At 39.3% G+C, this 126571-nt stretch overlaps 7 protein-coding genes across 7 annotated transcripts; 5 read left to right on the top strand and 2 right to left on the bottom strand.

Moving 5' to 3' along the window:
• Positions 1-16054: 16054 nt before the first annotated feature.
• Positions 16055-50366, top strand: LOC148822829 (nitric oxide synthase 3-like). The gene is made up of 26 exons (XM_088929600.1): positions 16055-16308; positions 20241-20337; positions 20526-20674; positions 21035-21197; positions 22162-22253; positions 23216-23357; positions 24074-24213; positions 24532-24706; positions 26414-26515; positions 27434-27628; positions 29422-29486; positions 30041-30185; positions 31251-31355; positions 32675-32736; positions 33727-33843; positions 37789-37963; positions 38767-38893; positions 39556-39634; positions 40953-41137; positions 41938-42104; positions 44935-45145; positions 45732-45819; positions 46049-46170; positions 46381-46529; positions 47375-47569; positions 49167-50366. Exons 1-26 carry the CDS (start codon positions 16220-16222, stop codon positions 49254-49256), a joined length of 3426 nt encoding a protein of 1141 aa, XP_088785726.1. The 5' UTR covers positions 16055-16219; the 3' UTR covers positions 49257-50366.
• Positions 50367-54773: 4407 nt separating this feature from the next.
• On the top strand, positions 54774-56858 carry LOC148822828 (lysozyme C II-like). Its single transcript, XM_088929599.1, has 4 exons — positions 54774-54964; positions 55604-55765; positions 56105-56183; positions 56709-56858. Exons 1-4 carry the CDS (start codon positions 54838-54840, stop codon positions 56773-56775), a joined length of 435 nt encoding a protein of 144 aa, XP_088785725.1. The 5' UTR covers positions 54774-54837; the 3' UTR covers positions 56776-56858.
• Positions 56859-60269: 3411 nt separating this feature from the next.
• On the top strand, positions 60270-63269 carry LOC148822827 (lysozyme C II-like). The gene is made up of 4 exons (XM_088929598.1): positions 60270-60463; positions 61076-61237; positions 61602-61680; positions 63117-63269. The coding sequence occupies exons 1-4, from the start codon at positions 60337-60339 to the stop codon at positions 63181-63183; spliced, it is 435 nt and encodes a 144-aa protein (XP_088785724.1). The 5' UTR covers positions 60270-60336; the 3' UTR covers positions 63184-63269.
• A 6314-nt stretch (positions 63270-69583) lies between these two features.
• On the top strand, positions 69584-79284 carry LOC148822826 (uncharacterized). Its single transcript, XM_088928530.1, has 7 exons — positions 69584-69680; positions 72917-73330; positions 74397-74783; positions 76128-76517; positions 77179-77565; positions 78009-78375; positions 79213-79284. Exons 1-7 carry the CDS (start codon positions 69620-69622, stop codon positions 79235-79237), a joined length of 2031 nt encoding a protein of 676 aa, XP_088784656.1. The 5' UTR covers positions 69584-69619; the 3' UTR covers positions 79238-79284.
• A 971-nt stretch (positions 79285-80255) lies between these two features.
• Positions 80256-84500, top strand: LOC148822825 (sialic acid-binding Ig-like lectin 15). Its single transcript, XM_088928531.1, has 3 exons — positions 80256-80323; positions 81924-82307; positions 82983-84500. Exons 1-3 carry the CDS (start codon positions 80272-80274, stop codon positions 83405-83407), a joined length of 861 nt encoding a protein of 286 aa, XP_088784657.1. The 5' UTR covers positions 80256-80271; the 3' UTR covers positions 83408-84500.
• A 2704-nt stretch (positions 84501-87204) lies between these two features.
• On the bottom strand, positions 87205-89890 carry rpp25l (ribonuclease P/MRP 25 subunit-like). The gene is made up of 2 exons (XM_088929607.1): positions 89767-89890; positions 87205-88150 (listed from the first exon to the last, which is right to left on the bottom strand). The coding sequence occupies exon 2, from the start codon at positions 88130-88132 to the stop codon at positions 87542-87544; it is 591 nt and encodes a 196-aa protein (XP_088785733.1). The 5' UTR covers positions 88133-88150; positions 89767-89890; the 3' UTR covers positions 87205-87541.
• Positions 89891-91190: 1300 nt separating this feature from the next.
• dctn3 (dynactin subunit 3) lies at positions 91191-98867 on the bottom strand. Its single transcript, XM_088929025.1, has 7 exons — positions 98711-98867; positions 97761-97845; positions 96110-96196; positions 95390-95473; positions 94273-94331; positions 92732-92791; positions 91191-91979 (listed from the first exon to the last, which is right to left on the bottom strand). Exons 1-7 carry the CDS (start codon positions 98810-98812, stop codon positions 91890-91892), a joined length of 567 nt encoding a protein of 188 aa, XP_088785151.1. The 5' UTR covers positions 98813-98867; the 3' UTR covers positions 91191-91889.
• Between the last annotated feature and the right edge of the window lie 27704 nt (positions 98868-126571).

Below are 126571 nucleotides of genomic sequence, written 5' to 3'. Positions count from 1 at the left end.
TTGATACATTTTCAAACCAAGGACACCAGAATTCAATTTTAGGGTATTGTAATAAATACCTGAACTTACAGTTGAAACTGCTTTGAATTTGGATTCTTTAATGCTGCCTCCAACATAATCGATCAGAGATCAGAGGAGAATATTTGAGTCACAACAGAGTGGACAGACTAGGCAGCTAAAAGTGAAGGAGGTGTTTTCAATAGGGTTTGTTTCAGTGGTTTTCAGTGTGAGCGAATGAGGTGTGTGCAGTGCCACACCTCAGTCCCAGGGTAAGTGTAGCTCTGCTCTGCTTACCAATCTCAGAGAAGGCAGGGTGATACTGGGGTGGGATGGGAACATTTGCTCTTCACTAAGTTTAATCTGATTAACCCCTCTCCCCAGTCTGTGCACCCCCTGTATTCCTCTATTCCCAGTTTGTTTTTTGTCTTCATTGACCTTAGTTCTGTATGATGGGCAAACTGGCAAATGCATACATTCACTCAAGATCTCACGAGTTTGGCTCATTGAAAATTAAGGTCCATTGTGTTCTAAATTCTGTGGCAGAGAGAGGGCGGTGTAATTGTAATTTAAATGTATTTGTGTTCTGGAGGTGGGTACTGTCTTTGTAGGTAAGTGATAAATAATAGGCAAATTAAATAGCAGTTGTTTCAGTACAGGTACTACTGGGATGTTTCATACCTAGACCGGTGTAGTTTCATCCTTCACCTGGTAGCAATGTACAGTAAGTGGTAAGTGCTTTGTAAGTGGTGGTCTGTCCACCCCAGAGGACAGTCACACTGGCTTCATACACACGGGTAGAGACTACTTTTCACAGACTGGGCCAAGGCTGTAAGAGAGCCAGGAGCTGGGTGAAAAGAACCAGATAGCAAGTAACTTCAAAACAAACATATCTGCTCTAACAGGACATAACACTTCAGAGCTTTAAGAACCAGTGATCATTCTCAATTCATTAACAGTCAACAGTCTTAACTGTCATTACAGTTAATGTCTTTTCTAAAATTTATACAGAAGGTTATTATCTCCCTTTCTCTTTTTTTGTTGGCACTGACCTGGGACCTTTCCCACTCCCTCTGTATTTATTTCTATATTGGCGTGTCTGTCTTTGCCTGTGTGATAGTCCTGCATTGAGTTCTCACAGTATCACTCCTCTGTTCTCTCTCTTGAGAGAGGTACCTCTGAGGCTCTCGTGTAGAAATTGTATTTCAAAAAACACAACACAGTAAAAGACACGCTAAGGAAGTTCACAATGCTTGAAAGAACAAAGATTAAAAAAAAGTAATATGCTCTTGTCAATTATTTATTGCAGCAATCTGGATTCAAGCTATGAATGAGAGTGAGTTATGGGCTGGGTTTTATACAGTATTATTTCTTTCCTTTGGTTTCTCCCAAACCATGGTACTGTGAAGTACTTCACCTGTAAACACTTTACCCATTACAGAACTGACCTCAATAGCAGCCAACCCCCGTTTCCACAGAACCTTTGTGGTATAAAGTCTGTTTCACTGTATTAGACAAGTATAGAGAACCGTATAACAACCAATCATGTGTTAGGAAAACAATAACAGATGAGAAGTCATTCAGTCCAAAGAGAAAAGTAAAAAGAAATTCCACCTGTTTCTTTTTTAAATGCATTCCCACTATGGCCTCTGGTTCATGTTTTACTGTTAGGTCTGAAGAGGTCCATTGGGCTGAGTTTGTCAATAGCAGGGGTTCACACAGCCACCTAGATGGCTAAATGAATAAACTGATCACATCTCAAATTCCAAGTTTGCAAAGTCACTTTTTCATTTCCTTATTTGCTCTATTACTCGGTCTTGATGTTTCTTGTTGACTATAGTCAACGATCAGCTCAACCCACTAGAGCTACTTCAAACTCTGAAGAAAATGCAGCCATCTGCCAGAAGAAAATGGTTACTTGTGCATCTAATTGATCTTGATATGCTCAGACATACGGGTTGAGGGCAAATTTCTCTATTCAGAATTTATTACTTAAGCCAAGATTCCTGAGCAGCTATTAACAGCATTTTGACAGTAAGGTCGTATATAAAATAGTTAATTATATTTATAAGGTTGGTCCACATTATGTAAGGCCATTTCATAATTTATAAATCATAAATAAAGCAAATGTCAGGCATCAGTTATACTGTATGCCAGCGCTTACCTGCCTTGAACCTGGAGTCTCCTATTTATTGTTCTAGCTGAATGCTTAATAACAGGTTAATTTATTTCAGTTTTCTATCTTGGGCATATTGGTACATTTGTACAAGGGGGTTTGTAATTGGTATCAACCCAGTACTAGTTTCTGAGTTTCACGTGTGCTGCCTGAAATGTTACCACCTGCACCAGCAGAAGGACGAAAATAGTCATTGTGGGCATGTCTGACAGAGTCATTCCCATCTGTGTCTGTGCATCATCAATGGATCATCTTGTAAGAGCTGTTCACTCAAAAATAATGGCAAATAAGTTGAGGAGAGACAGTGTGAAGGTCTGTGTGCTGAATGTGTTGGAAACAGTACTCTTGAAGTCGAGTAATTCTAACACTCACGACAGGCAAAAGAAACAAGTTAAAACCTAAACAAGCAAGAAGATCAGTTAAGTTCTCAATTGGCACTGGTGGTTTAGAGCTCAGGTAGAATGAAAATCTGCACAATGTGTCTCCAGGAGCAGGGTTGGGAAACTGCTCTGTGTCGTCCTGGGTGAATTTGTTGCTTGCTGTATGAGCTACAATTAAACCACCGACTGGACCTTGTGATGACCAGTAGATCTTCAACCTCAGAGATCATCTGTGTGAGGTGAATATAAATTTGTTTCTAAAATACTAGAAAACCATTTGTGAGACATTGGAATGCACCTGTTGAAAAATGCTGACAATTCAGACAAGCATTGTGTCTCAATAAAAAGAAATTCCTGGTACTGTATCTTGTCTTATTATGAATAATAATAATTAATAATTGCTTACACTTATATAGCGCTTTTCTGGACACTCCACTCAAAGCGCTTTACAGGTAATGGGGACTCCCCTCCACCACCACCAATGTGCAGCATCCACCTGGATGATGCGACGGCAGCCATAGTGCGCCAGAACGCTCACCACACATCAGCTATCAGTGGGGAGGAGAGCAGAGTAATGAAGCCAATTCATAGAGGGGGATTATTAGGAGGCCATGATTGGTAAGGACCAATGGGAAATTTGGCCAGGACGCCAGGGTAACACCCCTACTCTTTTCGAGAAACGCCCTGAGATTTTTAATGACCACAGAGAGTCAGGACCTTGGTTTTACGTCTCATCCGAAGGACGGCGCCTGTTTACAGTATAGTGTCCCTGTCACTATACTGGGGCATTAGGACCCACATGGACCGCAGGGAATAGATCTTTGTCTTTGAAATGCAGCAGTGGTTTTAAGGAGCCCAGGAATTTACTAGTTACATTTGGCTTTAGTTAAGAGTCTTATTTGACAAGTCTTCTGCAATGCCATATGTCCCTTTTTCTAGCTCTTTGCTTAGTGGTAGTGGATGTGGTCTGAGTGCAGAGAGCTCTTACTGACCAGCAGGTGGCACTGTTGAAAGCTGCAAGTGTTGTTTTCCCATATTAATAGACGTTTACAGATCTGTGTGGGTTACAGCCCGGCAAAACTTTCAAAAATGCCTTTGCATTGCCGAGGGCCACAAGGGTTTGCATATAGGAAAGCACCGTGTGAACATAGGAAAAATCTGATGGTATGCTGTGATGACAGAATAATGAGAGCTTTGCATTGAAGCAAAACGGGCTATTTTCACAATTTTTCAGTGCTTTTAGGAGAAGTGGGCTGTTTCATTTTTAATTTTATTTTGTGTTGAAACACTGGGATTTTAAATACAGATTTCTTAATAGTAGCCAGAGAGGAAGCTACGAACTGGTGTCAAGTTCTGTTGGGGAAGATGAAGAAGGCATCGAGGCAAGGTGATTGCGATTGTTTTCCTGAAAACGCATTTATGAAATCTGCCGCATTTAAGCTCGCCCTCCGATTTTGCAAATGTGTTTATGCTGTGGTGCAAAAAGCTATGAGACCTAAGGAATATAAATAATGACGACTGATTGTATGTGCACTGGCAAAAAATATAATCTAAAGTCAGACTTTTATGGGCAGATCAAGATTCCCCACTTGGATCCAGAGGGTCCACAGTGTCTTCTGCTTTCTATTTTAATTAACCAAATTCATAACTACAGGATTATTATTAACTTGCTTTGTCAGTTTGCTCATCTGCCCAGACCTTCAAGTATCCAAGTGTGGTATACTCCAGATCTCTCCCACTCAATTTGTGAATCAAGTGTACAGTACTTTTTCACAAATGATGTGGTGCGGTAATTGAAATAATGAAATATTTCCAAGTGACCAAATATATTTCTATACTTTATGGGGTTTTAAACAAAGTTTAGGAGGAGGTCGAACCATAATCTCACCCACCTCTGTCAACCTAGGAATAGATATAATGATTCTAGCTTGCCCGGTTATGCAGTTCATTTTTCTCATACCCTTGTTTCTAAGGTATGAGGAAAATACCTTATGAGAATAATAACCTCCAGAAAGAAGATTCTCCTGTTCTCAGTTTTAAATGCACTAACACGTAGTTCCCACTTGAGTCTTCAGGTTCAGATCTCACTGTTGAAGATGTCCAGGAGATTGACTTTGTCAGTGTCTTTGATGATTTTGAGTACTTGGACCAGGTGCCCCTAGTTTTCACTATTCAAGACTAAAAAGGTTCAGTACCTTCGGCCTGTCAGCATAGTAGATTATCTTCAGCCCTTAAATGTATATTTGCTCTCCTTTGGACAGATTTCAGAGCACAAACATCTTTTCTAAAAAGCGGTCACTGACATCGTGCACAATATTGTAAATGAGACCTTACTAATTATACAATTTAAAATCTCTTAATTTAAATTCTCCACTTTATACATTGACTATGTATATTTACATTTTATCTATTTATTGCTTTGTCACATTATCTAGAAGTTTTAAATGATGTGTCAAAATAAACACCCAAGTATTTTTCATACTTGGTCTCTTCTGGTTTGGTTTTCCATTTTGTGTTTACTTGTTGTTTACTGTTTTTTACTTTATGCATGCAAAAGCCTGCTCTTTTCTGCTCTTGAGTTTTATTACACCATTTTTGCTGGAATCTAGATTGTTGATGTAGTTTAGGAAAACCTATGGCCTTAATACAGGTCTGCTAATTACATCACCCTCAATTTGAGCATTCACCCCGATCTTGACTCTCAGTTTCTCTGTTCAAAAACACACATTTCCCTGAATGCTTACCACTTGGGATTCCAGAATTAGGCAATACGACACATTCTCCACTTTTATGAATATGTGCACTGTGGTGGTGGGAGCATCGCATCTGGAAGCTCACTATGCAGTAGCTGTATCTACTTTTGGTTCTGCATGCGGAGCTGTTGTAGTTGTGTTTGAGGACTGGGCAGTGAATTCTGGCCTTGATCAAGAGGCCCTCCCCTTTTCTGAATATGTGGTGTGGTGGTGGGAGCATTATCTGCACACTCACTCACACTCACTTGCATCTACTATTCAATTGTAATGCCATCCTTGTAATTTGTCTCAGTTTGACACACATCGCATTCCTACTGGTTTTTTTCAGTCTTGTTTTTCAACCCTCTGCCCTGCCATCCTCCACATAATTAATGAGTCCTTTAAAATTCAGAGCTCTGGCCCTTAAAAAGGCTGCAGTTACCCCTATGCCTAAAAAACATGTTCCCATTTGGTTAGTTATTAAAATCACATGGTCTGAAATATAAATCCTATACCGACAATACTCAAATCTAAACCTTTAATAAACCTAACACTGTTACAGAAACAAAGTTTTTTCTTCAAATGATGTTTTTCACTTTAATACTTAAATATATTATCCTGTTCTCTACCAGCTAAATGGTCTTTGTTTCCAGAGAAAGTATGATTTTACATTTTTGCCTCTTTTGAAAGCTAGTACATAATCTATTTCCTTTAGTCCTGACTTAACCAGCCACAGGCATTACTGATAAGATCTAAAATGTTTGTTTCAGTATTGTCTAATAATGCACACTTAGTAGGGATGTGGTGCTTATGGCATGATTTAGGGCAGAGTCAGATATTTGAACTTAACATATTTTACCCTCAAACTCTCCTTGCCTTATCTATGGGAATCAGAGGTTATCACTGATGCAACAGTAACTTTAGAAGAGAAAATGTTTCCTGATGTCTGCATTCCTCACCAGTAAGCAACATTTTTCCACATTTTTGCATTCCACTTGTTTCTTTTTACAACTTATCTTTTATGTCCTGTGCCAATTTAATGATTAAGCTAACACAGTCTCAGCCCTGAACACTTGAGCTGTTTTTTCTTAACTTTTGCCTCTATCAAGTGATCTGATAAAGTTTTGCTTTCAAAGAAACTTTTGAATTCCTTGCCATTCCTTGGTCATTCTGCTCGTCAAAGGGGCATCAGTCTGCTCTAGCCTAGAAGGTGTCTATTTCACAAACCATTATTGTATCAATTCCAAAAGCACAAAAAAAGTATCTTCCTACTTTCAAAGTGTGTTTTGGTCAAAATGTACACTACCTTCTATTTCTAAGGCAAAGAAATTATTTTACTCAATTATAATATTTTCTTCCTGTCACAGTGAATAATACTCTTTTTTAATTGCTACTAGAGGAAAAATCGTATTCACTATCCCACACCTGAAGGAGGCTCAAGAGTTGAAATATTGTATGTTGTAACCTTTATTTGTACATTTGGTTGTACAGTGACTTTCAAAACTATTCACACACTGCCCTGGACTTTTTTTATTTATTTTTATTATGTTTCAGAATGGAATCATAATATATTTAACTGGTATGGTATGGAAGCCTCCGTGATATGGTGCTTTTTTTTCTAAAAAGACACCTCAGAGCACTTTACAAATAGGATCATCATCTCCCACCAAAGTACTGCACCCACCTAGGGATTGCATAGCAACCATCTCCGCTACACAGCAGATCAAGTGGCAAAGTGAGAACTGGGAATTTTTGCCATTGATTGAGTCAATGAAAATGTTAATATAAAGTCAGTGTCCTCTTTATTTAAATAAATAAAAAAAACATTGAGAGGGCTGTGAGGATGCCCAGCTTGGATGGAGCCTATTTCGGTTTGTGCCATTTTTAAAAAATGTTTTGTCTGTATTTGTAAATTAGCTCGAGTTTTCAGACTGGCTTTCTGCTAATCTAGGCTGTTGGATTTAACTGTATTTTACCCAGGAATTTCATTGATTCAAACTTTCCATGAGTGTAAAAATCTATCTTCCTACATCATCCTGAACACATACTGGACACCTACAGTACCAGCATGGTCTCCTGCAGAGATCTTATACCTGTGTTGCAGCTGTGGTGAATGCCTGGAAAATCATACACATATTTTAGTCTTACAAAATTATGAAAATATATTGAGATTATTGAAGAAATATCAGAAAGCGTCCTTGTTTGATTAAAACTGACCCCTAGAATTTTGGTTCTGGGACAAACGCCAGATAAAATGCCATCAGAGGTAGAAAAATAGTTGTTTAGAACTATCAGAATTGCAGTCATGGCAAAAAATCATTAGAAGCTGATTAAATCCAAACAGATCTACTTTTCAAAGGTGGAAGTCTCTATGAATGAAATGTATCTCATTGAGAAAATTGCTTACAGAATTACTATAGAAATCAACAACATACAAGAAAAAGGTGTTAAAATGGGAAAGACATGTTAGAGACTCTCATTAATGTGGAAGTAACAAATATGCAGTAGGCTATTTAAATGTGTATAAATACTAATTGAGCTGTTGTTTCTGATTTTCTGTTTGCTCCCTTCTTCTTTTGTATTTTGTTTCAGTTTCTTTTTGAAGCATTTGAAAAAGGGAATATTGTATGTCTCAACATAACTGCAATAAAGTGTAAAATACAGCTTGAGAACAACCAAGTGCACTTCATTGAACATGCATTCCTTAAACAATGACATCCTGCTGCAGAGTGAATATAACCCTGATTGTAATCTTGACTTTTTTTCCTGAGCAACAATTTCCTGCTAAACCAGATTAGGCACCCCTTCTGTTCTTACGGGCCATGGGTAGTCTGGCAGTTGTGTATCATTTAAATTTTAAACTTGAAAGTCTTTTTATTTGTACTTGTCAGTCATTTGAAGTACTAGTTCTAAAAGTATTGTGCATTAATGCCATTACTAAAGGCTGAATTTACATATGCCTCAAACAACTCTTCTGTCTTTGAGTCAAATGTTACCCATTTTACATATTCAATTTCACAGGATTTTAAATGAAAAAAATTAGATTTTTAACATCTATTTTAATTAATAATAGAGCTAGTTTTAATATTTATATTTATTCCCTGCACTTTACTTTGGTTACTGATATTTTTTCTATTTTGGGATTGCTCCTGGTTCCTCCAGCAATCCAAAGATGTCACCTTTTCCAGGGTGTATCCTGCCTTGCGCCTGTTGCTCACCAGGATAGGCAGTCTCCCCCATGATCCTGGATGAAGCAGGTAGAAAATGGATGGATGGGTATTGAGAATGCGGATGATAATTCTAGAGCCTCTGTTTTTCACTGTCAGCCAGTTTCTGGAGCCAAGTGCCTATCTGCCCTAATTAACTCATAAAGCCCTTGCAATAATTTTCAGGATACTGTCATTAGTAAGAATATCTGATTAATTCCCTGATACATCGGTATTTTATCATGTACTTTCTGTATAGGAATTTGATAGGTAGTCAACTATTTTTAATAGGTAAGGCACTTTATGCAATATTTTATATCGGCATTCAGCTTGCACAATCAGTAAATAATACATTATACTTTTGTCATTTTGTCTGTCTCAGTTGATTTGTCTTTTCCTCTGCCAGGTGTACAATGCATAAAATGCAATACAAGGTGACAGAGCCTGGGTAAGTGCATCTTTTTCAAAGTTCTTGAAATTTGTTGTTTCTCAAAGATTCTTTATTCTTTATTCTTATGGTTGGGGAAATTTATATAGGACCTATCCATCCTTGTTTACGTAAGTTAGGGAAATCTGGGGCTGGAAGAAGAGGAAGGGTAAAAACAAAGTAAAAGGACCCATTCTGTTGTAGTTCCCTTGTGTGCCTCTGTGGCTGACCACAGCTGAGTTAATTTACAAGACTTAATTATGACAGCTTTCCCCTTCAAACTGTGGCATGGTGAAAGTGAAGCACTGAAGCATTTTTTGTGAGTAATTGAGAAAATTAATAACCTTGAAAAATTTTGCAAAAGAGAGGAGGTATTTCAGCCTGTGCAGCAGTTCAAAGCAACAATAGTGTTGGCTTTGACAACATACTGTAAGTCGGTTGTTCCAAAATCCTACAGTCCTTTGTGTGAAGAAGTGCCTCCGGTTCTCAGTCTAACTAATTAAAATAAATATTTCAGTAATTCCAGAAACTGGTATGGTATGGAAGCCACCCACCTGGGTATTACATAGCAACCATCTCTGCTACACAGCAGGTCAGGTGGAGAAGTGCAAGAAGTTACTGCGATAATTTATTAATTGTAGCAGTAAACCACAAGGTGATTCTTTTATGGCTATTAGAAAATCAATCGTCAGGAAAAATCAGTGATGCACACACACGGATTCAATACATGAGATACGTTTATTAATACATAAATTGTGCATATACAACATATACTGCCTGGATACAGATGGCAGACCTTATTGTGAGGGTTACCAACCAGTTTTGTCCAAAGGTGGTTTCTCCTACAACACAGTGCCAATGAGCTTTATACTGGGCAATGGTTTGAAAATTCTGATGGATAGGAAAAAGTGCTATGTACTGGTTCATCAACACCACTGTCCAGAACCCACCTGGTTTTCTTTAGAGGTCTCCCATCCTACTACTACTGTATCTAGGCCAGACCTAAATAAATTCTGAAACCCATTGAGATCAGGTTGTATGGTGGTAATGAAGAGGTCAGCCAGAGAATTATTTTTAATGGTGAAATGGTGGCTCTTAGCATTACATATAAGAATTTCATTCCAGTTTGTGCTGATTAAATCCACATTAGTCAAAAGCCAGAGCAGTAAGGAAAGAATTGGTCACTGGGAAGCTGTTTTATACTGCTGCACAATACCAAGCTACTGTATGTTGAGTGCTTTGGGTTTAGGGTGGGGATAACAAAATGCTTGTTATTAGTTAAATCTGCTGAGATACACAGCATTGGTCCCTGTTCTGACAATGAAACTACAATCATCTGTTGAGGTGTTATGTGGAGTCAGTCTCCTCTGTTCCCATTGTAAGTTACATACGGATGGGATAACACCCAAACTTTTTTACTCTAGTGCAAAAATGGATTGTTTCTTGTTTCTTTCTTTGTCTAACGCTTAGGTAAATATCCAGAGCCAGGTTTGTTCTGCAGCTAAAAGCTATGGAAATTAATGTTCTAGGGTAAACATTACTCCTCTGTTACAAGGAACAAGGAAACAGTCTGCAAATCTGCAAGTGACTGTGCTACCTGTGGATTCTTTAAATAAGTCATCTCCACTGTGTTTCTCAACAAGGCACCAGTTCTCCAATCAGGGACAAAGGGGTTTAAGACTAACAATATATTTAAAGCCCTAAAATGGAAGGTGAAAGATTTGTTGCCAGTATTGTTTTGTTTTTTTGCAATTTAACAATGAGTGATTAACACATACTTCCTGATTGCACAACAATAAATATTGCACCATGTCAACAGACAAGTGGGTTTACAAAATGTTGTAAGACTGGTAGCAGTAACATTTTAAAAATAATTCTACATTAGTTTCAATTCTAGTATGGTACGAGTTGGGCTGATATTGCCTTACAAGGTTTACCACATACTTTTGACATAGACTCTAACATTTAAGTTGCTCCAAAAACAATCAGAGCATTGGAATTAGCAATGATCTTATTTACCTTAATATTTAAGGATAGATACAGTGCCTTCAGAAAGCATTCAGACCCCTTCACACTTTGTTGTGTTGTAGACATATTTCAAAATGGACTGAATTGACTATTTGTTGCCATCAACTGACACACAATACCCCATAATTACAAAGTGAAAACATGTTTTTAGCAATGTTTGCAAATTTATTAAAAATAAAAAACTGAAATCTCTCATTTACATAAGTATTCAGACTCTTTACTATAACACTCCAAACTGAGCTCAGATACATCCTATTTCTTTTGATCATCTTTGAGATGTAGTCTAGAACTTGATTGTAGTCCACCTGTGACAAATTCACTTGATTGGACATGATTTAAAAAGACACACACCTGTCTTTATAAGGTCCCACAGTTCACAGTGCATGGCAGAGTAAAAACCAAGGCAAAAAGTCTAAGGAACTCTCCATAGACCTCCGAGATAGGATTGTGTCAATGCATAGATATGGAAAAGGGTGTACTGTAAAAAAAAATTGGCAATGCATTGCAGGTTCCCAAGAGCACAGTGGCCTCCATCATTGTCAAATGGAAGACGTTTTGAACCACCAAGGCTCTTCCTACAGCTGTCTGTCTGGCCAAATTGGGTATTTGGGCAATAAGGGCCTTGGTCAGGGAGGTGACCAAGAACCCAATGGCCACTCTAACAGAGCTTCAGAGTTCCTGTGTAAAGATGGGAGAACCTGCCGGAAGGACAACCATCTCTGCAGCACTCCATTCAGGTCTGTATGGAAGAGTGGCTAGACGGAAGCCACTCTTGAGTAAAAGGCATATGACAGCTCACCTGGAGTTTGCCAAATGGCACCTAAAGGACTCTGAGAGCATGAGGAAAAAGATTCTCTGGCCTGATGAGACTTGAACGCCATGTCTGGCGAAAACCAGGTACTGCTCATCACCTGGCTAATACCATTCCTACGGTGAAGCATGATGGTGGCAGCATCACACTGTGGGGATGCTTCTCAGTTTCAGGGACTGGGAAACTGGTCAGGATTGAGGGAAAGATGAACGGAGCCAAATACAGAGAGGTCCTTAAAGAAAATCTGCTCCACAGTGCACACAATCTTGGACCAGGGCGAAGATTCACCTTTCAGCATGACAACGATCTGAAGCACACAGCCAAGACAACACTGGAGTGGCTTCAGAACAAGTCTCTGAATGTCCTTGAGTGGCCCAGCCAAAGCCCGGACATAAACCCCACAGAAAATCTGTGGAGAAACCTGAAGATTGCAGTTCAACAACGCTCCCCATCCTATCTGACAGAGTTTGAGAGAATCTGCAAGGAAGAATGGGAGAAACTGCCCAAATCCAGGTGTGCAAAGCTGGTAGAAGCATACCCAAGAAGACTTGCAGCTGTAATCGCTGCTAAAGGTGGTCCTACAAAGTACTGAATAAAGGGTCTGAATACTTATGTAAATAGGAGATTTTAGTTTTTTATTTTTAATACATTTGCAAAAAATCCTAAAAACACGTTTTCACTTTGTCATTATGGGGTATTGTGTGTCGATTGATGGCAAAAAAAGAATCAATTCAGTCCATTTTGAAATAAGTCTTCAACACAACAAAGCTTGGAAAAAGTGTTGGGGTCTGAATACTTTCTGAAGGCACTGTATGTTTATATTTTGGGCTGTACGGTGATGCTGTGGTTTGCTTTTCTACCTTGTAATGCTGAGGCCCTGGGTTCAATGCCTGGGGTGCTATCTGCGTGGAGTTTATATGTTTTTCCTGTGTTCACATAGCTTTCTTCCGGTTTCCTCCTGCGGTCCAAAGACATATTGGTAGGTTAATTGGCTTCTGGGAAAATTGGCCCTGGTGAGAGTGTGTGTGTTTGTGTCTCTGTGTGTTCTGTCCAGGGTAGTGGTAGCTGTGGATAGTGCCCCCAGTGGTTAGCAAAGAAAGCAAAAGAAGGAGACAAATGCAAATGAGTGAATATAGATGTGCAGAGAAAGGGCATATATTCATAGTAGTTCAAAGGAGTGTCCGACAACGAAAGGCTCAAACAACTGAATCTTTTTTAGTATTGATCAGAGAAAACAAGCAGGAGATGTGAGGTTCTTTAACATTTAGAATTCCAAACTAATGTCTACAATCTTCAGAATCAACAGCAAAAAACAGCCCAGAAGACACAAGTGATAATTAAAGGCAAGTGCATTTAAAACTGAGAACAGACTACATAAGTAGCAAGCAATCATCTTAAAAATAAATTAAAACTTCAGATTAAATTCAACCAGGTATGAATTCTTTCTTTTAGAAGTATTTCTGTGCTAACTGGAGGTACTCTGGTATAGTGTACTGTTGTGTACTAGTGTACTATTACATGCTTTAAAATGATCGCTGAGTTTAAAAGTATTTATAACATAATACCCATTTTACAAGGCTATAATCGCGAACACCCAATTGTGGAATTGCCGCTGTCAGGCTGAATCGGGCTATGGTCTTTGAGATCTGCCATTGTATCATTAAACAACCCATAAAGCACACATTTTTCATTCTCTGGTACGTGACACTAAACATACACAGTAGCCAGGAGAATGGAAGTAAAAGTTGCCACTGTAGCCCCTAACCAAAATGTTCATACACACACTCCTTTGGAGTGTATAGATAATGATGAGAGATATTTTCCATGGGGTGGCTTTGTCTGGGGCTGCCAGCTGGGAAGGGTCATAAATATTTGTACAGGGAATTTCTGTGCAGTGAGAGTATCACTAACAGACCTTGACAGCAGAGGCTGAGAGATTTTCCAAGTTCTCACATGGTCTACACACTGCCTCAACATAGCACACAAGGTTCTGCCTTCATCGTAGATCAGGAAAACATCACTATTAATCCTACAGTATGTTGACTAATTTTAAACAAGATTTAGATACAATTACAAACCTCAAATTTAATAATTGAGTACTCTATGATTCATTTAGAACAGTATGCACACTTTGGCTCAAACCGTTTTATAAAAAAGGCTTTGGTGCCCATTATTAAGAGGAATAATCATGCACGTGCGTGATTGATATGTTAAAAGAACCAAATATGCAAAATCCTCAAGAGTACTGACAAAGACCCAAAGATCACACATGGAAATATGAGGGAGTGCAATTTGATCTGAAAATAGGAGGCATATCTTCATTCCAAGAATTTTGAAAGTCCGAAAAAGCTTTCTAGCCAAGCGTTCATACATAATATTCTTCCTTTCTTCATGAAATGGTATGATCTGTATGGCAAATCAATTACTACTTCTAACTAGAATTACTGAAAGATAATTGTATCTGGTCTCTTCTGAGTTGAATCTCTCAGGTCATTCTACTATGAATGTAACCCTTTGCCCTTCAACTGCTTTCACAATCCTGCTGTTTCAAGACATTCCCATGACAGGGTATACATGGAGAAATGCTTACATATTATAGTTACTTGTGTTTTAAGAAAAGGTTGAGTCTATTTTTTCCTTAATCCTGAAAATTTATTTAGCACATAACATGGTATAAAGGGAAGGAGAGGGGGTAGTAAGGGGTTTATGAGGGTTATTTACATGTTTTATCTGTTGTTGTGGGATGAATAAAAATATATTTGTCCTACTCTAGCGTCACTGTCTTGACCTATTTCCTCAACAAGTGGTTAATTAATAAACAGGATAGAAATAAACAGACTAGAACTTAGTGCCTCTACAGGCTTAACCTTACAGGTCTATAGCTATAGAGCCATTTGTTAAGAAACAGGTGAAACACCTGTAAAGTAAGTAAAGCCTTTGGAAACTTGGTGTGAGGGTACAGTGACCCATACAGCCAAACTGGGGTGACTATCTGGAATCATTCTCTCCTGGACCGGGTAGAAAAAAAAACTGCTGCCCCTTAAAACGAAAAGACGTTAACATTCAAATTAGACAATACATACTTACTAATCTGCAGTTTTGCCTAATTATCTGTTAAAAATGCAAAGCAGATAAAATGATAATGTTTTAATAGCATTAACACTGGCAAATTAAAAATGTTTAATTTTATGTTTAAAATGTATTTAATATTTAAAATTTAATTTGATATTTGTCTATTATATATTGACTACAAATATTAATAAAAATAATAAATGTGTATTTATTTTTCCTAGATAAAATCTGTATGTAATTCTTATTTTTCTCATCTTCATTTTGCTTCTCAGTATTTGTGGCTACAAATTTTGAAAACAAATATTATAATTATTATATTGTTAATTGCTGTATTCTCCTACTGACAAGGCTGAAGTTTAATTAGAGAAGTGTTCTCTCTAGTTCCTGCTGATGGATAATGATTTGTCGGTTTTCAAAGCTTTACTTGAATTGGATCAAGGTGAAACACATCTGGTTATTGTCGGGCAATTGAAAAAGAATGCCTCTCATTTTGGCACAGCGATGGTGTGATCATTATCTTTGTTTGGCTGAATTTTACTACTTTGTTGTAGTAAAATGTGGTACAGCCACAGACACCTTACTGTTTTTGTAAAACAATAGAAAGTGATGGAAGCAAACCAGTACAAGAACATATAGCACTTTCAACAGCCTGGGTTCCAACCCACATGATGAACATCCATACATGCGCCTAATAGGACTGTTTTAATATCTGTATATCAGGCACATATTGACATTCATTATTTTTGATTTTTTTTAAATAGTGATGAGTACCCAAACATGATGTACAAGATACCATTGTCACACCATTAGTATACAAGTATTTTTCTGTGTAACCAAACTAGCTGATTCTATGGTTGAAGGCGAGGCTTACTCGTTATGGGTTAATTGTCTGATTGACCAAGCACTGTGCTCAAAAAGGCATCTGCTTTGTCATGCTGGTCAAACAGTCCATTGCCCTCCCTGGGAGCTAGACTCTACAGCCCTGCCACAGTATCCATTTTTAAAACGATTTCTTCTTAGAATCTCCCTCAAAATGAGTATGACACCTTATTCTGAGATTATGTTGAAAAGCACAGGGAGGAAGGAGATCATAAGATACGTGATAAACGCTAACCCAAGCTGCCAGTAACTAGCTCTGGAAGAGGTATTGTTTCGATTCATAAAAAGTTGCTTAATAGCCAAAACAGTGTGTCGAGACTGTATATATAGAGTGTCCTAGAGAGAGGTATTGAGAGAGAGGGAGAGTGGGAGGGAAAGACAAACAGAGGCAGTGAAGGAGGAACTGAAAGAAGTGTCTCCAGTTCTGTGAGTTTGGCAGAGGAGTCTTAGTTACTCAGGTACTGAGTGAGGAAGAGATCGCTAAAGAATCTTGGAGAGAAGAGGACATAAGATGAACTCTTCAGAAGATACTGTCCTAGCACAGAAGCTGGCTCCTGACCACAGCGGCAACAGTACTCTAGATTCCTCAGCATCTAACGGGTGAGTGAGCGGTAGTGATGGAGGGATCAGCAGGCACTCTGCGCGGAGGGAGTGTGTGCATGGTGGCTGACTGCTGGCTGTTTATCTTCGGACTGAGTTCTGGCACCAAACTGGGCACTGCCAGTGATCTGCGCTTCTGCGCCCTACAGCCTGACACCCAAAGTTAACATCACTACAGTATAAACCTGAGGCTGAGTCATGAATGCAGTCTTGGCAATTGTATTCTTCCTCAGGAGAAACCTGGAAGAAACCACTTGGAGAGAGGAAATTGATTTCTGTGTTTTTCAAACCACTGAGAAAGACATGAACCTAGGAGTCTGTCAGCTTAGTTTTTAACTGCTTTTCAATCAATGACCTGAATAACATTTTTTAATGCCAGTAGGAGGCTTTAATATAACTTTCCTAGCCAGTCCTGCCTGTTTTAGGAAGTTGGAGTCTTATGTGTGCGTGTCTTGAAAGATGTTTATTGATATTGAGACAGGAAGAATTGTGCAAAACATGATGCTGCATGAAAAACCCTGTATGAAAAAAATAAAACATGTAGTTATTAAAACTTAAACTTCTTACAGCTATGTTTCTCTACAAGGGTGTCAATATTTCACACAGCAATGACAACAATGTGTATATAGGTCACTTAAGAGAATATTTTATAAGTAGACTAAAATAATAAATGTGTATTTATTTTCCCTAGATAAAATCTGTATGATCAAATTAAATCTATATTGAGAAATATATCGTATTTCATTAAATGTGGATGTTATACAGTGTATATTTTTAGTTTTAAATGAAATGGCATGTTTGTCTTGCACTTCAATTATTGAAACATCATCAATTTCAGCTTAAGCCTTGCTTTGCTCTTAACTTTTGTCAGCAGTGTGTAAGTATAATTTTGAAAACTGGTAAGTTTTTTTCTAAGTTTTGAAAAGTTAAGAACAACATGTGGTGAAATTACTTTGATGTTGGATTATTCATTGTATTACTTTCATTGAATATGCTTCATTGAAAGCTTATCGAAAGCTGTAGTGAATAATCTTTCAAGATATGATCTTTAAAACACATTATTGTAGATTCAGGACTGCTTTCCCTTTTTGTTTTGCTAGTAGAACTGGCCAGGAACCCTGAACTGGCCAGTCCTGTTGACAGGGCTAAACCTGAACAGACAATCCCAATTTTACAACACCAAGCCTCTCCAGTATTTGCTTTCCTATAGCTCCAGAGAAGGGTTCCAAAATTAAGTCTTGTAAACCATGACAAGAATCTACAGTACCTGATCTTTTTACTGTCCCTGAGCTTTACTTATTAGTGAACTCTTTACCAGCTCTGGAAAATCAGGCCAGAGTGGAGATGACTAAATGGTCCTTTTAAGAAAGAGGATGGAGTTGTGAGTGGTTTGTTTAGAAACACTGCCTGTGCCAATTGAGTCTGTAAATAATCCAAACGTTATTTACTAAACAAGAACAACTTAGTCTGACCCTTGAGAGTTGTAGACTGAGCTGGTGTGGATTAATGATCACACTTCCCCGGTAATGTGTACAAAGATACAAAGTACTGCACTGGACACTACAGTGACCTGAAGTGAAGGAAAAGGAGTATTAAATTAAATTAACATATAGTGATCTTTGACTGTACAGTGCTGAGCAGTAATAGTTTTAACATTTTAAAAACATGGATGAGATGTAAACCGAGGTCCTGACTCTCTGTGGTCATTAAAAATCCCAGGGCATTTCTTGAAAAGAGTAGGGGTGTAACCCCGGTGTCCTGGCTAAATTTCCCATTGGCCCGTACCAATCATGGCCTCCTAATAATCCCCATCTATAAATTGGCTTCATTACTCTGCTCTCCTCCCCACTGATAGCTGATGTGTGGTGAGCATTCTGGCGCACTATGGCTGCCGTTGCACCATCCAGGTGGATGCTGCACATTGGTGGTGGTGGAGGGGAGTCCCCATTACCTGTAAAACGCTTTGAGTGGAGTGTTCAGAAAAGTGCTATATAAGTGTAAGCAATTATTATTAATTATTATTGTTATTGGGCCATATATAAGGTTTTCAAAGGCCTAACACAACTACAAACTGCTTTTACTAGAATGTAAAATCACATAGCACATGTGTGGAAATAGTATTTTGCACTTCAATTAGATATAGCAAACCCTTTTTTAGCAAACAGTTTTCTTAAAGTATTTTTAATGTAACTGCAGTCTGAGAAAGGACAGGGATTTGATAATTTCCTGAATTCTCATGACTTGTAGCAAATGTTAACAGCCAGCAGCCATGTCACCCTGCAACTGTAGGGAGGCAGGGAGAGGGCTATGGATCAGAGTGCATTGGTGTCTCATACTGTAGTTACTGCAAGGTACACCAGAGTTTTGGTTATGACCCAGCATATTCTACACTTCTGTTTATTTCAAAACTTGAATTTACACCATCTTTGAAAATAGTCAACTTCTGTTTCCTCATTTCCTCATTTTCCCCAATTTCTTTGACAAATTTTCTGTTAATTTCCACATCAGAAATTGAAAGACCATTGACCTGATGACACTCCTATTAACCACTTGTGTTTTTTTTCCATTTGATTGCATTGGTTCAGCTTGCATGAACAACAAGAGCACAGTGCCTGATTATCATTAGGACCACAGGAAGAATCAGGAAGCAGCTGTGTTCCTAAAACAGGGGGTTCACATTGACACCTACAGTACATCTTTCAGCACTGCACGAAGCTGACACTTCCTTATAATCATAACAGGCCATTGTAGCTCATGGTACACTCATCAAGGAAGTTCTTGAAAGCCTTGAGACACATTGTCTGGAATAAACACTGTGGCTTTCTTTTTAGCAAAATAAACATGTTGTGAAGAATGCACTGGGCAATTTTTGTGCACAGGAAGTTCTATAGCTTGCTGCAAGTTATCTTGTAATTTTGTGTCTTGAAGGATATCAGTGAATTATCTTCATCATTATGTTTTAGTAATTTTTAAACACCTATAGCTCTTTAAGCATAAAGTGCTTCTTTTTCCTGCTCTACATTCACTTGAACCCAATGCTGACATGCTCCATTGCTAGTTTCCTTGTTGTACAGCGAGGCATGCAGGTGTAAAATGACAGGTATGTGTCACTGACAGCAGTGATCTTTCACAACCTGTGCAAACAGCTTTTCTACAGAAAAGCAAATCACCGCCTTCAAGAAATCTGCAAGATTCCTTTGTTTTATAGTGAAATGAATCCTACAAAATATTCTTTAGGGGATACCAGGATTATGTTTAATAATGGCGTGTTTGTAGTATTAGTTTAAATCTAGATGATACAAACCAAGGGTGTAGCAAACTCTTACTGGAGAGTCAGGCCCTCTTTGTTTCAATCATTCTTCAAACACGCAAACTACTCAGTCTCCTTGGGTCAGTACCTGTAACAAGTGAGGAATGAATTTCCACATAAGTCCTCCATGGACAGAGAAACCAGATGAAGGAGTGTACCAATATTCTGAACACAACAGGCATGCCATACTCTCTGCAGATAGTCTCTTTTCCCTGGCCATTATAGGCACCAGAGACAGGACTCCTGCAATGTTAGAACTGGGTTACTCTATAACTGTGAGGTCTTCCCGAGATATCCTTAGTAGATGAAGCAAATTTTTGTGGTCAAAATAGATTTTGAATTTCCTTATACAGCTCTGATTTATTCAATGTGTTTTTTCATCAAAAAGGTGCTGAATATGTACAGAAATTATAAAGAGGGGCACTGAAGTGAAGTTATTGATCCGGTCTTTGAGATCCTGTATAGAGTCACAGTCTTTTTGTCCAATCAACTTGTTTGTTCTAACTATAGATCTACCAAGTCTGTCTTCTTCTGTGTGTGCTTTTCTGTCTTGTTCTCTCTAATCTCTCTTTCCTCTCCATCCAAATTGCTAGCATTCACCTGCTTCATTCTCTCTCTACAGCTCAGCAGCCCACCTGAAGGTGAAAAAATATGTTCGTATTAAGAACTGGGAGACAGGAGAGTCTCTGTATGACACTCTACACATGCAAACTGACAAGGTGCGCAAAATTCTTTTTTCAATTAGAAAGGAGTAACAAAGTGAGAAAGAATGGTGAAGAAAATACAAACAAATTAAGTTGAACATAAAAACAACTTGTGGTTTGGCCCCGTCATTGCTGCTGCTTCTGCTGAAATTTTGTCAATATGCCTGGGGTTTCACATTTCAATCTTTCTCTGCGTGCCACAGGACTCACCCTGCGGGGGGCGCCGGTGCCTTGGATCAGTCATGTATCCCCCGGAACTGGTAAACAGACCCCCTGAACTGCCCAAGGACCCAAGAATCTTGCTACAACAGGCCACCAAGTTCATCAATCAGTACTACAGCTCCATCAAACGGTGAGGGGGAAAGGACTGGCTTAGGAGAGCAGGAAGGGGGAAAGAAAACGTGTTTTTTTCCTCTAAAACAAATGTATTGGAATAAACTTATTCTTCTTTTTACCAATTCCATTTTGTAAGTTGCGTTGATTACCATCCAGAATTCCAAGTAGTTTTTTTTTTACATTTTTAACCCCTATATTCCTTGACAAAAAAGCACTTTGAATCTGAAAATCAGAAAAATCCGTAGATGATGAAAGAAGGAGGTACTGTAGAGCAGGACTGGTATCTGTGCATGCAGTGACTCTTTGGTAATGCTATAGTTCTGATGCCTGTTATAGCACCATGTGCAGTGACTTCTGTGGGCTGTGTTTTGGGCAGGTTCCAGACTGATGCCCACCAGCAGAGGCTGCGTGCAGTAGAGAAGGAGATTGCCTCCATGGAGACTTATCACCTGGAAGAGACAGAGCTGATCTTTGGCGCCAAACAGGCCTGGAGAAATGCAGCTCGCTGTGTGGGACGCATTCAGTGGTCTAAACTGCAGGTGAGGGGGACCAGAGAAAGCATACAGGGAAAGACAGCGAAGGAGGAGGTGGAGAGCAGAATGGGTCAGGGGGAATGATGAAGAGGGAATACAATATAAAGAAAATGAAGGAATGAATGTCAGTGTCAATAATCTATATATTTTTAAAAATAAATGTTCAGATTTTTTAAAATTAGTAACAGGATAACAGCACTGAATCCCTCAACTGTGACTTACTGAATGGCCTAAGAAGCTGGTTTAATTCACATTAAAACACTTCTTCAAATTTGTCCTCTTTACCTGTTGATCGTGCCTCCAACAGAACTGCTCCTGTGCTAGAACTTTCCTTGCTGCTCAAACCCATGGCCGCACACACCAGTAATCACTTGGTTTTTCACAACCCACACATTTCCTGTCCAGGCCAGCTGAAGTAAACTGTTAAGAACACAAATGTTTAAAGGCAGGAGGGAGCATGCCGGTTGTTGGATGACAGCTGATGGGTGTCTTGGCTCGTTGTGTGTGGCCCTTCTTAACCTTTCAGGGCCTGCTTTACATCTCCTGCTGCTCATGCTGTCACTCATAAACACAGAAACATACACACGCTCCCAGCATGTCTGCCACAGTACTGTTTCTGCACCCACCTTGTCTGGGGAGGGTCTAGCATTCAGTGATATAACTTTACAATTTTTCTGTCTTGTCCTTGATGTAGAAAAAAGAAAGGTTTTAAGATTACCAATGTTACCAATGTAACCATTTGTGACCTTTTGGACCATGAACATAAACATTGTATTACAATATATTTTTTGTGCATTTTTTAGGTAGTTTGCAGCATACTTGCTAAAAAAGCCTTGTCATTTTTGAGGTTCAGTTTTACTGGATATTAACATTTACAGAGAAAGGGATTTCTACCGATTTGGGTTTGTGAGTGCATGTTTCAGTGGCCTATCTAATTCTGGTCTGGTGATGCCATGTGGTGTCTATTTAGGTGTTTGATGCTCGGGATTGCACAAGTGCTGCTGAGATGTTCAATTACATCTGCAACCACATCAAATATGCTACCAACAAGGGCAACCTCAGGTTAGTCCATCTTCCTCCCTCATTGTCCTCCACTGTCCTCTCCAGATTCCAATGTCCTATCTCAAGCTCTATGTTTACTGTCCTACCCCTTGTTAAGAATAGATGTTCTGATCAGGCCCTTTTTGGACTTTTTTACTAGCAAAGTCTCTTAGTTAATAGTTCACCTAACGTATTAGTTAGGTTCTCAGAGAATCGTTAGTACTAGTCTAACATAACATTGATATTGCTTGGTAATCCTTACAATTCCTAATCTCCTAGGATAGGACAGAAGTTTCCTGTACTGATCATCCTCAATTATTCTGGTTCAGGACCATACATTTTGTCCGTCTTAAGTAATTTTTGTTCTTCATCAAGAAATAGTTACTTGTGTTAATCATCAAGGGGCAGAATAATTAAAGACCTGACTGTATCCACACCCTGCACTGGAATAGATGTAAAAGTCTGGTATGTTTGCAGCACTCTTGCAGGTACCTATCAGAAGTCACATGATCTGTCAGGTTGTCAACTGCAATGCATGTGTAGAATGTGTGTTTAATTTGAAAACGTGTACGCCGACTGGAAATTCCAGATGTTGACAAGCAGAAGTTCCACGTCCCAGTCAAAAATGTTTAAAGATTCTTGGTTTAAGAAACACGGTATTCTTTGCTATTCATTTCACGTGGAATGAAAAACAAAGTTACTTCCCGGTTGATTGACACAGAGTAATTGGGAGGCAGAGAAATTGACACTGTCAGTGGCTCATCATCTTTTTCTTACTGCTCTCTATCTCCTTTCCCCTTAGCATTAGGAAGGGTCTCTCAGCCTGGTTTTCTTCACGGCCTTTCTTACTGTCTGCATTACTAAAACAAAATTCAGAGTACCTCCCAAGTGGCTCAACCCATTAAAACTCAGGCATGAGCCTAATGAGTTGTCAGAGACGCCAGTGATTTCATGCTTACCATGGGCACCTGACCCCTCCGCAGGTCGGCCATCACAGTGTTCCCTCAGAGAATACAGAGTCAGGGCGACTTCCGTCTCTGGAACCCGCAGCTGATCCGGTATGCTGGCTACAGCCAACCAGATGGGTCCGTCATCGGAGATCCTGCCAATGTGGAGCTCACCGAGGTCAGCTGTTTGCTTCTACTGTTGATGATAAACATACACAAACGTACAACCTCTACTACTGCTACTGTATATACATACAATATGTGATTGCCACTGTTCATGTTGCTACTATGTACACACCACTACAATGAGAAGACAAGTAGAATGTATTCTATTATATGTAATGGTGAACAAGGCAACTATTGCAAGTTTTAAAGACCTAGAAACTATGACATTATTCTCTTTTTGAGTGGCAAAGCTGACACCATCAAAGGACCAACCTTGAGCTATAGCCAAGTAGAGCTGTAGTTGTTTTTCACATTGCAAAGAATTACATCGGTCTATTTTGGCCTTTTTGCAGATAATGTCACAAGAGCAAATGGCAACCCAAAGTCAAAAGGCACCAGAACTCTGTGTCGTCCATAAGGTTTCCACTTCCCCCATTACAGGAACACTCTTTATGGCAAGGGCAAAAATCCCCTTGCTAGAAACACTGCATTTGAATGAAAAGACATTCAGCCTGCTTGGGGACAGAAGCAGCTCAGCTAAAAGGAGAAGGAATATTTGTTGAGGAAATGCAACACAAAATGAGAAAACTAGAAGATGAATCAAACTTTTGAAGGGAAAATTGCTTCTTTCATAATCTAGTCTTTAAACACTTGCCAGAGGAAACAGTATAGTGTAATATGTCACAATTGTTACGTGGAATCATTTCCCCCTCCTGTCTTCCTCTTCAGCTGTGTGTGCAGATGGGGTGGCAGCCACAGGGGGGGCGTTTTGATGTGCTGCCGCTGATCCTGCAGGCCCGGGGGGAGCCTCCCAAGCTCTTCCCAATACCCCCTGAGCTCGTCTTAGAGGTGCCCATCACTCACCCGACGTGAGTTGCCTCCAATAAATCTTCATAGACCTGCAAAGTGTTATACAATCTCCTGTATCTCTGTGTATTTTCCTGCTTCACCCGTATTAGTGCCATCTAATCTACAGTATCTGTGCTGACCTTTCAAAACATTCCTTTTTTGTTAATAACAAGAGAGAGAAAGCAACAGAAGAACTGTGAGGTTACACAACAGTTGAGAAGTTTGTTTCTCATACTGGTGCTAATGTACTGGTGAGATACTGGGCAAATCAATGGTGTCTGGGATAATTTGTTTAGCTTTGTTCCACCTCTGACCTGATTGTTCCCTGTGTGTGCCAGGTTCTCCTGGTTTGCAGAACTGGACTTGCGCTGGTATGCTCTGCCTGCTGTGGCCAATATGATGCTGGAGATTGGGGGGCTGGAGTTCACTGCTGTACCCTTCAACGGCTGGTATATGGGCTCTGAGATTGGAGTCAGGAATTTCTGTGACACCTACAGATACAACATCCTGGAGGTATGGCACCAGCGAGCATCCTGCCCTGACATTGTCACATACACATTCCTTATTAAATCAGTTTACCCTTCAGAGCAGTTCTGTTGCCTGCAGTTCCAAGCAGGACTGCAAGTACAAAGTGAAGGCGATTTTGGTGGGGACTGGTATGGAACCTTTGTTGCATAATTACATAATTACATTATGAGGAACTCTGTGAAACAATGCAGATTTCTTACTTTTTAATGAAATATGCTGAAAATCAACCTGTCAAAACTAGATGTACATGAAAGGTGACCCGTGCATTTACAGGACCTGAACAGTTGTTTGATTTAATAGATTTAATTAATTTAGCATCATATTTGATTTTGTTAATTGTCTAAGTACCAATTTCCCCTTGCCTCAATTAATTAATTCATTATTGATTTCTTTTGTTAATCTTTATTATATATAGCAATAGTGATTTTAAAATCAATTATCTCAAAGTGAGTGGATAAAAAGCATGGGTTTCATGGCCCTGATAAAATAACCTGCATGGTAAACTGTCCTAAAAGAAATGCAAACAAATTATTTAATCATGTCCTCAGTGATCTAGGTTGTGAGTGTTGGAAGTTGTTTCAGTGGCCGCTGTCCATCTCCTGAGTGTATGAGATCTGTAGCTCAATGCAATATCCCCAAGTTGCAAGAGTTGTAAATGTCCTACAGTACCTGCTTGCTTTCACTCCCCTTGACTTAGCTCCTCCCCACTGCCACACCCCCCAAAATCTTGGTGTAAGGTGGGCTCTTGGCTTTGCAGCACAAGCTTTTTCAGCATGCAATGCCTGCTAAAGTGTTAGAGAATACTCTTTCTTTACAAACTCACAGTGTTTCTGTAAAAGATGTATTAGGTTTAGTAGACTTTGAACATATTGTTTTAACTGATGTTTATACAGCTGAGTTATTCAAATTGCCCAAAGGATATCACACAAACAGGATGAGGAGAATTCACGGAAATACAATGGAAATCGCATGTTTTTTTTTAAAAAATGCCTTCAAGTTCCATTAATCTCACAAAGAAGTCTTTAATGTTCTTTGTTTAGATGTTTACTTTTTACTGCCAAGCTAAATAACAAACAAGTTCAACAAGGTGGTTGGAGTCACCTCATTCTGTAGGCAGAGACAGCCCATTTTACGTTTATAATTGAAATCTATTGCAATGAAGGCCGAAATTAGTGCACTCCTTGCCATCACAAGCATTATCCTTTAGGTTTTACCCTTCGTGCTGTTACTACAGTAAATCTAAACAAAATATCAATTGGCTTTCTTCCCATCATTATGAAGATGTTTTTCTCATTCCAGGTTCTGCTTGTTTGGTCTCCATTACATAACCAGGTCCATGCGCACTATTTTGCATTTCAGGAATGCTACAGTCTCTTAAAGTATTAGTGTCTGAAAACCCTTTCGTTTAAAATAACAAAAGGAGCTTGCTTTTAAAATGCTATGCCTCTCTGATATGCTGGAGGTACTTTATAATCTACAGTCTGAATTATTAATCAATGAATTAGGCTGAGCACTGTCCTATTTTAATCCATGTACAGTAATATCCATGTGATGAATATGTGAACATCTATTTCTGACACAACTAATATGCAAGTGACATTTATTTAATTATTTAAACCATTAAGGAAAGCAGCAAATCAACTTGTATTCTTAGCAGTTTTGTGTGTGTGTGTGTTTTGTTTATTTCTGTAGGAGGTGGGACAAAGGATGGGTCTAGATACCAGAAAGACTTCATCACTGTGGAAGGACAAAGCAGTGGTAGAGATAAACATTGCTGTGCTGCACAGCTACCAGGTAATCCAAACTGACCATACCTAGCCACATTAGTGAAACCAGATTATCGGGTTCTTTCAGAAAATGTTTGGAGGAATATCGGATCAATCAGCTAGTAACAACCAAGTTAGATAAGAGAAAGAGTTAGATAAGACACATGACTTCTTCTCTTTTGTAATCTTGTGTTTTTACATTGATAACCAGCATAAATAATTAATGTAGGTAGTAAACCAGGTGATCTATAGTGACAGCCATTAAAGCTATCAGTTATCAACACTAACACCCACTATTGCTATTATGAGTCTAGACAGACACCCAGCACTGCAACCAGGTAATCCACATTAACATCAAACACAGCTGCCAGGATATCTCTACAGATACTCAACTCACTTGGGGGTAAATGTTGAAAGTCACATGGCCAGGTGAGACATTCCAGAAGGATGCTCTAGATTTTTTTTAAAAATAATAAATCAAGACTTCTTTACAGCATTTCTTAGGAACCTGTTTAACCAGAAGTATTCCTTGCCTCACCCCAATGTCTTTCTGAGTATTTATAAACACTTATACTCTGTAATGAAACTACTGTATGTCCCCAAAGGTCATTCTCACTTAATCATTTCTCAAATTTGTCTTAACAAATGGAAGAATATACAATAGAAATCAAAGTACATTAAGTTGATAATCATTGTGACAAAGAGCTGTATCATGTTTTTGTTATTTAGACCTGTCAAGAGAAGGCATTTAATAGTTTCTACATTTTATCTTATCCAAGCTTCTATTAGCCTTTTTATTACTAGGACAACACCTGAATCTTTTACCCCTAAACTTCATAACTGGTGGTGTGCAATTCTGCTTTGTGTGTTTCTTAAAACAGCTGTGTCATTGAGATCTGTTTGTGTTTGCTTCTGCCTGCCTGTGTGTGTGTGTGTGTGAGTATAGCAGGCGAAGGTGACGATCGTTGATCACCATGCAGCCACGGAGTCTTTCATGAAACACTTGGACAATGAATACCGAGCACGAGGGGGCTGCCCATCCGACTGGGTGTGGATTGTTCCACCGATATCTGGCAGTCTTACGCCTGCCTTCCACCAGGAGTTGCTCAACTATGTCCTGTCACCTTGTTTTCTGTACCAGGTACTGCACTCCAGATGGAGCAAAACATCCTTCTTAAACTCTACACCATGTAGTGTTCTTAAACACATCATTAATCATTGATGATGCCTTTTCTGTCATACGAAAAGGTAACTAGTAGCATTTAAAATAAAAGAGGAACCTGTGACTCAACTTCAAGACGTTTAAAACAGTCTTGCAACTCACATACTTAAAATGTGACTATTCTGTGATTTGTACTCATTATAGAATGCTGCGTTTTTAGAATTCATGCATCATTTCATGTTCATTTGTAGAATAACAGAAGTTAGAAAAGTAGTGTCTACGTGACAGAGAGCTGATTAAAAATTACACTGGTCTGTATGACGCCAGGATTGTTACCTATCCAGAAACAGTTCCTACTGTGGAAAACATAATGTAACGCAACGGGGGCTCCGGCGGGCGCCCTTGCCGCATCTGGTCGGCCCCATCCCGACTGAGGCTCGAACCCGGGACTTCCGCGTCTCTCTGCAGCGACCTAGCCCCGTGAGCTAAAGAGAGATCTCTCTACAGCCCAGTAGCTGTAGTCCTGCTATCACAGGGAAGGGCGGTGACGTCACCTGCTCTGGTACGCCGGCTCTTACACAGTGTCTGTCGGCCGTAAGCGTTACACTCTCCCCCGCTTAAATCGCCGTCCCCGGCGAAGGGCTATCCCATCCCACTTCTGACACCAATGTAACGCAACGGGGGCTCAGGCGGGCGCCCTTGCCGCATCAGGTCGGCCCCACACCGTCCGGGGCTCGAACCCGGGACTTCCGCGTCTCTCTGCAGCGACCTAGCCCCGTGAGCTAAAGAGAGATCTCTCTTTAGCTCACGGGGTTGGGTCGCTGCAGAGAGACGCGGAAGTCCCGGGTTCGAGCCTCCAGTCGGGATGGGGCCGACCAGATGCGGCAAGGGCGCCCGCCTGAGCCCCCGTTGCGTTACAATAAGATCTGATCACAGAATTCAATTTGCAGAATCCTTGAGATGCCCCAATAAGACCAATTATGTCTTCACACAAAAAAGGGGGTCTAGTTAAGACTTGATGGATCTCATTGCAGCCACTGGCCAGTTTTATTCTGACTTGCTGGTCTGGCTCCATAAAGGCATAGTGATGACAGAGGATGTTGGCATGCAGCATTCCATTTGTATTTCCATTACATTGTTTTATATATTTCCTTATATACAGCACCAGTGCTACAAAACACATACATTTAAACACAAAATGTACATTCTTCTCATGTGAACAGCTCATAAGAGTAAAGAAAGTCTGCAACACCATTCAACAGATAGTCCATATCACAACAGAGGAAGAAAGGGAACTCAAAGGTTTAAGTTACTTTTTAGTTTTTGATTAAAATGAAAATTCTAATTGAGAAATTTGGATTTTTGATTTGGATTTTTCACATAGACAGGGCTTGGATTAAATCCAGTAAAGTTAAAAATAGCCATATCCTGATTCCGTGCCTAATGTTAATATCCATATTGCAAACGCTAGACAGTGTTAACGGTTATCGGCTAGGTGGATAATAACTATTAATTGATTGAACACTTGATATTTTATGGTCTCCCAGTCTTCAGTGCTATTAATCTTGAAGTTACTCCCATAAAAATTACCTACATCACATTTTCCTTTTTTGTTTGATCTCCTGGTCTTAAGTGATTTGGTGACTGTGACCAAGAACGACACATTGTGCATCTCCTGCTGCAGGATGACGACTTAAATTCAGGAACTACTGTACAAGCTGAATGTTGTCCTTTCCTTCACCTCATCTCTTTTTTCTTTGTCCTTTTTTCAGGTAGATCCCTGGAAACTGCCTGGCTTCAGCTCTAAGAAGAAAATCAGCTTCAAAGAGGTGGCAGAGTAAGGCAGCGTCTCATTTATTGATGCTACTGCTGAGTTTCTTTCAGTACTAGATGTACACCAAAACTAAATTAAAGTGATTTTTTCAATGCAGTTTCCTTGAAGCAACTCTATAGGCATGCACTTGGAAACATAAAATCCACTGTAACCGAAATGGGCATTCCCTATGATGTTTAGTGTCTTTAATCTATCATTTGGTGTTGCAGGGAATGATGACCCTTTCTTTGTCAGCATTTTGCAAATCAGTTGTTTTCTAAGCTACTCAAAAAAGGCCTGAATGAATGATTTTTCTGTTGTGTTAATAAAAGACACTACAAATAAGTTATTAAGAATATTTGTACAGGTCCCCGAATAATGGTAAAATTACTGTGTGAAGTTAGTTCAGATGAATGAATTTACAATGCTGGCTATAAAAGACTAGACAGGACAGTGATCTTTTTATACTGTTTTCTCGTGTGACTACTTTTAGAGCACCAGGTTTTTAGAGCAGTGTTGCTCTGATCTGCAGCCCCCGAATGCTGATATGAGTATGCCTGCGTGTCTTTGTGTTGCAGAGCAGTAAAGTTCTCTGCCTCTCTGATGGGTCAAGCCATGGCCAGAAGAGTGAAAGCACGGATCCTGTATGCCACAGAGACCGGCCGCTCACAGACCTATGCCAACAAGCTGTGTGACATTTTCAAAAGAGCCTTTGACCCCAAGGTACAGACTGGGAATCGCTTTAGACCCGTATCTAGGGAAGTGGGTATAACAAAAAAGAATGCACCATTGGAACACAGACTGTACTTATAGGGGTTTCCTTAAAGCTACTGTAGCTGTAGACTACTACAGTAGCTGTAGCTACTGTTTCTTAGAAAAGATTGTAAGAAATAAGTACAAGTCTGATAATCACATGTGTTAGTAACCTACTAAGAGCATTTAAAAAAACAAGGATCTGCTCTATGTTAAAGTAGGACTGGTAATTTGCTTTGTCTCCTGCTCCTGCTTACCCTAGGTCACTAAAAACATCAGTGGCCAATTATTACACAACCGGTCATTCTGTATTAATAGCTCATACGTGGGATTAGTGTATTTGTATAGTTTTCAGCCTTAAAAAAGCTATTTTCTGTTCGTTTTATGTTATTTTCCAGTAAAAATACAGGCAACTTCATTTAAATTTACCAGCTCTGACTTCACCACTACTGCATTGCCTAATCCTTTTCATTTTTCTGATTTGACCCATGAACTTCACTCTGAGTCAGTCAAAATGGAAAGAGATGAAAAGACGAAGGATTTACAGTAACGGCCTATGTTTCATCTGGTAAAATGCAATAACTGCCAATATGTTATGCAATGAGGAGCCCATTTCCTAATGAAATAGTTGGCTCTGTAGAGCTATTGTGCGAAGATGTTGCCTCTCTGCTTAAGTCAATAAGCATTTCAAAATAAGTTGATTGCAGAAAAGTAAAAGGAACTAGATGGGACAAAATATTTCCTCTTCCATTTTCTTACAAAAGCAAAGTCCCTGAAATTTATGAAAACCCCTTGTTCTTGAGTTCTGTTTGTGTTCCATCAGAAGTAAATTTTCAGTGAATTGAACAAAGGAAGCATTCTTCCTATGTACAGACTAGGGAAGAGTTTAAAGGCTTGTTGACTGAGGCTGCCAAACACTGGTCCAGAAGTAGAGTCTGGATTGACTTCAGATTTTCAGAAGTTGTTTCCTTACAGCAGTCAGAATGCTTCTCTTCACCAGTGGTCAGTGTGTGGTCAGTGTGTGATTCATTGCAGGTTGTGTGTATGGATGATTACGACATTGTCAACCTGGAGCATGAGAACTTAGTCCTGGTGGTGACGAGCACCTTTGGGAATGGAGACCCTCCTGAGAATGGCGAGGTAATCTCACCAGAGCAAAAGAATGGCAGACTACTCTCTATGCAGCTGCTCTTGTCTAATAACAATACGAGTCCATACTCTTAAAAACTGGCAAGGATAGGCTGCCTTGGCACTTCCATCTCATAGCAGAACTTCAGTCCATCTAATACTTTATCTTCACTGATGCTAAATTATTTAAATGGACACTAATGCTTAAAGTCATTTGTTTCAAAGAATTGAAACAAACCTGTCATAATCCATTAAAAGATCTTTTCAAGGTAAATTCAAAGTTTTGAGCTTTTATTAATTGCTATTTTGCTCCTTTCTTTAAGCAGCAGGAGATATTCTGTGAATATTGCTTATTTAGACCACAATAACAAGCATACATTTCATTCTGTCTCTAGGTTTCACAGTGTCAGATTATCTTTAAAATAACTCACTAAAAACTGGATTTAACCACAGAAACCCGACTCTGTGAGAGCAAATTTGTTTGATCTGATCTGTATTTTGTCTCTGTATTTGTGTATCTGGGACAGATACGGGCTTGTGTGCCTTCACTGTGGTGACTCTCTTAGCAGTGTACTGATTCTGGCTCCTTTCTCATTGTTTAAAATTCTTTGAGCCATACACATGAAGAATGTCCCAACATAATGTTTACTGCACTTTAGGAAAAGGAAAACAAGCTTCTAATGATATAAACTCAAAGAGAAACAGTCCACAGGGACTCTTGAATGTTACAGTACCTTGAGCATTTATGGTAAGGGGCATTTTGCTACTACAAGTATATTTAAAATCATATAAACTTAGTATAATGGTGGTAAATGTTGCTGTTGGGTGGCCAGTTTCACAAGTTTACTCTAAATGTTTTACAACATCTTTTATTGTTTAAGCTCCCCTATTATGATTTACAAATTATTTTAATCTTGTATCTCTTGTAGTGTTGGTTGTGCCAGTAAGAGGGAGATAAAGACCATTTCCTCTAAAATGAGTGCTTCTCAGAGCCATTTGCTATTTTTTCACAGTGTGAGTCCTGTGAAGCAAACAGAAGTTTAGTACATTGTGTGCATACATAGTAACACATAATGAGTTTACAGAGAAGGAAATGACATCTGGGTAGATAATGAAGCTCATATTGACAATGCTGGAATTTCAGCAAGTCGAAGGTGTCCTGTCCAGGCGGATATGACTCTCTACGACTCTTGGTATGTCCTTTGAAGGAGCATCTGTATTGAGCAAATTGGAATCCCCAGAGTACATTTTTGTGAACAAAAGCAGTCTGTATTGCTTGATATATTGTTAAATAGTCATTAATGTGTAACAGATGCTTTTCTTAACTCCAGAAATTTATCAAAGCACTGATGGAGATGACACATCCCACCTCTCCAGAGCCTCAGCAGAAGAGGTGTGTATTTGAGTGGACATTCATTCAGTTTTTTCACTTAATGAATTAAGGTTCCCAGAGAAAAATAACAAACCCTTCAGCACAAGTCTAGCAATAAGTAAACCCAAAGCTCTCACAAAGTGTCATTATGGTAGATGCTTTTAAAATTTTATAGATAATATGAGCATTATTCACAGTCAGGCTTGTAGGACTTGAAGTGGACTTATCCAGATTTTCTGTTGACTCAGACACATCACAGATAAAGACGACTCTGCAGTACCATGCATCATTTGAATATTAGTTTTTCAACCTTCAGTGACTCAGCCTACAGGAAGACGTTTTCTATAAATATTGGTCTACTGCCAGTCTATTGGACGGATGTGCCATCAAGGGTTTCTCTTTCCTCGTGCCCGTCGTCTGCTGGGTTAGACTCCAAACCACAGGGACACTGAATTGGACTGTTGAAAATGGACGGATTGACATATTCCATATTTGTGACTCTGAAGGAATATTGAGGAAAACAAATATTCTATACACAATCATATACATAAAGTCTCTAGCCTACTGTAGGTTAAACATTGTATGATTTTCTACTTCATTAAATGAATTAAATTAAGTTTCCAATTAATTAATAAATCAAAACATACCTAATTTCAAACATGCAAATAGACTGTACCACATTAATATGAAATAAATACAGATTGCTAGAAAGACAGAACATCACGGGAAGTGTAGCTAATAATAATAATAATAATAATAATAGTAATAAGAATGTTATTTATGTTAAATAAAATGTTATATTTTATTCATACAGAGAAACATTAGACTACAAAAGAATCCAAAGATAAACTGCAGCCCCTTGATGTCTGTAAATGAGATCCTTATCAAATGATATTTCTTGAAAATGTATCTGTCAGCCTGAACAAGTTGAACACCCCTGTTTCCTACTATGATGAGGTACTGTGTCTTAAATGTATCCTGTTTCACTTTCCTGTGCTGTTGTATTGGCAGGAGCTACAAGGTTCGCTTCAACAGCCTGTCCAATATAGATGACTCAGTGGAGTCCAGCAAGAGAACGTTCCGCTTGTCCAGTGCCACAGACAGTGCTGGGCCACTGGGGACACTGAGGTACTACACTGACACACTGCATGCTGAGTTTTTGGATGTCGGCCCAACACATTGCAGTTAAAGCAAAATCAGTTAGAAAGGGTTCATTTCCTCATGCTGCTGTTGAGTTCATAATGTTTTGTGTTATATTTTGGGGAAGGTCCTTGTCTGTACATTTTTGCTGCCCTACACTGGAAAATGACACGTTTGAACAAAACATGAATTTAATGCTATTAAAAATGCACCTTTAAATGTGTGCATCACTATTGTTAGCTACACAATGCTACAAGATGACAAGATGACAGAATTTCAGCAAGTCAAAGGTGTCCTGTCCAGGTGGATATGAGTCTCTAAGACTCTTGGCATGTACTTTGAAGGAGCATTTGTAATGAGCTAATCGGAATCCCCAGAGTACATTTTTGTGAACAAAAACAGTCTATTGCTTGAAACTGGATTTTGTTAAATAGCTGTTCATGTGTAACAGATGTTTTTCTTACCTCCAGGAATGTATCAAAGCACTGATGGAGATGATTCTCCATTGGTTCTGGTCCTGTTTTGCCCGTGTATCTCGTATATTAAAATCATAAAAAATTATAATAGTAAAAAATGATTACAAATTGAAATGAAAAGACAAGCTAGACATTCTCACAATCACATGCATACAGTATGTAAACTAACTTTATATGTAGCAAACAGAATTCAAAAAGAGATGCTCATGGAAGGCTCAATAACGAAACCTCAAAGTTCAAAGGGGAGTTCAAAGGGTAAGGAGTTAAAGTTGACACTGTGGTCATCAAAAGGACTGATTTAAAGCATTTAGCTAAGGAGAGGAACTGAAAAAGATTATGAGCTGGATGAGAGAAGTCTGAAATAATCTTGCAAGCTGTGGCTTGTGTGAAATGATAAAATGTAAGTGAGTTCACAACCTATTATTTTTGAGTCTTTGGACACAAATCTTTCCAGTTTTCTTTTTGTATGGGTGTCCTAATTCCCATATCAAACGATGATGGAAGCTGTCAAAATATTTTGAATTATCAATGTATAAAATTGACAAAGAAGTTGCTGGTTCATTCCGTTTCTTAAATTGCCTGAGAAAGTACATCCTCTTCTGTGCCTTCTTAACTGAACTATATGATCTATATGAACTATGTGATAGTGCTTTATCAATCATTCTACAGTTTTTGATGCATTGAGTGTGTAGCATTTATCTAGATGCACATGGATTTTCAGAACACCAGGTTGTTCTCCTGCTGTTATGGAAGCTCATCATTTTCAGAGATAAAGCCAACAATAGCAGTATCATCTGCTTATTTTAATAATCTTAACCCAATCAACACAAGATGTGAAGTTGTTTGTAAAAAGGGAGAAAAGACACAGAGATAGGACACAGCCCTGGGAAGCAAAAGATTGCCTGTTATTTGCCTTGAGAGTTTGTTGTCAACATTTCAGAAAGTCCAGAATATTATAATGGCTAATGGTTTTGAAGGTGGAACCACAATCCAAAAAAGGATATGAGCATAGGAATTTGACTTCTTTAGATACTGGAGTGTACAGTGGAGAGCCTGGCACATGCTTTTGCCAGAGATGCTATTTATTAGTCTAAAATCTCACCTGCTTAGTCACACATGTCTGATATAACAAAACGTTGAACTTTATTACCAACTTGGGTAAACATGTTTTTGTCTCTGTGGCAGAGAAGGCAGAGGAACCCACAGCCACAGATAAATACATTAGAGCTAGCTTTATAAGTGTGGGACACCTATGGAACTTGACAAGTAGAGTTGGTTTCTAAAAGTTACAGTTGAATTCCGACACCAGCAAATCAAAAGAATGACTCTCAGAACGACCCAGATATTGATGTGAGAAAACAAAAACATCTAAAAAATGTGACCAGGTAACAAGACACCTAGTGCGTCCGGTAAGGAAAACGGCAGTACTGTGTTAAATTCCCAAATTGCTGCCGACTATCTGCCATCCCCAAACAATTGCAGACAATCGCATACCTTTCTCACAGAGTCTGACAGATCACTCTGTGGCCCACACACCTGCAAAAAAACACCAGAAAACATACTTTTTACTTTTCACAAACACATAGACAGCAATCAACTATCCTCCCCTCCTTGCGGAGACACTGACAGCTCTTTAGTCAAATCTGTTCATAATATTTAGGTTACCAAAGTTATTGCTGGCTATTTTTTAAGAGTGGACCTCCATTAGGAGGTTGTTCAGTTTCATTTCCTCCTGGTTGTCTGTTGCCAACAAGGCCTTAAGGAAAATAAGATTCACTATTCACTAGATTGAAGAAGGCAGCTTCTACAAACAAAAACAGGCCTGTCAGTGTTTTATTTTAGCATTCATAGTCACTAGGCAACTACGAACTCATTCCAAGGATGCTATGCTTGAAAGGAGCCTGTATAATATCCATCACTGCATTCTGAAGATTCATAGAGGTCTACGTTAACACTCTGGACTTAAAATAGATGCATATCAGCCTAAAAATGTCTCATTCAAAACGTAACCTTTCAGTATGATAGTTTTATATGGGAAATGATTAAACTGTGTGACATTCATCATCAACTATCATTCATCTTGCCAGACACTTAGGTGCTGCAATAAATCTGCTATGAACTCATAAGAATATATATTTGTAGCTAATGTCTACTTTAAACTAATGGTCAGTTTTTTATAAGAGTGTGTATTTTAAAATTCAGACCACCAGAGCTCAGCTGTAACAACAACATTTACTGTTTTATTTACATGAAAACATGTTAATAAAAGTTAAAGATAATAATAATGATGATGATCATTCTTGGCATTTATACAGAGGGTCTCAGTCCACAGGTTGCCAGACTGCTATACTTATACCGTAGTAGATCTACAGCATCCATCTGGCTGACATGTATCAGCCATAATGCTCTAGGAGCCTCACTGCACACAGGTCCTGTGGAGAAGTAAAAGTTTCATTTGTTAAATTAAGAGAGTTAGGAAGAATAGATTGTGCAAGCCCAGAGTGGAATTCAGCCAAGACACTAGGATGAGACCTTTACTCTTAAAACTGCAAGATTTCAAACAAGATCTTTAATGTTTAAGCAGTCAGGACCTCAATCTGTTATTTCATACTGTGTTATAAGAGGTACCATCCACTGTGTCTTGGATACCATGTCTTGGTTTGGAAATTCTGGTTCAGAGGAAACAGTGCCACATTGTGGTTCACCAACCTCACTTCCAGTAGCAATCTGGATTTCCTTAGAAGTATCCCATTGCTGTGCTGACCTAGCAAAGCCTTGTTTAGCTGTCAACTGAAAGAACTACAGTCCATCTACTCACCTAAAGCTGAGTTTAGCTCAGAATCAGCAACGGTAATGAATCTAAAGGATGCACAGAAAATACAGTATCTTTGCTGTGACACTAGCAGATTTCCGCATATTAGTTCTGCTGTGCTCCTTGTATACCAAGATGTTTAGAAAACAAGATTTTAGATGTATTTATATATTTTGCACAATTCAGTTTTTAAAACTTTCTGTCCAGAGACTGCACCCAGAATAGAGGAAAACCACAGTGAAGGTGTAAAATAATGTAAATTTAGTAAAGTAATTGCTCCAGAGGGTTTTCCTGGACTGACTGCCAGCCAGTTCTTCAGCAGTGCTTCTGTGTATAAGATAAGATCACTTTATTGGTCATAGAATTTCTTGTACTAGGAATTTGTCTTTTCACAGACCCCAACTTGCTCTCCATGAGAGACACAGACAGGGAGAGGAGCTTGGGGTCAGAGCGCAGGGTCAGCCATTTATACAGCACCCCTGGAGCAGTTGGAGTTAAGGGCCTTGCTCAGGGACCCAACTGAGTAGGATTCCTCTGCCGGCTGCGGGACACAAGCCGGCAACCTTCCAGCCACAGGCACAGATCCTTAGCCACAGTGCCACCACCCTGCCTGGTTGTGTTAGCTGACACTACATACGCCCGCAGGTTCTCCGTCTTTGGGCTGGGCTCCCGGGCGTACTCGCACTTCTGCGCCTTCGCCCATGCAGTGGACACGCGCTTTGAGGAGCTGGGTGGAGAGCGCATCCTGGAGATGGGGGAGGGAGACGAGCTGTGTGGCCAGGAGGAGTCCTTCAGGACCTGGGCCAGGAAGGTTTTCAAGGTGAGCTAACATCCGACTCGGATTATGATTTGAGCTGTAATCTCATCCTTTGACCAAAGAGCTACGACACGTGTGATTGTAGCATTCAGATCCACCTCCTGGGTTTTCTTTCATCCAGATAAAAAAAAATATATAAGTATTAAAAATAGCTTGGCTTTCTGACAATTTCAAGGTTCTAAAATGTATTTGGAAAATAGCTTTTCAAAATAAAACTTTAATTGGTTGACATCAACCCAAAAAAACTGAGCTTTGGTATTTACTCATTATCACTCTTAAAGGAATTTTAGTCAGGGCTGTGATGTTTCTAAAATCTTTCTAAATTAAAGTTATGGGGCAGTAGACAGCAAACCAGTATTAAAGCAATAGCAGAGATTATGGCTTCTGCTATGTCACTCTCCAATCATTGAAGATTTTCAAGAATTGCATATTGATCACAATGAAGCATCAAAAAAGAAATGTACAGGCATCAAACATGCTTTTTTCTGTAAGATTTCTACTACATTATGCTTCATTAGCTGGGCCATTGACAATCGACCTAGTATTTGTGAAAGATTAAGTTAAGGGCTGAGCATTTCTTTATCTGCTCTATGTACATTGGTATCACTCAGATATAGAAAAATTGAACTATGTTGTCTTTTTAATTTTTTTTTATTAAAAAAATTGTGAACAAAAAATGACAGTGTGCCTGTCAGTCTATGTCACTCTGAGTCTGCCCATGTGTCTTTGCATGTGGAGGACTGTGAGCTCAATAAGAAGCAGGATATTATAGGGACAGCTCCACCTATGTGTCTGTGTGTATACAGGCTGCCTGTGAGACATTCTGTGTAGGGGAGGACACCTTGGATGAGGATGAGGATGTCTTCTCCAGTGAGTGGCAGCCCAACAATTATAGGACTGTCTTTAAGGCCATACCCACTGATATCCCAACAGGTGAGCCATTTTCCTCACAAGCATCAGCCAATCAGCATTCAAAGCATAGATATACCTTATTAACCTTAGTAACTACAATGGTTTCCAGTAAATAAAGCAGTGTTTAACTTGCCATATTTATGTAATATGTTGAAGGTATTTTGTGGTGATTATAGATCACTGACTAAAGCAAGATGTGCAAATCCTTTCTGGATGGAACTCATTATCATCTTGCTAAATATTATTAATCTCTATCTCAGTATGCAAAATCATCATGGCAAAAAAATACATTTGGACAATTAAATATAGCAGGTGTGAAAACCTAAGGAGGTTGTACACCTAAGCAAGGTTTTTCATGTGAATTGTTCTAGAAAAATAACTAGCTGTATGAATAGGTTAAAATGTAGGTTGCTTTGGATAAAAGTGTCAGTCAAAAAATACATACAGTATACAGAATGCTACTGCTACACCATTTCTGTCTTCTTGGTAATTTGTCTGGTTCAATATATGTATATTGTAGAACTTTCTGTGTATCCACTGTATTGTACACCTTGATTCATTCATGTTCAAACTAATTGTCAGAATGGTGTGTGCAGTTTATATTGAATGCACTGTAGGTCAGTTGTGACTCTTTAATCCTTTAGTTTATTTTTGTATTGACACTGTTGCTCTCTTTTCCTAAGCCCTCTCAAATCTACACAAGAAGAAGCTGTTTCAGGCAAAGGTCATCTCCACACAGAATCTACAGAGTGAGAAGTCCAGGTAACACATTTCATATCTGAAAGGCATCATTCTTAATGAGATTGTGTGAACTTTGGGGAGTGCAATGACCATAGGACTGCCATTAGAGTTCACTAATGATTCACTGATTACTTCCATTATTAGTGGTTCAGCTTTAGTATGCTATGGCACATGATAGAGTCTAAACTGGGATGTTAAATTTCCACATGGGATTAGTTAGTTGAATTTATTATTATAGTTGCCCATCTTACAGTCAGGAGTTGGGGAAGTTTATGTTACCTCCATGGACATAGACACCTTCAATTATTTTATAAGGGGTTTTTATTAAGCAGGCATCTGGAGAGCCTAATGTCATGCAAGGTTTTTTTAAGATCCATAAAACATGCAAAAATAATTCTCTGTTTTTTAATGGCTTTGTTTGTCTCGAACTTCTCCACTGCAGGCACACAGAAGCCAGGCAACACTTACAACACACAATTTCACTGTAGTTCTGTTTGGGGGTTGTGTTTTTCAGATGAAAAAGACTTTTGATAAATAAAAACAATAAAACCAGGAACTCTACTGTTTACCATTCAAGTGTTGGAAGTATTTTCATGTATGAAAGCCTAAGAAAGAACATTCTAAGACAGGGGATCTTCCAAATGTTGAACTGATAAAATGTAAATGTAAAATATGACCTTCAGCTTAAAGTTAAGAGGTGGGAGACTAGTTTCTTTCATTTACTACCCACATCTGAGTAGAGTCTGTAACCGAGTCAAGATTAGGGGATCTCCACCCCAGGTCCAGCAAGTTGTATAGGTCGCCATTAAATCATCAGTTTCTAAAGACTTGGAGAAATAAAAAAAAAGTAAAGAGGTGATTTGTTAAATTATGAAGTATAGAGATCATTTGGAATATAAATCTGAAAAACAAGGTAAAAAATTCCCCTAACTGAGCAAATTGATTGCTGAACTAATCGATTACTTACAAGTATTCCCAATCTTTAAAAAATGGATGATTTAGGATAACCTATAAGACAAACTGAATTGGTTCTGTTTAGGACTGGATGATTATCTGGCCAGAGCTTATTTCAGTTGTTTGTTGTTTCTAGTGCTCAGCATACCAAGAATACATTATTCTCCATTAAAGCTCCAGGATGCTTTGATCTTGGCAGCATTGGTGCTCATTTGGAAAGCTGTGGTGACTGGAGCAACTGGGGTAAAGCACCTTGCTCAAAGATATCCCAAACAGCCCAGTAATGAGTCCAGATCCCTCACCTACTTTAAACTGACCCCCAAAAAGGGTGTTATTGTGAAAGGTGTTAGTCATTGTGTTTTAATTGTATTATGTGTTTATGCAGCCGGGCAACAGTGCTGGTGAAGCTGGACACTGGGGGTCAGGGCGAGATGAATTACCAGCCTGGTGACCACCTGGGCATCTATCCTACCAATCCTGAGCCCCTGGTCCAAGCTGTACTGGCCCGTGTATCTGATCCACCACCTATCAACGAAACAGTTGCCACGGAGATCCTAAAGGAGAGGAACGGTAAAAATGGCTGGTGTTTTGGGAAGGGGCTATACTGTATATGTTTTACAAAGGGTTACACTATAACCTGTTTACTGTAAGAAACTCATTGATTTACATGCTTCAGCATTCTATACAGAAAATAAATATAAAGAAATGTATCCTAAAACTATATTTTATGTGTAAAGCAATACTAAAAATTCCAGGAACAATATATTGAGAAACATTTAAACATTCAATGCAATGCATTTAAATATGCATTCACAATTAATACGTATCGAACTATTCCATATTTACAATACAATTATATATGTCAGAAATGAAAAATGTAATTATGAATGTTGGTAAAAAATTATTTTACTGTTTCCATTTCATTTTCATATACAGTATATTTATTTTCCACATTTATAATACTGCAACATACAGTCTGTATTGGGTGTGCAGTGGCACAGTAGTTAGCATTGCTGCCTTGCAGCGCTGGGGCCCTGGGTTCAATTCCTGAGGTGCTTTCTGTGTGGAGTTTATGTTCTCCACATGTTCAGGTGGGTTTACCCCAGATACAGTATTTGGAATTCTTCCCACAGTCCAAAGACATATGGGTAGGTTAATTGACTTCTGGGAAAATTGGTCCTTGTGACAATGTGTATGTTTGTGCCTGTGTGTGGCCTGCGATAGACTAGCATCCCATCAAGGGGCGTATCCTGCCTTGTGCCTGTTGCTTGCCAGGACAGGATCCGGCAACCCCACGTCACTGTATTAGATTAGAAAATGGATGGATGGACAGTATTGTGTGTGCTGATATAGTGCCCATTCCCTTGCAGGTCAGACGTCCTGGGTGCCTGGAGACAGGCTCCCTCCCTGCACCCTCGTGCAGGCCCTGTCCCACCTGCTGGACCTCAGCAGTCCACCCACACCCCCTCTGCTGCGCCTTCTCTCCCTGCAAGCCACAGCCGAGCAAGACCGGCAGAGACTGGAAACCCTCAGCCAGGTGATCAGCCTTATTCTGTTCAATATGACATGATTATAATTAGATTTCTATATAACATTATAATACTATTTTAATATAGATGCATTATATTTATTCACTAGCTGTACAAATATTTATATTTCAATACATATTAATTTGTTAATAACATTGAATATATAAAATAAATATTACTGTTTATTACTTAATCAATGATAGTTTTATTATTAGAATCTAGGATTACCTATTTATATTAAATTAACCATAAATATTTTTGTCCTTATTATTATGATGAGAGTTTGAATGTGTTGTTATAAGTAGGGACTAAGATAATAGAGAATTACAGATAATAGACCAATCCATTAATAAGTAAAAGTATCATAACCCCAAATTGTATACCCAAGAAGCACCTGAGTTCTTTGTTCTGTGGTGCAGCTTTGATATAAAGAGTAATAATTCAGGTACAGTGGGTCAAACAAATATTTATTAACAATGTGAATACACACACTAGACAACACATTACATAAACATACAACATACAAGTTACACTATGCTATTTTCACATTTACAAACAATGTGTCCCAGAGTTCTATGCTCTGACAACCCAACAAAAAAACAAACAGATTGCTACCAAGTATTCAAATCTTCTAATATAATACCTTCAAAAGCCAAGATAAGATAAAGCTTCCTTCTAAATCAATAAAATATAACCTAGAGTTTAAGCTCTCTCACCATAAATCCGGTTGCTACAAAGTGAATGGGAAACATACTGTATCTCCCTATTCTAAAAATGCACCCATTAACCAGGAGAGGCCATTTTTAGCTTGGGGATTCTCTATACAGGAAATCAGAGTTTCCTAAAAAAAAAAACAAATAGCAGCTCTATTAACAAAACTCAAATACTTAACTTAAACTTAAAACTTAATATCTCCTGTCTTCTGTCTTCCTCTCATGTCCTCCTCTGTGTTTTTCCATCTTTTCCTGTGTCCTCTCTATCTTCTCTCTCTACCTGCCTGTGTGCTGTATTCCTGGACGGTTGATTGACACTTTATAATTTATCCAGAACTTAGTTCACCAAGGTAAACCAGACTATTTCTTTGATCAATGTATATCACACCCAACATAACTAAGTAAACAACATAGTTCTTTCCTTGCTTTAAAGTTCTGAGAACTTCAAATGTTTACTCTGGCCAGGTGTTAACTATTGTATCTAGATTCTTAAGGATACCTCAGTAGTTACAATAGCTGTAACAATAGATTGCTAACAGGTACCCACACAATTTATAAAACCAACACTGGCCAACGAAAGAAATAAACCTGCCTTATAAATAAAACAGAAGGTGACCTAGAGTTAAATCTCTCTCTCTATACCGTAAATCTGGATGCTACAAAACTCATGGGACTCAATCCCTATTCTAAAATATGTATCCACAAATCCGGAAGACTGTTTCTATCCTAGGGATTCCTTATACAGGAATTCACAGTTTCCTAAAAACAACAGAATGGCAAACTCTCATAACAAGATTCAAATACTTAGCTAAAAATCTGGTCCTTAAGGTTGATCTGAACAAGAACCTTTCTTCTGGTTCTTTTCCGAAGAGAGAAACGTGGTCTCCCTTTTCTCTCCTCTGCTTTCTTCTTTGCATTTCTTCTTCTCTTCCACGTCTCTCCCTGTCTTTTTGTCGTATTTTCCTGGACTGTTGATGACTCTTAATCATTTAACGAGAACTTAATTAACTAAGGTAAACCTTACGATGTCTTTCATCAATGTGTGTCAGACCCCCTAAAACTCGACAGACACCTCAGCTCTATTTTCGCCGTGAAGCTCCTGAGGGATCAAACATTTCTTTCTCTTATTACACTAGTTTGCTTTTACTTTGTAAATTTACTAACTATCCTGCTAGAATAATGGAAAATTACTAACTGCAACTTAAGTGTGAGCTGGCTGTGCGCCCGGAACGTGAGGGCAGAGCTAGCCTCGGGCAGCCTGACCAGAACTGAGAGTGCCCGATATCTGCCAAAGCAATGATTAAAGGAACCCAAGATTTTCTTACAATTCTTACAGTTTATCACGGTCTGGGTGGGTTTTCTGTTTGTGATTTTGTATAAAACGCGTCCTTTTGTATCAGTGAGTCGTGTCAATGCTTCATCGGCTTTGGCTCCCGTATGCATACGTAATAAAGGAAATTCCTGCTTCATGCACACACAACACTCCCAAGAACACAAAAAGTTGACACTTGCTTGGTGTTTGACCTTTGTCTCTAAATCCTAAAACACTTCAGATAGCCACTTCCATTGTTGCAATGACATACTTCTTGAAAAGATTTAATAAAGGAATCCAATTACTATACTTGCTATAATTCTTAATTATTAGAAGTCCACTTCACACAAGAGAGCAATAGAAACTGTGTAAAGACTGATTTGTCCAATATTGTTGATCAATACAAAAATTTAAAAAACAGTACAAAAAACCAATACAAAAATGAAAAAAACACTGAAAAATGATAACCCCTGCCAATCTCCAAAAAAATAAAAATTCACAACCCAAAACATCCTGTAGCTTGAATGAGAGTGAAAGTGACAGCATGTTCTGAAGAACAGAAAGGTAAAAACAAAAATGACCAAACATCTGTCAATAGATTTCACATTGTACAGAATGGAATCAAATATGAAAGAGTAACTTTTGAAACTTATTTGGACCATTATGAGCAGTCCAGTTAAGCATTGATGACAGAATCTAGCACACTAAAATGGCAAACGTTTTGAAAAACGCACTATAAACATCACAGCGATATGGAAAACTGTGGAGTGTATAAACACTTTAGGACTTAACAATTTCCCACATATTTTGCAGGCAGGAGAGGAGTATGAGGTGTGGCGCTGGGAGCACGTACCCACCCTAGCGGAAGTTCTGGACGAGTTCCCATCTGTCACCTTGCCCACCTCCCTCTTGCTCAGCCAGCTGCCTCTACTGCAGCCGCGGTACTACTCCATCAGCTCTTCTCCTCAGGTCTGCCCCCAGGAGATCCACATCACTGTGGCTGTGGTCCAGTACAACACACAGGGTCAGTCTGTCTCTCTCTCATGCTCACTCTGAAGATGTGTTGTCAGTTTGTCTGTGTTTCGTTCGATATCCCCATTTACAATCTCCCACCAATGTAAACTCTCCTGATATTTCTCAATCCGGTTCACTGTAATGATCCTCATATCATTCAAGGAAATGGAGAGGACAGTTCAGCTTTCCTCTGAAATATATTTGTCAGAGCGCTTTGCCAATGTACATACTATAAGCTTCACATTATTTCGGTTCTCGCTCCACTGCAAACTTACAGAGACAGTGGAGGCTGTTGAATGGCAAACTGAGGTTATCCCATCTGTCTCAATCTCACTGTGGCCACAGATGGTTAATAATTTCACTGACAAATGAACCGGTGATGTTTGGACAGAAGGATTCAACCAGTTCTCTGAATGGGCTCCCCTGCTGGTTGAGTTGCTCAGGAGTCTCTAGGTTTTGTTCGGCCTTTCTTTCTCAGAGTCTGTATGTCTTTCTGTCAGACTTTTCTATGGTGTGATACCTCAAGAGAGTGCATAACTGTCTGTCTCTGTGTCAGTGGTGCAATAATGAGCACAGGGTTCGGTCTCTTCTGCCAGGTGGAAAAGGGCCCCTGCACTATGGTGTCTGCTCTAATTGGCTCCACCAGATCCAGCCTGGGGAAGCCGTTCCCTGCTTTGTCAGAGGGTAACATTTTTCTATTGCGTATATAACTGACTGTCTTTAAGTAAATTCAATACATTCTATATTTTGAAATATAGGTACATTTTATCTAAGCCTTTTGCTGTAACTAACCTATACAATATTATCCATTACAGTTTTAACGTTAACTGTAAGGTGAAAGTGATTTTTTGAGCACAGATAAATGTTTACCATTTCCGATGTGAGTTTTTGTCAACACTTTGTTCTCCAATAGGGCTCCATCCTTCCACCTGCCCTTGGACAGCTCTGCCCCCTGCATCCTGGTGGGTCCTGGCACTGGCATTGCACCCTTCAGGAGCTTCTGGCAACAGCGGCTGTATGAGATCGAGCAGCTGGGTTAGTGTGACCATCCAAGAGAATATCTGATTGGACTGTGGGACTGGTTAAGGCAGAGAGAACATACTTTTGACATTGCTTACTGTAGGACAAACACATATTCAAAACATTACTTTTTAGTGTGGAGTTAACCTTTATTAAAGGTTTAAATAAACGACTCATTTTATGGGTATCTAATGCCCTAGGCTGTGCTGTGTGATCTATTTGCAGGGAAAAAGCCCGAAGGAATGGTCTTGCTCTTCGGCTGTCGCCAGGCTGAATTTGACCACATTTACAAAGAGGAAATGGAAGATGCCCAGAGGAGGGGAGCCTTGAGTGCTGTCTACACTGCCTACTCCCGGGAAAAGGACATTCCCAAGGTACCGACTGTTATCTCTTATTAAAAACACAGCAATGACTATTCTGCCTATTCCAACAGAGGGCAAACTGTTGTGTGTGTTCTACCACAGTGATGACTCACCACCTCCACCAGCAGAGGGCACACTGCTCTGTCTGCCTGAACAGAGTGATGACACTTTGATTCACCCAGTTTATGTTGAATTTTTCAGTTACTTCACTGCAGCTTTTATGCACACACCAATATACATAAATACATGTGTAAAGGAATAAGTGCTACTGTACTTATTAAAATTTAAGTATGGGGTTTTGATTCTATGCCCTTCAAAAATGGTTAAACCACAATACAAGCTACCCATTGTCTACACTGTGGTACAGGTGTACTGGTGGCCTCGGCATACAGAGCAGATACAGATGATGTTGACATTCTTCCTTAGCTCACAGCCCTGTGTGAAGTGAGATCATCTGTTGCCATTGCTACATAGCCCAGTGTGTTTCATGCACAGCAGAAAATTCACTTACAAATATGCTAACACTCATGCACTTTACCTTGGTGAATAACAAAAGTTGAAAAGAGTTTACATTGCTGAAGCTGTGCATCTCTGTATTTGGCCATGCTTGATTTTACTGCACAGAAACCTTTCTTTAAAGGGGGCTGTGGTCATTAAGCATTTGCTGCTTTTACAGCAGCGTCCAGAGAAATGGATGATTCAAGATCTTCATGTTACAAGTATGGTAATGCCAACAGGAGGTATTATATTGGCATTTTGAAAGATACACGTTTCATTATACAGTATGTTGATTTCTTATGTGGAAAAGGCTGGCTCATGTTTTATAAATGCCAACTCATGTCCTGTTGTTGTATCAGACCTACGTCCAGGACATTCTGAAGCAGCGTCTGTCAGCAAAGGTGTGTGAGATACTATGTCAGGACTCGGGTCACATGTACGTGTGCGGCGATGTCACCATGGCGAAGGACGTGCTGAACACAGTGCAGCAGATCCTGGTGTCCGATGGAGGGATGACTGATAATGCAGCAAGGGAGTACCTAACTAGGCTAAGGGTAAGGATAACATTTTAGCATAAATCTAAATGTTACACTTTTCAATATACTATAACATTGTCTGTATTTTTATTACTTCTCTATATTTAATAAAACAATCTAAGCAATAATATGTCAACATAGTCATCTCAGTCTACATTATGATGAACGGTTCCTAAAATGTGTTAGTAGGTCGTCTTTCCTACCTGCATTCAAGCACTCTACAGCTGTCTACATCACATGTCATCTGTCGTGTGTCTTCCCATTTTTCAGTTTTATATCTGCTTTAACTTTCTTTCTAGCTTCTGAAGCATTTGATAATCCTATTTTGGAATCACCTTGGAATGTTAATAGTTTATTACATATACCAGAGAATCTAGAGTAGATCATTGCAATGGTAGTGTTGTTGCAGTTACAGCATGTTGCCACCAGAGGACGCCTCAGACACTGGTTGCTGGTCCAGCTATTCAGGAGAGGTGCAGACCACGCAGACGGCTGTGGCCAGTCATGAATTGCCTCCCCTCCACAGCCCTATATAAACTGTGCCCTCAGTCCTTTCAATTCTTAGCCCTTGTTCTTTTTTTTGTTCTTCTTTTCATGTTTATACCTTGTGGTTTCTCCTTGTTTTCTCCTGCATCAGGTGTTTTATTTCTCCTGGGGTTGCCTACCTGGTTCTTGATTTTAACATATTTCTAGACTTCAGTTGCGGGCTGTGAATTATACTTATTCAATTCGACATTCCTACCATTCCTATCACTCCTTTGTTTATTTGGGCTGGCTAGGCAGCCTTAACAGGTGTGGTCCTAACACTCCTAAGACCAAACACAGACGCCCTATACTACTGTTATTTCACCAATATGACATTATGTTATTCACTAGCTTTCTAAAAATCTAAGCATCACATTATGTACTTTGTATTCTTTACTGCTGTTGCTTGAGCAAAGGACTCTAACTTAAGCAAGACCTACAGTGAAAAGCATTAGTGTTGGGACAATGAGTTAAAATTACTAAATAAATTTGTATGGAAAATAGTACACAGTAATACAACAAAAGCTAAAGTTTAGTATTTCTTCCTCAAATTAATTTTTCAATGTAAAATATAAACTTCATTAATACATAGCAAAAATGAGAAATTTCACTTCAGTCCCTATACTTATAATTTTCAATGTATTAGTGCATTTTCTAAATCCATTGAGTACCTCCTAGAATTCTACTATTCTATCCTACCATAGTTATACAAATCCTAGTTTATTTCTAATTATTGTCCCATTAATTGTTATTACGTAATGGAAGACATATTGGTCTATAAGTACTTTGTTTAGTTTTGTCACACTTGTTGGAGATGGGCCTTGTATTGACAATTTTCCAGTCCATCAGTAATTACCCCTGATTTGAGTAATTTATTTGATTAATATTCCAAAATAACACACGGAATTTCCAACAGTAAAGTTGATATAATAGCAGGCCGTAGTAGTAGGCTGTTGTTGTACACCCTGGCATTTTGTTACATTATCCTTGTCTAAATGTGCATCACACAGACCGATCCCTCTCATTCATTTCTCACTGTCCAGATCCTACTTGCCCTACTTGATCCTACACTCTTTCTCTCTCCCCACAGGATCAGAATCGGTACCATGAGGATATCTTCGGGGTGACTCTGCGCACTCATGAAGTCACCTCCCAGATACGCTACCGCTATCACTCCTAGGATGAAAGAGTCTTTGGGAGCTCAGAAGGGCCAGAGCTCTGATCCTGCACTTGGTGACACATTGATTGAAGCAGACACACATAACTACACAATCAACCACACACATATCCTCCATCTACTGGTTCTCTTACACTAATACATCCAACCATTCGTCCAGGGAGAGACACCTAACTACACTAAATAGTGCACATGTGTAATGTGCAAACAGGTAGACCTGAGTACACATACTGGTTTGATAACCACCTGCACAAAGACTAGACAGACAGACAACCCCTCCTTCCCCACTTGGATCAGTCCTACTCACTGCTATAGAAAGATTTTACTGGAACTTAAATCAATCATATTCACAAGAAGAGACAGTAGCATATCTCAACATGCATTGAAACGCACTCAGAGAGACCTTGTAGCGAAATGTTTTAACAAACTTCTGAATACGTACACACTCAACCTTTCGTAAAGCCATCATTCATACAAGATCTTCATAAATACAAATTCACCCACATAAATCAACATTCCTTGAGATTTTACAAAATGCTCACTTCAAATAAAATCTGTTGCCATGGTTTAGCGATAATCACAGTCTCAAATAAGTATAAGAACAGGGCTTGGCTGATTACAGAGTGAAGGTGAATGGGGATTTGAAAGATGTAGGACAAGAGCCAGTGGGGAAGGACAGGATGCATATGATGACTAGGAGTCATCAGAACTAGGAAACTTCAGATATTTCAGATAATGTGACTACGATGATTCAACATTTTTCTAAATAACAGATATGACCTATTCTTTGTATTTTATTGAGAATAATTATTATAATTATAATTTCACTGAATAAAGTAATTACATGATGTCATCCAACATGCAGTACAGAATTTTCAAGTTGCCTTCTCTGCACAGAATCTGTTATTACATTTTTTGCCATTTCAAGACAATGTACTGTAATTTTCTGCATCTGGATTTTGCCCAATGTCTTATTTTCAATTAAATTGGAATGTGTTTTAATACATATAAAACTTAAAATGTGTTGGTCAGAGGCGATAGTTCTTAGAAATTATGATTGATAAATAACACATTTGTTGTTTTAAATATTAAAATGGGGGTTTAAAAAACAAAGGTCTGATAATTTTGTGAAATTATCCTATGCCTTTCATTTTGTAAGAAAAAGAGAAGCTACTTAATGCAAATTCTCCTTAGGAGCCCCTGAATTCTTACTCAAAATCTTGCAACAAAGTTCTGTGTTTGTACTATAATTTTAAGGGATAAACATTTGAATTACTGATTGAAGTAATTCAAATAATCATAGGAGTGTTAAGATGCTGCCCATGGGATCTATACTTTATAGCCACTCATTTCTAATCAAGCATTCTGTGACTTTAGCTTATCAATGTATAAGCAGTTCTTGGAAAAAAAAAATCTATCAATTCCTGATAGAAATGAAATTCCAAACTCACTAGGAAAACCTTTGCCGTTAACATTAGTTTTAGAGTGGGGGGAATATACAGTATAGCTAGATTTACAACGGATAGTGCAACAGTGCATTGTAAGACCTCTCAAATGTATTGTACACTGATGTTAGATCTATTATAACAGAATAATAATTAACTGTTTTTACAGAAAGATTTTTTTTTATAATGCTTTTTCTTCTTCTCACCTACAGTACATGTATTTTTTATCAGGGCATCTGGGTTTCCTTTAAACAGATAATACTCCAAGGTAGAGATTCAGAGTTGCACATTGTAACTCGCCAATAGGATTAGCTTTCTTGAAAAATATGAGATATAGAATGGGTCCTTATGTTATAGAAGACAAAATTATCCATTACTCTCAAAGTATTTGTGGTCATGTGTTACAATGCGATCCAACTTTTTAATGAAAGAAAATACTACCTACCAAGACAAAGCTGCTGTATTCTTAGTGTCTATCAAGAATTACATTTGTAAGGAATGTGACCTCTATAAGCACAAACGCAATATTGTTTTCAATAATTCATTCAGTTTTGATGAAACTACAAGAGTTCCATCAAGAATCCATGTGAAGTGCAGCTGCAATATACAGTACCTACAATCCTGCTTAAACTAAAGATTAATGCACTGCATGTTGAACAGTGCTGTAATATCTTATTCAAACACAGTGGCATACTAAAACCTCACTATGCAAACTTTTTTAAAGAGGCTACGTCCTCAAAGCTTCTCTCTCCATTACATTGGAATGAGATAGCAGGCCCAGAGCAGTTGTACTTTCTCTCCCAAAAAATGGTAAGTGAATCTTCAGTTACGGTACATGTCGTATGACATCCATCCATCCATTTTCTCACCACTTTATCCAATACAGGGTTGTGGGAGAGCCAGAGCCTATTCTGACAAACACGGGCACAAGGCAGGAAACACCCTGGACGACACACCAGTCTATTGCAGGGCACATACAGACACACACTCACATCAGGGCAATTTCCCAGAAGCCATTAACTTCCCAGTATGTCTTTGGAATGTGGGAGGAAACTGGAGTCCCTGGTGAAAACTCACATAAATACAGAACATACAGTACAAGCTACACAAAAATGGGAATCCATGAACTGAACCCAAAGCCCTAGTACTGTGAGGCAGCAATGTTAACCACTGCGCCATTGTGCTGCCCCTGTCTTTGGATATCTGGATATTTGCAGAAATTGGTGTAAGAAGGCAAAAAAGGGCCTATAAAGACAATGAAAATAAAACAGTGCAATGAACAATACATTAAAGTCTATTGTAATGTAAATTTACTAAATGTAAATAAATGAATCTGCGTTCAGAAGGCAAATGCACTGCATCTACCAAACTGAGGAACAGTGCAAGTTCTGGAGATCTGAAACATATGGCGATGATGTTGGAAATCTTTATTTATTGAGAGCAAAATTTTCACCAAATATTGCAGATCAAAATGATACTGGTGATACTGGACTTCCTTGCATCTTCCCTAAGAACCTGGACTGTTTTGAGGAATTAACTTATCAAACAAGCTCATCCAAGCACTTGGATGTGCCACAAGCTAAGCTATTTGTAGCTCCAGGTCAGATGGATGGAAAGAAATGTGTATCTAGAACTTGCATTGAATAAGGATAAGAGAGTCTCTCAGTCTGTGACATACCCAGTCATGCCACACTTAGTTTACTCCCGGACCCCTGGCTGAAATTTAGGACCCTATTAATGAGAGTATTCTGGGCTAAAAAATCCAAGGCAGTTTTGAAGGACAAAGAGAATGTGGGACTGTGCTCCTGAATTAACCTTAAAGACTCAAAAGACAAAAAAGTATGGGAAGTAAACAAAGGGGAACAACATTCCTTCTGGTTATGTTGGGATCAGTCAGGTAAAAAAAGGAAGAGAATGGTCACCCACACTGAGGAACCTGACTTGTAGCCAAGAGATACCCCACAATGGGTTAGGGAACCCCTCCCCCTCGCTTTCACAAGGAATTGCTAGGGAGATGCTGCAAGGATGTGAGAGTGATGTGTAAAAGAGAAGCTCAGGCAATACAATATATGTTTTATAAACAGTACTTAGCAGGTTGGAAACAGGCAATATTAGGATCTGACTTTCCTCCTGAACGTCTGTTGTAAATACGATTAGAGTTCTAGGAGATAGCATGGATGTCGTCAAAGTAGGTCTTCTACTAATTTCTATTAGAAGTCTATTAACTTCTAAGGGAGTACCACAAGGATTTGTATAAGAAGCACTGCACTGTCAAATCTTTATACATATCAAATAGTTACACTTTCAGATAATGCTGAATAGGAGAATTACCAAACTATAAAATCAGCAAAAGAAATTCAAGACAAAATAGAAATGAAAGTAGGAAACATATAAATTGTAAAAATACGATGTGAAACACTGGCCTGAAGATATCAATAAAAATGCTGATGAAATGTCATTTTAGTCCATTTAGATGCTAAATTTTACTCTTTCCACTTAATGTTGTGCAAATTAAAAAGGGAAGTTGGAGATAATTCACAAATTGGCCATGCATGGAGTGTTTTGATTGAAGATTTTGAAAAAATGGGTTTCTATGAATTTGTACCTTGAGAGAATTGCACCTCGAAAGTGCACGTTATGTCATATGGTGTCATTTTTAAGTGGAAAGTTTTAAAGTGTAGTATTCAACTGATGTTCTAAAGCTGTGAATTGTACATTTCTTATGCCTGTTTGTTCAATAAATGTATTTTACTTCATCAATCTTTTAAATGTCATGGTTGAGCTGGCACATATCTGTAGTAGTCAGTTTACAATGGAAAAGCAAATATGTACTTTTCCCAGAGGAATAAAATAAAACTTCCCAACGAGGTTATTTACAGTTCAACTTAGGTCCTACAATGGCATAGGACCATTGTGATATAAATCAAATTCCTCCCACGTGTTCCCAAGTTTGACATATATTTTCAAAAGAAATAAAGGTTTCCTTGTGAAGAAGATGTTGGTGATTAGTGAAAACGGTTTTCTGTGATTTATCTTGTTGTTACAAGTAAGCGGAGTTGAACCCATCACTCTCTGCATCATATTTTTCATTCACAAACCTGTTTCTCTTGAGTTGTTGATCCTCTCATGCATTAATATAATTGATTTATATTTAGTTCTCATACTGAGTCTTCATACTGATTTTATTGAATACTCTTTCACTTGACCATGAAGAATTAAAAACTACAAATGGTTTGCTTGTAAAGAAAAACTAACACTTTTGATTTTGCTGTCACAATGCATTTGGAGGGCACTGTACATTTTAAAACACAAATACATAAAATATAAAATAATAAAATATATATATATAGTAAAATATGCCCCTGTACCACAAAGCTACAAACCCAAGCTCCTGCAAGTTTAACATGTGAGCTGTATTCCATGTGTGGTTGTCTGATGTTTATGGTGTTTATATATTGCTGTCTATTGGATATTGACTTCATATTGTGTTCATCACTATATATTAGGATCCAGGTCCTGAGGGTTCTGTTGTTTTCAAGGTATAAAATAAAATCATTTCTCCAGTTCACTGTTCCACTCCAGCTGTGGTTTAAAAGTTTAAATGCCCTACTGTCTACATCTGAGAAAATGATCTCAGGTCCTTTAAGTCCACATCACTAGACATTAAACCAATGACCATTACAGCATAAAAAAGCAGAAGGCTTTGATCACCCATTTTACAAATCAAAAGCATTCTCTGCAACTGCAGATTGCAAATTCAGTTTCAACTTAAAAATGACAAAAAATATGATCAACTACTGTAGAACATGGACCAGATTAACATGACCTAATTAACATTAAAGATTGAACAACAGGGACACATTGCTTTTGTACACATTTGCATGGGGATGAATCTGATCTATATTTTAAAATACTGTGTTCATTTTGCAATATGGCAAAAAAAATATTTGTATGTGGTAAAGTATTTCTTATTTTTCAATACTTCATCCAGCCCTTAAAGGGGAAGTTGAACTTCTGCCAGACCAGTTTACAAGAAAAGGTAAAAGTTTCATCATTTCCTTTAACGCCTCCTTCTGAAGTCTATATATACCCAAGTGACAAGAACATTGATTCAGAGAGTCGTATGTACCATATTCAAAATGAAGGGTGTTGTGTTCTGTCTGCTCTTTGCCTTAGCAAACTGCAAGGTATATGATCGGTGTGAGCTGGCAAGAAAACTGAAGGCTTCTGGACTGGATGGGTACCGGGGATACAGCCTGCCAAACTGTGAGTACTGAGCACCAGCCCTTATGTACTAAGGTCTTTCAGGTTGGGCTCCCATTTGGAGATTTTTAAATGAAGAAATATTTTTAATCTCAAAGTGACGCTAATACCCTATCAACCATTTTTTAAACAAAAACATTGAAACTCTCTTTAATGTACAGGTCACTGGATGTGAACATTGCCTTGCTTAGGGTATAGGTGATTATTGAAATGGCACAGACAGATATCTGTAAGCCCTGGAAAGGCTTCTCTTTCTGGCAGATTTCTGATTTCATCCTCCTCACCTGTGAGGGAGTGAAGAGTTTCTCTGCAGCCAGAGGAGAGGAGCATGAATCCACCTCTCTCCTGCTCCACCACTCTATGAGCCTCCTTTTAAAAATACATTTAAGTGATAACAATATCACTGATACCACTTTTAATATTTTAATGGTAAAATACAAGGGTAAGATTGAACCTATAGAATATAACTCCCATCAATCTGTAACTCACTCTTGTCAGTGTGCAGCGTGTGTTTAACTTTCTGAAGCTGTAGCTTCTGGAAAATTGTAGCTTCATCTGAAACTTGGCTGAGTGGATTCTCCAGTGTGTCTAACTGCAGCATATCAAGACTGTAATATGTGCCCTGGGTTAATATCTTCTCAGGGGTGTGCTTGTCAAAGTGGGAGTCCAGTTACAACACTGCAGCCATCAATCACAACTCGGATGGATCCACGGATTACGGGATTTTCCAGATAAACAGTCGCTGGTGGTGTGAGGATGGAAAGACCCCACGATCCAAGAATGCATGTGGCATCTCCTGCAGCCGTGAGTAGGACTCCACCCAGATAACCCAGATTGTGCATTATAGGCTCAAATTGTTTTTAGAAAGTGCATGGTTACCATCAAGTTTTACATATATTGATGATGAAAATACCATACTTTCTCCTTTACTGCATTACAGTAATACTGTGGGTTGCCATATTAAATCCTCACGGTAATACCATTTGTTTTACTCTTTCAGACTATAAATCTAAGGCTGGCAGTATACTGTTTAAAGTAATGTACTTTAAGGGTCAGGACTTTTATGTTGTTCTGTCTGAATGGCAATGTGCTTCTGCTGCTGTTTGGCTGCTTTTCACCTTGATATCTTTCTTTTCCTTCCAGAGCTGCTGACTAATGACATTACAGTTGCCATCCAGTGTGCCAAGCGCGTGGTCAGAGACCCCAATGGCATGAGAGCCTGGTGAGAACGCAGAAATGAATGGGAGGACAGACACTGCACCCCAACTTATCTTTCACGCTCACACTACTTTCCACCTACTAGCTATAAGCAAAGCAAATACATCTAAAAGTGAAAGTGCCTAGATGAAATGTTTAATATACAGTAGGCATATTTTAATTTGACAATGTTTTTCTATTATAAAACCTAATTCCACCTGTATTATATTTTTAGCCATCTCTGATATGTCACAACATTTAGGAGAAATATTCTTTTAAATAGCACTCTTATAAAGGCAAGGTGAGTCTTGAAGGTAGTGGCTGTGCTACATAGATATTGTCACTTTTGCTATTGGTTTGAATAAAACATCTTTGTAATTGTTCTAGTGTAAAGAGCACTGAAGTTAGTTATATGAAATTAATGTTATGAAGCAAATGTTATCTACCTTGCCGTTAACTGCAGCTTGATTGCTGTGTATGATATATGCTGATTTGTTTAATTATTCAGATCGATGCACTCATGTCATCTGACCTCTAATTTTCTTTCCAGGGTGGCCTGGCGTAACCATTGTCAAGGAAGAGATCTTAGCCAGTACACTGCTGGCTGTGGAGTGTGAACCAGCCATGCAGTCTATTCCATTGATGGTAGAACTGCTTCCTGTAGCGTTCTAAACCTAAATAAAAGGATACTTTCATTGCAGTTATGCCTACTGTGTAATTTGTAAAGTTATATAAAAAGCTATCAAGGTATTTAAACCTGAATTGTCCCTTAAATCATACAAGCAGACATAAATGAACACGGGTTCCTGTTTTGACAAGAATCCCATTTCTCTTTAAATATTGCAGTGAAGAAAGTATAATGGAATATATTACTTAGTGGTATTGATCAAAGGGATACTTGTATCTGTCAATTAGTTATACTGATGAACGTAATCTGAAAAAGACTGTAGGGATGTTTGGTATCTTATGAGCAGGATACAGCTCAAAAGTAAGAATATTTTCCAGTCTTTGCTTCCCCTCAGAATAGCTGATTTTTAGTTCCAAAGGCAACCACTGTGTGCGTAACACCTAAAACAATGATAAACTATACAGATTAGCAAAACATGTATTGGACCAGCTTCCTAAACACACAGGCAGATATCCAATTTCTATTTATCACTCTTTCTGACAATTATATCACAGTATCTTGATAACAACAAATTCTATGAAACTTTGTAGAGATAAAATGAAGGCCAACAGTATACAAAAATGTGTTTAAAGAAAGTAAGGTCATTCAGTCTCAAGGTCGCCGCTCAAAGATTCATTTTTAGATGACATGCACACAAGAAACATCCTTCCATGCTCAGAATCATTTTCCCACAGAAAGGACACACCAGGCTCACATTTCTTTTAAGAGCAAAGTGGGACAAAGCAGACTGCCAAATGAATAACATATTAATATCATTAATAATTACAGCTGCTTCCTTCTGGATGTACTTGATACTTTATAAAAAGAAGATGAAATCAGGAAATCAGGGACAATACATTATTAGCAACAAGGGACATGAATATTTTCTTTCTTTCTCTGTGTTTTGTTAATGTTTCACCTGCAGTGTATATTAACAGTGTTTTAAGAACAATGGAAGGTGAGATAAGATCACTTTATTGGCCATATACAATTTCTTGAATTAGGATTTTGTCCTTTCGCATACCCCAACTTGCTCTCCATGAGACACACAGACAGGGAGAGAAGCTTGGGGTCAGAGCGCAGGGTCAGCCTTTTATACAGCACCCCTGTTACAGGTACTGTAAAAAACATTTATACAATCACACTCATTATAAAAAGAGCTTAAAGAGCTTGACCATCTTTAGTGATAAAAAGTGTAAGAGGAAATGTGGATGTACTTTTCATTCCAAATACAGAAAACAATAAGGGGCAGTTTTTATTACCTGCTTTCTGTGGATATTCCATATTGAAAAACTCCTGTTCACCAGTTCCTTACCCTTGAAAAACAACTGCCGTTGTGCCAACGGGAAATACATTGCCGAACGCAGTCTGTATTGTATTGTGCAATTCTACTTTCCACTCGTTACTTGTATTGTCTCTTTCCTGATGATGTTTTGATGAAAAAGTCTGTCCGTTATCACTAAGCCACATGGCTGGAACTTATCCTGGAAGTACACAGTGTAAGGGAACACTGATAACAAATGTCTGCTCTGCCTGGACAGGAGGGCCGAAGAGACAGTGAAAATATAGAACAGCCAATAAGAATCTCACCATTTTACTCTAGTAAAACATAATTTAAGCATTTTTTGTGTACACAGCTTGTGTCAGTTTTTTCTACAAAGCCGTCTTCTTAAGATAGTGGTGGGCAGGCCCAACTCTTGGTTGCTTTTTTGTTTACCGTCTACTCCAGGTACACAGAACAGAATGGAACGGTTCAGGCTGTAAGTGTGGAAGAGGGCGTTAGGAATAATGTTGTGTGTTAGGGTACTGATTAAAAAAATCACGTCTGCACTGTCAGTCACATGTCAACACTAAAGTTTGGAGAACTGATTCACTATCCCTTCTCCTAATTAGTCTTATTTAGAACATTATCCTTCACTGATCCATGGTTGCATGAAGTTTGCCCACCAGAATCTTCTCTCTTTGATTTCCATTTTCTAAGAGTTTCATCCAATTCGGGTCACTGGGAAGCCAGAGCCTATCCCAGCAAACAAAGGGCACAAGCAAGGTGGAGCACACTAGAGGAGACCTCAGTTAATCAAAGGGCAAATACAGGCACAGACATACATAAATTCTCACACTAGGGCTGAGTTTCCCAGAAAACCAATTAACCTATATGTCTTTGGATTGTAGGATGAAACCAGAGCATCCAGAGGAATTCCACACAGAGATGGGGAGAACATACAAACTCAGATAACACCCCAGGCTAAATTGGTTGAAGATCTGAGTCACTCCCGGGAATATATACACCAAACCAATCGTTTGTAGTCCCTCCCAGAGTACAAATAAACTCAAGTTCCTGAAAGTTTAGCATATAAGCTGTTCTCAATGTGTGGTTTTCTGATATTGTGCTAATGTTTATTTATTGCTGTCTGTTAGTTATTGACTTCATGTTGTTTTGATCACCATACATCAGGATCCAGGTCCTGAGGGTTCTGTTGTTTTCAAGGTGCCAGATAAGGATGTTTCTCCAGACTACCGCACCACTCCAGATGTCAACATGTTGTGCAATCTAGTCTCCAGTTCATACTTCATCATATACTATATCAACAGGTGTGGATTAGGTGAATTAATAACTAGTATGAATTACAAGGTCAGCATTACCTGATAAAGGACTTTATGTATTGTGTACAAATACTTGTTTTTCCACTTATCTTTGCTGTAGAGTACAAAACAAGGTCTAGCAAAACTGACACAGCTGGAAACTATAGTGTTTGGAAACACTAATAGATATTTTTAAGGTTTTTGGATTGTCAAAACATCTGTATTACAGATTTGATCATTATTATGTAGCTATCAGTACAAATAGTTTGTTGTTAAGGGTGAAAGGTAGAGCTATTGAAATAAAGGGTACTGCTTAATGTTGAGAGCCTATTCCGTGGTTTAAATGTTTAAAGGACCTACAATCTACATCTGACAAAAATGACCTCACATTGCTTTATTCCACATCACCAGATATTGTAAAACTGACTACTGCAACTCATTAATGCAGGCTCTGATCACCCGGTTTACATACAAATGTGTTATTTAAAGTACAAAACTAGTGTCAACTTAAAAATGACAAAACTATGACCAACCGAAACATGCAGCTGCACCAGATTAACATTAATCTAATTAACATTAAAAAGTGAACAATAGGACCACATTGTTTAAATCAGTATTGCAGTATTGATACTGATACTGATATGATATTCTTTCATTATTGATGGGGATAAATCTGACCTGTGCTTTATTAACTTCTGTTTTGCAATATGGCAAAAAAAAGATATTAACTTGTTTTTTATGTGGTATATCATTTCTTCTTTTTCATTTCTTCTTCATACATCCTTAAAGGGGAAGTTGAAATTCCACCAGACCAGTTTACGAGAAAAGTAAAAAGTATCAGCATTTCCTTTAACGCCTTCTTCTGAAGTCTATTTATACCCAAGTAACAAGAACAGCGATTCAGAGAGTCGTGTGTGCTGTATTCAAAATGAAGAGTTTTGTGTTCTGTCTGCTCTTCGCCTTGGCGAACTGCAAGAAATATGAACGGTGTGAGCTGGCAAGAGAACTGAAGGCTTCTGGACTGGATGGGTACTGGGGATACAGCCTGCCAAACTGTGAGTACTGTCTCCACCCCTTATGTACTAAGGTCTTTCAGGTTGGGCTCCAATTTGGAGATTTTTAAATGAAGAAAGATTCTTCAAAACTTTTTTTAAACAAAAACACTGAAACTCTCTTTAATGTACAGGTCACTGGATGTGAACATTGCCTTGCTTAGTGTATAGGTGATAACTGAAATGGCACAGACAGATATCTTTAGGCCCTGGAAAGGCTTCTCTTTCTGGCAGATTTCTGATTTCATCCCCCTCACCTGTGACGGAGTGAAGAGTTTCTCTGCAGCCAGAGGAGAGGAGCATGAATCCACCTCTCTCCTGCTCCACCACTCTATGAGCTTACTTTTAAAAATACATTTAAGTGATAACAATATCACTGATACCACCTTTAATATTTTAATGGTAAAATACGAGGGTAAGATTGAACCTATAGAATATAACTCCCATCAATCTGTAACTCACTCTTGTCAGTGTGCAGCGTGTGTTTAACTTTCTGAAGCTGTAGCTTCTGGAAAATTGTAGCTTCATCTGAATCTTGGCTGAGTGGATTCTCCAGTGTGTCTAACTGCAGCATATCAAGACTGTAATATGTGCCCTGGGTTAATATCTTCTCAGGGGTGTGCTTGTCAGAGTGGGAGTCCGGTTACAACACTGCAGCCATCAATCACAACTCGGATGGATCCACGGATTACGGGATTTTCCAGATAAACAGTCGCTGGTGGTGCGAGGATGGAAAAACCCCACGATCCAAGGATGCATGTGGCATCTTCTGCAGCCGTGAGTAGGACTCCACCCAGATAACCCAGATCGTGCATTATAGGCTCAAATTGTTTTTAGAAAGTGCATGGTTACCATCAAGTTTTACATGTATTGGCGATGAGTATACCATACTTTCTCCTTTACTGCATTACAGTAATACTGTGGGTTGCCATATTAAATCCTCACAGTAATACCATTTGTTTTACTCTTTCAGACTATAAATCTGAGGCTGGCAGTATACTGTTTAAACTTTAAAGGAATGTACTTTCAGGGTCAGGACTTTTATTCTGCATGACTTAGGTGTGTTGTTCTGTCTGAATGGTAATGTGCTTCTGCTGCTGTTTGACTGTTTTTCACCTTGATATCTTTCTTTTCCTTCCAGAGCTGCTGACTAATGACATTACAGTTGCCATCCAGTGTGCCAAGCGTGTGGTCAGAGACCCCAATGGCATGAGTGCCTGGTGAGAACGCAGAAATAAATGGGAGGGCAGAAACTGCACCCCAACTTATCTTTCACACTCACACTACTTTCCACCTACTAGCTATAAGCAAAACAAATACATCTAACTGAAAGTTTCTAGATGAACAGTGTTATATAGATGCTTTTTAAATTGACAATCCACCATTCACTACTATAAAACCTAATGCCATCTGTGCTACCTGTATTAGTTCATAATAATAATAAACCTTATTTTCTATAGCGCCTTTAAAGGTGGCTTCTCAAAGCGCTTTACAGGATGACAACAAACAATAAAAGAAGAATACACAAGATAAAACACAATTACAATATATAGAGGAGACTGTGGATGGTGGTACTAAGAAGAGCAGAGGGGTGAAGAATGGAACCAGTTAAGTAAAGGCTTTTCTGAAGAAGAGGGTTTTGAGTCTGGATTTGAAGGACTTTAGAGAAGATGGCTCTCTGATATCCTTGGGGAGAGAGTTCCAGAGCTTGGGGGCATAACAGGAGAAGGCCCTGTCACCCATACAATGTAGACGGGCTTGGGGGACAGTAAGGAGAGCAGAATTAGAAGAGCGAAGGTTGCAAGGTGGGGAGTAGGGCGATAATAGTTCAGACAGGTACTTAGGTGCCAAGCCATGCAGAGCCTTGTAGGTGAACATGAGGATTTTAAAGTCCACACGGAATCTGACCGGAAGCCAGTGCAAGGACTAGGATAGGAGTAATGTGAACACTTGCACTAGACCTGGTCAGGATTCTGGCTGCTGAATTTTGGACATACTGCAGTTTGTTCAAAGTAGATTTAGATACCCCAGCGAGTAGAGCATTACAGTAGTCAATTCGAGAGAATACAAATGTGTTGATCAGCTTTTCAGCCACAGTTAGTGATAGCATAGGGCGTAGTCTAGCGATATTTCTGAGGTGAAAAAAGATGTTTTGACAGTATGCTGCACATGTGGGTCGAATGTTAAGCCAAAATCGAATATAACCCCAAGGTTTTTCAATTTTGATTGAAGCTCAAGTACAGAACCATCAACAGATAGGGTTACAGGACTGGCTTTACGAAGTTGATGGGGGGTGCCAATAAGCATGACTTCAGTCTTGTCGCAGTTAAAATGAAGGAAGTTTTCAGTCATCCAAATTTCACATTTCTGCTGTGTCACAACATTGAGGAGTACTTTTCTTTTAAATTGTATCTTTATTGAAGTAAGATTCTTGAAGGTAGGAGCTGTGCTGGATATTGTTACTTTTGTTTTTGGCTTTGTATACAGCATCGTGTTGTTTTGGTGTGAAAAGCTTTGAGGTGTATTTGCTTGCAGGAAAGCAAATATTATCTACAGCTACGGGTTAATTACTGCGGATAAGATATGAAGAAGTTTTTTAATTATTCAGATCGATGCACTCATGTCATCTGACCTGACTGTCTAATTTTCTTTCCAGGGTGGCCTGGCGTAACCATTGTCAAGGAAGAGATCTTAGCCAGTACACTGCTGACTGTGGAGTGTGAACCAGCCATACAGTCTAATCCATTGATATAGAACTGCTTTCTGTAGCATTCTAAACCTAAATAAAGGAATACTTTTGTTGCAATTATATCTACTGTGTAATTTGTGAAGTTACTTAAAAGAGTATCAAGGTATTTAAACCTGAAATGCCTTCTTAATCATGCATGCAGACATAAATGAACATGGGTTTTGGAAAGAACCCCATTTCTCTACAAATATTGCAGTGAATGTGTTGAATGTTTAAAAATGGTGGAATATATTACTTAGTGGTATTGATCATAGGGATACAGGTATCTGTCAATTAGTCAGTTGTAATGGTGCAGGTAATCTGAAAAAGACTGTAGAGATGTTTAGTGACTTACAAAAAAATGCAGCTCACAAGTCAGCATATTTTCCAGGCCTTGCTTCAAAAACAGGAAGCTGTTTTTAGCTCCAAAAGCAACCACTTTGTAGGTAACACCTGAAACTATGATCAGCAAAGCATGTATTGGACCAGCTTCCTAAACACACAATCAAAAGCATCTTCACAAAGCGCTTTACAGGAAAAAGAAAACAAAAACAGTTAATACAATGAAAACAGCAACAAAGATAGAGTTAAGGATGTTGTAGAAGATGCAATGGGGCAGACACAGACATCAGTTAAATAAATGCGTTTCTGAAAAGAAGGTTTTGAGTCTGGTCCTGACATCACTGAGAAAGAGTGACTCTTTGATTTCCTTGGGGATAGAATTCCAGAGCTTTGGGACATAACAAGAGAAGGCCTTGTCACTCACAGAATGTAGACAAGCCTAGGAGACCAACAGGAGATCAGAAGCAGATGAATAAAGGCTGCAAGGTGGAGAGTAGAAGACAACTGGTACTATGGTGTCAAGCAATGTATAGCCTTATATTTTGTAATCAGCATACAACCTGAAAGGAAGCCAGTGCGAGGACTCCAGGACAGGAGTAATGTGATCATGTGCATGTGACCTGGTCATATTCTGGTAGGGCAAAAATGAATTCTAGAAAACATAAGTGTGTTGACCAGCTTTTCAGCTACAGTCAGAAACAATACAGGAAGTAGTCTAGCTATATTCCTGAGATGGAAGAATAATGTTTTTACAATATTTTGGACATGTAGGTTAAATTTTAAACCTGCATCAAATATAACCCTCAGGTTCTTCAATTTAGATTGAAATTCAAGTACAGGGCCTTCCACGGACAGATAGGGTTACTGCATTGGTTTTACGGAGTTTGTAGGCATTATCAAAGAAGCATGACTTCAGTCTTGTCACAGTTAAAGTGAATACAATTTTGAGTCATCTAGGTTTTAATGTCAGAGATGCAGTTAGAGAGTGCAAAGATGGACACCTCTGTGTTAGGTTTAGTAGGGATGTTGATTTGAAATCGTTAGCATAGAAGTGATAATTCAGATCATGTGATCTTAATAGCTTTCTAAGGGAGAATATGTAAATGCTGAATAATAGGGGATCCAGTATCAAGCCCTGCGGAACACCAGACTTAACGAGTCCAACTTCAGAACTGAAACCCCCAGGAGTGAGAAAGTGTTGTTATACTGTAAGTAAGGTAATACTTGAACCACTTAAGAGCAATGCCAGAAACACTAAATAACTCTGTTGTTTACAACAAGGCTGTTGAAGAGGTTATTAGCAATGATATGGTTATATAACTGAATTGCAACATTACATTCTAGAATTTCAGTGAAAAGGTAGGTTGGATCTTTGGATCTTGATAACAATTGATTCTGTTAATATGATACAGTGTTTACAGCAAAACCTTGCAGAGATAAAATGAATGCCCACAGATCACAAAAATTAGTTTAAAGAAAGACATTTCAATTGCAAAGTCTCCACTAGACGATTAATTTTCAGACTACATGCACACAAAACATTCTTCCATGTTTTGATTCAGATTGCGCAGAGACAGAACATGCCAGGCTCACATTTCTTTTAAGAGAAAAGCAACCAAATGAATGCCATATTAATAATACGTATATTCTATCATTAATAACAATAACTGCTTCCTTTCGGGTATACTTGATACATAAAAAAAATATTTTAAATCAGGGACGATACATTGTTAGCAAATATTTTCTACATTTTTGTTTGTTGTCTTTTGCAAACATTTGACCTGTAGTGTATGAATGCAGTGTTTAACCACACTGGAAGGTAAAAAACATTTATACAAATATATTCACACTGATACTTTTAAAGAGCTTAATCTTCTTTAGTGATACAAAGTGTAAGAGGAAATGTGGATGTACATTAAATTCCAAATACAAAAAATAATTAGGGGCAGTTTTTATTACGTACTTTCTGTGTTCATTGCATCTTGTGGTCTTGAAAAACAACTGCTGTTGTGCCAAGGGGAAATACAATGTTGAACAATTCTAAGTTACTTCCCTTTGTATCGTATGTTTCCTGCCAATTTTTTGAAGAAAAAATCCGTCCGTTATTACTAACTAACATAGCCAGAACTTATCCCGAATGAACAGAGTGTAAGGTAACACTGATAGCACATCTTTGCTCTCTCCCTGGACAGGAGGGCCACAGAGAAAGGGAAAATGCAGAACAGATAATAAAAGTCTCACCACTTTACTGCAGTAAAAAATAATTTATGCATTTGTTGTGTGCACAGCTTGTGTCAGTTTTTTCTATGAAGCCTACCTGCTGTCTGAGGATGGCAGGGGGCAGGCCCAGCTCTTGCTTGGTTTTGTGTTTACTGTTTACTCCAGGTACACAGAACAGAATGGAATGGTTCATGGAGTGAGTGTGGAAGAGAGCAGGGCTGGATATTGCTGTTCGTAGACCCTAGGCACTTTCACTCCAAAATGTGCAAAAAGAGGGGTAAACGCCAATTGAATTACATCGACAACATGATGCACTTTAAACTATTCTAATGCTACACGACGTGATTGATGGAGCAAGTTGAGCGACTATCACTTCGGTATTTCTATTTACTAGAATAGCCGCTAGATAGCGTATGATTATTGATTTGGAGCACCTAGAGCCAAACGCAAGCTTGTTATTTCAGCTAGTTTTTTGTTAGTTACTAGTGTTTCCCTCCTTTGTAGGCCCTAAAAATTTTGTAGGCCCTAGGCACTGTACCTACACTATCTAATGGAAATTCCAGCACTGGAAGAATGTAGGATTACTGGTTGTGTGTGTGTGGAGGGGGGGTACTGATTCAAAAAATCTTGTCTGCACTGTCAGCCACATGTTAACACGATCCATTAACTAAAGTTTGGAGAACTGGTTCGCTTTCCCTTTTCCTTTTTTACAACATCATCTTTTATTGATCTTGGTTGCATGAAGTCTGCCCCACAGAATCTTCTCTCTTTCACTTTTCTCATGTATTGTATGTGTCATGGTAAGGTGACCCCTCAGACAAGAACTATTCCTGTTTTGTTCATGACTACCCTACCTAGCAATTACACAAGGGTTCTTGGCCCCTCATTAAATTCCAATGATTCTTTTCATGTCCCAGAATCACCAGTGCATACAATGCATAGACTTGACAATTATTATATTTCAGATCCTATCTATTTAAGTCTTTCATTCTACACATAATAGTACAGTCACTTACTCTGTATACTCAGTATAAAGAAACCCCACAGTTACCATTATACGTCCCCAGTGAAAAGTCCAGCAGCAGTTTTCTCTGAAACCAGATTTGATCAGTGACCTGATGTGGCCTCTTCCATTACATGAGAAAAGGGATGAATCTCAGTGTAGTCCTTCAGTGCCTTTTAGGCAACCTCTCTTGTCCTGGAAATCCCAAACAACATGGTTCTCTCTAGCTTCACCTCCACCTTGATTTATCTAAGTCCAGGGTGGGGGGGATCTGGGGATGGAGATGATGCTGGAGCCTTCCTCAGCTGCTCCCTGTAGAATTCATGGTGTCCACATACTCTCCTGGGTCCAACTGACATGATCTGATCACAGTCCCACAAAACTCTTCTTCAAAAAAGGTCTTTTTTTTCTGTCATGACTGGGGCTTTTTATCCCTTTGAAACCATGGGCTTCTTACTCTTTCCCCAGTGAGAAGGATGCTAACTTGTTCAATCAGTTCCTGTTCAATCAGGCCTTGCTCTCAATCACAGGCCCAATCAAACCAGTTTGCCAACCTAGTGTCTGTGTCAAGGGTGTTACAGAATATTAATGAGGACCCTATGCAGACAAATCAGGACGAACTCCAGAGGCGTAGTAGATTTAACAGTCAGAGGTATGAAAGCCGAAGGAAAACAAACAAAAAGTTGCAAAAGTACTAAATCAGAAGCGGAGCAGTAAGCTGTGAGGAAGCCGAGAGTCTAAGCTAGACCAATAATCAAAGTACCAAAACAAAACCAGGAGACGTACTTGGAGAACAAACCAGGGTCAGGAAGCCAAAAACCAAGACGTAACTAATCGCAGGAAGATGAAGTAGCTCTAAAAAGGAAAACCTAATACTGAGCACAGGGGAGAATGTGAAGCAGCATTAAATAGGCTGGGGTAAAAGGGCTAATTGGGAACCGTGCTGGAATGCCAGGTGGAATGATGAGCCCTCCGGGGCCTTGGTGTAACAAAGGGGGCCTTTGATCAGGGCAGGAACTCAAACTATAGGGCTTTAAACTGAATCAACCCCAAGGTGTCAGGCCCATCAAGGCAACTCACATATCCTTTGACACCTGGTGTTCAAAACCCAAACTTTCCAATCTGTGGCATATTTTTCTTCACTAACTTCCATCTATCCATGTTTCCATTTCCAACTGTTTCATTAAATTCATGGTTAGGGGGCAGCCAAAACCTTTCCCAGCAAGAAACTGGAGCAAGATGGGATACACCCTAGGCAGGACGCCTGTCCATCGCAGGGCACACACAGGCATATGCTCACACTAGGGTCAATTTTTCTAGAAGCCAATTAACTTACCAGTATATCTTAGAGAGAGTTTTAGCCACTGGATACAGATACTGTGCTCTGAAGTAGGCAGCAGAGTCAACGTGAACGGACATCTGGGGGACAAATGTGTCCATTTCACCTCTTCTCCATGTTTTCTTTACAGAGCCATTGCCAAAGGCGGTGAGACAGGGCCGAGTCATGATGGCCTGGCAATACTGGGAGGCGCGGGGGAAGTCCTCAAGATCTCCCAGTGCACAGTACGCGACACTGTTCCTGAGCTTGGACATGTGTTTGAATAGAGCCCTGCAGGTTAATATTCCAGAGCCTCAGGATCGAATCTCAACCGCTGAAAGAGCAGTTTTTTGGACCCTGAAAGCACAAGACGACATGCTGGAAGGTCTCAAGCTCTGCACGGAGTCCCTTCAGATACTGAGAGGATCTCTAGGGTGAGCACTAAGCTAGATCTATGGAAGATGTGGTTACTTTTCATTCACAGGGAAAGTGATGGAGTAGAAAGCAGACATCCTGCCGGCCCGGCTTTGGTTAACCAGGCCTTGGTGTACTTAGACTCAGACGACGCTCAGCAGTGGACGGTTTTCAAGTTTGTCTGGGGAGGCAGGTAAGAGTACAGCAGGTAAGAGTACAGGTAGTCGAGAAAGGGGGAAGAGAAATGCTGCATTTTCCCCTGAAATGTGACTGCATCCTTTTCTGCAACATCGGTCGGGCATTGCGGGAGCCGATCAGCCCCAAGTACCAGTACTTTGTCAGGCTGTGGTTCTCCATCCCAGTAGTCAAACACTGGGCCAAAAGTGGAAAACCGACCGGAGACCTACACCAATGCTGTCAAGTGTAGTCACATGTATGAGACCACGAGACAACCAGAGCTCTGCACCAACCACAGAGCCCTGTACAAGGTGGTGAGACGGCAACTGGTCGCCAAAAGACACTACTGCCAGAGAAGTCTGGAAAGGACACAACCAGAAGAACTAGACAGCAAGCTAAAGGACCTCAACTGGATGGTCATGCACCAGAGACTAGTGACCAGAAAGGTCCTCTACAGACACTCAATCACCAGGTACCCTGGGACACATGTTTCGTTGAGGAGACACAGGAGCACGCGTTTAACTAGATCTCAATCTGAGAAATGTAAAGTCTTTTACAGTTTTTAAATCTAGATTAAAAACTTCAGTGCTTAGTCAAGTTTTCAATGAGTGTTTGCAATTTATTTCCACATTTTTATTTTTATCTTTATTACATTATTGGTGTTTCTTTTTCTGTTCAATGTTCCATTTTTGTTTTGTTTTACCCTTTAAAAAAAACCCAAACACTGCTGGTGTACATGGGCACTGAAATAAATCCTTCTTTAGGTAGTGGATCTTCATGATGTTTAATCTCTGACCAGTTTCTCTTTCTCCCTGTATCTGTCAACACTTCCCATTTTTCATTTCCACATTTGCAGTTCCTACCAGCTCATGAGCTTATTATATTTTTCACTTCACATTTTATGTGCTTACTCACTTTGTTCTGAATGGTGAACTTTTTGTTTTCCTTTGAAACAGAATGAAAATGATCCGTTGGCTTCCCCTGATGATTGCAGTTACTCTGTCAAACCATGTGAGAGGTAGGTGTGTGTTTGATCTGGTTAAATGGTACTTCATCGAAAATTCTGGGCTTGTTAATACATTATTTGACATTAAATGAAATCTATTCTATTCAGATATAATGCAACAAATTATTTTTCTCTTTTTTATCATTACCTCTGGGCAGATGTTGACTTTTACAAACCAGCTTTTCTAATATTTTGAATTTGGAAAAAAAAGTTTGTGATGAACCACAAGGCAAAGGTTACTGCAATTCTACTATACATTCAGTATCTACCATATTTATACTAGTTATTTTAATCGTGTTTTCGATCATGGATAAATAATAAATTATCCTACAGTATGTTTCATAAAGTGGAACATTCTTTTGAAGACATGGGATAAATGTGCTCGGATATTAAATTAACATTATGTACACTTTGCTATTCGAGCTCTGACAGCAAATTCATCCCAAGCATCCAACATGTACAGTATAGCGTAGTAATATTCCCATCATCAGGATGACTACAACTCACTGCTCTGAGACTGACAGTGTTGCTGCATTGATCAGATGCATTCTTCTTCTAGAAATACATTGACCCTGTAATATTGAACCAGAACTGTCAAATCCATTTAATTAAATGCTTGATAGACACAGTACATTCTAACCAATGTGATAAACCACAATACAGCCCTTTTCTAAAACTAAACTAAAGGTGACAACATGACCTGATGCTACTGTGCAAACCAATGTCTGATTTACTAGGCCAAGTAATTTTTATGTAGCACTTTTGAGATGATGGTGCATCATCTCAAGACATTAAAATGCATCAATATAGTCAGATCTCTAGTTTTGAATAGTCCCTTGCTAATACAAACACTTTAAAGAGAAACAGAAAGTTATTCAAACTAAATACAAAGTGCTATGTAATAAAGCAGGAGTGAAATACAGTATGTAATTATGCAGGGAACCCTAAAATTCTGGGCCATGGCGAATGGCAAGCCAAGCTCCAAACGCAGGGTCTCGGGGCAACCTCTGTGATCTCCAGATGGAGTGGGGCTTAAACGAGGGATATGGGAGAAATGGATGCAGTCGGGAAGGAAAAAAACAGGTAGGCAGCTTGCAAGTAGCAGAGAGGGGAGAGGAAAGAGACTCTCTTGCAAGCAGCAGTGGAGCTGAACAAACTCAGCTGTCCACCTATGAGGCTGAGACTCCCAGCGAAAGAGACTGTTACCTTGATGGCAGTAAAAACAGCTGATGAGTTGATGCCTATTTGGCGAATGCTATTAGGATGACCAAAAAAAGGGAGGAAAAGAATTCCCACAGAAAAATTGCAGTAGGAAAAATATATCTGCTTATTCAGGGATCCGGTAAAAAGGCTTAAGCTCGATTCACTGAAGTGGTGCAGCTGCCACTGTGGCTCACTACGAGTCAGAACAATGAGATGAGTAGGGAGGAGGCCTAAAACAGTCTGCCAGGAGAGTTATGCTTTGCAATGTAAGATTCTAACAAAGGCTATAAATGTGTGAGAGCATTCACATAGAACTTTCATCCATGTGTAAGTAGTTGGAGCTCAGGACATCATTGTAAATATGCTAATTGCAGGAAAATCTGTTATCATTTCTTGGTTTCTGTTAAGGTTCATGCAGTATCATTTTGTACAAACTGTAAGCAGGGGAGAGTTGTATGGAAAGATAAGCCAGAGCAATGCAGATTATGACACCCTACCTTCAATGTAATAAAGGCATGCATTAGTCTCTCAGCATCGACAGAGAAACATAAGTTGGGCTAGCAACATAAATGGTCTTACAATGCCTACAGAGATCAGTGCCCAATATGTTAAAAGAGAATTTCCCCAGCCCAGGCACCTGGAGATCTGAATTTTCCAGATAAAGTATTGACATGCCTACATATCCTTTGATTTATCTGTTTATATAATCTGCAATAAAATTAAGTGAAAATAAGATGCTGTAGTATCAACTATGCTTTTGCAGGTACAGTATGGTTCCTGTTTCAGGGTGTCTTTAGACTTATGGACCTGCACCAAATAGTCCAGTAGTTCCCAAAATGAAAACAGAGAATGTGGTCTATGACAACTGGCCTTGTGTTAAAAAAGCTACTAAAGAAAAGACAGAAAAATATAGTCTGTGTAACAATCCAGGTATGTTTTTCAAATAATTATCTACATATCACATGCAGTTCAAAGAAAGGCATAAAAATAAATCGGATATGATCATGAGAATATTAATATGCTATCTTGCCAGATTAAGGGTTTTAATAAACATTTATGGAGCATAATATTGGGTGTGCAAATTAACTTTAAATTCCACATTACACCACATTTATTAACTTGAAAACAAAACATAAAAGACTAACAGAACCTTACAAATTCTAAACAACTCTTTATTGACAAAAATAATCGGAAAAATTAAATTGTCAAATAATATGTGAAAACTGCATGCATGTCAGTACTGTGCATCTCTGTAATTATGCTCTTCTTTCGGAGTGTAAGTTTTTGTATGTTTTTGTGTTCTTGCTACTAAATACATCTACAACAGAACAGTGGTTTCGATGAAAATTTTAGTCAAAAGTTGCTGTAGGGTATAAAATATATGATTGTTATGACAACCACAACTATTTTATTACTTTAAATAACTACTTTAAGTGTAAATATAACACTTAAACTATGCAAACATGTCTGGAATCATTCCTGCATTTACTTAACAAACTTTTATTTTGAAAAAAAGTGAAACGTATCACTTTGCAACATATTGTTACATAAATATAGCATGACTTCTTACATCACAATGAAGTGAAATTCACTGTGATTTCCCAAAACATTTGCAGTAATAAAAATTAAAATATTACATAACCTTGTTATTTCCATGTTCTCTGTATTGCACAATCCTCTTTGCAATCAGATTACAGTAACAATGAAGCTGTTCCACAATGTATAGCACAAAGGAGATTAACACAATCTTCTCTTTATAAAAAAATGTGCGTAAGGTTAAATATGCAAACAGAACTCTTTTGGGGTTACTTTAACAATATCCAGAAGTTTTTGTTTCCTTTTTTTGTTTTCACCTGATTCTTTAAAAATTGGTTTTCATGATCCTACATCAAGTTGATAGGTCTGCTTTAGTCTCATCTGAAGTCTGGCCCCACTATCAGTGTGATCATGTGGGTCCAGTGTGCTGTGCAGAGCACACTCAGTGACAAGAACACATTGCCACAGACTGGCACCTAACACTGACAGGACTGTCCACTGGGCTCCAGGCTCTGTTGCAGTGCAGTGGTCTATGTCCATCCCAGCTCAAGTGACCGGTACCAAAGGCCAGGCTGTGGTCTTGCCGTGCTCCTTCACTCACCCCCAGCAGGACACCTACACTGGAGGCATCAGGATCATCTGGAGGATTGAGTCTAGAGGGTTGAAAAGACTCCTTCATTCAGAAGGTGGACAAATCATATTCCAGTGCCATGTCAGTAACAGCACTGAGGGCTCTGCTGGCTGCGTAGACCCCAAAGCCCCCAAGCGCTTTCGTCTTCAAGGGGACCCCAGACTGAGAGACCTCTCACTGCACATTGAGGACCTTCAGCCCAGTGACAGCAGCACGTACTACTGCCGCGTGGAGCTGGACACAGACAAAGACAAGTACGGAGATGTCAATGGGATAAAACTCCAAGTGTTAGGTAAGCTGACATAAGGAGCTGAATCCAATTTGTGAAGTTTCGCTGGTGCCTTTACTAATATTCTTCATGTGATTATACAAATGATAACGAAACGATTTTGTTACAGTATCGGCATCCTGCCACAAGAGGGCACCCAAACCGATAGTACGTACCTCATCCACTCTGGAGAGGCGTAGATTAATCAGACCTCGTTATCCCATCACCACGCCTCCCCTCCACCCTACTTAAACCCTGCTCCCTGTTTCAACTTTGCTCTGTGTTGGTTTTGACTTTGAGAGCCATATGTCTCCTCCGTTGTGATATCTTCCTGGGACTACTTCTAGGTTTTTTTGGCTTACATTTTTGACCATGATTTCTGGATTTTGTCTTGGATGTCTGTTGCCTAGTTTTTCTTTCAGCTTTTGACCTTTTGCTAGACTTTAGACCTCGTCCTTGGATTTAGTTGTTTATTCAGTAGTTTGTGACATCTTACCTGCATAGGGTCCATCCCTTTGCAAACAGCTGCTCTGCAGGGCAACCCATTTCAAATGGTGCAGACATGTTCTTGAAGCTGATTGCTTGGGAACCTTCAATGAAGTTATAAATGAGCTGATGGGGGCTCTTGTAGAATCGCCTGTGAAACTATTTAATATAAATATTTAGCTTTGGTTACCAAATTATTTTTGAAAAAAGGTACATACTGCATTATAACATATATTGGGCTCCCTGCAACTGATATTGAAATTCTATGTCCTCACTTTATGGTTCAGAACAGATAACAGCCTTCTCCTTATAAAAATCAGTGTTTGGAAAGCACAATGCTATATAAAGACAAAAAACATGTAAAAGACACTTTAGAAAAACATCTGCATAGTTTTGTTGGTTTTGTTCACATCTGATACTTTGAAAATCGTTTTGCATGATCCAACATCAAGATGTTAGGTCTGCTTTAGTCTCATCTGAAGTCTGGCTCCACTGTCACTGTTATCATGTGGGTCCAGTTTGCTGTGCAGAGTACACTCAGTGACAAGAACACATTGCCACAGACTGGCACCTAACACTGACAGGACTGTCCACTGCGCTCCAGGCTCTGTTGCAGTGCAGTGGTCCATGTCCATCCCAGCTCAGGTAACCGGTACCAAAGGCCAGGCTGTGGTGTTGCCGTGCTCCTTCACTCACCCCCAGCAGGACACCTACACTGGAGGCATCAGGATCATCTGGAGTGTGGAGACTCTGAATGGACAAATCATATTCCAGTGCCATGTCAGTAACAGCACTGAGGGCTCTGCTGGCTGCGTAGACCCCAAAGCCCCCAAGCGCTTTCGTCTTCAAGGGGACCCCAGACTGAGAGACCTCTCACTGCACATTGAGGACCTTCAGCCCAGTGACAGCAGCACGTACTACTGCCGCGTGGAGCTGGACGCAGACAAAGACAAGTACGGAGATATCAATGGGATAAAACTCCAAGTGTTAGGTAAGCTGACACAAGGAGCTGAATCCGATTTGTGAAAATTCGCTGGTGCCTTTACTATTATTCTTCATGTGATTATACAAATGATAACGAAACGATTTTGTTACAGTATCGGCATCCTGCCACAAGAGGGCACCCAAACCGATAGTACGTACCTCATCCACTCTGGAGAGGCGTAGGTTAATCAGACCTCGTTATCCCATCACCACGCCTCCCCTCCACCCTACTTAAACCCTGCTCCCTGTTTCACCTTTGCTTTGTAGTGGTTTTGACCTTGAGAGCCACATGTCTCCTCCTTTGTGATATCTTCCTGGGACTACTTCTAGGTTTTTTTGGCTTACGTTTTTGACCATGATTTCTGGATTTTGTCTTGGATGTCTGTTGCCTAATTTTTCTTTCAGCTTTTGACCTTTTGCTAGACTTTAGACCTCGTCCTTGGATTTAGTTGTTTATTCAGTAGTTTGTGACATCTTACCTCCATAGGGTCCATCCCTTTGCAAACAGCTGGTTTGCAGGGTAACACACTTCAAATGATGCAGACATGTTCTTGAAGCTGATTGCTTGGGAACCTTCAATGAAGTTATAAATGAGCTGATGGGGGCTCTTGTAGAATCTCCTGTGAAACTATTTAATATAAATATTTAGCTTTGGTTACCAAATTATTTTTGAAAAAAAAGGTGCATACTGCATTATAACACATACTGTATTGGGCTCCCTGCAACTGATATTGAAATTCTATGTTCTAGCAGTTTATTGATCTAATTATGCTATTTTTATAGTACCTTGATATACCTTAACATTATGAATGAATAGTTTGTTTTCAGCAGCTTACTCTGTGAACAGATCCAAGACAGTAAGACCCCAATAATCTCAATATGTAAGATGACTCAACATTAATTTAATGGTTATAGTTTTACAGTTGAAATGATAAGGTTCTGAACACTGAGACACCATGGTTTTAGTTCTAATCTTAAAGGCTGGAGAAGAGTAGCAATAATATTTCATTCACTTTATGGCTCAGAACAGATAACAACAGCCTCCTCCTTATAAAAATCAGTGTTTGGAAAGCACAAAACTGTATAATGACAAAAAAACATGTAAAATACTGTACACTTTAGAGAAACATCTGCATAGCTTTGTTGGTTTTGTTCACATCTGATACTTTAAAAATTGTTTTGCATGATCCAACATCAAGGTGTTAGGTCTGCTTTAGTCTCATCTGAAGTCTGGCTCCACTGTCAGTGTTATCATGTGGGTCCAGTTTGCTGTACAGAGTACACTCAGTGACAAGAACACATTGCCACAGACTGGCACCTAACACTGACAGGACTGTCCACTGTGCTCCAGGCTCTGTTGCAGTGCAGTGGTCCATGTCAATCCCAGCTCAGGTGACCGGTACCAAAGGCCAGGCTGTGGTCTTGCCGTGCTCCTTCACTCACCCCCAGCAGGACACCTACACTGGAGGCATCAGGGTCATCTGGAGGGTGGTGTCTCTGAGTGGACAAGTCATATTCCAGTGCCATGTCAGTAACAGCACTGAGGGCAGCTCTGCTGGCTGCGTAGATCCCAATGCCCCCAAGCGCTTTCGTCTTCAAGGGGACCCCAGACTGAGAGACCTCTCACTGCACATTGAGGACCTTCAGCCCAGTGACAGCAGCACGTACTACTGCCGCGTGGAGCTGGACGCAGACAAAGACAAGTACGGAGATATCAATGGGACAAAACTCCAAGTGTTAGGTAAGCTGACACAAGGAGCTGAATCCAATTTGTGAAGTTTATCTGGTGCCTTTACTAATATTCTTCATGTGATTATACAGATGACAACAAAAGGGACTGATGTGAATTATTTCAAATGATGCAGACATGTTCTTAAAGCTGGTTGCTTGGGAACATTCAATGTAGTTATAAATGAGCTGAAGGGGGCTCTTGTAGAATCTCCTGTGAAACTATTCTGTGTAAATTGTCAGCTTCTGTTGCAAAATGCTTTATGTATAAAATGCTGTATACAGTATCATAAAGCTTGTCAGTCTCCATGGAGCTCATATTAACATTCTACTGTATGTCCTACAGTAGCAAATCATCAATATTATTAAGGTATTTTTACAGGGCCTTGGTATACCTGAACATCATCGCTAAGTAGTTGGTTTTCAGCAGTTTAGTCTAAAAACAGATCAAAGACAGTGAGAGCACAATACTCCCAATATATAAAGGCAACTCAGAAATTAACAGGTTATAGTTTTTCAGTTCAAATAATGAAGCTCCAAACTCTGAGAAACCAAGGTTTTAGTTCTGATCCTTAAGGCTCGGGAAGAGTAACAATGATGTTTTCTGTTTTCACATTTTTGGGGGCAGAACAGGTTACAAAAGTCTTCTTCTTTTCCTGTCTGCTGTGCTCCAGGCTCTGTTGCAGTGCAGTGGTCCATATCCATCCCAGCTCAGGTAACAGGTACCAAAGGCCAGGCTGTGGTCTTGCCGTGCTCCTTCACTCACCCCCAGCAGGACACCTACACTGGAGGCATCAGGATCATCTGGAGGGTGAGGTCTCCGAGTGGACAAGTCATATTCCAGTGCCATGTCAGTAACAGCACTGAGGGCTCTTCTGGCTGCGTAGACCCCAATGCCCCCAAGCGCTTTCGTCTTCAAGGGGACCCCAGACTGAGAGACCTCTCACTGCACATTGAGGACCTTCAGCCCAGTGACAGCAGCACGTACTACTGCCGCGTGGAGCTGGATGCAGACAAAGACAAGTACGGAGATGTCAATGGGACAAAACTCCAAGTGTTAGGTAAGCTGACACAAGGAGCTTGTGAAGCTTTGCTGGTGCCTTTACAAATATTTCTCCATGTGATTATGTTGATGACAACAAAAGAGATTGATGTGAAGCATTTCAAATGATGCAGACATGTTCTTGAAGCTTGGGAACCTTCAATAAAGCTATAAATGAACTGAAGCGGGCTCTTGAAGAATCTCCGGTGAAACTACAGTATTCTGTGTAAATACATAGCTTTGGTTACCAAATTCTTTTTAAAAAGAAAATGCCTCTTATAGTATCATAAAGCTTGCCAGGCTCCTTGGAGGTGACATTGATATTGATCTTGGCTCTCGCAGAATCTCATTAGTGCTGGTGTAATAGAAGATAAAATGCCATACAGGACCAATACCTTAACATTACCTTTTTGTGTGTGTTTGGTTTGTTCTTAACCTGTTTGATCTTTTTGCATTTGTCAGAGACTGCTTCAGTGTTAAATGTATCCTGGGAGACTGAGTCTGGCAGAAACAAGCTGGTTTGTACTGCACAGGGTCTGCCCTTACCGCGTGTCAGCTGGCTGGAGGCTGGAGGGGATCCCATCATTCTCAACACCTCTCTGGCTAGCTATCCTGATCAGTGTGTGTCGACAGCAACTCTTTTGGTGCCCAGGCCCGACAAACGCTATGTATGCTTAGTGGAAAATGAGCTGGGGAGGTCAGTGTGGATCTCTGCACCACTTGTTGGCCAGCCTGATTTCTCCCTGGCCTTTCTTCTGCTGCTCCTTCTAGGGATCAAACTGCTACTCCTCCTGGGAATAATCAGTGCCTGCTTAGTCATGATGAAGAGGTACGTTTCTCCAATATTCAAGTGTGTTAAATAGTTAAATATTCTGTCTTTTTCTGATTCACTGGGGGTTTTGTTTAATTTGCAGTAATATTGTCTATGTAAATCTCTGGATTGCCCATTAAGAGCATCCAGTATATAATGAAATCCAATAATTGCAGGATTCTAGAGGCAAGGCAAAACTTAATTTTTTAAAATTTGTCTATGATGTGTCATATTTTTTATGTTCTTAGAACTTAAGGTATTGTCCAGGACGAGGTATTTCTCTTAGTCATTTTTTTTTTCTGGGACAAAAGTGTATAAGATTTTCTGGTCAGCTACAGTATGTCCGTGCCTAAAATACATTACTAACATATCTCAGGGGTAGCTTTTTCCTTATATTGATGCTGTCTGAGTTTGCAGTCTCCTAGCTTTTCTGTTCAGTTTTTTTCTGATACAGTGTCCTAATTGAATGTTGTACTGTATGCTACTGTGGAACAGCACAGCATATGATTCTAACTTTTAAGGTATAGGATTGTGATCAGACGTTTTCTGAAAAACAAATGTCCTGGAAGAAAATAAACAGCAGATTACATGTGAAAATTAGAACACATGGAATATAAAGTGCAAAGGAATTTAAGATATACTGCTTCTTGGCATGACATCTTATCCTTTTTTCTCTAAACCATATTTAAGAATAATTATATTAATTCCCCTTTACAAATAAATAAAATGCAAAACAAGGCTTAAACTTGTTAGAATAGTGCTGCCGTTGTCAATTTTGTCATGTGAATGGAGAAGTAAAAGAAGTTCTGATTACAATTGTCACATTTCCTTTTATTTTGTACTTTTCCCCTACAGGGTTCAACAAGAGAAGACTGCTTGAGGGAGAAAACCCAAACAAAACACACTTTGACCACTCCACCACAATTCTGACTAACGGATTGATTTAAAAGCGGGACACCTGAGTTTATATTGCATATTACATTCAATTAACTTGCGTACAAAAGCACATGGAAGTAGTCTGTGTGTTTCCATTTAATACATACTGTATTAGAGCACTTTAAAACTTGTTTTTATTTTTTATTTAGTTTATACTGCTTTAGTGCTACATCTGTGTATTTTACCAGTTACTGCAAAACTGAGTGCAGTATGACTCCTTTTTTGATATAAAATGAAATGTTTGGTGGAGATGCTAACACTCCGACCTGTCTCTGACTTTTGCTTCACTGCTATCCAAAAAGTTCCCAAGATTCTAAAAATGTATTATGAAGTCCTTATAGATATAATTGTAAAAAGTATTTTCATAATTACTTTTAATTTTGTAGATGCCTAATTATATATATTAATAAAGCCCTATTATTTTATTCTGATAAATACTGTGACATTGGAAAATCTAGAACTGCATACAGTATATATTGTATATGAATATTATAATGTATTTTTCAGTTTTCATCTTACTGGGGAATGAATGCATCAATTATGCATCTGAGCTTAAAGAACATCACCACAGTGCATTTATGTGACAAGTTCCCAACTTATATTGTATATTCAAACATACATATAGTGTACAGACACATATATAGATTGATGAAAGTTCTGCTGACCTTTAACTTGGACATACAGTATAATGTTGATGGGACATTCAAGGAAGATGATGGAAGATTCAAGGATGAAAGAAATACTGCCAGTGGAATACATCAACAATGGACATTTCCATTGATTAGGGACCTGAAAGAATGTGTTACAAGCGACAGATAAAAAGATGATCTGTTCTAAGCAAAGCCATTTCTGATTTTGAGCTATGTGAATGAGCCGGTGCTGGAAACTTTGAGAAAGCATGTGTGAGTCAGGAGCAGCTGTCAGCAGTGGCAATGAGATTCTCAGAGCAGTGTGTGCCTGACAAACAGCAAGATCACCATGGAATATGAGCCTCTGGCTGTTCTCATTCTTTTGCATCTCCACTGCATTGGTGAGTGACCCTGATACAGGCTGCACAACCTTCAAGTATGATATCGGTCCAGGATATCTCATGCAGCACTTATTATGGAACATAAAAATATAATCAATTAATATTTTCTATAAATGTGCTCCATTAAATGGTTGAGGTACTTCCGATAAAAGCTGATGTGTGTGTCAAGGAATCGTTCTTTTTCCGTACATGCCTCTATTTGCTTAGTTATTTATCAAAAGAAACCAAACAGCTGACTGGATGCTCTTCAAATAGATATCCTGGTTGGTTCCATGAGCAGTTTCTGAACTGAACTGGAATAACTTTCTGAAGTAGAGTAGTTCAGTTCACGCTCAAATTAAAGGTGAAATATGAAGTTTGATGATGAAGATATACACTATACAAGCCAAGAGTAGAATATTCTTGTGAAGTACATTGATAGACTTATGGAAAATAACAATGTCAAGTTGGACTTGTCAATGTATCACTTTGGCAACTGTGAAATTATCTGTAATATGGCATGGTTATGTTGATAATAAAAAAAGAAATTTCAGTATTGTAAGTTTACATTTCCAGAATTTTGTCCTTTGTCCTTTCATAAATATATTTGATCATGATGTCAAGAGACATCCAAACTACCTGCAAAGCAGGGTTGAAAGTGGTGAATATTTGATTTCTAGACAGTTTTGTGATTGTTCAACATTTTTGCATGAGATATCGCTATTTAAAATTTGAAATCAATTGTGGATATCTTTTCGCATTGTGGAAAACGTGGAGAAAGACCATCTTGAAATATTGACCAACAATAGCATTATAAATAAAATGCCTGAATGTGAAATTCAATTAGTTCTCTGCAGGGAGGTACATTTTTATACTGAAGTGCATGCTGCTTTTTATTGTTACACTACTATGGTTATGAACATATGCATAAAAGATCTTCATATGCCTCGCAAAATGAAACCGGGAAGAGACAATGTATAGGAGAAGAAAAAGGTTTGAAGATTTGCTCCTGTACACTTTCTTTTTTTATATAGAGTAAGCACTTTGTCTTTGAAATCTCTTCCTGTGAAGACAAATGACATGGACATGGAAAAACGTCATCAATAATTATGAGAGATTCAGTTCCAGAGGTGGCCACACAAGCCCAGGTCATTACTTCCAGCATGCTTCAGAATTTGTGTGAGAGAAATAAGTTGTTAGGAGGGTTTTAAGATATCTGAGACCAAAACAAATCCAAACGAAAGGGTAATGTAAACTGATGTAAGGGATAAATTGTGGAGAAATCTGTGGCCTGTTCATGTGTAGCCACCTCTGGACGTGCCTCAGATGTCTTTAATGATGATGAAACTAATGTTGGAGAAGCAGGATTAATTCTTACTTTTTATTGTTCATTGGTTTCTAACATAAAGGTGAACTCCAACACTCTCTGTGTCTAGAATCTTTGTAATTGCCATTTTGCTTATAAAAAAGCAACTAATGATTACCACAAATCAATTTTCTTGTATTGTAATGGTCCTGGGTGAGAGACCAAGGAGGATATACATTAACAGTTAAAGACTGAATTCATCCATTACCTTTGATAACAATTTACCTGAGTTTGCCACCTTTCCCCTGCTTGTAGGTGCCCATGACAGTGGCTGGTCCATGAAGGTGCCCTCAGAGGTGAGGGCAATAGAAGGGCATCCTGTGATACTGCCCTGCACTTTTACCCACCCTCACCACACTCCGCATGCTACCATCTTGGCCATCTGGAAGATGGGCCACAGCTTCAGTGGCCCAGTGGTCTTCCAGTGCGTCAGCCACAATGGCAGCAACACCTGCAAACCTGAGCCAGGTCAGGACCCTCACTACCGTCTGGAGGGGAACCCAAGAGAGCACGACCTCTCTCTGCGGATCAACGGTGCTACCTTGAAGGACAGCGCTCGCTATTTTTGCCGTGTTGAGCTGACTGGTCACCTAGGAGCCAGTTTTGAGAACAGGATGGGCACACAGCTTTATGTGGAAGGTACTGAGAGAGTGCTAACTTCTTTTCTTGTGGTGGTGCAGTGTTAGCATTGCTACCTTGCAGTGTTGGGCCCTGGGTTCAGTTCCAGAACAAGGGTGCTTTCTGCATAGAACTGTATGTTCTCCCCGTGCTTGCATGGGTTTTCACTGGGTGTTCTGGTTTTCCTTCCACAATCCAGAAACCTACAAGTAGGTTAATGGGCTTCTGGGAAAATCGGCCCTGGTGGGAGCGTACAGTATGTTTGTCTGTGTGTCTGCCCTGCAATAGACTGGTGTCCTGTCCAGTGTGTCCCCTACCTTGAGCCCTGTGCATTCTGGGATGGGCTCTGACTATCCCCGATGAATTGGAAGACATGGTTCCAATGGAAAATGGATGAATGGATAATATTAATAATTAATAAAGAATTTTCATCCAAAATGATGCATGTATGTGAGCTAAGTTCCATGAAAGGCTAAATTTATTTAGGTAGTTTGTGAGCTGAAAAAATTTAAGTTGGATTAAAGGTTGTGTAAAAAGACAATATAAGCACATATAATATATATGATATGTAAAAAATATTTGTGAAATTATTCTAGTGTCGTAATACACAGATGAGATAGCAATATATTATGACTAAAGATGTTTGAGCAGGGAGCTGTGTAGTATGTGTCTGAACTTCCCGTTGGCTACACACAGCGCCACCGCGGATCCTGGAGCTGTCAGCAGATGGCAGCGCTGAGACAGGATACAATGCCATGTGCCGTGCCCAGGGGTCCCCCCTGCCCGTGATCTCCTGGAGTCGGCCAACAGACAGGCATGAGCAGCTGGAAGAGCAGCCCGCCCCGGCACGCGCCCATGGGCAGCACCAGACGATTCAGGAGCTGAGGAACATCACCCAGGGGGGGCCCTTCACCTGCTCTGCCTCCAATCCCCTGGGGAAGGACCAAGGCACCCTCTACCTGCTGCCCTTCCGCCCCTCTCAGAGCCTGTCTCATACCCCCCCTGTCCTGCTGTTGCTCCTGTCCCTCTCACTAGGGGCAAAAGTGCTCCTGCTGCTGGGAGGGGGTGTCTGGCTACTCAGACAAGATGGGGTCTACTGTACTACCAGTCAGTCCTGTTAACCCATCCTCTATCACAAATAGACAGTTAGGCCTCAGATCACCGATTTTTCTGTAGTCATTTTGGCTGACCACAGACAGGAGAAATCATCTTTCTTTAATACTGATATAATTTGGGCTATCTTTCCATAATCAATTAAGTTGATCATTCTTCAGCGGTTTTTCTGCAAGCATATAGTACCAATGCTATTAGTGACACCCTATGCTATTTCTTCTTCAGTCAACAAGTCTTCAGATTTATTTCCTTTAGGGTTCATATACTGCAGATAAAATCATTTTCTCTATAGGAAGAGATTGCCTAAGAAATGGTAGACGTGGCATTTGCATTATTTAGGAATGTATACATACAGTATAACAGTTACAGTTTCATGCAAGAAGTATGAAAGCAAGAGTTGAGGGACTAAGAGAAAAAAGAAAGGTACTGTGACTTTGAGAATGCAGCTGTGTGACAGGGAGGGATGCAGGGATGATCAGAATGAAGAGAATAAGTGGAAAGTTATTTATTAGATGTTAAGGAAAAGGGGAACAGAGCAAAAGAACGTATGATTTTCAAACTTTTCTTCAGAATGAAAATGGGCTTGATTTTCCGAAAGAAGTTGTAGAATTTCAAAGAGGACAAATTGACTGGTATATCAAAAATAAATCTGTAAATTTAGAAAATAAAGTAAAGAGTTTGCTATTTGAAAATTGTCTTGTTTTTCACCAAAGAAACACCAGAAGTCAGCTGGAATCCATATTTTATAGAGACGTGAGGCTCACACCCATTCTACTGTACAACTCACTAAGATCAAGGGGAAAGTCAGTTTCATCATCGTTCTTAAAAAAACATAATGAAATATGAAATTATGTCCCTATTTTGCAGCCAGGCCTCAGAAGCTAAGAATGGTAAGGTTGTGTCAGCACTAGGATGAGAGACAGTGCACCCCTGTAAGGGTCTTCAGAAGAGACAATAAATTGAGGTTCTGTCTGCTTGTTCATAAAAATGTAAAATAGGTGGAAATTACTTTCTACTTTCACAACAATTTCCATGATTTTTTAAACTGCACCAATGGACAATTTCAACTGTGAATGTAAAAGTGTAGTAATTTGAAGTGTAAATTTGAAGTGTCCTCACCTCACAATCTCTTTACCTGAAAAGATTAAACCATCTTTTTATCGACAGTAAGTAGTCCATAGTGTTGTGGAAGAATGTTTTTTTATTTGTTTTTACCACCACATATACAGTTCTTGTATTTGTGTGTGGGCATACAAAACCATCAACAGAACAGTATATATTAAAGGTGTCTCGTGTTGCTTTGGAGCTGCTTTTAAAATAACAAATGAGTTGTCTTCACATGACAGTGACCAATTCCTTTCTTTCGTCTTTTGGAGAAGCAACTGTGTTTGTTCTGCGTCATTCCTTCCCTATTTACTGAATCGCTCACATCTCCAAAATCCAGCTACCTTTTACTCTCTACAGTCTTCAGGCGTCTGGAGTCTCTCACAATAAATTCTTATAAAGCAGAGAATTTATTTAACTTACCAGTTGAAAACACATTCTTAGCTACAATGACAATCAGACCAAGAATCGACATTATTCGTGAAAGACCAGCAAGTTGAGCTCTCTTAGTCATTAAAGCTCAAGCCAAACATGCCAAAATAATCCTATTTCGTCCAAAATCACTAGCGTCTCCTCTTGCAGGCAAGCCAACTATATTTATAGCTAACCAGGACAAACCAGAATTTTGACCCAAAGCATGCCGTGATGTTATCTGAATAATCAATACATGCGCCACACCTCTGTGGAAGCCCTTGCTTTCTATGTACTTGGTAACTTTTATTAACCAGGTGCTTCTATTTTTTTGTCTTGGTCATTTATTGTGTCTAAGTGTGTATTCATCAGCTTTGAGGAAAAGATATTCAAAAGTCCAAAGAATGAAATTTGTATTACCCATCGCCTTCACAGCTTACACAGAGGCTCATTTTTCTCTCATGCAAAACATTTCAGATTTTAAATAAAAATATGATTTACACCAATAATATACGCATACAGTGATATTCGAAACTTGGTGAAGTTCTGGGACCTCATTTCCTTTCCTGGTCAAGGCGACCACAAGCAGGAGACCACCTGTCCTCATAGGGCATCTGCAACAGGTTTCTTAAGTGTGAATGTGACACTTATGCCCTACAAACCACATCTGAGCCCGCTGAACATTGGTGGAATATACTGGCATAACATAGTGAGGCTTAGGACCAAGAAGGCAGTGAATGGGCACTAGCGTTCCAGGTTCTACAAGAAGAATGGGACAGAATCCCACCAGAAAGCATATGTTACAGATACACAGCTTCTACTGCTTCCAGTGGTGACCACACACTCATGCGAATAATCCATGACTTTCACAGCAGACTCCTTGCAATATACACATTGTCAAATCTGGTCTATCAACATCTGGACCAACCACGGACCTTTGTAAGGATTTTATTTGCTGACTTCTCCTCTGCTTTCAACACAATACAACCACTGTCACTTGCGCAGAAACTCTCAAAGCACTTCAATCTGAATGAGAACTTGATAAGGTGGGTGCTAGACTTCCTACCTAACAGGTCAAATTGGGGAAGTGCTTATCTGACATTCACTATACTGTACGTCAACTGGATCACCACAGGGCTGTGTCTTGTCCCCTCTGCTGTACATTTTGTACACCAATGATTGCATAAGCAAACACACAGATAAACACCTCATTAAGTTTGCTGATGACACAGCTCTGGTCAGTTTATCAAAGAACACAGAATACCATCATGGGCCCATCCTTCATGATTTTACTAACTGGTGCAATGAGTCCTCCCTAAAATTAAATGTTTCAAAAACAAAGGAACTGGTTATTGATTTTAGGAAAAATACCACACCCCCTCAACTCACTATAATTGATGGTCAGCCTGTTGAAATTGTCGATGACTACAAGTACTTGGGACTGGTCATTGACAATAACCTAAAATGGGACAAATGTTGTGACATGATCTATAAAAAAGGCCAGAAGAGAGTCTTCTTTCTTAGAAAACTCAGGTACTTTAAGGTGGATAAAACTATTCTTACACTTTTCTACAAATCATTTATTGAACGTGTCTTAACATATGGCTTCACTTACTGGTTTGGCAACATAAGTACCGGTAACTGTAATAGGCTGGGTAAATGAGTAAACATAAGTGGCAAAATAATCGGGAATAAAACTTAAGCATCCTTTACAAACAGAGGGTGACTAAAAAAGCCAAAAGCATCATGGAATGTGTCTCACCCCCTCCATTGCAAATTCACACTTCTCCCATCTGGGAGACGCCTCTGTGCCCCCAGGTGTAAAACCAACAGACTCAGGAAATCTATCATCCCCACTGCAATCACACTCTTAAACAATGCAAAGTAACTACTTTGTCTCTTGTCTCTTTCTCCTGTAACACTGCTGTATTCTCTTTCCTTTTGATGATGTCATTGTGTTGCGTTTGACTGTGCCGTAAAACAAATTTCCCCTAGGGGACAATAAAGCTTGAATTGAATTGTACGTTAGATTAACCCTGTTGATGACAAATGTCAATCAGCCTAATGAATTTACCTATGTAAATGTACCTCTGCTACAAAAACATTGTAATTTCCCTAAATACATTATTAATTGCGTTGATGCATACATGTGACAAGTTACAAAATGAATACGTTCTATTGGAAATATCTCCGATAATAAAATGCTCAGAAGCTTTTCATAATTCGTCTTTTTATCCAGTGAAAAAATAAGTGTTCACGTGAGTTTGTATTTATATAATTTATTGCATCACTTAAAACATTCTTTTAAATTCCTTCTTCTCTGTTCAACATATAAAAATAAGGCAGAAGACAAATTTCATCCGTCTACACTTTTAACTTGTCCATTTAAACTTGTAAATGGGAAAGGAGTCTGTCAAGATACAAGGTACATGGAGACAGATCTTCCGCTTCTCAAACAAAACATGTAATATTTCCTTCTAAGTTCAGACGCCCACTGCTTCAAGTTCCTGCTGATATTTGTCCTCGCTATCGAGGTATATTTCCTCTGGAGGAACCTGTGAAGATTCCCTCCCATGGACCTCTTTGGTTAGGGGCTTGGCGTCTTCAGGATTGTTGTCCGGATGCCCTTACTCGTGGTGAGTGCCCCTCCAACTTGGCGCTTTCCCCGACACCTCGCTGCGCCGCCCCCGAGCTCCCGAGGAGGGTCGACCCCCTTTCCCTCTGCCACTGCCCCCGCCTCTCTTCCTGCGCGGCTCCTGCCCAGCCCCCTCCTCTCTTGCGGCCTGGGCCCACAGGGTGTCAAAGCAGCCGGGTGGCTGGTACCCTGCCTGGGTCGCGTCCAGGGGGTCTTTGGAGAGCAGGACCCAGACGGCGGGAACGTTCTTGTGCACGGTGAGGCCGTCCAGGCCCGCCGCCGGTTCCAGCGGTTCCCACAGCTCCTGCGTGCGGCTGTAGAGCAGCCGCGTGACCTGGTGCAGCCCGCGCACGCGCCGCTTCAGGATTTCCACACAGGTGATGGTCTTGGCCACGCTCTTGCCCGAGCCGGTGAACACAATGTGCCGCGTGGCCTCGCTCTCCATGCGCCCAACCGCGAAGCCCATCAGGTTGCGGATCTTGCTGCCATCCTTGACCTTCATCTCAGGTGTGCCGGTGGGCAGCCCAGGGAAGGGACAGGGGCAGGGCTGCTCCATCGTCTTCGCTTTGTGGTAATTCTCCATGCCTGGGCGGCCTCACAACTGCACAGACAATAAAGGAGCAGGGCTATCAGTGCCTTTCCTTTTCAGCACAACTATATTCACAATGATCTATTATTGGAGACCATCACTGTTTCTTGCTTTCAGGAAGGTCTTGCATGCTTATGTTCCCAATTAGAACATCTGATCCTCCTTTTCCGAAATTCATCCTTGTTGTAACAAATTAATTTTCTCTATTAATATGGAATAAAGCTACTGAAGACACTAAATTGTACGCAGGACAGATGTGAAAAGTTTAGTGAAGGATAAAAAACGGCAGCAAAAACTCTGTGAAAGTTGGGAGTGTTGTTTCTGACCCATTTGCTTTTCTCCCTTTCTTGATCTTTAAACTTCCACTGTCGTCTGTGCTAGAGCAAAGCTGAAACACGTTTGCTTTATATTTAACTGTTACGCTGTACCTTCTCATGTTTAAAACCTAACTTAATAGCAAAACAGAATTTAGATTATAGCTTAGATATTTAAAGGCTAGTGAAGAATTAGAAACGTCTGCGTTTTTAATCATCCAGAAGAACCCAAACAGCAGTAAATATAGGTATGGACCAACTTCAACCGCAACTGAAATGCAGCCCAACCTGGGTGAAGTGTGGCAGCCATTACTTCACTATCTGAAATAAGGAGGACATTTAAACAGACCAGATAGTGCAACTCCTGAGTGAAATTTAACCAGGACACTAGGGTAACACTCCTACTTTTACCAGTAGTGCCATTACGTAAAAACCAAATAGTACAGACAACGTTTTTTGCACTCATTGCAAAATGTGTTAAAGAAGTTATTTTCATCATGACAGTCACATCAACAACTCTTATTTCACAGATCTACACTCTTGACTAAAAGCACTGTTAAGTTGCAATTCAATAACTGAACACCTTTTTCGTGTTTCACTCTTAGTTATTACTTTTAACTCAAATTTGTATCTATTTTGGTCAAGGTATTTAAAAGATACAGCAGTGTGAAACTATGTGTATCACCTCGTTTGATTAAAGCAATACAACATTCAAGTGATGCTATGTACACGATAGGTGTGTATATTTATTAAGAGTAACACATTTATTATTGAGTTGACGTGCATATCGGACTATAACAATAATATTCATAGTCAATGAATTAAGTGTTTGGATAAAGCGTTTAACATGACAAACTTAAAGGAGTGGAGCGTTTATTCGGTAAGTGCATTTCTTTTTTTCCATCTCCGCAACAGCCACGCGGTAAGTGTGAAACTAGAACTGCAAAAAATACAGATCCCCTTTGTGGACACCTGGCATCCGTACAATATATGTTTTAATAAAACAAAATTAAATGACTGCAGTGGGCGTCACCTAGAGGGCAACAGAGATTTGCGGAGCACCATTTCATATCTTATTTAGTCGTGTGTTGTGCTGATATAAAATAACGCAGCACGACCCTGAGGTTGCAAAACTTTTCTGTAACTAATTGTTCAGCTATAAATTACAAATCTGTCCCTCACTATTGATACCATAGCCTGCAGCCCAGTCTGAGGTTCGGAACAAGATTATTGAAGCACTTAAAGCGCGTAAAAAGTACAGCAATCAAATCACGCTTTGGACTTATTGTACTGCGGATGTAGATTTATACTCACACTCACACAGGCAGGAATCCTCGCTGTAGTTAAAACACAGAAATAGTACTTTTTTTACTGTCATTTAATTCAAACAGCACACTACAGTAAGGCTAATCACCATTGCCGAAAAATACTTTGTTAAGCGTCAAGCAGTAACAGCTGCTGTAAAGCGTTGGTAAATACCAACGTTGCTGCTGGGAATTGTAGTTCGCACCCCTTTCCGTCGCGGCGCAGGTGTTGGTGTTCGGGCGTTTACTACCAAGTGGTTATTCAGTTCCTTGTGAATACTGTGCCTGCTGCTCTTCCCGTCTGCTAAGCTCTAAATCTTCAGCGCTAATTTAAATGGTCTGTTTGCTTCTTTCCACTACTCAATCTCGAGTTTCCAAACACCACACTTCAAGGGTAGTGTGTCCCTCATCTGCATTATAGGAGTTATGGCTTTCAACTCCCTTACCCTTATTTCTGTTTAAACTGCTCTTAATATTTCATCAACTACTAAGGAACTGATTCGTGTGAGGATGGCATTGCATCATACACCTCCACAATGAACTTTTTTTCCTTTCTGCTAAGGTCATATTGGTTGCATTTCAATACAAAAGCATTAAAAAAATCCTTACACTTGTATAGCACTCTTCTGGACACTCCACTCAAAGCGCTTTACAGGTAGGGACTCCCCTCCACCACTACCAATCCACCTGCATAATGTGATGGCAGCCACAGTGCACCAGTCCACTCATCACACATCAGCTATCAGTGGGGAGGTGAACAGAGTGATGAAGCAAATTCATAGATGGGGATTATTAGGAGGACATGATTGGTAAAGGTCAATGGGAAATTTGGCCAGGATGCCGGGGTAAGCAGGGTAACACCCTTACTCTTTTTGAGAAGCACACTGGGATTTTTAATGACCACAGAGGTCAGGACATTGGTATACGTCTCATCCAAAAGACGGCACCTTTTTAAATTAAATTAGGCTCTTTTATGAGCCTTACTCAACAACATGACAAACAAGAAACATTTGACAACCAATTTTCTTAATACATTTACACCTCCATCAAAATACAATTTCAATATTACTATATAATAATTTTGGAGGTACACCAGTTATGGAAGACTGACTGGAGTACACAAGTGGAAACTGAAACATTTTCTACTGAAAACAGAAAGTGCCTTTTTACACACAAATATTCTAGTGCTTTAGAACAAGCTTCCCAACCATGTGAAAACTGATAATGTGGGATGCTTCACAAATGTGAAGCCAATAACCTTGCACCAATTACTCTTTACCAAATGAGTAAGATTAACCAATTTGTCTTTAACTTTTTTATATTTTGACACATTAGGAAACTCTTATTAAATTAGGGTAATTAGCTATCTGTGGCATAAATGAGAATACCAATTAATCATCTCTTTAGATAATGAAAGAAAACAAAAACGGCATGTGTAGTTTAATAATTTAAGTTTACTGTGTTCCTTTTATAAACACAGGTATCTCTCATTTCTTGTAGAGACCCTTTTTTCATTTTAATATTTCAAAACTGTAACATTACAGAACATGGAAGAAAGTAAACTCCTATGTGACTGTAAAGTGTTGATAAGGACTAACAAGCACGGAAGGTCCAGAGCAGAAGTTGGAGGTTTTGGTGGCAGACAATGCGATTCCTTCATGAGCCCCCCTGTCTCTTGGTCTTTGTCTTTCCACTACAAAGGAAAATCACCTGGTCCACAAACCCTCCCTATGCCCCGTGGAGACCATGGGAAACATAACATTTGGATAGGCTCCGCAAAAACAACCTACATCTTATATAATAAGTAGAGTGACATTTACTTTGTGCCAGTAGGGTAAATGGGGATGGAAGTTATAACCTTAAAGTATTTGGTACTAGTGGCGTGTTCCAAGTTGGATATTGTATGTTTGTTTAAACACCGCAGCTGCAATGTCTATAATGTCAAACGGTTCTTTAAGTCAATCCATCTTGGATACACTGTGTAGGGAAGAGGGGTTTCTGGGACTTCTGAGTTACAGGAAGAGAGGGAGAAGGGTGATCTGAGGCATGTGGTGAAACAGGTAAGAGATTCCACTGGCGATCCATCTCTCCTCTGACATCAGGGTGTGTCTGGCATCTTCCAGGCCAAGGACTTCACTCCACTACTGGCTTGACCTGGCTGGCATTTTCAAGCTGTCTCAACATCTCATCCCATTGAGAAAATTGTTTAGACAGCAGGAACATCTGGCATGAAGTCAAGGAGCATAACTGTGGACCAGTATGGCTTAGTTATATTATATGTAGGGCTATGGAAATGACAACTGGAACACCTAAATGGAAATGGGACTCTAGTTGGCAGTCAGCATGGATTTAGAAAAGCTTGCTTAATTAATTTGTTAGTTCTCTGACCAAGCAACAACAGTAAAAAATCCAGAGCACGCAATCTGGTATATTAAGATTTTCAGTAGGCTACTGATACAGTTCGTCATAAAAGACTAATCCTCAAATTCCGGGTATTTAAGATTATATATGTCTAGATTTAAAACTGGAAAATGGATTAAAAAAAGAGCATCAGATAAAAGGGTAAATACAGTGGGAGGATGAAACTAGTTGAGTGCCACAATGGTCTGTAACAAGAACACTGTTCTTCCTTTATATCAATGATCTACGATAAATTGTTTAAAATGCCTTACACTTACTACTCTTATCATTAAGGCAAACCACATAATGGATGTGTTATGAATTATTACAACACAACTGGAATGTACTGGCAATTTGTATTATCCAAAGAAATTCACTGTTTTCCTATTCTTGTTTTTCTTGTTTCCCATCCGTCAATTAGCAGAAACCGAAAGTCGGCTTAGTCTACTTCACATCTGGCTGACTTGCAGATGTTAATACAAAATGTGCACCACACTGTTGATCCACATTTTCCATGCGATGACAATTTGAGACATAAAGTAGCAGGACTAGCAGCAGTAGTGTCAGAAGGATACCATCTTGTTGTAATCTTCAAACTGCTTCTTCACTTCCTCGGATAGAGTTTCACACTGGTCCTGTGGAGAAGAACAGAACGACTGAAGTTTTGGGGTAAAACAAATGATATTCCAGGATTACCAAAGAGAAGGGATTTAATTTTGTAGTAAGAATGTTGAAAACAGTAATTTTAATATTACTTTAATTCCAAAAGACAGTAAAATTCACTCAGATTATTATTGCCCACTGTACACCACTAGAGGGCCCTCTAGCCAGCCCGTCTCTCATTAGTTCAGCACCACCTGGGTCTTCATTAGAAACCCTAAACCATGGCACCAGTCGTCAGACTGCGGACGTCCGTTTCCACTCTCTTATGGAGATCTCAACCATCATGTCGAAATTCGTACAATTTTATCTTTGCTTGAAGGCTACAAGAACGCCACTTAGTGTACACGTCGGCTCTCTTGGCTAGAGGTATCGACCTTAAGCCAGAGAAAAGGCAGCCACAAAACTCACACTGTTAAACACCTAAACCATTTACAATCTACAGTAGCAAGTGTTTCCTTTTCCTGGCAGGACTGCTGCCATTAAGGCTATGAGTACACTTAAAATTTCTTAATAATTGACACTACAGTGGAAAGTGATGAACTCAGCTTTTTATGGATTCTTTTAAAGTACTGACTTTATACTGACAAAATGGGCGATAACCGTTTCTATGCAGCATTCAAAGGGATTTTATGACCTTAACCATGATGCCGCTGCAGCTACTACTAAATTCTGGAGGCTTTCTCTGCAAAGAGCATAATGTTACTATGGATTTGTCTTTGTTGAATTTTATTTCAATTAACACTTATTGATGAAAAGCAATGTGACCCTTGTGTTTTCTGGGATCAATTATTTATGGCCAGTATGGTATGACTTTGCTCTATTCAATTCTATTATAATTATACCATATCATTTTCAGAAGTATTTTAAGCAAGACAATCTATAATTTATGCTCTTACTGCATATGGTGTTGTTGTTCCGTTATCATTGTGTGTTAACACATCTGGAGGATACTGTATAGAATAAATGCGTGTGCATGAATACATAGAGAAAAATACATTTATTTGAATACGTTTAACCTTAAAGCCTTTATCGATTGGCCACCCCAATATGTTTACACAAACTTACTGTATGTCATTGGCTTTATTTCACCTTACCCTTGAAAATGAATAAATTCATCTTGCTGTCTTACAAGAAGTATTAGATATGTAAGCAATTTCATCTGGTTAATTGCCCTGTGAAGCTTAGACTATCACTGAAGAGGAACTGAGTGAGAAATAGTTCATTTTGCCTTTGAAAAGCAATCAGGATAGTTCGTGAATGAAGACACACTGTATCTAAGTTAAATACAAAAAACATTAAATACTTTCTTCATAGGGGTAATGTGAGCCTATTCTTTTCACTTTCCTGAGAAAGAGGATTACCTGCTGTTGAACCACTTTATTACAGAGACAGAAATCAGAGCCCAGATTGATAGACAGCAAGAGAGAGAGAGTTAGCGGCAAGGAGCTCATACCTGCTGTTTGATGTGTATCTGTGCCAGGCGCTGCAGCTTGGTGGCGTGGTCAGGGACAGCTGTGTAGAACACAGGCATGTTACAGAACACTCCCAGAGGGGACAATACAGGCAACAGCGACAGAGCAACCTCTCAGAAACCAGCCAGGGTAAGATCCACAAAGACTTCTTACAAAACACATGGGGTACAGTAGTTCCACATTTCTTTTTAGAGAGATAATAATAATAATAATTAATAATTGCTTACATTTATATAGCGCTTTTCTGGACACTCCACTCAAAGCGCTTTACAGGTAATAGAGACTCCCCTCCACCACCACCAATATGCAGCATAGACCTGGATAATGCTACAGCAGCCATAATGTGCCAGAATGCTCACCACACATCAGCTGTCAGTGGGGAGGAGAGCAGAGTGATGAAGCCAACTCATAGATGGGGATTATTAGGAGGCCATGATTGGTAAGGGACAATGGGAAATTAGGCCGGGACACTGGGGTTACACCCCTTCTCTTTTCGAGAAACACCCTGGGATTTTTAATGACCACAGAGAGTCAGAGCCTCGGTTTTACATTGCATCAGAAGGACGGCACCTGTTTACAGTATAGTGTCCTCTTCACTATACTGGAGTATTAGGACTCAGCATTAGACCACAGGGTGAGCACCCTCTGCTGGCCCCACTAACACCTCTTCCAGCAGCAACTTTAGATTTTCCCAGGAGGTCTCTCACCTAGGTACTGACCAGGCTCACATCTGCTTAGCTTCACTGGGTTGCCAGTTGTGAGTGGCAGAATGATATGGCTGCTGAGATGAGAAAAAGTCTCATATCTATTATTATTGCTCAATTTCATGTTATACATTAGGCACAATATTGTTACATTTAAAACATTTAATTTAAGTCAAGTAACCGCTACTGTCAAAGTTACAAAGAGAGAGATCCCACCAGGGACAGCTATACAAACGGAGTGTAAAATCAGAAGTTCAGAGTGTGAGCAGGCAGTGGCATAAAATAAGAGGTGCAGAATGTGCAGTAAAGCATTTCCTTCATCTTGCATTTGCAATCTACTCTGTGGAGCAGAAGTAGGTAGGTTTTACAGCTGGTTTTATTTTGCTATACTGACCTTTGATGTGAGCGCTGTCCAACAGAGGCTGGAGACTGCTCACCTGCTCCAGGAGTGCCGCCTGAGACCGCAGGAACTCCTCCTCTTAGGAGAGAGAGAGAGAAATAAGAGAGGGACAAAGGGACATGGAGAAAGATTAAATACATGGGAAGACAGGGGCAAGGGAAAGAGAGACAGAAAGTGAAGAGTGAAGATGTGTTGACAAAGGACAAGGAAAGACAAATGAGAAGTGTAAGAAAAGGGTAGAGGTTAAGGGAGGCAAAACAATAAAATTACATAACAAAATGCACCAATGCATCATTACAAGCTTTATAGGTATGTGAAGGATACTGTCTTGGACACATCTCTGTTTCATAATATACTATTTTATAACTACATTATTACTGTTGTAAAATACTTATTTTTTCTGTACAACATTGACTCCTTCCAACCTGTTTCCAGTAATTCCCATTCTCCAAGAGGAAGTTGAATTTCAAAGAGTGGGAAGATACAAATAAAAAAAAAAGCTCAATTACAACTGAGAAACTCACACCACAAAGAGGGTTTATGATCTTTTGCTATTGTATGGCTTCAGTACAATTAACAGATTCCTGCTGTTTACTGGATTTTGCAGCTGCGGGGCCATTTGCTGGCTTCCACAGTAAAAGGTTAGCTCCCACTGTCCAGTAGCTTCTCACTCGCTCTTGACAGGCCTACACACACAGCACATGAAACTCTCACCTGCCAGTATAAGTTCCAGTTTCATGGTGTCAGGTATGGCAATTTTATCAGTGAACTGGGGATCCAGGTATTTCATCAAGTCCTCAACTGCAGGAAGATGGAGGCAATGTTTAATAACATAACATCACATCACAACATAACATAATATCACTTTATTAGCCCTATACAATTTCTTCCATTAGGAATTCATCTTTTTGCATACCCCAGCTTGCTCTCCATGAGACACAGACACACAGAGAGGGAGAGAAGCTTGGGGTCAGAGCGCAGGGTCAACCATTGTACAGCACCCCTGGAGCAGTTGAGGTTAAGGGCCTTGCTCAGGGGCCCAATGGAGTAGGATTCCTCTGCCGGCTGCAGGATTTGAACCGGCAACCTTCCTGCCACAGGTGCAGATCTTTAGCCACAGAGCCACCGCTCCGCCCTCATACTATGTATGACAACTCCTGCTATTTCCTTGTGATGAATACGATGAAAATGGCAGAGGGGTACAGTCTTGGCAGGTTTAAGAGTAATTTAAAATGCACAAAGTCTAGAAGGTAATCACTTATTAGCTGATAAATAATGATGCCATTAAGGGGAAATATTAAAATGCCTTTTATCACCATATTTACACTCATTTATGTGATAAACAATGAAGATACAGTGGATATAAAAAGTCTACACACCCTTACTGAAATTGCAGGTTTTTGTGATGTAAAGCCAGAAATCAAGATAAATAATGTCAGACGTTTTTCCATCTTTAATGTGACATTGCAACCAACAAAATTCAAGAGAAAAACAAACAGATAATTATTAGGAAAAATAACTGAAATGAAAAAACCTACAACACCCAGAAATGGCTATTGGACTATTTGCATATCTAGGACTATAATTTTATTCTTAAAGCTATACCACCCAGAAACATTTGTCCTAATATTAAAACAGTAATATTATTCAAAAATAGTAACATGCAAAAAGAGCTAAAACGATAAATCAATTTAATCATTTTGTAGGTAGCCTCACTGACAGTCAAAACATTTAGCAGCTAAGATTGACGACAGCGACCTGGAAAACGTCAGAACTATCTGTGATATCTACTGTAAAACAAAGAAGAAACAGAAGGAATCTGATCTTCATGAATTGGCTAAGACAGGTGATCAGGAAACACGGCTTGTTGCATCCCAGATTGCTGCAATAGCTAACTTAAACACTCAGATGGACACTCTTCAGCAATTTTTTTTTAACTGAGCTTTGTTTGGAGCGAAAGACACTGAATACTCACACAACAAAGTCTAGAGTGCAAGGTAAACAACCTGGGAAATTGTTCAATATCAAATAAAATGAGAATACTAGGCTTCCCAAAGAGATCTGAATGCAAATGTTGCATTCAAAAATTGTTTGGATGGACACAACAAGTCCAGGGGACTTAGCTGGTTTCTGCAGTATATAGACAGACAGTTCCTTTCGAAGGAAAGCAGGCATTCCAGTCCCACGCCCATCATCTGTCTTTGCAGCGAAAGTCCATCATTTCCACTAGTGTGTATTTTACTCTTTATATTTACTATTCAGCAAACAAATAACCTCTGCTTGTTCCGTTTCAAATGCGTACTCTTAGGCAGGTATTTAACAAGCGGCTCTCCAGAGTCATCTGCCCTGTACTCAGCACACTCACTCTTTTTGTGTAGGATCTTCACTCGCTCCCTCTTGTTGGACGTGTTCACCAAGGAGGCCTGGATCTTTCCCAGCACATCAGCACACTGCCAGAGAGGGAGATAGTGGAAAGAGGGGTGAAGCCTGCGATACTGCCAACTAATATCATGGTCAAGAAAACAACAGCTAACACTCCTCACTGGTCTAGTGATTGAACAGTATTAGAACTAGGTGAGTATAAGAACTTTATGAGTAATCTCATACAACATTTTCAAATAATTTTTATTCACTTAATCTGTTACATAGTATGTATCAGGTCAGACATGGCCATATCCATGTATGCCACAGTTAATCATGTTTCATATGTAATATTTACATGATGATAAACTTTATTACAAAATAGAATCTTAAATCCTAAATAAAAAAAAACAATTTTAGTCTATTAGCTTCTATTTCCTCGTCTCTTTTCCCTATATGATCCACTTTTACTTACTATTCATCGCTTTTCATCTGCGACAGATGAATTAGGCTACTCTTTACTGCTCACTATAGAAATGCATTGGCTCAGCATACATTGTATTTTGAAACTTGTGATACACGATTCAGCCTCACGTCTACTAGTTCGGTTGTTTATAGAGAATCCTCCCAATATGAATGACTTGATACTATAAAATAGTATTAATTTTCGAGACATAAACACTTTGAGCCCGTCGTAACCACACCCGTTATTCCTGCGCAAATGTATGCTGTTCTGTCAGGCTACCCGACATATTTTGTCGGTTTTATAAAAACATACTATGTAATCAGATACATATAAATTAACTGAAATAGCAGTTCTCTATGTTATTGATGCTGTCGTTGTTTCTATACATAAACGATGAAGGCACGGACATTTACTAATATGTTAGATCATGAAACTATGTCATCAACGGGTGAAACCAGAAAACAGTAGATTGATCGCGACTAGCGAACCTTCACGGGTTTGTTACCACGGTTTCCCCTGTCCCCATACACCCGCTTCTCCAGCTCCTGCAGCCGCTTTTCGAGGTCTCTAACATCATTCCCACCCTCCATCTTCACTTATAAACAGCAATCGCAGACAATCAGAAAGAGTCGGAAGCGTGGCACCGGAAATGAAAAAAAACAGGGAACTCTCTATGGTGATGAAGTCAGAATAAAAAATACCCTGGCAGAGCAGAAGAGTGCCATCTTGTGGCGAGTTTGTAGCTGTACCTGTGGAGTCAGAAAAAAAACGCTAGCACGGGCTGATGGGCAGGCAGGAGGGCCATAAACAGAAAGCCGGAGAGGAATAAGCGGCACAGTCGTTCTGCTCAGTCAGTGTGTGTCGCCTTAGCTTGGCCAGCTGGGCAGCGGTGATCAACCTGATGAGAACGCAGTTTCATTTCCAAGTGTCTGTGTGGGTAGGAAGGACAAGGAAACCAGGAATGGTTGTTCTGCCCTCACTTTTATTGCCAAAAGCCAGTGGCTATTATGGCCAGAGAAACCCCGATACATTTTAATTTCATCAAAGCTACTGATTTCAAGGTGTAAAAATAAGCAACTAAACACGATTTTGCAATGAAAATGATAAAAGAAGCAATGAGATGTTGGGAAAACTAAAAGTTTATTTTTATACCAAATTAATTTAGATCATCTTAATTAAAAGTCTATAATGGATATATTCCTACTATTCTCATCTCATTTCCATGTGAACTTCTTTCAGTTTTCAGTTTTGTTAGCCAAACCATACACAGCATACAGTAAGTCACTATTCTCACCTGGCTCTGTGGAGATGGACTGGCCAGTTTACACCTCGGTTCAACCAGTTTAATGTCACTGCTTGCTGATTATCTCATGTTAAAAGAAAAACAGGGAATAAAAATAAATTGCTTTTACAATAAAAGCAATCTCTGGCAAATACAAAAGTACGAGAGGTGTTCATGGTCTCTCTGTACTGGACTACTTGTGGGGTATTGTAAATTTGGAAATGGGTTCATCTGTCCAGAGTGCGGGAAAATGGCTTAAAGCATTGGACCTCAGCCTGCACTGTCACAATGATTTGTGTTTCTGATACAAATACACTATTCTCTTTAAGTCAACTGCAAAGGATGTAAAGTATACTCAAGAACAAGCCCTGCTTCTTGTCATTCTACAACACCTTTGAGACACATCCATCAATTCAATCTGTTTCCTAACCATTTTATCCAGTACAGGGTCGCTGGGGAGCCTGAGTCTACCTGCTCACCAGGATGAGACATGTATTCATACATGTACATACTGTAGAATGACGTCCATGGGGGAGGGGGTGGGGGGCAGTTACGGCAGTGATGGTTTCACTAGGGTAACAAAAGTTTCAGCTATGCTACAAGAAAATAAACAGATTTTAAGAAAAAAAAAACTTTTCCCAGGTCACTTTTACAGGCACCAAAGTGATCATACCTCAAAATAGCAGCAGGCAGCACCGCAATCCAAACTAGGTCAGCCAGGTGAGACAAGGCAACAATTTGCAATTTCAGCTCCCTTTCAAGGTGTCCTTAATGAGTCCATAATGATTTCAGGTGTTAGTGACAGTGAGCTGCAGGTTTTAACTGTTTCCTTGTTCCACCTCTAGACTGCCACTGGTAGTATGTCTGTCAGCTGGATCACAAAATGAAAGTTTCTTGAAACCGTACAGCAACATTTTTACCATTGAACTATTACAGGTAAACTGGGTATGTGTGTCAGAGAGGTTGCTGATGTTGTGATGCTCAGAGTAGAATGGGGGTGATATGAAATAAGAGATAAGATCACTTTATTAGCCATATACAATTTCTTGTATTAGGAATTTGTCTTTTCGCATACCCCAGCTTACTCTCCATGAGACACACAGACAAGAAGAGAAGCTTGGGGTCAGAGCGCAGGGTCAGCTATTTATATGGTGCCCCTGGAGCAGTTGGGGTTAAGGGCCTTGCTCAGGGGCCCAACTGAGTAGATTTCTTCTGCTGGCCACGGGATTCAAACCAGCAACCTTCCAGCCACAGAGCCACCACACCGCCCATCAGCAGTCCTCCATTAAAGAGTGTGCACAGTAACCAGGCAGAGAAACATCCTAATTCACAAAACCAGAAGGTTATGGTCGAAGCATGCAAAGCACATGCAGTTTCCATTGAAGAAAGGAAGCTTGGTAGAATCATTGGGGAAGAAACCCTTTAATTTGAGTAGAAGCAGAAAAGGGGGTTTCAATCACCATCTCTGTCTTCACTGTCTCTGTGTACAAACAGCCTCCTGATCACCAAGTGGTTACTATTTTATTTACCACTGACCTTTTTTTTTACCACTGTAGCACAAATTGATAGTAACATATCAAATATTTCCAACTAAATGCCAGAGGGGGGCAGCAACCCTCCATTACTGACTCTTGTGTGTTCTCCCTCTTTCTTCACAGAGATGGCGGGATACTTTTAAAGATCCTGTCATGAATGGGGAATCAATTGATAGAATATGTGACCCTATTCTGAGCATTCCTGCCATGTCAAAAGCTGAATATAAAACTATGGTCAGAGGCAGTTTTTATCTGAAGATGGTGGCAATGACACAGACCTCTTATGGTAAAAACAGATTTTTGAATGTCTTGTGTTTAAAAAAAAAACGGTTTTCCAATCCTGCTCGGTGGGATGCATAATCCTGCTGATTTTCATTCCATTCCAGCTTTCGGCTACATAATTAAGCTCCTAATCGAACTAATAATGCAATTAATGGAAATGTTTCATTTTTAGTTCCACAGCATGTTGGAGCATTCATTCTAACTACTGCATTTCATAAGTGATTTATGATTTAAAGGCAGTGGTGCCTTAACTTATTAAATTAAGTTCTAAAGGGCAGCACTGTGAAGCAGTGGTTAGGGTGTTGGATTCATAAGTGGAATGGTGTGGGTTCCAATTCCAGTTGTGTCACTGCAGAAGCACCCTTGAGTAAACCGCTTCACCCAAAATGATCCAGTAAAATACACAGCAAATGTAAGCTGCTTTGGATAACAGTGTCAACCAAATAAATCAGTGCGAAAAAAAAATCCAATAAAGCGCTGTTAGTATAACTCAAAAGTACACTAAGTAACAAACTTGACAGGAAGTAAAATCCAGCAGGTGTGTGAGTTCCACAAGACCAGGACTGGGGTGTCCCTGTTTTAAACTATCCAGCCATCTCATCTATATTCTAACTTTTTCAACCAATTCTGGCTCATAAGGGACTAGGAAACTATCCCAGCAAGGGACAGGTGCAAGGTGGGATACATTCTGGATGTGATGTAGATACAAACATGGACAACCTCACATCAGGGCCAATTTTTCCTGAAACCAATTAACCTACCAATATGTTTTTGGACTGTGGAAAGCCAGAGCACCTGTGGGAAACCCACTCAAACGTGGGGAGAATATACAAACACTACACAGATAGAATTCTAGGCGTGGAATCGAACCCAGGGCCCCAGCACAGCAAGACAGTGCCACCATTCTGCTCTTTTTTTTTTTCAAACATACGAGCAGAATTCCAGTTTTCTAGTATCAAACACTGGGAAATTTTATGGGTGTTCTATATCTGCTTATAATTGAAGAAAACACTGAAAATGTTTAAATGTCCCAGTTTTGCTGAATTAGGTCACCAAGAATGGAGGTGGAGCAAAGACCCTTGAACACTGTGTGCACCACAATTTTAGACTTACAGATAAAACTGGGAAGAACCTTTTATAAACGCTACAAATGAAGGGGGAATTCGGTGCATTTGCCTTCATTTAAATCTCTCTATCATTTTCATTTTCACAAAATGTGTCTGAAAGCAGTAGGGAAGATTTAGATTAAACTGATCCATACATTATTGACTGAGTAACCTTGCTCATCACGTACAGTATATGCTAGGTATCAAAAGAAATGCATCACCTATAACTGCTACAAATTCATACAGTTGCTATCAGGAAAATGGCAAGCTTTTTTAGCCTGTGCACAGACAATTTGTTGAACACACATCACTGAGGTAAATTTATTATCGTTGCTTAACAGATGTTATCAACAGAGCGACCAAAATTACATTTGTGGTTTGTAGATAGTAGCAGGTGCACCGACATTTTATTGGACAGACATTGTACGGGTAAATTCATTATGCTTGTTCAACATATGTCATTCACAGGGTTAATCAACAGTGTGTCTACTGTGAAAGTCACAGGCTAGTAGTGAGTGTGGCTGCTGTTGGAAGCAATATGAACTAACATCTGTGACATGTGCTTTGCACTGAGCTGCAATTCTGTCCCTTACTCTTGTAAAGGATGGACACAATATATTTTTGTCGGAGCTCTATAATTAATTTCTTAAATAAATTATATTTAATTTGGAATTTTCTGCACAATTTTGATCGCCATATTATATAAAACATATTGTCATTCCGGAATCAGTCCAGAGAAGAGCAACTGGATACGTTCTGTGGCTTAACAGAATGTCCCACACTCACAGGGCAAAGGAACTGAACCTTTTAAGTTTTGAACAAAGACTCCAAGGGGACCTGATACAAATATTCAAAATTTCATAAAGGTAGTGACAAAATCAAATCAGCAGGCTTCTTCAGAGTGAGCAGTGAAACATGAAACCGAGGGTATAAAGTAAGTAGGAATTGCACAGAATGCACAGAAGTGTAATAATAAGAGGAATGTCTTTACCTAAAGGGCTGTGGGAGTATGGAACAAGCTACCCAGTAATGTTCTAGGAGCTGACACTCTCATGTCTTTCAAGAAATGGCAGGATGCGATCCTTGGATCAATTGACTAATGTCATAATGGGCTAGGTAGGCCTAATGCCCTCTTCTTGTTTGTAACCTTTCTTATTGTTCAAACATGTGCTTGTTCACTACTCTGTGAGCCCTCGATGCCCTATGTGCTCCCAGCTCATCTCACAGATGTCGTGCCAAAATGTTGTCAGGATGAACCCAAAGAAAGGGCAGTGAATGAGGTCCCAGGACCTGATCAGTATAGTGCCATGCAGTTAGATTGCCATCAGTCACTACACGTGGAACACATGTGGCGATTAGACACTCACGCCCAGACCAATCTCCCATTAACTGGGACCATCCCAGACTTGGACCCTGACATTGATTGGACTGCTCAAAACAACATTTGCTTTCTAAAAACATAACTGCATGAAAACAGCACTAAGTTTCTTATACAATCAGTAAGTTTTGTTTGGTAGTGTGAAAATTCATATCAGAAGAAATAAATCCAAATTCATATTATATCATATGGTTATTAAGGTCAAGTAGAGACGTAAAAATATCCACAATACATGTGTTCAGAGAATAATCAGTTTTACTGTGTAGCGGCGAGGCTTATTAATAAGAAAGAATTAAGTGTTCTGAGCTTTCCCAAATGAGGCCCTATCTCTGTTCATCTCTGTGGTGCAGCCACAGAGAAACTATTCATGCAGGCGGATTTAAGGTTTCCTTTGATAAGGGACAGCTCCCAAAGGGGGATGCACTTAGCTAAGCCTGGCTATCATGATCAATGGTCATCCATTGGCGCCTATCTGTCTAGGGAGTGCCAGATGGACATCTGGACTGCATTCCTAAGTGTCAGGAGTAAGTGACTCATATCTCACCTTGATCAACCAATCAGGGACTGGTAGGGCCGAGTAACCCACGTGGGACTCTGATGCCCATGGAACTTTCAGCCAATGAACGAGCTGAAGTTCCTCCAGGTAAAAACAGGCAACACAGAGGGCCTGAGAGAGAATTCTGTGAACTTTTTCGAAGGGAATTCAAAGGAGAATTCCAGGGCAGGACAGCCCAGGAGCAGAAGGCTCCCAAGGGCAGGACATTCTCGCAGCGCGCCTCCTGACCATCCTGAGACTCAGCCCGGACAACCACGGAACGGCCAGTGTGTCCGAGTGCCAGAACTTTGCTTTGTTCTAAGAGTCTAGAGCGGAGGTTGCCAGAGAGTAACCAGAGGATCCACCCGAGGTTAGCACCAGCAGCAAGCCTCGTGAACAGGTCGGAACTGTGGACAGCTAAATCACTATTCAGAACTAGCGCTTCATCAGGAACGAACCGGTCCTCTTCCTGACCTGCTGGGACCCACAGTCATCTTTTCTCCTGTGCATAAACTGTGCTAGTTTCAGCCAAAACTAACTAGCCGGTCTTCAGAGAGCATCAGCAGCGCACCGTCGCAAGCCGCACAGCACAGCCTGGCACGGAGCCAGAGAGCGCGGATTGGACAGCAACAGCCTGCAACTGTTTCTTTGTGCCCGCAGGAGATCTGAATCCCCAGAGATTGGATGAGTATTCAACTTCAATGCATTACAGCTCGAGAATTCAATTGTTATCCCAACCAGTTGATATCAATTTAATTCCTAAGAGTTATGTTTTGAGTATCTAATGTAGAAGTTATAACCAAGTTCATTTACGAAACGGTCTAAATGAATGATATACTGAACGTATGTCCTCTTGATATATGTAACTCTTTGTAAGTGACTGAATATATACCTTTTGTATTCTGATAACCCTCTCTATAAGATCTGTTAGGTTTATATGCATATTCTATGTATTAATAAATGTATCCTCGTGTATTAGTACCTGTGTGTGTGCGTTGTTTGAGTTATATCGCATGGTTGGATTCTAAAGCCATCAAAAGAATCAATTTTTTAATAATTGTCCCAGTAAATGCCCAAACCCTACAGAACTGGTGCCTTCAGAGAGCACACTACATTTAATTTGGCGTGCCTGGGTGGGCGTGACACTACAACTGTCAGAAAGAATTGCACTGAATAGAATTACACTGAGTTATTACAACCACAGAAAACAAATAAAAGAATCATTGCTGATAATCAGTTTATAATCAGGTGATCAGATAATCCTTAATATCGTTAGAGTGGCTTTTATATTTTAATTTGTCAGAAAACACTTTGACAAGGGTGCCAGGGTGTCTTCTTGTTTTTGTTATGATCAGGCTAACATTTCATTGTCTAATTTTGGTTATTTTAATTGACTAGATAAATTATTCACTGCTCTTTATACTTACTAATGTTTTGTAAATACTGTGCTGGGGCTTAAATAAAACTTTAATTACTATTAAGTGTAAAAGGCTCTTTTATTTCTATCAAAATAAATCTTGAATTAAAACTTCTTGCTGAGACAAAAGGTACAATGTACTATGGGCGAATAATTGTTAGAGGAAGATGCATTTTTCATTGGTGTAAAATATGTAGTTCATTTTCTTAGCTCCTCATAAACTATCAAGACTCTTATTCACTTTTATGCTTCTGTCATATTAGATTTGTTTGTAACTTTTATCAAAAAGAAAAAGTTCACCCAGGAGTTAAAGCCTTTTTTGCATGTATATAATTCCGTATTAAATTTTTTTCAGTTGGAGAGAATCATAAAGGCCATAGGCTGGTATATAAGGCAGCTAATGGATCCCTGCCTCTGGACATCAGCATGAAGGTACCACTGCAGCTCAATACAAAACCACTACTGTACTGTACATGAAGACGTAGTTAAATATGAGACATTATGAACCATTCAGCTCTGCTACCTGTGGTTTGTCATCAAGCGAACCAAAGCAAAATGATTTAATCAGAAGTCTAATTACAGATGAGTCTCCTTAGCATTTTTAAACTATTATGCTTTTTAACCACCTGAAGATAACAATGAATAATTCAGCATTTAATTTGATTAAATAAACTGAAATAAACTGAGAAACCTGTTGCAATTTATTTCTATTGGAGTAGAATTGCTATTAATGATACAACTTCTATCTTCAATGACTCACTATCGGTACCACTTACTGTATACAAAAACAATCTACAAGACTATCGCTGACGCAAATAATGACCTCAATCATAGCAACGTTTTAAAATGAACTCATTGACTGGTAATACTGTAATACTGGTAATACTTTTTAAATTAATAAAACTCCATATTATGGAGTTTAAACTCCATTATTTACATGTCCCTTACTATAATTAACTTGGAAATGTATAAATTCCTTAGTGTAATGTATAAGGTGTTAGGGATGACTATACAGTACGTCTTAGTCACAGAACAGTACAGTGATGGCAGTAGGCAGGAGTATTTGCAGAGCATGTGTCAGACAGATGTAAAGACTCAGTCAATCAATCTATATTCCTTCATTTTTTGCAGTGTCTTAGTGAAAGTACTGAAATAAAGGCTGACTTTCTTAAAGAATGCTCAAAAAACACATTTTATTTGATGTTTTCACATTGGAAAATAACCTTGTTATAAACTAATTACAATATATTTCTTGCTTAGACATTCATATCAAACGTCTTATACTGGATCTATGTAGAATTATAACTTTATTTACACATCAAACCATTTGCTTAATTGGAGGCACTGCAGAAATGAATGTTTAATTTCCTGCTGTCAGGTCATCACAGGGAGAATAAGTGTGATGATTCTCCAAATTTTACCTTTCAGTCTTCTCATATACAGAAGTTCTCCTAATAGTCATAGCTAATTAATGTTTTCACATTCACATATCCATCTATTTTTTAACAGCTTCCTCCAATTCAGGTTCGGGGAGGTGAGCCAGAGACTATCTTGGCAAGCGAAGGGTGCAAGGTGGGGTACACAGTCATGCTCACACCATGGCCAATTTTCCCAGAAGCCAACTGACCTACCAGTATCATAGGTCTTTGGACTGTGGGAGGAAAACTAGAGCACCCAGAATAAATCATACATACTGTTGCAGGTAGATGGGGGCTGGGGCGTAGCCATTAGTGGGCCTGGGTGGCCCCAGGCCCACTCTGATTGATCCTAGGCCTACCCAATCAGTCCAAAGTAATTTAAGATTTTTTTTTCCTTGTTTGCATTACATATTTGCTTTTATTGGATATTGGATGTTACATGATTTGATTTTACAGTGGTATGTGATTTGCTATTGGCTCGCTGTATGTTTTGTGACCTATAAGAAAATTATGTAATTGCAGTGGGGCGGTGCATGCATAGCGTAGCCTAATTGGCTTAAAGAGTCAGACACTCTTAGAGTTATCTAGCACTAGGTTTTTGGTTTATTAGCAAGTTAACGCACTGTTGAGAGTAATATTCACACTTCCAAGTACATCATGCAGTATTGAGAGACTCTTTTCAGCTGTTAATCTGATCAAGACATATTTGCGATCCTCGGTGTCATCAAATCATACTATCATTTGAATGGGAACTTGCCAACTCTCGAGACATTGACGGGATTATCGCAATATTCAATTCCAAGACAATTCCAGTGTCTGGTCTAGAAGACTAAAACATTTTCAGTTCTCTGGAGATTCAGAAGAAAAGGAATTGAAGTGTTTATTGAGTTGTATTGCTTCTGAGACATAAAAATGATAAAGACGTGATAAAAATGGATTATCTGGCTTACCTTTGCTATTTAATTTCTTGGTAAATTACTAAGTCATTAACAGTCCAGGAAAACAGGGTAAAAAAAGAAGAGAAAGAAGGAGAGAGGTTAGAGGGTTAGAGAAAAAGACCAGATTGGAGTTAAGCATTTGAACCTTGTAAAAGAGCTTGTCATTCAGTTTTTTGGAAACTCTGATTTCCTGTATAGAAAATCCCTAGGTTACAAACAGCCTCTCCTGGTTAGTGGATGCATTTTTAGCATAGGTGTCATGACTGCTGTCTTGTAGTGTCCTTCAGCTAGTGGTTGTCTTGGGAAACTGTCACATTCTCTTGAGGGCCCACGGTTTTTCAAGACTTGCTGCTCTGACTACATCTCCTTCTGGTGATCCATCTTAATTAGTAATTATCCAATCTATTATTCAATTCCCGTTTTTCTATTTAATGCTGAGGTGCCATTTTGACAGGGCTTTGTCATTATTCATTTTACCCTGGTTTTCTCCCACTTTGCTGTACTGCTTCCCTTCTCTCCACATTTCTCCTCTGAAGCTCTTTCAGCTTCAAGCCTTCTCTTTGGCCTGTGTGGCAGCTTCAGCTTCAAGCCTTTGCCTGGCACAGCAGCTTCAGACTCAGGTTTGCACTCCACTCCGCACTCCAGTCTGCATACCAGCTGTTCCCGTTGGCCTCCTTCCCCTGCAGTTCCATCCTGTTTTCAGGTGGCAGCTAATCTCATCCAGAACCCCATGTGTCTCCTTGTGCAGTCATGTTTCCCTCAGCCTAGTATCCCTGTTACAGTTCTATAGAGAGTCCTGCCCTTGCTGTTTGGCTTTTTCTCCAGCTGACCTCTTTCCTGCTGCCTTTCCGGCTTCTCTCTGGGGCAGCCTTTTCTCCTGGCCTTTGGGGCTTTCCTTTCTTTCATTCATTTTTTTTGGGCTGTCAGGGTCACTTGTTCTTTTCACTGTTTGTTCCTTTTCTTTTTTTCCATGCCACCTTCCAGCAGCCAAGTTGGTCCCCTCCATTTTATTCCTAGGGGGCCAATGCAATGCAGTGCAAGGTTAGCATCACTCCGTAAGCTCCCTGAGGATTCCTTGTTTTCTGGCCCTGAGTGGGACTGTTCCGTGCAGCTGTGCTGAACCAGGGATTCTGAAATTGAGAGGGGCCTAAGGGCTGGTTCTCTTTTCGCCCATTCCTGGCAGATGTCTCCCCTGGTTGATCCAAAGGGTGCCTGGGTATCTAATTCCAGTCACACCTGGCTGCTTACATTAGATTGAGTTGGAGTGAGTTCCTGGAAGACTGACCTGACAGCACAAGCCTAGCCTGGTCTGGGAGGAACCCCCCCCACCAGGGAGTGCACCTTGTATCACCAGCTCCTGGGCCCTCTGATTGGATCACCAATAGAGTTTTCCTGCCTCACCACTATTTGGTGAGACCCTTCCTCTCAGAGAAGCCCTTGGGATCTAGCACAGCTATGATCCCTGGTGACTCTTCTTTTGTTCATTGTTCATTGTGTTGGTATTTGAGCTTGCCAACCTGCACTCCCAGGCAACCTTTCCCTCTTTTCTCCATGGATGCAGTGAGACAGTTTCGCTTCAAACCGCTGCACTTCCCCGTTTTCTTTCTGTGCTGATTGGCTGGGATAACCCTTGCTCCGCCAGCCAGTTATGTTTTAGTTTTTTTCCCTTCTCTTTTCCATTATTGTCCAGCCTGGGCTGATTAAGCTCCGCCAGCCAGAAATAAATTATTATAAATAAATAGTACAAGACTGCAGTTTTTCTGATTGGTCAGGACATACTGTAGGCTTCTGGGACATCTTGATTGTAAATAGAGTAACTTGTATGTTGTATGTTTTATTTTGTGTCATTGTTTAGTGTGTGTCATTGTTAATAAATATTTGTTTAACCCAGTGTGCCTGACTTCTTACTTTTTTCATCAAAACTGTGCATAGTACAAAGATCTCAAGTGCCTCTAATTATACCAACTGCTCAGTTTATAATTTGGGTGTATCGATTATTTATTTGAATTAACCCACTTTCTATAATTCTATATTTTTTTAACCCCCTATTTATAACAGTACAAACACCATGATGATAGCATCCCAGTGCCGCGAGGCAGTAATGCTAACCATAGCACCTCCATGTCACCCGCTTCACACATATTTATTCCTATATGCAATTTATATATATATATTGATCTGTGTGTTTTTGTGCATTGTAGGTATTTTTATATCTCAACATTCACAGCGACATCTGCTTGTTCTTAAAAACCTGACAGGGGATGGCACACATACTGTATGGTTTGTGTTTAGATTAGTCAACAATTGTGCAAGAATTTATTATTATAGTTTAAGAGAGACTATTAACGGATGTGTTCTGCTGCTAAAGCTATGCTGTTACATAACTCAAATATAGGGTAGTTTTGTCATTTAAATCTTTTGCTTTTTCATCTTTAGAAATGATTGTAAGTACCAATGGTCATGTTCAGTCAGGACAGGTCTGTTCTGTACCTCTAAATAGGATGAAATCAGCCTGTGGTTGATGAGTAGTTTATTTTAGGAGGTTACTGAATGTGACAATTGAGACAATGGTGAAAATTACTTCAATAAAGGTTGTTTTTCTCCCTCTGTATGTAAGTAAAGGTTCGTGAGGAAGGAATTGTCTGACTGTCTGCTCTCTGCTTAGATTTTGTTATGCTTCCTATTAGCCCACTGATATGAATCCCATCATTTTCCCCTCCCACCATTATTAACAGAAGCAGCAACAGCAAATCTATGACTGAGACAGTAAAAACATAAAGGCAAAGCCTTTCTGCATTGCCATTCTAATAATATCTTGAAAAAAAAATGTTGCATAAGTCACTCTGCAGGGAATGGCCAGATTTCCATGGAGGCATTAATTAGGTTTGCTCCCAAATTTATTTTATTAGTCATTTTATTTTAGCTCCAGTAGAAGACCTTGAGATGCTTATTCTAAAGCCCACAATATTCTATTTAAGAGTAAGAATGGACAGTTAAGTGGGTGCAAGGCTGTTGGCAATTTAGAGATAATGACTTCCTTTGGTGCCTGGAAAATGCAGAAGCTGAGTAGTACTGCATCCTGATCTTCTCAGTCTGTCTCTCAGCAAGAACATTTTCAGTATCTGCTAAACTAAACATTAACCTCTTTCTCTGACTTCTTATGTCTTCTCCACAGGGGAAATGTACTGAATCAAACCTACAGAGGCTGTGTGAGGCACAGCTAGGCACTAGCTAGGACAGATAGCACAGAGAAGCAAATGTTTAGTGGGCATAATACAGGTACACAGCAGGTACTGAAGGTACTGCAGACCTGTAGAGAATTCTGTTTTTCAGCCTGTCCAGTCTTAGACCTGGTGCTGTGCAGAAGCTTCATGAGTCAGCACAGGACCAAAACTGTATACAGCACAGTATAGAGAGAGCTGACCCATCATGACAGAATTGTAATGTCTGACATCCCTCCCTAGAGGGCGCTCCACTACTCCCATTATCGTTCCTGTAATTGTTGTTAACTTTCCAGGTGTACCTTGTTGTGTGCATTATTTAAAGTCTAGCTCTTTCAGTCCTTGGGGCTCAACATTAGGGTAAGGATGTCACGAGGCCCACCTAGCACCAGGATACCCTATGTCTGTCTCCTGAGGGCATAGGCCTCGTCCCCGACACCTCCCGATTTCTGAGCCTGGGGTCTGGAGGATCTCGTCCCATCACCCTTGGGCCTCCATCTTTTGTCTGTTCGTGTTTCCCCCTTCTCGGGGATTTTAACCTTGTCGTGTTCCAGGATGGATTACTTGCTGATGAACTTCCGGACTGTGCCCTGACCTGCCTTTGGACCTGTTTGGATTTGGATGTCATTCTTTGTCTCCCCTGTTCACTGTCTCACGGACTGTCACTATTATTTTGTGCACTGTTAAACCCCTGTGTGTTTTCCCATATTACGTCTTCTATTTTCTCCAGCTCTTACCGCATCACACAGGGTCTACTACAAGACCTGACACGGACATCTGTCCGTGGTCGTAACAAGAATAAACTGCATATCACAAATTTAAAATGTACTCTGAATTGAAGTAATGGTGTAGAATAGAAGAACATTACAAGTGACAGGAGAAGACTGTTGTATTCCATTTTTCCAATGGAAAACGATTATCAGCTGGTTGATGGGAGCTGACAGCCAGTCAGCCACAATTCAAGTATAATAGAGTAAGTCAAGGCATCAACCCTTTGATTCGTTTTGGGATATAGTATTAGTTTAAGTGCTCAGAACAGAGCTTTATTACAGTCCAAGAGTTCAGGTGTATCTAACTAAAATGCAGTACATACTGTAGTGTTCTAGGTTAGGCTAAAGATTTGTAATCGTTTAAAACCCTGTGAAGGTAATGATTAGGATGTTTTTGCATCCTCAGATACAGAATCAATACAGACAAAACGTGATACAGAAACTCAGATGAGCCTGTGTTTTTTCTATAACTCCTTTCTATAACTTCTTTAACCTTGGATGGGTTTAGAAGATTTAAAAGAAGCTTAATGTTATATACTGTGTGGAACAACTAAATGTTCCTTCATTTAAACTACAACAGGACTGAAGTCATGGTTCTCTGCACCTTACATTAATGGTCTAAAGCCAATGCAGTAACCCCATCTGTGGATGATATTGTACTTGGATTTCAATCTAAACTGAAGCATTTGGGGATGATATTCAATCCAATCTTGACCTTTGACTCTCATGTGCAAATATTGTAAACACACTATCATTCTTCCATCTCCGAAATATTTCCAGACTATGTCCTTTGGTGTCTCTAACTATATCAGAAAAGCTGATCAACATATTAGTCTTTTCCAGAAATGATACTGTAAAAGCCCTACTCACTGGGGTATTTAAATCCACACTAAACAAACTTCAGGATTACCAGAATTTGGCAGCCAGAATCCTGACCGTGTTGCATGCAAGTGATCACATTACTCCTGTCCTGGACTCCTTGCACTGGCTTCCTTTCATTTTTTATGAAGACTTCAAAATCCACATGCTCACCTTTAAGGCTCTAAATGGACTGACACCTCAGTACCCGTCTGACTTATTATTTTCCTACTCACTATCTCGCAGTCTTCGTTCATCTGATTCTGGTCTCTTGTTTGTCCCCCACACTCACTTACACACTATGGGTGACAGGGTCTTCACATGTTATGCCCCAGAGTTCTGGAATTCTATCCTCAAGGATATCAATCACTTTTCTCTGCCATCACAATTTTAGTTCCTCTCTTTCCCCTCTTCCTTGCTCACTGTTGTGGTTAGTCTCCCTGAGTTCCTGTAGTGTGCGTTGTCTCTTTCGTCTTCTCTGGTTGTGGATTGTTTACTGACTTTTGCCTGTTTCTTGGTTATCGCTCTCGCCTTTCGGATTTAGATTTGTTGTCTTGCTTCTACTGCCCTACTGTTTTTTTTATTGCTTGTTTTCTGGATTTTGGATACTTCCTTAGCATTTTGGACTTCTGTCTATTGTGTTTGTGGCTTCCTTTTTTTAGCCCTGCACAGGATCTATTTTCACTTCCTTTTTTGTGATAGAGTCACCTACCCTGAGCACATTCAAATTCAGACTCAAAACCTTCTTCTTCAGAAAGGCTTTTATATAATTTGTGTCGGTGTCTCCTCCTTATATCTTCTATCACATATTTAATCCCTTTTTTTTCCCCAAAATGTTGTGCTAATTTTGTTATTTCCTATCTCTGTTACTTATCACGTCCTCTGCAGCCAGAGGGTGCTCCTACTCTGTCCTGTCCCTAGTTTCCTGTGCTTTGCTGTCCCTCCGGTGTCTCTCTCTCTCTGGGGCTATATATTTCCGGGTCACTCATTCTCCTTGGCTCAGCATTGACGTTCGGATGTCCTGAGACCCGCCTAGCACCAGGTCGCCGCTCCGTCCGTGGCCTGAGGGCATAGGTTTCTATATACGGCAATTCCTGAACTCCTGCACTGCTGAGCCCGGGCTAATTCCCCGTTCCACTGCTTCACATAGGGTCTTTTTCCGCTCTTCTGCCATTTCACGGTTCGTCCCTTCCAACATCTGTGACATTACTGTTTTCCTTTGTTTATTACTTTTTACTTTTTCTGTAAAGCGTTTTGAGAAGATATTTTAGGCGCTATACAGTATTATTATTTATATTATCATAAAGGGTAAGAGTAAAGAGTAATAGAGTAATTTTATATTTTTTACTCTGTGGTCTGGATTACAACAGAGCTTTTCCCTGCCATACAACCAGAAATTTCAAACCCAGGACTTAATAGCACCATTCCATTATATAGATCTAAGAAACAACTGTCAATAATAATCCACCATTAAGAAACACATTAGAAATTAACAGTGGGGAACATCAAATCATATGAGTTCATACTGTATCAACCCTAAACTAGTTTCCTAGTTTCAGAGCTCCCCTCATTCAGATGTGATACCTGAAATGTAACTGTCGTAGAAAAAAAGGAAATTGATTTCAAAAGAAGTACTGAAGAAGCAAAGAAGTTAAACAATATACAGTAGTTATTTAAAAATGCTTCCATCAAATGTTATAACAATGCTGGAAACAAATAACCAGCAGTTTAAACCAACAATATAGGTATGACTGTTGTCTATCTGTCTCTCTAAGAAAACATTCCACATGTACTGTAGATGATTCCATCCTCCTGTCCTTCAATTTTTTAATAGTATAACTTAGAAGTCTTGTTTAGACTGGGTTCTATCTGGTATTTTGCTGTATGTGACCCATTCAGTTTTCTAAGAATCTTGCCAGTTTTTGTTCTGAAGACAATAACAGCAGTAAAACCTGAATGATATTCTCGCAGCACTTTGATTATCATATTGATGCATTTGGATTGCCTGTGACTCTGCCGAGTTTTGTTTTACCAGTGAGGTGTAATAAGACAGTTTATCTTTCATTTGCACAATACAAGAAAGAACACTGGCAGCTGCCTACTGTGATTTTTGTCCCCGTGCCAACTTTAATAGAACTAACAGTTCTCTCATCAGTCTTTCATACAAATAAACAAGTAATAGGTTTATTCCATGCTGAAAAAAAGAAGAAAGAAAACACAACGTTTCGGCTGTGGAGCCTTCTTCAGGTGTGAGTGCTTTCTTTCTTCTTTTTTTCAGCATAGAATAAACCTATTACTTGTTCCTTTACAGCCTACGCATGCTGACGCAGCTACCCACCTTTCATACAAATAGTTCAGAAGACAAAAGCCCAGTTAATGCTTGAGGTACTCCTGGATATGCAAACTAAAGGTACAGTAAGCATTTCCAACGTCATCAATGAATCATTGTAGAATTTTCTTCAGAACCTGATTAAAATCTTCCATCAATCCATTATTCTATGCCACCGTGTAATTATCCTTAATACCTAAAAATCTACAATTTTGCTATAATAATGTTCATATTCAATTTAACCGCTGATTATTTCATTTGGGATGCATACCTGTATGATCAGCTAAACAAATTTCTTCCCAACTCATTTTGCCTTGATGCTTCATGGCACAACAAGTAGTTATAGAAAGTAATGTATTCACTTATAACCAGAATACAACTATTTCCTGTAGTATTTTTCAGAAATGTACCTAAAATATTCATGTAATATCAGAAAAAGGAACATTAGTTACTGGCAGAAGACATAAAGAAGATAAAGAGGTTTAGATAAATCCTATAATGTATTCTTTGATAGTCCATTATATATAATAATTCAATGGCTCAGCCTTCTGTATGACATATTTTCGTATTCTTGCGTAGATTACTAGTCATGTGTTTTGTGCTTTTCCTACTTCATTTATGAACAAGGCTGTTCTACAGTACATGCAGTACCTCTTGTTGATTTAGGAGAAGTAGCAGCTTTTAAGTTCTTCTTAAAAGCTCAAAGTTAGATAAGGGAGAACCACATCAAAAAGCAAAAGGCAATTGAATCTAAGGCCCTGCAGATTTTAGTGTATTAATCATTGGCGGACAGAAGGAACCCCTCCTTTCATTTCTTTTCTACTGTATGTGCTTAGGTGAATATATGTGTGTGGGAGACACATTTCCTAACAAATTGCATTGATAAAAAAAATCTTCAAATAGCAATTCCATAAATCTATTTCCTTCAAAACTAACAAAAGACAAACAACTTATTACATGTTAGTGTAAGAGAATCCTTCTCCTCATCACTTCCCTCCATATAACACTGACTTCACTCTAAGGATAGGGGTCTAAGTGAAACCGTGACATAATGAATCAGTCCCCCTGGTGGAGTGGGGGTGGTGGAGGCGTCATTCCTGGGGAGTGCTGCACTTACCTGAGTCACTCTCTAATTCTCCACCAGGAAACACTACTTCCTAACACAAGACGTTTCCAAGGAGACACACACGTCCCCCAGAGCACTAATGGCATAGTGCATTAGCTTTTAAAAGAGTATATTTTATATTTTACATGTATCTATTTTCACTCTGAAAATGTGGCCCCAAGTCTACTTTGCAAGTGATTGGTCATATAGGTACTTCCTGTAAAATGTAGTAATAATAGTAATAAAAACACCTGAAGTAAATAATTTTTACACTGCTAATGCATGTCAATCAGGATATTACATATATATTTATAGTCATATTAAAGGATAAAGGATAAAGGATAAAGTGTGGGAATATTGCAACAGGAATAGACTATTCAACTAGAATTCTGTTAGTGAAATCTGCCTTTTCTTTGCTACTGTACATCTGGGTGCTTCAAGACATATATAAATTTGCCCTCATTTTAACCTTTTGTTCTAATCTAAGCTCTAGTTCTGGTGAACACTTAAATATGTTTCCGCCATAATTTTCCATACACACAGTGTTCAAATGCATGGAAAACAAAACCATTTGTTCTTTGCAATTTTACATTTTTGTTCCCTTGTTTTTGCAACAGGTCACTAATCGCATCACTTAAGCACAACATGAAAAAATGTGTGTTCAGCCAGGAGCCCTTAAAGTCATCCCACATGCTCTTTAAGCCTCTGATGTACTCCATTACCTCACAGCAGGCACTTCCCACAGTGTCTGATAGGGCGGAATTCATTGATAAGTCAGCCGGTGACTCAGACTACAAACATACATTACTGCAAAGCTGCTTTTGTCACTACTTAAACTTTATAATGTGTTGATCACATCCATTTTGAAGGGTAACATTCTATTGAGCTTCTGTACAACACTCATAAAATGTTTTGTACAAATCTGGAGTCTTTGATCACAAAAGTCTGCAGGACAGGACACAGAGTACAGGTATGCACTCTGAGACTCAGAGCCCAATTATTGTCATGCATATAGTTTTAGATAAAGAAAAAAAAGAAGACAAAGCAAGGAAACACATAACTATTCCTCCTGTTGCCTTTGTTTTGATCCTCAGTATAAATGTATAAGGACAATTGTACTAGGTGAAAAGGTGAAAGTCATATAAAAGTTACATTATTGCATTTTGCATATATCTCTCCTTCAGGCCTTACATTTATTTACTTTCAGCCAAAGCAATTTACATTTACACCCATTTACACAGGTGGTGTTTTACTAGAGAAATTTGGCTATAGTAGCTTGCTCACTGATACAACAGTAGTGTCTCACATTTTTGTGTAATGTGTAGTTTCCGCAGACACAAAAAATTGAATAGCATACAGGTCGTGATGTTAAACGAGTTTCTAAATGTTCAAGGAAGAACTACAATTGTAATGGGTGATGTTTTTCAAGAAAGTGTTCTTCCATTCTCTATAATCACTATTCACTACTTAACTGGACCTTCTAATTGCCCAGGATTTCCTTATGCTAAAGTTAATGCCAGTGAATGGTTTGGCATTTCCTTACCATTGCAATGTGGGAGTCGGAATGTCATTCTGACTCACTCCCGTTCTAATTCACACATTAAATTGCTCTTGCAAATTAGACATTGGAGTTTAAACTGCTGGAACTTGCTTGTCTGTGTCACTGTATTTTGGGGACAGACTCCTGTCTGAATTTTGCAGATTTTCTCAGTAACATATGACTCATACCACATTTTCAACATAAAAATATAATTACATACCGTTCAAATTCCCGTATGTTGTTTTAATCCACTTCCGATAACATTTTTAATTCATATGCTATAACTTTACTAAGCTCGTCTGTGCAATTTAAAAACCACATTTACTTTTAAATTATTTTTAATTTACAATATAAAGGAAATAAAACTTCAACAGTTTTGGTTTAGAATAATGAAAAGTAATGTAATAAATGTTGTATTCTAGAACACTCAGCTCTCTGAGAGATTCACTAACTTAGCTCACCATATTGCAACAGGGCTGTATTCAATTATGGAACAAGTAATAGGTTTATTCCATGCTGAAAAAAGAAGAAAGAGAACACAGCGTTGCATTTAAAAACACTCAGCTCTCAGAGGTTCACTGATGGAGCTCACAGTGCAACAAAAAGGTCCAGCAAGTCAGGCAAAACACATGCAACACAGAGCTAATTAAAGACTAGGAAGGACAACACACTGCTATGATATGGAAGGTGGAATACCATACAGGAACAGAGTGATACTTCTTCAGAGTGATAATATTAAGGGAAAAATTGTTCCAAAAGAAAAAAAAATCCCTTTGGAGTTGCAATGTGTGTATGGGTAAAAAGCTATAATATTTCAAATACTGGATTACTGAAGCCAATACTCAGATATCCTTCAAGAAATGACTGTATGAGATTCTTGGATCCATAAATTACTAACACACAAGCTTTTTGGCCAAAATGACCTACTTAAATTTGTAATTTTTCTTATGTTCTTAATACTTGTGGAAATGTAATTTGCTATGATTTCTGATTGATTTGTTTTAGAACAGAATGCATCAGTTTTTAACAAAAGGTTTTGGATTTTGATGAGAAAGTGATAAATCTCTTGAGAAATGCTTTTTACACTTTTAGAGCCTGTGCTGAAAAATGAAAAGTGGAAATAGTTGAAATAGAATACCATGAAGAGTACTCAGACACTTGCACATTTTTCACATTTTGTTGCTTTAAACCATGCAGTCATGACACATTGAAGTAGCAAAAACATTTTCTTCTAACATAAGCAGTCAAGATATTTTTGTAAACTTTATAGCTCATTCTGATACCGCCAGCATTAGTTACTGTACGTCATCAATAAAGACAAGCGAGACAGTCCCAAGCATAGTGAGCTGGTCTTGTTAGCCCAGGTCCAGACATTACCTCCACCAAGCTTCAGAATTTGCTTTGAAGTACAAAGATAAGCCATAAGAGCTCTGGAACAACAGGTTTTATGGACAGGTGAGACCGAGATAAACCTGTTGGTGGTAATTTTATGGCCTATAAGTACCTCATTAAGAGTTTGTAATTTTGTCAAATTTTCACCTTAAAGTAACCTTCAAGAAAAAAAAAAGCTTTGCCTTTATTTCAAAGTTTTCTTTAATATTTCATTTGCTAGTTCCGAGGTTTTCTTTCGCTCATTATATAATTCATATGTGTGAACATAATTATTTGGTCCCATAAATTCTTTTGCCTAGAGTCACCTGATTATGTAACTTCACATGATGGAAGTCTCAGGAGCTAATGCTGGAGAAGAAAGGATGAACTGCACCACAGTATGTAATGCTGCTTCAGGACCACCAGAGGGTGCTCATTCTTTTCAAGCCAAAGTGTCTGTACTGTACTTGAATTGCTTGCCTGTGCTCCCTTTTCCAGGTTATGAGTGTGTAGTTTGTACTCTTACAATAATCCCACAATTGCTTAATGTAAGCTGTTCTCATGGTCAGGAACCATGTATGTCACAGGTTTCACATCAATCAGTTTAAAACCTTCCTAGCAGTATCAGAGTATCACTTTAGAATTAGAATTTGGGTTAAATCATACTTACGTACAATACTTTATTTTTTAAAGTCTTCTACATTTGGCAATGCTGCTGTATTATGTTTCAGAAACCCAGCATTGACTATGAACACACAATAGAACAGGAATGCCATATACTGTATATGATTCTTTCTCAGTGCTTTGATAAGAACGCAATACTCTCATTTCCTGTCCCATATAAATTTTGTCACAGCCAAGGAAGAACAATTATAGGCCAATATAGTCTTGTCATTCCCTTATTGTTTATGTGTTTTCTACTTATGGGGCCAGACATATTCAACAATGGAGTTTTATTAAATGCATTTTAGATGCTATAGTAATTAATTGTCATATTCTTGATTCTAAAGACTCTTAACTACTGTCAAGACTCGTGTCCTCCTTGTATAAATCCCAGAGGAATATCATAAAAACAAAAGAAAGGTTACAATCCAGAGACACACAATGCCAGGCTGGCTGTATAGACTCCATAAACTAGAGAATATAGCAGAGCTGTGTGTCAAAGGCCATTTCGCCAACTGAGAGGATCCGTGGTGGAATTGGTCATTTTAAACTGAGAAAATTCCTGTAAAATTTATTTTGTTTCGTTTACCTGATGGTCAGCACTATCACTGCAGTCCAGTTCCTGTGATAGAGTCATCTGCAATTCATGTTTGGAGAGAGATCCATAATAATGAAACTGTATTTAAAATTATTGTGCAATGCTGAAGAAAAATGTTTTTATTACTAGTCTATACAAGATAGGCAGAACAAAAATAAATTAAAATAAAGGGAGAAGATAACTTTTTGTATCTAAGAGGTCATAGAAGAGCAGAACAGTAGTGTAGTAGTTAGCATGACTGCCTTGCAGCACTAGGTTCAATTCTAGACCTGGGGTGGTATTTGTGTGGAGTTTGTATGCTCTCACCATGTTCATGTGGGTTTCCTCTGAGTGTGCCTGTTTCCTCAAACACATGCTGGTAGGTTAATTGAATCCTGGGAAACTTAACCATGCTGTGAGCATGTCTGAGTTTTTGCCTGTGATGGACTGGCATCCCATCTAGGGTGTATCCAGGCACTTATTGCATGCCAGTATAGGCTCTAGTATTTCTGTGACCCTGAATTGGATGAAGCAGATAGAAAATGAATGGATATGTCATAGAGAGCAGGTGAAATAATAACAATATTAAATTGACATAAGGCAGAGCAAGTCTCTGAAATATATATTGTAAATAAATCACTCTTGAGCTGTACATTGTTTTAAGGAAAAGAAATAAAAAAGTAAAACTTCTCATTGTATATATTTAGAAGGTTTCTGTTCCTTGCAGGGATGCATAGGCTACTGTATATTCTTTCTTAAAACAGAAAGTTCCATTGTCTTATATTTATCATCAGCTAGATAAATGATCAAACATAATAGGAAGAATATTAATAATAAACTATATGTAAACCCTTTTGGGAGACTTGCCTGGGGTTCTGGGATTTAAGCAATGCAAAATAAATGATTGATGTTTTATGGCATTTCCATATGTACTGTATCACTTTCAGTAAGGAGCAAATGAGAAATTTGATATTAAAAGGTTAAGGCTGCTCTGTGTGAGATGGCAGTTTGGTGAGAAAAAAAGCCTTTTGAAGCTGTTTAGCATGAATTTGGTGCATGGAATAATTCACAGGTTTATTAACAACTGCCCACATGACTCCTGCCCCTATGTAACACCCTCATTCTCTTCAGTGTGTGTAAATCAGCTCTATGTGTTAAGATGGTTCATTGCGCCACCAAAGATCTCCCAAACACATGACTGCTAGTCTGTGTTAAAAAAACAGCCATTGTACATAAACTGAATGAAAATGTGCTCAACTCAAATGTTTTGCTATTAACTCCTCAGTTGTAAGACTTTTTCAGCTGAACTTTAATATCCACACTGTAACAGGAAATCTGCTATGAAGTAATTTTTGTAGGAGAGGTTAAGAATGATGTTCAGTAAGAGTTACCACAGTCCCTCTATGGGCTTGGATGCCTGAGTTTATTATCTTCAACTTTAGAACAGAGGTGTCTGACTGTCACAGTGGCCATGCCAGACTCACCTGAGCAGGCTGTGAGCTGGTGGTGGTTGTCAGGTCGACCGCTGTGTCTGGAGCTCAGGGCAAGTGCTGGGCCCACTGCACAGCGGTGTGACATATAGACCTGCTGTGCCAGGGTCAGAGGTCAGTCTTGTTCTTTCCTCCCAGATCTCATTTCCATCTAGGGTAGCCTCTTCCTCTCGAGCTGTGGGTGAAATCACCTGAGGATGACACCACAAATTTAACACCCCTCCCTTTCTCACCCTCTCTTGCTTTGAAATGAGAAACCTTTGTCCTCTCACTTCATAGTTTCCAATAAGGTAATAATTGAATTTCTTTTTCTAATAAACATCTTTTAAAATAGCTAATGTTATATTATCTGAAAGATTTAGTAGAATCAAAATGGGATGTGGGAATTACAGTGACACAGTGGCCAGCATTGCTGGCTTGCAGTGCTGGGGCCCTGAGTTCAGTTCTGGATCTTGGGTGCTATCTGTGTGGAGTTTGTACTGTAGGTTGTCCCTGTGTTTGTGGATTTCCTCTGTGTGCTCTTATTTTCTCCCACAGTCAAAAAACACACCAGTAGATTGATTGGCTTCTGAGAAAATTAACCCTAAGTGTGAGTGTTTGCTCTGCAATGGAATGGAGTTCTGTCCAGAGTGTATCCTGTTTTGCATCCTTTGTTTGTTACGATAGGCTCTGTATCCCTGTGATAGTGTGTATTGGATAAAGTGGTCAGAATATGACTGGATAGAAAATGAAATATAAAGTCCAAGAAAATATGGACTTGAATTTGTTTCTACTCGCTTAATGAGATCATATTCTATTTTTGTAATGGTGGTTCTGCATCTCCTGCTATTAGGCAGTGTGCCCCAGCTCTGAGCTGGAACTGTGTGAGTCACAGTTGCCTACTACATGAATAACACGGTTTAATGTTATTGGGTGGGAAGAGGCTTAATTACATGCCTCTCCTCTTTTGTGACTGTAGCTGTGATAATGCCACTTCATATTTTTTAACCTAATTACAGTAAATAAGCAATTCGCACTGGATGTCATTACATCAGTCATAGACTATGTAGACTCCTTAACCTTCTTTTTTATCCAACAAGTCTTTTGTTCCAGTGTTTGTCTTAGTAATTAACTGCTTTCTGTGGGACATCTCTTTTATATCCTATTTTATTCAGTTGTTCTAAAATTACTTCTGAGTGTTTCAAAGTTAAATACATTCTACAGCTATTTTGTTATCATTTTTGATCCTGACTCAAGCATATTGGTGGCACACTGACTTTTTAGTTTTTTATTTTACCTTATAAATGTTTTACTAGTATGCAATCTTTCACTTATGGCATTTGTTCAAAAACAACTAGCAAATTATGAGACCTAAAACCTTTACAGAGATAAATAAAACCATACAGTACATTGATTTTCTAACAATATTTTTTTATGAGGACAGTACAGTATGTGCCTTACACCTCGTGGATCATGGGTTGTCACAACTGGTCTTTGGGTTCAGCAGTTCCAGTCTGGGGATCCCTCTGTGTGTGGAATTTGCATGTTCCCTGTGGCCACATGAGTAATTGTGATAAATGCATCAGTTTGCTGTTTAATTAATTGGCATTTCTAAATTATTCCCTGTCTGTCTGTGTCCTGTGATGGATTGACATCCTGTCCAGGGAGTATTCTGCCTCATTCTCTTTGTCTCCCAAGTTAGACTCTGGTTTGCTGTGGCCCTGTATTGGACTAGGTGTTTATTAAAAAATGAAAAAAAAAGCAAGTTTCATGGAAAATTGCTGATAATTGATAGAAAACCTACATGAAATTAGTCATGCCTTTATCCTGTCTTGGTATCACTAAGACATTTAATGCTCTTTATACCATTAGGGAGTAGACACCCTATCATAGAGGGGTGCCTCTTGTATATTCATGTGGTGCAGTCTAAAAGAAGAGAGCTGACATCTCCAAATCTCAGTGCTATAAGCAATCTCACCTCCCACATCACAAATACAGTAATTTTCTCTGTGATTCCTTAAACAGATAACAAGTGGTTTAGTTAATTTTCAACACCAAAGGTGAATGAGTCAACCTTTCATGTCAAGTGCTACAACAGATGGAATATTGAGGGCAATAGAGAATGGCACCTAGCATGTACAGCACATTTGCCTATGAGCCCCATCTGTCAGCATCTACTGGAGGAAAGAATGTGGCTGATTCTGGTGTCAGCCATAGAGTGCTCTGCAGGAGGTGAGGCAGTGTCAAAAAAGGAATGGGAGAAGACAACCTCTATTGACATGGCAGCCCTAAGCTCAACCAGGCATGGCAAAATCTCTAGGGAGATAGTGGCTTAAGGTCAGATAGCCTATGCTATTCAACCTGTTTAGCTCAGGAGATACAGTGATATACAGTGGAAGCTTGTGTGTGAAAGAATCAGTTCCAGTTGTGTTGTGCACAAGCAGATGGAAAGAGAAGATTAATACTTTTGCCAGACCGACCTCCTACCCCCCACTTGCCCTTGGGCGTGTGCTGGTTTAGTTTCAGAGATACAGTATCTTGTTATTCTGTTCTCCACAGCACTCAAAATGCAGCCAGAATAAGTTCCTGTTAATAAGCCATCAGGAGAAGATGATTGATAGCCTCCCAGAAAGTAGAATTCTATTTCTACTGCAGTTAAAAGGCTTTTTTTATTTCACTGTTTTTTTTTTAATTTAAAAGAATTAATCTTCTAACGTGATCTTTTCACCTCTGCTAGGTTGGGTAAAGGGTCGGGTCCCTTATTATAGCTCATCTCTGGAACAGGCAGTCAGCTTGAAATAAAGCTGGCTTCATATTCACCTCTGTCCTCCTATTGAGCTTTGGACTTTCTCACTCTCACTGTAACCTGGATCTTCCCTAACAGCTCCACCTCCCCAGGTGCCCTCTGATAGCCCAGATCTTATATCACTCTTCCTGTCCTTCTGGGTGAGGCAGCATTTACCTTGTTTGAGTCTCTTTTTGAAGAAATGTCCCCCACTTGGTTACTGCTTGGTTTTCTATTTCCCTCCTGGTCACTAAATTGTTTGATGCTTTGGATTTCTCCTTCCCTCCATCTCCTCTCTTGCTACCCCAGTCATCTTTTTCTCAGTGATTTCCACATCCTCTTTTCTAACTGGAAAACTTCTATACTACTACTTCTACACTACACTGCACTACTTCATCTCCTGCACTCCTTCAGCTTCTGCTTTTCTTCATCTGCCCCATCTCACAACATTAGACATAGTCTTCTCATGTGACTGCTCCCCCTATCCACTTGAGTATTCTGCACACTAGGTGTAGGCAGCGGTATCACCACCTTGAAGCCTGATCTCATCAGATTTCAGAAGCTAAGTAAGGCTGTGGCTGGTCAGTTCTGGGAGACCTACAAGGAAACCCAGGTTGCTGTTGCACGTGGTGTTGGTGAACCAGTGTTACTCTTCTCTGTGAATCAAATTTATCAAACCAATGCCTGAGTTTAGTGACCAGAAAAAAACTGTGTTGTAAGAAATGTGATCTTTCAGATGAGATGTTCAGCTGAGATCCTAAATATTTGGTCAAGATCGTATTCCTTTTTTTTAACAGTGAAAGTTTGTCCATTCTGGGCATGTAGAATCTAGCCCATATACTGTAGCTGTAGCAAGACCTATGGGTATAGCAGTATTGAAGCTGTTAGTCATGGTACTACTAAAAGTGCAAGGATAATTAGGTTAAAAGGGCTAAGGCACAGATGCAGTTAGTGGCACTTATTGTTTTTTTTGAGGCTGCAAAGAACATTCAAAAAGATTTAAATACAATTTCAGACTGGACAAACACTTGGCAGATGATATGTAATGTACTGTAGATTTGTCACTTGGAGGTAGCATATAATAATAATAATAATAATAATAATAACATCACTTCATTAACCCTTTACAATTTCTTGCATTACGAATTATCTTTTCACATACCCCAGCTTGCTCTCCATGAGAAACACAGACAGGGAGAGAGAAGCTTGGGGTCAGAGCACAGGGTCTGCCATTGTACAGTGCCCCCGGAGCAGTTGCGGTTAAGGGCCTTGCTCAGGAGCCCAACAAAGTGGGATTCCTCTGCCAGCTGCAGGATTTGAGCTGGCAACCTTCCAGCCACAAGCACAGATCCTTAGCCACAGAGCCACCACTCTGCCCCAATATATACATATGTGTCACATGTACAGTAGGTAGCATAAATTATTAATATAAAATGGGAAATACTGGGGCATAAAGAAGCTACCTATAATACTAAATTGTTTTTATTGATATATCATTTTTATCTTCTAACCAATGTGGGTAAGCAATAAAAAAGCAAACAGAATGTACAACAAATTTTACAATACACTCATTTGAGCTAGTTTAGAGTAATGTGTACAATTTTAGTTATTACTTTACAAAAAAAAAGATATTGCTACTATGGGTTAGTTCAGAGAAGAACAACCCTTCACAGATATACAGTATAACAGATATATAGTATCCTAATGCTTAAAGGAATGTCCTACAATTACAGATATTGAAGATACTGAACCTTTTCACTCTTAAACAGA

The sequence above is a fragment of the Atractosteus spatula genome, chromosome 12 (genome assembly GCF_055471065.1).
Source record: "Atractosteus spatula isolate fAtrSpa1 chromosome 12, fAtrSpa1.hap1, whole genome shotgun sequence".
NCBI lineage: Eukaryota > Metazoa > Chordata > Actinopteri > Semionotiformes > Lepisosteidae > Atractosteus > Atractosteus spatula.
Note: the sequence above shows the minus strand (reverse complement) of the source record. Positions and strands in the feature narration are given on the sequence as shown.

What these genes read in the sequence shown, in the direction of transcription:
- LOC148822826 (XM_088928530.1), top strand. Translation starts at nt 69,620, where the DNA reads ATGAAAATGATCCGTTGGCTTCCCCTGATGATTGCAGTTACTCTGTCA. An exon ending in TCTGTCAAACCATGTGAGAG is followed by an intron (nt 69,681 to 72,916) that starts GTAGGTGTGTGT and finishes ACTGGGCTCCAG; the next exon opens with GCTCTGTTGCAGTGCAGTGG. An exon ending in GACAAAACTCCAAGTGTTAG is followed by an intron (nt 76,518 to 77,178) that starts GTAAGCTGACAC and finishes GCTGTGCTCCAG; the next exon opens with GCTCTGTTGCAGTGCAGTGG.
- LOC148822829 (XM_088929600.1), top strand. Translation starts at nt 16,220, where the DNA reads ATGAACTCTTCAGAAGATACTGTCCTAGCACAGAAGCTGGCTCCTGAC. An exon ending in TACACATGCAAACTGACAAG is followed by an intron (nt 20,338 to 20,525) that starts GTGCGCAAAATT and finishes TGCGTGCCACAG; the next exon opens with GACTCACCCTGCGGGGGGCG. An exon ending in GGGCCAGGAAGGTTTTCAAG is followed by an intron (nt 37,964 to 38,766) that starts GTGAGCTAACAT and finishes GTGTGTATACAG; the next exon opens with GCTGCCTGTGAGACATTCTG.
- dctn3 (XM_088929025.1), bottom strand. Translation starts at nt 98,812, where the DNA reads ATGGAGGGTGGGAATGATGTTAGAGACCTCGAAAAGCGGCTGCAGGAG. An exon ending in GGACAGCGCTCACATCAAAG is followed by an intron (nt 94,332 to 95,389) that starts GTCAGTATAGCA and finishes TGTTCTACACAG; the next exon opens with CTGTCCCTGACCACGCCACC. An exon ending in AGATACACATCAAACAGCAG is followed by an intron (nt 92,792 to 94,272) that starts GTATGAGCTCCT and finishes TCTTCTCCACAG; the next exon opens with GACCAGTGTGAAACTCTATC.
- LOC148822828 (XM_088929599.1), top strand. Translation starts at nt 54,838, where the DNA reads ATGAAGGGTGTTGTGTTCTGTCTGCTCTTTGCCTTAGCAAACTGCAAG. An exon ending in GGGATACAGCCTGCCAAACT is followed by an intron (nt 54,965 to 55,603) that starts GTGAGTACTGAG and finishes ATATCTTCTCAG; the next exon opens with GGGTGTGCTTGTCAAAGTGG. An exon ending in CCCAATGGCATGAGAGCCTG is followed by an intron (nt 56,184 to 56,708) that starts GTGAGAACGCAG and finishes TTTTCTTTCCAG; the next exon opens with GGTGGCCTGGCGTAACCATT.
- LOC148822825 (XM_088928531.1), top strand. Translation starts at nt 80,272, where the DNA reads ATGGAATATGAGCCTCTGGCTGTTCTCATTCTTTTGCATCTCCACTGC. An exon ending in TTTGCATCTCCACTGCATTG is followed by an intron (nt 80,324 to 81,923) that starts GTGAGTGACCCT and finishes CCCTGCTTGTAG; the next exon opens with GTGCCCATGACAGTGGCTGG. An exon ending in CACACAGCTTTATGTGGAAG is followed by an intron (nt 82,308 to 82,982) that starts GTACTGAGAGAG and finishes GGCTACACACAG; the next exon opens with CGCCACCGCGGATCCTGGAG.
- LOC148822827 (XM_088929598.1), top strand. Translation starts at nt 60,337, where the DNA reads ATGAAGAGTTTTGTGTTCTGTCTGCTCTTCGCCTTGGCGAACTGCAAG. An exon ending in ATGTGGCATCTTCTGCAGCC is followed by an intron (nt 61,238 to 61,601) that starts GTGAGTAGGACT and finishes TTTTCCTTCCAG; the next exon opens with AGCTGCTGACTAATGACATT. An exon ending in CCCAATGGCATGAGTGCCTG is followed by an intron (nt 61,681 to 63,116) that starts GTGAGAACGCAG and finishes TTTTCTTTCCAG; the next exon opens with GGTGGCCTGGCGTAACCATT.
- rpp25l (XM_088929607.1), bottom strand. Translation starts at nt 88,132, where the DNA reads ATGGAGAATTACCACAAAGCGAAGACGATGGAGCAGCCCTGCCCCTGT.